The sequence below is a fragment of the Eleginops maclovinus genome, chromosome 12 (genome assembly GCF_036324505.1).
Source record: "Eleginops maclovinus isolate JMC-PN-2008 ecotype Puerto Natales chromosome 12, JC_Emac_rtc_rv5, whole genome shotgun sequence".
NCBI classification, from domain to species: domain Eukaryota; kingdom Metazoa; phylum Chordata; class Actinopteri; order Perciformes; family Eleginopidae; genus Eleginops; species Eleginops maclovinus.
In genome coordinates this window covers 694,514-838,692 of record NC_086360.1, presented here as the reverse complement: position 1 = coordinate 838,692, position 144,179 = coordinate 694,514, and the positions used below count along the sequence as shown (strand labels likewise).

Here is a 144,179-nt window from a genome sequence, read left to right as displayed (position 1 = left end):
TCATCAGTTTACCTGAATGTAGCATAGAGATGAGACCTTGGCTTAGTTGTTACAGCTAACATTAGTTAGGTGACCGTGTATGATAGTATTTACTATGTTAATTAATGACTGACATGATGTATGCATCTTTTGTGAATAGATTTCCAAGCTATGACCACCTGATGGCGTTTGATTGAACATTCCATTTACACAATGGTTCGGGTCTCAAGAGCCAAATCGGCTGCCAAGCGAAACGAAGAAGTGGCCACACTTGCACGTCCATCCACGGTAGGTTATGGTCTGAATGTGCTTTGTAGAAACAGATGGGTGGGATGCCATTGCATGTACAGAAGGCTACACTAAAGGACTCAGCCCCCTTTAAATACACCAGTGCACTACAGCAACTCACTGTTTTTCCCATGGTATGGTACACATAACCATTATAAAACATTTAATAAAACAAGAGCACAGCCTTACTAGATATAACTTAAAGGAGTAACCTTTTTTTTAACCTTCCACAGACAGCTGCTCCAGCCAATCGACAAGTTCATTCTTTTCCTCATCTTGCTGTCGGTTGGTTTGAAGGAGAGGGACCTGGCGCATTGATTCCACGTACACCAGTCCACAGTCAGCCGCATTATGGCAACATGGACAAGTTTTCTAGCCACTGCACTGGGGTCTCAATACATCTGGCGCACACCTGCAGAAGTTCAAGCTTACCTCCCAGAGGAATTCAGAGATTTCCCAGACACCCAGGTCATCTTGGACTGCACTGAGCTCAAGTGTCAGACACCATCCTCACCACTCCTGCAAAGTGAGATGTACTCCACCTACAAATCTCACTGCACCATGAAAGGCCTGATTGCAGGGTTCCTACAGGTTTCTTCAAGTCAAAGTCAAGTCTTTTTAAGACCTTTTTAAGACCATTTATATAAAAACGTAATACCTATTTCAGAGACCTACCGGCAAAGAAAAACAAACATTTTTAATTTGTTCATTTTTCTTTCTCAAACAAGTGTGAAAATGTGGACTGCGTAAAGCCTTATGGAAGAATGATGTAACATTGCAGCATAGTAGAGAGTACTTACGCTACAACACCACAGCACAGACACAGACCACAGACAACAAGCCAAACAGAGGCGTGAAAAATCAAAGACAATTTCAGCAGATCACAAAAAAGTTTGACTAAATTAATTCTTTCTTATGGTGTAACAAGAGGGCACTTATTAGAAGAGTAGTTCTTCAACTCCCCAAGTCTGAAGGGGGCCTGGCACTGCCTAATCTCCGCCAATATTACTGGGCATGTAATATTAACAAGCTTCTTTTTTGGAACATTAATTTGGCACAGGGAGAACGCCCTCGGTGGGCCCAGATGGAGGCATCCTCTTCGGGTCTCTTACTTTGGTCGGTGGTATGTTCTCAATTACCCTTCCCAATTGAAAAGTTACCCAGAACCCGATTGTAACTAGCACTTTAAGGATTTGGGGTCAGTTTAGGAGGCAGTGTGGCTTACATGTGTCATCAGGTCTAGCCCCAGTCTATCGCAACCACCTTTTCCTCCCGTCATGCTCCGATCCAGTCTTCCTGACTTGATCAAACCTGCGGTCTATTAATGATCTTTATGCTGATGGTCTCTTCTCATCGTTTGCGGATTTAGCCAGCATATTTGATCTTCCAAGTTCCCATTTGTTCTGATTTTTTCAGATCAGGCACTTTGTGGAAAATAAATACCCACAATTTCCAGGCAGACCCCCTGATTCGATGATTGATTCTTTCCTATCACTAGAGACCGATTCAAGGAGGCTCACCTCCATTATATGTGATAACATTTTTAAGATAAATCCTACTTGCTTACACTCCTGTCATGATCGTTGTTTCGTGTCTGTCATGTCCTTGTGTTGTGTTTTATTTTGAAATATTTTCCCCACTTGTGTCACTCGTTTAGCTTCACTTCCTGTCTGCGTTTCCGTCCTGTGCCTGATTGCGTCATTGTGTTCACCTGTTGACCCTGTGTTTCTCCTCCCCCTTCCAGCTGTCTCTTGTCTTGTCATTACCCATGTGTATTTAGTCCCTGTTTCCCTTTTGTCTCCTGTTCGGTTGTCGTCATTTCTTCCCTGATCTTGTCCATGTTACCTGCCTGTTCCTGTCGTCCTTCATGTCTGGAGCTCAGTGTTTTTCATGTCCTGTGTTCCCCTTGCTTCGTGTTTTCATCAACAGCTTTTGAATAAAGCTCGGTTTTTGTTTTGACCCTTACCTGCTTCCCCTTGATTTACTGCACGTAGGTCCTGTTTCCCCAACCCTGACAATTCCCTTAGAGTTGCATGGGACCAGGACCTCGGGATTAACATATCAGATGATCAGTGGGGACATATATTAGACCTTGTACACACCTCTTCTATATGTACAAGGCATAGTTTATTGCAGTGCAAGATTTTGCACAGAGTACATTTTACTAACGCAAAACTGGCTAGGATGTGTCCTGACAGGTCTGATGCATGTAACAGATGTAAACAATCTCCCGCTGACTACATGCACGTGTTTTGGTCATGCCCTAAACTATCAGAGTTCTGGTCTGCAATATTTGGTTCACTCGGGATGGTCTTAGGGGAGACAGTGGACCCCAGCCCCCTCACTGCCCTTTTCGGAATTCCTTCGTCACCCAATGCACCCATTACCACCCGACAAGTTATGGCATTCACCACTCTGCTTGCTAGGAGGCTTATTCTCCTTAAATGGATACATCCCTCTCCTCCCATCCATAATAGATGGATACACGAAATCTTGTATTGCGTTAGGCTTGAAAGGATTAGGTTCTCCCTTAGAGGCTCCCTGACGACGTTCCATAAAACCTGGCAGCCTTTTTTGGACCACATTGACACCCTTACTGTTGATGAAGAACCCAAAACTTAATTCTGAGAAGAGACACCCCACCCCCCCTTTCTTTTCATTTTTTAAAATTATTATAACTTTTTTTTTCATCCTTTATTTGTTTTTGCTGTTATTTCCTTGTCCCCCCCTTTTGTATGTATGTGTGAATGAGATTGCGGGGTAATGGGGTTTTTGGTTGTTTTAATATTTGTATTAAAAAATCACAGTATTTGACATGTAATGTTTTGAAAATGTCTGTTTGCTATCTGTGCAAAAACTTATAAAAAGATTTAAGTTTGACTAACACAGTTAAGTTGTTTTTTTAACATTGGTTACATTAGCTAGCTACCTATTCCATGCTAGGAATATGGGGAGTAGAGAGACTCCTGAACAATAAAAAAATGAAAATCAACTCAACAATAAATAAAATTAAGATCTCACAGTCAACTCCTAAGCTCTGCACTCTTAGCAGCGATCTCTTCATCAAAGAGAGCCAGTTCTGCCAACTTATCCTCATGGCCTCTCCGCAGGAGGTTGGACCTGGACAGCCATCTTGCTCCCTGCCTTCCCTTCAGCCACCTCAGCCAGCCTGTCCGCATCCCTAGCCAGACCCTCAGATACCTCCTGTACGCGTCTCCTCTTCACCTTCAGCTCCTGAAGACAGTCCTCTGCTTTCTTCCTGCTGAGAGCCTCTTTTGCCTCCCTGTTCTTTCTTTTGGTCTCAAGATGGGTATGATACATTGTCCTTGCTCTTGCTACACTTGTCAGTAGCGGTTTACTAAGTGGAAACCTGGGTATCAGTTTGGGAAAAGAGAACCAGAGTCAGTGACAAACTCAAGAGACCAACTATGTCCAGCAGTGGCTCAGTAAGTAGGGGCTTGGACTGGGAATCGTAGGGTTGCCGGTTCAAGTCCCCGAACAGACTTGAAAAAATATGGAAGGTGGACTGCTACTTGGAGAGGTCCCAGTTCACCTCCTAGGCCCTGCTGTGGTGCCCTTGAGCAAGGCACCGGACACCTCCAATCCCCCCCCCGGGCGCTGCACAATAGCTGCCCACTGTTCCTAGTACCAGGATGGGTTAAATGCAGAGGACCAATTTCACTGTGTATGCTCTGCTGTGTGCATGTATGTGACAAATAAAGAGGGTTTCATCCTCCGATTCTATCTATGTTGATTCTATCAACTTTTAAGTCAACAGAATATTACTAGTCCAGGCAGGGGTCATCTTACCTTGGTAACACCTCCATGTTGTATTATGTAGTCACACACCAGCCTCCGTGTGACCACAGTGTGCTCCTGCAAGTTATCTGACTCCACCTCTTTATTGATGGAGAATCCATGTTCAACCATAGCTTGGCCGTGGGAGAGGATAAGCAGCTTCTTGCAGAAGGCCCACAGCTCTGGATAAGGCTCCATGGCACTGCTCAGGAAGATGTCCAGCCTCTTCTGCATGGGAGGAAAGGAGAGGAAGTCCTCACTCCGGCTCTCCAAAGACAGGAGACTGTCAAACTGCTGCAGTATGACATCCCCTATGACAAAACAGATGAGAAAAAATAGAGAAAAACATTGATAAATCATTGGGCATTGCCAGCAAATCAGATCGGATAAATTCATGTGTAGCCTATAATTTAGGTAATTTAGCTGTTTGTCCTGGAGAAACCTCTGAACCAGCCCTTTGATGTGATTCCTGCATCTTTCTGGGTCTCTGAACATTACTGACGGATCCAGGCACACCATCTACCTAACAGTCAGATACTTGAGGAGGCTCTTGTCCTGCACTTTCCTGATGATGTTACACAGTCCCTGCATGCACTCTCTCTTGAACTCTATCACCCTGAGCTCTGCACCTTTGATGCTCTAGAGCAGGGGTCTTCAACGTTTTTCAGGCCAGGGACCCCCAAACTGATGGAGAGTTGGAGCAGGGACCCCCTACTATTAATATGGCATACAATTGTGTTTTATATTAAACGGGGCCTAGTGCAGTGTGTAAACATAGATACTGTTATTGTACATTCAATACTAAGCTATTCAAATAATACACAGGTTAATATATTCATGTTTTTATTTTAAACAAGTGCAAGGTACAGTGTGGCCGTACCACTGCCATTTATGAACATATATCTTGCACACAACACAGGGCTATTAAAATAAATCACAATAAAAGTTTGAACTTTAAACAAGTGCAAGGTGCAGAGTGGCTGTGCCACTGTCATTTATAAACAAACACTGAGCTATGAGATTTTAACACTAAACATGCATGTAGATGGGACAATGAATCCTCAAACCATCTGTGGATGGCACACGTACTCTCACATCAGTGAGATGTCTGACCCTGATGAGCAGCACACAGCTGATCCAGCCTTGGACGGATGGAGGTTGTCAGGCAGAGGGTCATATCAGCCTCAGGCTGCAGCCTTGACCTGTATTTGTTTTTCAAGTAAGTCAGTGAGGAAAATCCACTTTCGCAAAGATAGGTTGTGGCAAAGGGCAAAAGGCTCATCATGGCTTTTCCTGCCAATTGCGGAAAGTCTTTCTGGCAAGAGATCCAGAACTGGGTGAGTGGTTTTGTGTCATACATGTGTCTGAACGTACTGTCAGTGGATAGTTCGATTAGCTGATCCTCCTCCGTCACTGTCAGGTGTGTGCCGTCTGCTGCGTTGTCTGTGAATGGAAACAGTATCCATGTCTTGTCCCTGCGCCAGGAGTCAGCCTCAGAAAAGTAGTGCCCAAATTGTCCCTCGAGCGCCTCCAAATGCGCAAGAATTGCGCGTGTAATGGGGGGCGAGAGCACAGCAGAATCTCCCAGCTCATCCACTGATGGAAACATGGAAAATATTTCCTCCCCGATGCGCTCCCTCCACCTTTTGATTTTTTTTAGAAAGCCTTCCATTTTGTCATACAGTTGAATGGCATGGGTATTGCGGCCTTGCATTGAACTGTTCAGTTTGTTCAGCTCAGCGAAAACATCAGCAAGATAGGCAAGTTTGGTGACCCAAACATTGTCACTGAAAAGTGCAGCCAGCTCTGTGCGCTTTTGGAGAAGTAAAAACTCCCGAATAGACTTGCGCAATTCCAGCACACGTGACAACACTGTTCCACGTGAAATCCACCGAACCTCGGAATGGTAGAGTAGCGCAGTGTGTTCTTCTCCCTCAGCAGCACAGAGATTCGAGAAGAGACGTGTTTGCAATGCGCTCTTCTTGACTAGGTTGACTACTTTCACTACCGAGTCCATGACATCTGCCAATTCAGCGCTCATATCTTTGGCAACAAGTGACTCCCTGTGTAGCATGCAGTGCGTCCAAATCACTTGCGGAGACACATCCCTTACAAGCGCGATTAGTCCACTTTTTAAACCAGCCATGGCTCTTGCACCGTCAGTGCACAGCGCAATACATTTTGTCCACGGAATGTCATTCTCTCTGAAAAAAACATCGATCACTTTGAAGATTTCAGAACTAGTTGTGCGTTGAGGGAGGCACTTACAAAACAAAAATTCCTCCTGCATTTCCTTATCATCGACAAAGCGCACAAACGCCAGAAGCTGGGCGTCCTTCGACACATCTGTTGACTCGTCTAATTGTAACGCAAATGCATCTGCCAACCTCAGCTTCTCTATCAGTTGCATCCTCACATCAGATGCCATCTCGTCTATACGGCGAGCTATGGTTGTGTCCGACACTGGAATGGTTTTCAGTTTATTAATGTCAATATCATTTCCATACATGGTTTTACACATATCGGTTGCTGAAGGCAATATTAAATCCTCTGCAAGTGTGTATGGCTGTTTCTTCTGGGCAATCCGAAGAGCAATTTGATAAGAGCATTTCAAAGCTAGCTCCCCAACTTTGGCTGATTTTCTGATCAATGTCTGTTGACCTTGGAGGGATTTGAGGCTAGCTTGGGAGTATTCAACAGGTTTGTCTTTTAAGTGGCTGTGTGTTGTCTCCAAGTGACGCTGCAGCTTTGATGGCTTCATAGATTCATTTGAAAGAACAGTAGAGCAAATGACACACATTGGAAACTCAATGCCATCTGTCTCCTTAAAGGTAAACCCGAACTTCAGATAATGATCTGAATATTTTCGTGTCTTCTCCCTTTTGCGCTTACCCTTATTAGCTGCAACATCTGCAGGCGCAGCAGGTTCTGCCTCGTTACTTGCATGTTCACTGGTGGATGGTATCTCGCTTGTGCTTGTTGATTTTTTCGCTCGAGTTACAAAACGATCCATTTTATATGTATGGTCTTCTCAATAATGTCGCTGCGTGCATCCCTGTGTCTGGGTCTTCAGTAAACTGGGGCCTGAATAGGCTCTCGTCCAATCACGGGGAACCTGACAGAGCCAGCGCATAGACATAATATTATGTCTATGAACCAGCGTGTGTCACACGGCCTTGTGATTGGCACATCTGCCTCCATTTTTCCGTTCGCTATAATATTTTGGATTTGTGTTGTGCATTTAAAGACATTGCAATTTGTGGGAAAAAACGGTTTGTAAAAAAAATATATATATATAAAAAATTATCTAATCAACCAAAGATTTCGCGACCCCCCTGCAGTACCTCCGCGGACCCCCTGGGGGTCGCGACCCCCCTGTTGAAGACCTCTGCTCTAGAGAGAGAGAAATTATCCATGAATATAGAACATGTCTTCAATGACCTGGTTCAGCCTAACCATTTGTAAAATGATCTTTTGAAAATATCACACTACCATAAGGACTGACTCTGCACCTAGACCAATGCTGATGTCTTGTGGGCTGAGCCAGATGGTCTTGTCTGTGACATCCAGTTTGGTCAGCTACAGGGCAGTGATATTGTTGAGGACTTTTATCTTTATGAAGCGTCTGAGTAGACTCTGTCAACAGACAGACAACACAAAAATGTCTGGTGCGGCACATTAATCACCAACATCAAATTGTCTGATGATGATGCACTATGTATCCACTATTTTTTACACATCCTAACCACAAACCCATATTGTCAAAATGTATCAATTGAGTCCAATCAGTGGTTATTATAATGTTTTTTTTTTGTGACCACATTTTTATTAAGCAATTGCACATCAAAATACAAAAATACAATACAATATTGAGTGGGCATGAAAAGTGTAAGGTCGGCCATTTGTCACAAAAATATGCAACCAAATTTCAATAAAATACCACAACTTTGTGACGCAAAGAAAAATAATGACCCCCCACCCAACCCACCCAAACCAATCTAACCAAAACAAAAGTAACACAGCACAATAACATGTGATAAGGAAAGAAAAGGGACAATTAAAATTAAAACAAAAAAGCAGCCCCATGCACGCCTGCCTGTATGCAAAGGGATGCATCCAAAACACAATGGAAATGATATAGACACAGATATACACAAAGACGCAGACAAACACGCACACGCACACACACATTCAGGGGAAAGAAGGAGTCTTAAAATGAATGTCACAAGGGGTGATGATAGTTAAGGTTCGAAGGTTACCCCAATAAGCCTTTCAAAGATTCAGCTGCTGTCTGCCAAATGGACAGTGTTTTTTCAGTAGCTCCATGAATACGGGCAGTTGACAATTCCAAATATACCACATCTAAAAAGGTAAGAATCCACTGTCTAATGTTAAGTATCTGTGAGGGTTTCCATCGCGTAACAACCATCTTTTTGGCGGCCGTGAGCCCAGCTAGGATGATGCGCTTATTTAGTCTAGAAGTATGAAGTCCTGAAAAATCATTCAGAATCAGAACAGGGACAGTCGCTGGTACCGACACAACCACTAGATCTGACAGTGTCAAAGCAACATCAAACCAGAACTGTGTTACCGGTGGACAATCCCACATCATATGTAGGAACGTTCCTGGAGACTTTAGAGTACAAAAGGAGCACAAGGGAGAGTCTATCAGTTTCATGTAGAAAAGATTGCGAGGGGTTAAATAAGTTCCATGTATGAAATTAAAATGTATTTGTTTATGGTTAGGATTACGTGACGCCTCCTTTACACTATCCCAAACATCCTCCCAGTCAAATTCTGGATCCAGAGCAGGATAGTCTTGTCTCCACAATCTGTCTAAAGGCAAGTCAGGGTATGAGGATCCTAGAATAAACATGTACAACCTAGATACCATACCCTTGGTATTATTTTGCATTGACATCAATCTACTCAGGGGATGAATGGGTAACGGTTGCCGCCAAGGCACGCCAAATGCTTTCAGGGCTGATCTGATCTGTAAGTAAAAAAAGAAAGTGGAACCTGGAAGATTGAATGAAGTTCTAATATCCAGGAAGGAACCTAGGGCGGTGTCATTGTATAAGTCTTTAAGGTAATGGATGCCACTATTGCTCCAGTGTGATGAAGAGATAGGTCTCCCTCCAATCAGTAGCCCTTTGTTGTTAAACAGAGGGGAAAGAGTATGCCATTTACAGGATATCTTACATTCCTTTTCTACCAAGCGCCACGTTCGAATCACATTTGAAACTAAGGGACCAAAGCGTAACATGGTTTGCTTGTCAGAAACATTAGAAAACACGACATCTCCCAAACTCCATGGTCGTACCATTTTTTCTTCCAACTTGCGCCAAGATACTGGGGTGTCAGGATCACACCACGTAACAATAGGGCGGAGCACAAATGACCAAAAGTAATACTTAAAATTAGGTACAGCTAAACCACCATCCCCTCTGTAAGGTGGAAAGTTTCAGTCTGGGACGTTTTTTGTTCCAGATAAATTGGGAAACGTCAGAGTGGAGTTTCTTCCAATAATCTGTGGGAGGGTGCAACTGTGTCATAGGATGCTGAGAAAGAGACAGAAATATATTACAAAAACTATGACAAGGCCACACCACCACCAGGGTTACAGGCCTACATTTCCATTGTAGGACTGGTGTTTGGCGATGGTGTTAAGAGTCCCCAACACCTCTGCTTTCATCGTTGGTGTGGACCCAAAAGCTGTGCGCAGATCCACTCTAGTTGCGGTCGTAGCTGGAGGGGCTGTAGCACTAGCAGTTGGCTGGTTAACGTTATCTGCTTCTGCTTCAGCCACATTAACAGCTAGCTGGCTAACGTTAGCAGGTTGAAACTTGCCGGCGATGGAAGGAGTTTGATCCTTCCCTTTGATAGAATTGATGTGCTTGGACGACTTGGCATGAGAATCTAAAGCCTTCACGCCCATGGTACCAAACTGAATCTTTTTTTTTTGCATACTGTGCAAAAAGCCTCGAATACATTGTTGTCAACCGGTTTTAACCAGTGACAAAATGCTTGTTTATCTCGCCACGCTTTGTTAAATTTACATTTCCCCATAACCCCAGCATGAAATGGGTAGCTAGGTAACGTATTTTTTTTAAAAAAACAACATAACGGCGTTAGTCAAACTTTCTTGTGTTCTGCTTAGATTTTCTTAGATTTTTCGCGCTTCTGCTTGGCTTGTTGCTTGTGGTCTGTGTCTGTGTTGCGGTGCTATAGCAAAGTGACGTGTTCGGACCCGGGGCAGCGTTGCGTTCTCAATTATTGGTTCCGCCACTCTTTATTTAGGCTACGTTATTTAATCAAAATAATAGTCGTTGACAAATGAAACTTTTGACGAGAATGTGATACGGAGAAGTTACATACTGCACACATTCTAAGACCCAGATATCAAAATTCAAGACTATTTCAAGTCTTTTTAAGGTATTATTTCCAAATTCATAAATTCAATGCTTTTAAAACTTTTTAAGACCCCGCGGGAACCCTGTGATTGGCATAGCCCCACATGGTGTAGTCACATTTGTCTCCTCACTTTAAGCTGGGAAAGTGAGTGACAAAGAGCTGTTCAAACAGTCTGGATTAGCCAAGTTGCTCACGGAAGAAATGGCAGTGATGGTTGACAAGGGCTTCCTCATTAGTGGTTGTGTTAACTGCAAAATATACTGCCCACCATTTCTGTCAAAGCAAAATCAGATGCCCGCATACCAGGTTACTGCAGCACAATCAGTAGCATGTCTCCGAGTACATGTGGAATGAGTCATTAGGAAAATTAAACTAAACAAATTGTTTGATGCCGTAATCCCCCTTTCTCATGCAGGAAACATTAGCCAAACGTTTACAGACGCATGCCTGTTGTCAAACTACCAAAAAGAGGCATCAGTTAAGGCATGGGTTAAGTAAAGCATTGGTTCAACACCAGGTTTTTGTAATTTCATTTAGTGAATTTTTTTTTATTCCAGTGGCAGATCATTTTGTTAAACATTCTGTAAATCTTATGGACACAAACATCAATGTAAGCAAACTGTTGAATGTAAAGTTCTGTTAATTAGTTGTTCCCTCTTAACATTTCATTGACATATGTTGTATGTATTATATATTCATTCGTATAGATTTGTAAAAATGAACATTGTAACATATTGTACATAACATATTGAACTATTGTAACATATTGGCTGAAAAAACATATGAATGAAAAATGAACTGTAATAAAATATTTTAGAACATATTTTTGTCATTCCATCCATCCATCTTCTCCCGCTTTTCCGTCAGGGTCGCGGAGGTAACAGCTCCAGCAGAGAGCCCCAAACTTTCCTTTCCCTGGCCACATCAACCAGCTCTGACTGGGGGATTCCAAGGCGCTCCCAGGCCAGCGAAGAGATATAATAATTGTGGATCCATGTATATTCCATCCATGTGTATTCGTTCCACAAGGTAGTCCTCCTGCGCCCACACAACAAAGTCGCACCACTGCATTCCGGTGATGTGCAGTTGTCCTTGCACTTGCCAGTAATATGCGTGGCTCTTCTTTAGTTTAGGGGAACCACATTCCATCTGCAGATATTTGCAGTCAACGTTTTGCACATTGGGACATTTGAATTTGACAAGGCCAAATTAGGGGTATTCAGTGGGGTCAAAAACAATGCCATTGGGGGAGGCAGCAAGCCAGGGTGTAGTAGGATGAATGACAAGACCACAGTGTGAGTAATTAACATTTAGTAGCCTACTGTACTCAGCGGCTACTACAGGCTCCATCTCAGCAACTCTCCCTGTCGGCCGTCTGCCTTGTTCCCTTCATGATGAGCTCTGCAAGTGACTTGAGACATATAAAAAAACGTTAACCTCATTTAAATTACTATTGTTCGCTCCTTGTGCCATTGTTGTTCAGATTCTGTGCAGCTATGTACAGGGGGCACAACTGGCATGTTTAGCTGATAATAATGTGCTGTTTGGAACAGCAATGCCGCTATCTGATAGCACACAACATTGCCTGCAAGATACAGGAGCATTGGCTGTGCGTCAACACCACTGGCAATGAATCGCGAAGCGTAATCTAAGAAGAAAGAGAAGAAAATTTGAAATATAACCTCTGCTTCATGGAAAAGAGCAAGTAGGTTATTATGAGTAGAACAGTTATTGTTACTGAACCATGCTCATAGAAGATGCCTACCCTCCTGAATGCTTAGCTTTATATTCTCTCCCTACTCAAACAAACTTGAATAACCTTCCTTGATAACTATTATGCCTTAGAAGGTGTATATTAGCAGTGCTAACTTGTGTAAATATGTTTCTGACCACCCAAACACGTTTCCACCTTATCCTTATTAACTTGATCAAATTATCTGACCAATGTGCAGGGAGACAGGCAAAACATTGAAGTTGGTGAGCTTTTAGGAATGAACTTAGCTATAATGCTCCACTGAACTGAGCACCACTGAACGGGGATAAACCAAGTTACACAGCTTCCTGCCTATACTTACACAGTGTGGTGTCTCACTCTTCCTCATTGTCCTGTAGCACAAGGCTCTCACACCGACCTGCCCTGACAGCCTGTCTTTATTGGACACTGAATAAAATAACAGATAAGTGTCATGAGCATTATATCTATATTACTCACGTCAACACATCTTGCACATGGCATTACTGTTAGGCATGACAGTGGCGTTACCTAGCGTTAGATAGTTAGTCAGTCACTTAATAGTTATTTTCTAACCTTCGTAGTTGTGTATGTATGACGCATGTGTACAATTTAAAACCTTTATCCAATTTGCTTGTTGGGGTTTTGGTCGGCCTACATATCCAGTGACCATCGGTGATGTTCAACTTTTGGAGCTCTTGTAAACATCAGGTGTAGAATGTCGCTATTGTTTAACCGGAAACAATCGAGCAGTATTAAGTAGAACGCGGAAGTGTTTGTGCAAGTAGCGAATTGCCCCAGTGTACAAAAAAACAAAGGATAGTTTAGGTATTATAGTTGGATATTTGTGATACTACATTACAAGTGTTAACACTAGTAATTATAATAGCAGTATAATCATATGACTACACTTATGTCAATTTACATCTTAGTGATCTGTTTACATGCTCTGCTGGGTTTCACAGTTTAAGAAGCAGTGGGATTTTAACCTTTTGGAGAAACATTGGAATGTTCTTATTGTAGAGGAAAAGAAAAGGCCAGAGAACAGAGGCTGTATAAAGGTAATGGTTCTTGGATGTGAATATTTTAATGTATGGGAGAAAGTAGTTCATTTGAATACATTTCAGTGATATGTTATTAGAAGACATTAATTTAGTTGATTACAACCCCCGACCCTCCTGAGCAAAACAAAAGACTATCCCCACACAGAACACTTCCTTTCACCATCCAACAGACAGAACCAGAGATGGAAAAACAACAGAAAGGCTGTATCCAGAACTACATCCATCTGCATCTCCACCTGTGTCAGCCACAAACACACAGCATGCTGACTGACATAGATAATCACCAGTTCCTCTGATAGGAGCACAGAGATCCAGATCCACAAGTGTTGGCTAAGAGCACAGATTCTGATGGACAATAATGAAGCACATGAAAGCGGGTTCCGCCCCCCATGAAAGACATCCACAGACGGTGATTGAGCAGACTAATGCTGAAATGAAAAGCAGTACAAGGGGAGAAGCTTGATGTGGACTGCAGGTTCAACTGGGCCAATGAAAAGTCAAAGACTGTCAATAACCAGAAGCAGAGGGAGGGGCGATGAGGTCAACGGGCAGAATGTGAGGAGGTCGGGGTCATCAAGCTAGAGAAGCAGCGGTGGTAGAAAGGGGAGCTGGAAATGAGTGAGTTTGTACAGACACAAAGACATAAAGAATTTGAATTGGATTTATAATAAATAAAATTAAATATTAAAATATTTTATTACACAAGATTTAATTGATTGTTAAATGATAAATAACAAAAGAGGAAGTTATTGAAGTCAATTAGTAAATAAACCTGAAACACACTCTAGGAAAGGAGGGAAATTACAGAGATAAGAAAGATCCACTACACTTTTTGGCAGAGACTGTTTAGGAGTCCGGAGGACAGGGTAGGAACATTTTCATCATGTTAACCAATTATTCTTTCAGAGCCTTTATTGGGGTGTGACTTTAGAAGAGTTTTAAATTGTAAGAGTTTTGATCTACAGAAGGAGGCAGAGAGTACACTTGATCTCAGATATGATATTTAATTGAAACAGACTTGTAAAACTCCAAAATTAGACTACAAACCATGTAAAATATAATTAACCACATGAATGGAAACCATTATGAAATTACTCCTGTTGTTAAATTCTTATTGAAGGAAGGTGTAATTATAACATGTCAAAGCTTTCATAGTTTCACACATTATTTTCCCGATTAAAGACTTGAAATATTTTTTAAGAAGCCCAGAATTGATAACAAATAATGCAGTTTATTAAGAAATACGTAGCAGAGTTTTACAGATCCTAATAATGTTGTGACTTCAGATAGTAAGTGTTGTGGAAACTGAAGCAATGGAGACGAAACTCAGAGAGACACTGGAGAGCAGGAACTTGATGGTAAAACACTGTTGGGTTTATTCGGAGTTACGGCCGGAGAATTGACAAGACATTTACTGTAGACACGAGTTGCCACAGCAGTTGCCAAACCAATTCTGAAGATCTCGACAATAGGAAGAGGTTTTAACTACTTCCGAATGGATAATCAACATTCTTCAAACGTCAGACTAAAGAAGCTCAGACAATACGTTTAACTTAAACTGTCATCTAGGTCACAAATAAGGTGTTTACTGGAGCATCTGTGTCCAGATAAACTGGAGCTAGCTGTCCCTAAACAATAAAGCCAATCTTAGGTCAGCTTGAGCTTGTACCCACTGTGGGAACAACAAGGCTTCGGAAGCCCAGGCTCCCCTCCTTAATGAAGATAACAGCATCTGCAAGGCTGTAGAGCCAGGTCAGAGGAGGACAGAGAGAAGAGATGCAAATGAGCTCAAGATTTACAAGCTTACACAAAATATTCCCTAACAGTTGGTATGTGCAAAGTTTTCGGAAATAAGATCTATTAGATATTTTGGTATAAATTAGGTGGTGATAAAGATTCAGTGGGAGAAAAATGAAGTGATATTTTGTATCTACTACATTTTAAAATGAGGGAATCAGCTGTCCCAAGGGAAAGTTAAAAGACATCTTTAAAATATAGTCGTAATTAAAGGGAAAATAAATGACGACACTCATTTTGTAAAAGATGGATATCACCTATACTGAATAATCAAAGACTCTGCAGAGCATGATGTGACCATAAGACTGAGACCAAATGACCTTTGACCTGGACTGACAGTGTTACATCACAACAGCACTGCTGATGACTGACTGGGTTGAACCCGACCAGACCCGTACGTGTGAGTGAGAATGAATGTTTTTGTTACACATGTATGTGTCAAAAGCGGGAGTAGGATAAGATGCTGTTTGGTGATTCTGTTTTGTTGATGACATTTTTTGTCATTTTTTAAAACATTTTCTACAGGTAAAGCAGATGCCACAAAGCGAAAAGTGCTTGTCCAGAAATACTTTAACCTTTCAGTACCTTTTCAGGAAGAACACCCAGGAAATTCATTCATTCTGGCTGCATCATGGTTTTCATTGGTTTCATTTTATCATCATCTTAAGTGTTTTCTTCGGCAGAAATGAGAGTAGTGTTAACTATTCCATTTTGATTTTTAATTGGGATTTTAAAGATTTAGGAATAACGTAGATACTCATTGGAAATTCAGAGTTATTGAAATATGTAACATAATTTACTATAAGAATTTTATGAAGAGTTTTATTTTGCTCATAATTATGGCACAAGCCAATTAATTAACATTTTTGAAGCTACATCAGACCATAAGGAGTTTTTTCAATGACAGGAAGAAATGTTAAATTACAGATAACAATAGATTGGGATTAAAAATGATGAGCATAACATTCATAATTTAGTTATTTAATGTTTTGACACAGATAAGAAACAGGTTGTTTCAACGATCCAGAGGATGGTTTGAGTAACTGGGGAGTCAAAGTAGTTGTGAAAGTATGAAATGGTATAAGATGATCTAATGAAAATTGCAGGGCTATAACTCAATTTAAATTTGACCGGTGAAGTAAGTTCAATACTCTACATAAACATTTGGATAAAATTCATTATGTAAACAAGCTTCAGAGAGTTTAAAGACGTTTTAAACCCACACAATTCTTAATGTTAACCTTTCAGTAAATAGCTCAAGGACACTTTTGACCTAAGGGGTTATATTATTTTAAAATGTTTTGAATTGATATCAGTTTTTGATATATTTCTTACTGTGTTGTATTTTAACATGTATGGGAGCTTTACTTTACAGTTTAATAAGAGGATTAGTAAGAGACAGTAACACCAATTTGCCAAAACTAAGTATTTGTGAGGATGGAGAGTGACAGGGCATTTAGATGATATAGAATATAGTAACACAGACACACAGGAGGGAGAATAACTTTCTTTTGAAATTCAAATTTAGACTAAAAGAAGTTTGATCAATGTTAACTTTAATACTAAATTCTGATGAATGATTAATAAAGGAACAGTCCCAATTATTGATGTGGCGGCAGATGATCCACTCTTATTCCGATCAGGAAGAAGATGAATTTGTTTAAATAAAGAACTTCAGATTATATATTTTCTTTTATATTTTATCATTTATCACAGTGTAACAGATTATGTATTTTAATAGTTCACCAGGTTAAGTATTCACATCATTAAATGATGTGAAAGGAGGGATTGAAGGATATTATTGAATTATTATTGCTTGCTCATAAAGACATGTTTATGTATAAATGCTACCAGAGAGGGTTTTAAACTATGAAGATAAGAAAGAGTTAATGGTGGGCTAAACATAAGAAAGGAACTGCATTCTGCAATTTTATTCACAGTAAACACTAACTGCACATTCCAGAATTGTGGGAGAAGGCAGAGAGGCCCGACAGAGGGCCAGAAGAAGATAGTGGTGCCAGGCACTGGATACTGCATGTGACAGGAGAGTTAGTGAGTAGAAGAGGATTAGATGACAGGCTGGACACCCGGAACTCTTGAAGCCAAGAGGCGAGGACTCCGCCTGTCCTCCAACAAGAAACCAACACGCACCACACTTAAAAATGTACATTTAACATGTCATAAAGGGACTGCCCCTTTTCTCTTTCCCAAAGTATAAATATGGTGTGATGTCACATGTCGAGGCTTTGGGTGGAAATGAAAGACTGTACCTGCTTGCAGTCTGTGAATCACAAAACCCAGAAACCTGAATATTGAGAAGGTTTGTCTTCATCACAATTGAAATTAAATGAGCTTCATTATAACCTGACTACTTCATCTGGATTCCTTGCTTTGCAAATACATTTTGAACACAACAAGGTCGAGCCAGACAGAAAGGGAGTAGAGTTAGGAAAGGATAAAGAAATGCATAAATGTATAGATGAACCGAAATTAATTTAAGACATATAAGAGCCCTCTTCATTTACCAACTTCTATGTATGCATTTACAGTTAGGTCCATAAATATTTGGACAGAGACAACGTTTTTTAAATTTTGGTTCTGTACATTACCACAATGAATTTTAAATGAAACAATTCAGATGCAGTTGAAGTGCAGACTTTCAGCTTTAATTCAGTGGGTTGAACAAAAGATTGCATAAACATGTGAGGAACTAAAGCATTTTTTAAACACAAGCCCTTCATTTCAGGGGCTCAAAAGTTATTGGACAAATTCAATAACTGAACATAAATGTTCATTTCTGATACTTGGTTGGAACCCTTTGCTGACAATGACTGTGTGAGCGTTCGGGCTCACATCGGGGTTCCCAATGATGGAAGGACCACTGGTAATTTGAAACACAATATTTATTTCCGAACGGCCCGTTAACCACGTTCTTGCTGTCTAGTCACTCTCGTCCCGCGTGGGAGGTGGAGACAGTTCTCCCTCAGGACCCAGTCTACTGCAAAAGAACCCAGAACCAGGTTACGAGCATGACTTTAATCAGTGCCTGATTACCTGATCCCGATCAGCTGTCTGGCCTCCGGCTGAGTAACTCCTACCACTCCAGCAGCCGGCGCCCTAACCACACCCCGCTGCCACAGACTGCCTGAAGTCTTGAACTCATGGACATCACCAGACCCTGGGTTTCCTCCTTTTTAATGCTCTTTCAGGCCTTTACTGCAGTGGTTTTCAGCTGCTGTTTGTTTGTGAGCCTTTCTGTCTGAAGTTCAGTCTTTAACAAGTGAAATGCATGCTCAATTAGGTTGAGATCAGGTGACTGACTTGGCCTTTCAAGAATATTCCACTTCTTTGCTTTAATAAACTCCTGGGTTGCTTTGGCTGTATGTTTTGGGTCATTGTCCATCTGTATTATGAAAAGCCGCCCAATTACTTTGGCTGCATTTGGCTGGATTTGAGCAGACAGTATGTCTCTGAACACCTCAGAATTTCTTGGGCTGCTTCTGTCCAGTCTCACATCAGCAATAAACACTAGTGACCCAGTGCCACTGGTGGTGCAACCTCTATTCCGACATCCCCCTATTACGACATGCCCCTATTACGACATGCCCCAATTACGACACAATTTTAGTACCGCCATTCCGACAGTTTAGTACCGCCATTCCGACAGTCTACTCAGGCGCGTCGGGGCATTGTCTTTCTTTCATTTTTGTTTGTGTGTCTTTTCAACATACTTTTTTAACATATTCAGTTTATTTTGTATAATATCATATAGTTATATTGTTGTAATGGATGCACTGACTGGTTGGCACTCAATTTCTTTGTTGTCCGATCGCCCTGCATCCGATCTGCAAGGGAGTCGCTCAAAGAAAGTTTAAGCTATGCAAACCATCGAGGCTGCTCCTAATTCTGCGGAGCTATAGACTGGAGCTGATGGGATGACGATGGAGAGGCTTGGAGGAGCAGTGGCGGTGGATTTGGGAGGGCTATCAGAAGCGTCCATGAGGGAGGAGGGGGGCCCTGCGTGTCTGACAGTGTCAACTAACGCTCCGAATGCTTCCACTTAAGTGGAGCTATGCAGACCCAATGCACAATGTCGGAATGTTTGAAAATAAAGTAAAGTGCCGTTACTCCGACAATGGAAAATAATTGGTCGGAGTAGTGGCACGTTTAAAAAAAAATAGAAATGCCGCTACTCCGACAATTATACTTCAATGTCGGAGTAGAGGTATGTCGGAATAGCAGCATGTAACCGTGCCACAGGCAGTCATGCATGCCCAAGCCAATCACACTGCCTCCGCCGTGTTTTACAGATGATGTAGTATGCTTTGGATCATGAGCTGTACCACGCCTGCTCCATACTTTTTTCCTGCCATCATTCTGGTAGAGGTGGATCTTGATTTCATCTGTCCAAAGAATGTTCTTCCAGAACTGTGCTGGCTTTTTTAGATGTTTTTTAGCAAAGTCCAATCTAGCCTTTCTATTCTTGAGGCTTGCATCGTGCAGTGAACCCTCTGTATTTACTTTCATGCAGTCTTCTCTTTATGGTAGACTTGGACATTGGTTGGCTGTTGTGAAGGGCTTTCTCTTCACCATGGAAATGATTCTGCGATCATCCCCCACTGTTGTCTTCCGTGGACGTCCAGGTCTTTTTGTGTTGCTGAGTTCAACAGTACTTTCTTTCTTTCTCAGGATGTACCAAGCTGTAGATTTTGCCACTCCTAATATTGTTCGCAGCTTAAGGATGGCTTGTTTCACCTGCATGGAGAGCTCCTTTGACCGCATGTTGTCTTCACAGCCAAATCTTCCAAATGCAAGCACCACACCTCAAATCAACTCCCGGCCTTTTATCTGCTTAATTGATGATGACATAACGAAGGACTTGCCCTCACCTGCCCATGAAATAGCCTTGGAGTCACTTGTCCAATTACTTTTGGTCCCTTTTAAAAGAGGGTGGCACATGTGAAGGAGCTAAAACTCCTAAACCCTTCATCCAATTTGAATGTGGATACCCTCAAATGAAAGCTGGGAGTCTGCACTTTATGTCCTTGTCCATTATATAACTATAATTGGAATGTTTCAGTAAACAGGTAAAAAAAACAAAACTTGTGTCAGTGTCCAAATATATATGGACCTGTATGTACTTGATTTATGTATATATTCATGAATTACTTATGTATTTATGCTTGATTTAAAAATGTTATGCCTTAATTTAGTATTTTTTTCAATGTTATTTGTCCCAAAGTAATCTGCAACCACGAGCTGTTTTGTGCCATCATGGCGCTGAGAGTGTTATGTTTTTAATGATGCACGAGCTGTGTGCTCGTGTCTTCCTGTCTTTGTCGGCTAAACTCTACTGCTCCGGAATGACCGTCTAACTTCAGGCAGCTACGTTAACTACGGGTGCGTTCGTTTATAGTAACTGTGCGGTCCAGAGTCACTCTGGCACAGTCTGGACCGGTGATGAACGCGAAGCGCTGTTAGAACGGGCCGTTCAGGTTTTCAAAGCAGAGCTCACTGTCGGCGCGGCAGAGCAGTGAATGTTTCAACATTTTTTCCCCCCCGCAACATTATTTAATGAATTGTTGAACTAGCTAACTAGCATACATTGTCACCATATGCATATGAGAAAGGTGTCCCAAGTATTTTCTGATTGAAAATATTTCTGATGCACACAAAATATTTATTTCACATTAATAATAAATCCCAATCATGTCAGTTTTCTTAAAACTATTTGGATGTTTTTTACAAGTATTCAGTATGTTCAATCTACAGTAATAAGTGTTGCAAGGATGATATACCTGCACAAACACAACCACACACATGCAGGACAGGTGGCAGAGCAGGGAGGCTGCCAGGTACCCGGCGCCAGCGAGCCGTTTCAGGGTTTGGTGCTTTGCTCAGGGCACCTCGGCAGGGGCTCAGGAGGAGAACTGGCACCTCTACAGCTACCAGCTCATTCCATTTTTCTGGTCCAATCGGGACGTGAACCAGCGACCCTTTGGACCCCAGTCCAAGGGTTTATGGAGGAAGGCTCAAGACATCTCACAGCATTTGTAACTCCCTGGGGGTTATACGAGTCGGTAAGGATACCCTTTGGCCTCTCCAACGCCCCAGCAGCTTTCCAAAGGAGTATGGAAGAAATGTTGATCTCACTCAGAGATGAATGCTGTATCCCCTATTAAGACGACATCCTTTGCTATGCAAAGACCTTCGAGGAGCATGTTGAGGGAGTCCGCAAAGTCCTGAGAGCACTCCAAAAACATGGCTTAAAATTAAGGCCTGAAAAATGTGAACTGTTTCGCAAACAACTTAGGTATGTGGGTCGCCTTGTATCTGCAGAAGGTGTGCGTATTGACCCAAGGGACCTAGAAGCGGTGCAGTCTCTCAAGGTCGAAACCCCCCAGACAGTTGGTGACGTGAGGCGGCTTTTGGGCTTCCTCAGTTACTACCGCAGCTACATTCAGGATTTCTCACGCATTGCGAAACCAGTGTATGAGCTCCTCAAAGTTAAACTTGGGGTGTTGACTGTGCAGCCCCACCAAGTAAAGACCAAGGGCCCTCAGCTATCCTCCAAGGCCCCTGTGGAGTGGACGAGTGAGCATCAAGGAGTGCTGGAGCACCTCACTGGCAGGCTCACCAATCCTCCAGTTCTGGCTTACCCCAACTACAATCTACCATTCCAGCTCCACACGGACGCCTCTGAACAAGGCCTTGGTGCTGTGCTCTATCAGCACCAGGACGGGAAGCTGAGAGTTATAGGTTATGGTTCCAGGACGCTGACGCCGGAGAGAAACCATCGGCTGCACAGTGGCAAATTGGAATTTTTGGCGCTTAAATGGGCGGTGTGCGAAAAGTTTAGAGACTATCTATACTACGCCCCACACTTTATCATTTACACCGATAATAACCCATTAACTTATGTAATGAGCACGGGTTGGAGAGTTGTCTGACTTCAGGTTTGAGATAAGGTACAGACCTGGAAAGGCAAACACAGACACATTGTCTTGTGTGCCACTTGACATTGATAAATATGTGACGGAGTGCACTGAAGAGTTGTCACAGGAAGTTGTGCAAGCCACCTGGGGTGGGAACAAAGCGGCTCAGGGACAGGATGTAGCTTGGGTTGAGGCACTTCCCCCGGTACCCCTTCCAACAATCAGTAAAGAAGAGTTGGACAAAGCTCAAAGGGAAGATCAAGCAATAGGAGAGATCATTAAACTGAAGGAGACGAATGCAGTACTGACGAGCGACACACGGCGAACAGTGAACGGAGCAGCAAGGAAGCTTCTTCATGAATGGAGCAAGTTGCATTTAAGTGATGGACTACTGTACAGACGGACCAGTGGCAGACAACAAGTCGTCCTCCCCGCCAGATACAGACCCATGGTATTGAAATACCTCCACAATGACATGGGGCATGTAGGTACCGAGCGAGTACTATCCCTAGCAAGGACGGTCTTAAGGCGGTTCAAGCAGTGGCGGCTGGTGAACATTTTTTTTGGGGGGGGCGCAGTTGGGCGGCACGGTTTAAATAGCACTTTTTTAGAGGTTTAGCTTAAGACAGTTGGTTAGGTGGCTGCGGCCACATTCGTGCTTCTTACATTTTTGTGTGAAGTGCTTTAGATCCTTCATCCCGGTTGTAGTCCAAAGTGTTTCAGTCCCAGGACTTTGAAATAACAGACAAGGGAAACAAAAAAAGGCATTGCTCACTGTACAACCAGCTAACCAATTCCGCTTAGCATACAAGTTTGAGGAGAAAGTCCGAGTGTAGGTTCTCCCACGATCAGTGGTCGTCTGTTGAATGTTTAAATCCGGACGCTCGGGTCCCAAGTCTTTCAATTTCTTCTTTTCGACATCTGATAGTCGATGAAACGGTGTTTTAAGTAGAGCTTGCACGGAGTTCTCAGCCATCGATGTCGCCATATTCACTCAATCTAAGTTTCAGCTAGCTACGGTGCTGCTCTTTACGCTTGTGGTTAGGGAATGATAACGATGCTGATTCGCCGAAATAGTCCAATCGCGTATCTAAGAATGTCACATTGAACTAAGAAACAATGCCATTGGCTGTGGGCGCAAAGATTTGCGCCCACAGATCTAAGTTTCATCCCCCAATGAAAAGCTATCCTTGCTAAAATGACTGAGAAAAGTATAAGCTCTCCTATAGACTCCCATGTTATCGGCGCCCACGGACGGTAGCCGACCTGCCTATTCTCAGAAAAGGCGAATGGCAATATATTATGTCCGGACACATTTTAGCGGTTCTTGACAGTGGTCTCCCATACACATTTAACCCATAAACACGGTACATTTCTTATTTCAATTATGTTGTATATATAACGTTTTTTAACTCAAAAAGTCAGGGTGGGCGGCGCCCAAGCGCCCACTATTGACGCACCGCCACTGGGTTCAAGTAGGACATTTTAAAAACTGGGATAGTTGTTTTTTGGCAACATTTTGGTGGAGTAAACAATTCTTTGTCATGTCAATTTTTCAATAAGATTGCATTGTGTTTTGTTGTTGCATTAGATGAGAAAGAGCGAAGGAAATGTTTTTTATGGTAATAAACCTCTCATGGACTCACCACTTTAAATGCTAATATTCCAAGTCAGATTCCTTTGTGAAAGTCAGTCTGGATGTGTTCTCAATGGACAAATGTGATGTTCCTAAAAGTTGAGGTTGAATTTTAACATTTCTGTGTTAATACCAAATATTTAACATGTTGCACCGTTGAATTTGATTCCAACGCTATATGAAAGCATCAGGTGTGGAGCAGCTCGTAGCTTAATGGGTTACAAACTTGGTCCAGGGGACTGCAGTTGCCTCCTGTTTATTCAAGACCATTATATTTTCTTATATTATATTTTAAAAAGTACTCTTACTGTGAAAACGACTGACTGTTCAGTGTTTGCAATGTGGTTGTGAAAACATTGTGAAATGTTTAAGGTTTAGGCAACAGCGCTATGTTAAAGAAAGTACCATCATAGTGTGAACTCAAAGTAATGTTAACTGTTTGGTCTTTGGAAGTCAATCTGGAAACTTGACTGATATACAAATTTGATGATGAAAGGAAGTGAGCAGATGTTGAAAAAGTTCCATGAAACCTTGGAAATCTATTGTTGTTTGTGCATATATGGTTTAATTGCACAGTGATACTTATGAAAAGCATTTAAAACGTCCCTTAACCTGTATGTGCAATAAGTGAATCAACACATTAGGTTTATTTAAAACTTCCCTTAAAGTAACATTACGTAATTGAATAAATATATAAACTGTATGTCAAATTTGGCATTAATTGCATTCATCCAATTTTTTCAAATCAACGTTATGGAAAAACATAGCATTGAATGCAAGTATTTACATTAAACGTAACTTATCAAATTGAATAGAAAATGTACATGTCATTAAATACTTAAGTCAACGCTTTCACTTAATTATTTTTTTGAGTGCAGTTGCCTTGACATTTTTAGTTGTCCTGACTTTTATTTTTAGTACAGTGCTGCAGCGAGTACTAAATTATGTATAATAGGCTACTTGTGAAATTATATGATAAATACTTTTATTCCAACATTCTTTTTTTATTTTCTGCACCAGATTGCCTAGTGCCTTAATATTTTTGGATTATTCTTAAAGGGCGAAATAAGCACCGATTGATCCCTTTCATGCAATAACAGGAGTCAAATGATACACCAAACGACCCATTTTATAAGAAAAAACACAGAGCTTGGATTAAAAAGATGGATAATAACCACCTTTGTGGTACCCGTTATCTCTGAATAAAGGTTTTAAGACATGAGAAGCCCACATACCAATTTGCCTGCAATCAACTCCACTCACCTGTTCCCAATTCTGCTGACAGATACAAAAAAACATAAAGCTGAAACATCGCAGGTAGACAATCTGAGTCTGCCAGTATCTGTTTTCGACCTTTGCTTGGTTTTTGTTCGTAGTTTGTCAGAGTGGATTTTTGTGTCCTTGCTTTACCTTTTGGGATATTTGTCCTTGAGTTGTAGCAATTGTACTCGCTTTATATAAAAAATCTCAGAGCACATTCAATCACCCTCACCGGGCACAGCCCTATGTTTCTTGGTGATTGTTTTTTATGACCTGGAATTCTCTAAGTTGCAGCCATGGTAAGAGCTGTTTGGATTCCTAGATCAGTGGTTCTCAACTGGTGGGTCGCGATGCACCAATTTTAAGTGGTGTGCGTGTGTTTTTGACGGAAAAAAGTTGGGCATTCATTTTAAAGCCCGGAATTTCCAATGCTGCGCGTTCAGAAGCCATTAGACTTGAAATGCTTAAAAGTGTATGATGAGAACCACTACGAACGCTATGAGTGGCTAACAGCTAGCACCGAGCACAACAAACTATTATGCTGGCCTTGTTTACTTTTTAATACCAGTATGGCACAAGCTTTACAATACTTACTGACAATAACCCCCTTACATATGTGTTGACATCAGCCAAGCTAGATGCTGCAGGACATCGCTGGTTAGCTGCACTGTCTACCTACCACTTCACCATCAAGTACAGAGCAGAGAAGGACAACTGTGATGCAGATGGCCTATCCCGACGACCTCAAGACCCACCTTGTGAGGATGAAGCCTTCATCAAGGAAAGAGAGAGAATTGATGACATGAAAAGATGGCCAATAATGGCTGTTGACATATGTGTGTATGATTGACTGAGATGTATTCTGTACTACTTACCTGCTCCACACCATAAGGGGGTGCTATTGGTTTTATATGAGATGAATATGATTGGTGACGTCACACCCCCTATATATATGAATGTTCTGCGCGTGATTTTTCTCTTGGCCCGCTCCCAATATGATGAAGGCTGGAAGAGCAGTTCCTTTGTTTGCTGTATAATAAATATGCCCTAAAGGCTGAAGGAAGAATTTGTCTCGTCTACCTTTCTAGTGTTGCACTATTGGACTCCTGCTGTGTGTTGGCAGTACTCCTGCTAACAATGGCCAAAGCAGTTGAGTTCTCAAAATGTCAAACATGTACGCTAAATCAAAGATGGTTTTCTTGTTTTCTGAGGAACCATCCTCCACTTCCAGAAACACCCTGTCCTGCTGACATGATGGGATACTCTAAACACACACACACACACACACACACACACACACACACCTCTGGGATGCTTTTTACTTTTGTCTGAAAAACATTTAAAGACTGTTCCTAATTTAAATACAGACTTATAGACTAATAGAATTATGATATGAAATCAGGAAATGCCTGATAAAAGTCTCACAGTTCTTTCGACTACCAGGGAAACGTTTATTTTTCTACAGTTGAGAATAATAAGTATTCTGCCCCCGTTATAAGTGACTTTACAACTCAGCAGATAGCTAAACAGGTCTGAATACTGAATAAAAGTCGGAACCAAAGATGTGCAGTCTCCAGTGTTTTACTTCCATCCAGCCATCAGATTTGCTTTGTGAAACTGTAATACAGGAAATACAATTCTAAATATATGTCTTAAACATGTACAAAATACAAACTTCGATGTATAAATCTAGCATGTAGCTGCTAACTGAGAAGATGAATGTACAGTAGCTAACCTGTCAAGGCATTTACATGAAGCTAAAGTAAATATTTCCTAAAACGTTTTTCTATTAACCATCTAACTAACATAAAGTACATTATTACTTACAGATGATGGTTTCTTGGACATTCAGAACAGGTAAGTATGGAAAGAGAAACTTGTGGTAACAAAGCAGAGTAAAATGTCTTCCTTTCACGACGTGTGGTTTTCTCCAACTAATCTGAACTCAAAATGGCGGAACCATGACAACCCTGGGCAGAACACATCTCTTGAATGGCCACTAGATGGCGCTGTTTACACAGACAAAGATAGGGCTACTAGCTCAGACATGACACTCCCCGTCTGGTATTACTAAATACCACTATTAATAACTCATAATCAAACACATTATGTATAACTGAACACTCCAATTTACTGCTCCGAAGACATGAGGAGGATGACTTCAGAGATGGGCCTCAAGAAAGTCCTGGTGCTTCCATGCTTAAGGGATCTGGAGGGAGGTCAGCCATCTTCTGCTCAGTGGCCTCCCCTCGAAGCTTCTGGCAGGTGATGCATTTGCGGATGACCTTGTTGATGCACCTTTTTGCGCCGATGATCCAGTACCCGGCACTCCTGATCGAACCTTCCGTGAACATACGGCCCTGATGTTTGACACGTTCGTGGAAGTGTCTCACAAGCAAGACGGCGACATGACTTTTCCCTGGTATGATGATAGGGTGCCTTTCATCGTTCTCCATGAGAGCATGGGTAAGTCTACCGCCTACTCTCAAGAGGCCCTCAGGGTCTAGTGTTGGGTCCAGCTTCCTCAACGCACTTGCACGAGGAACTTCTTTCCCTGAAGATAGGCACTGAATCTCATCTTCGTAGACGTCTTCTTGCACTGCTTTAACAACAACCTTTCTAGCCTTGGCAAGGTTTTCCTGAGGCCTTGTGCAGTGGTGCCAGCCGCGGCACTCATTCCGTTGATCGGCTGGAACTGTGCAAGTATCCACAATGTGAATGAGAAGCCCAATGGCGCGAGTGAGAGACCTCCACGTTGAAAACCTTTCAAAGCGGCTTGAGGTGAGATGAGATTCTTGTGTCTGCGTCCTTAAGACTGTGCAGTCGGAGCGCACTTCTGTATCTGAATGGGGTTCAATTAAGTCAAAAGTCTCCACGAATGTGGGAGCCTGTCCTTTGGGCTGCATAAGGAAAGCAGGACCGGTGATCCATGTGGAATGTTTCAATTCTGACACATGCAGCGATCTTGTTCCATGGTCAGCGGGATTGTGATTGGTTTGAACGTAATGCCACTGCTCCGGCTTGGTTGACCTCCTAATCCTCTGTACACGATTACTGACGTACACATAGAAGCGTCTCTTCTGGTTGTGTATGTACCCCAGTACTACTTTGCTGTCAGAATAGAACTCAGTGGCTTGTAGGGTGACATCCATTTCACTGACGATGAACTCTGCTATCTCAACTGCCAAGACTGCTGCTCCTAACTCCAGTCGTGGGATTGTATGAGCGGCAATCAGCGCGAGCTTCGCTTTGCCTAAAACGAAGCTGATGTGGCATGTGCCACTAGAGTCCAAAACCTTCAGGTAGGCCACTGCTGCTATAGCTATAGTGGAGGCATTGGAAAAGACATGAAGCTCGAGTCTTTGTGCTGAGGCAAGTGAAGCTGGGCAGTATGTCCGAGGTATCTTGAACTCCACGACACCTTGCAGAGAGCTTTTCCATGAAGTCCACTCCACCTCTCTTTCTGCAGGTAAGGCAGCGTCCCAATCGGTAGAGTCTGCGGTCAGTTCACGAAGCAGACACTTGCCTTGCAGAGTGACTGGAGCAAGAATGCAAAGTGGGTCGAATATACTGTTCACAGTTGACAACACGCCTCTGCGTGTATAGGGCTTGTCTTCCATGGATATGCTGTAAGTAATGACGTCATTCGTGAGGTCCCAACTCAGTCCTAGACTTCTCTGGATCGTGGGGGTGTCTGCCTCTAGATCCAGGTCTTTAAAGTTCTTTGCGTGATCTGTGGCAGGAAAGGCATTCATCACTGCCTGGTTGTTTGATGCAACTTTGTGCAACCTTAAGTTGAAGTTTGCAAGCATTCCTTGTGTCCTTTTCAACAGATCCACGGCTTCAGCTACCGTCGGTAGCGGCTTTAGGCCATCGTCGACGTAAAAGTTGCGGTCGACAAAACCTCTGGCATCCATCCCAAACTCCGCCGCACCATCTTGGGCTGCTCGATGGAGTCCATAGATTGTGACAGCAGGTGACGGACTGTTCCCGAACACGTGGACTCGCATCCTGTATTCCACCATGGGCTTGGACAAGTCGTTGTCTGCATGCCAGAGAAATCGGAGGAAGTTGCGATGGTCTTCTCTGACGAGAAAGCTATGAAACATCTGTTCCACGTCAGCTGTAATCGCAACTGCTTCCTGTCTGAAGCGTATTAGCACACCTAGTAGGCTGTTGTTCAGGTCAGGCCCAGGTAAGAAATGTTTGGTTCAATGAAACACCTCTGTATTGGGCGCTGGAATCAAAAACAACGCGTATTTGGCCTGGTTTACGAGGGTGGTATACACCAAACATAGGCAAGTACCACACCTCCTCGTTTTCCTTTACAGGCGGAGCCAGTTCTGCATGGCATCGGTCAAAAACTCCCTGCATGAATGAGATGAAGTGCTCGCGCATCTGTGGCTTTCTTTCCAGGGTCCGACTAAGAGACTTGAAGCGTGTCATTGCCTGCTCTCTGTTGTTGGGAAGCCGCTGGCGAGATGGGCGAAATGGGAGAGGTGCTGACAAACTGTTTGAGCTGTCGACGAACATCTCTCTGTCCATTAGCTCTAAGAACATTCTGTCTTCTATGGAAAGCGCAAGTCCGTCATCATTTTGTGTCCGCTGGAAGATGTCATTGCCAAACTCGTGCTCTGTGCTTGAATTTTCAAAGTGTCTGTGTGTGCTTTGAAGTGAGACAGAATGGGGCTTAGCGCTAATCTTCTCTGTGACTTGTATTTGATTTGGGCACGGCATGCAGAGACTTGGACGTCCATTCATGAGAATGCTCGTTCGAAAGGTACTGATGGTTGCAGGCTTATGCGCAGAACCCAGGCAGATGTCTCCAACTATCACCCAGCCGAAGTCAAGGCGTTGGGCATAAGGAGCGTTGTTGGGGCCGTTGCGCTGCTCTCGAACCTTGTGAGCACAGAGGACGTCTCTTCCTAACAGCAAAAGAATCTTGGCCTCAGGGTCAACAGCTGGAAGGTCACGTTCTAATGACTTCAGGTGAGGAAAGAAGCTGGCGGCCTCAGGAGAGGGTATCTCAGAACGATCATCAGGTATGTAATTGCATTCTATGAGTGTTGGAAGAGGAATCTGTGTCTTGCCGTCTAGTGACTGCGCTTGAAATCCTGTGGCACGTCTTCCAACTGTCTCAGTTACACCAGCGCAGGTGCGGAGTGTGTAGGGGTGTCCTTCACCTTTCACTTTGAAGTGGTCGAAAAACTCACTCTTTGCAAGGGACCGATTACTTTGTTCATCTAGAACAACATACGTCTTGATGCCATGTTCTGGTTGGCCAGGAGGGTATACTTTAATTAAACAGATCTTTGAGCAAGACCTCGGGCCTACTCCTGCACCACATATTTCTGTGCACTTTGCTACGACTTCAGAGGTGGGTTGAGCGTCTTGCTCCCCGCCATGCTCGCCTGAAGGGGTCTCCTGCCGCCAGGGAGGTGGTCCTGGGTGGAGCACAGTTGCATGCCTGTCGCTCTCGCATTCATTACATTTGACTACGGCCTTGCAGTCTTTAGCTAGGTGCGTAGTAGAGGAGCAACAGCGATAGCAAACCCCGTTGTCTTTGAGGAAGGTCTTTCTCTCCTGCAGAGGCTTTGCCCTGAATCCTCGACATCGTGACAGTGGGTGAGGCTTGTTCTTGTGTAGGAGACACTGCTTGTTCACATCAGCAGGAGGGTCGGAAGGACCTACAGTGGACGGATAATCAGCTGCTGAGGCGACTCCAGTCTTGTGAGCTGAAATAGTAAACTTTCTGGGTGGTGGTTTCTTCCAGACAGCGTCAGATTTGATCTGGCCTGTGCCAACACTGAAGTTGAAGCTGGGGTCGTTTCGTGTTTGAGCTTCTGTGCACACAAAGTTCGTGAAAAATGAAAAAGGTGGAAATGAAACTTGGTGATTTCTTTTATATTGTGTGCCTTGATAGATCCATCTTTCTTGTAAGTTCTAGACGTTCCCAGGACATCTTCAATCCCGAATCTGGATATTTGATGTGTACAGCCCTCAACCTCTTCACATATTCAGAGGAAGTGGGGCCGAGCCACCTGATTAACAGGTCAAGCTCTTCGCTCGCCGTTAGAAACAGTCCTTGCTTTGCATTATCAAAGGAGGATTTCCACGCCCAGTAATTCTCTGGGCGATCGTCAAACTTTGTGAGATTACCATGAACGAGGTCACGCCGTGCGAGAAATCTGGCTATGTCGCTCATGGCCTCTTCTCCATTGAAGGACGTTTGTGGGATGGTGTAGGCTGAGCGTTGTGGCAGAGGCGTAAACCCAGATGGGCTATTTAGCAGTGGGCTATGCACGTTTTTCACGTGCGCTAAAGGCTGATTTATGTTGGCAGGCTGCTGCCTTGTACCATCAGAGGGTGAGTATGGTAAGTGCTGATGTGAAGGCTGGTGTGGGTTGACTGGCTGCAGCCTTGCAGCATCGGACGGGAAGAACAGTTTGTTCTGAGGTGGGATGTAATAAGGTACGTTTGTGTTGGCATCAACGTGTATAGGCAGTTCAGGGCAATCTAAATAATCTCCTCTCTCTGTTGGGGGTGGAGGTGTTGGAGGTGATGGATGAGAATGGCGTTCAACGAACTCTCTAGTACGCTGTGCTGTGTCTGGGGCTAAACTCTGTTTTTCACTCAGAACGCCTTCATGCATAGACTCAGCAGCCTCTTCATACACTCTGGCTTCAGCCATAGCAGCTGCTGCTTCTTTTTCATGATTTAAAGCAGTTAGAGTGCCCTCCATACGTGCTTTCTCCATATTAATTTCCATTTCTCTCTGGGCAAAGCGTGCACGCGTATGCTCTGACTCTGCTCTAGCTCTTGCCTTGGCCGCCGCCATGTTGACTGATGAATTACTTGACCTAACTGAACGTGATCCTACTGATTTTGTTTCAGTGTTCTTTTGCGTTTCCATTACTGTGTGATTGTGTAGATCTTACTTGATGATGAGAAGAAAGTAGCTGTAGTTTTCTTTTTCACCGTAGCAAGGTCGTCTGAGTGTCCACAGGTGGTCCGTGTTTTCACTATTCTGCCCCGTTATAAGTGACTTTACAACTCAGCAGATAGCTAAACAGGTCTGAATACTGAATAAAAGTCGGAACCAAAGATGTGCAGTCTCCAGTGTTTTACTTCCATCCAGCCATCAGATTTGCTTTGTGAAACTGTAATACAGGAAATACAATTCTAAATATATGTCTTAAACATGTACAAAATACAAACTTCGATGTATAAATCTAGCATGTAGCTGCTAACTGAGAAGATGAATGTACAGTAGCTAACCTGTCAAGGCATTTACATGAAGCTAAAGTAAATATTTCCTAAAACGTTTTTCTATTAACCATCTAACTAACATAAAGTACATTATTACTTACAGATGATGGTTTCTTGGACATTCAGAACAGGTAAGTATGGAAAGAGGGAACTTGTGGTAACAAAGCAGAGTAAAATGTCTTCCTTTCACGACGTGTGGTTTTCTCCAACTAATCTGAACTCAAAATGGCGGAACCATGACAACCCTGGGCAGAACACATCTCTTGAATGGCCACTAGATGGCGCTGTTTACACAGACAAAGATAGGGCTACTAGCTCAGACATGACAATAAGAATAAATTAACTCATTCTCATTTAATTTGTTCGTTTTCATGTTTTGAGAAAAATAAATGTTTTTTAATGACATTTTTCAAATTAAACCTGTTTTGTATATAACAACATAAAATAAAAAGGTATCCCAACCACAGAATGCACAATAAAGGTGTACTCAATATCTAAGTTCAAGTTGATATTGGTTGAGCAGAACTCAATACAGAGTTTAGATCTCCAGCCAGCACAAATAGACACACAACAACGTGTTGTGAAAAAAACATTAAAGAGTGAATTGCATTTCTAGTCAATCGGGGAAATACAATAATTAAAATAAAATATAAATACTTTCACAATTTATAACAATTTAATTTCACAAAATCACAATATATATACAGTATCAATATTGGGCCCAAGTAAAAGAAAAACCCTGAGATCTAAAATAAAAAGAATATCCCAAACAGTGTCTGTTAACCGCGTCCTACAATGCTGTGGCATGGCACAAAATTCACTTTTCTAGATCCCCCCAAATACCCCTGACTGCTGGCCGCAGATCGGGGCGGTAACCAACCTGGGGAGGAGTCAAACGTTTGACTCCTCCCCTAGATCTACTCAAAGGCACCTCCTGGCAGCACATTGGTAAACGTCAATACTGTATGAAGAAAAGATTATGAACACGGCAGCCTACAAAACTCATTACACCAGTGAATTTGTATTATAACGATTGCATGCATGTGAACTAATAGGAATGCAATAATAATGTGACAAGTTAGCTTAATAAAATAAAATGATAGCACACTTAACAGTGGAACATATCAAAATAGTATACACATACAAACTTTTGTAATAAAAGTCTCATATTTACAGGAAGAAATAGTTATTTAAACATATATAACATCCTTCCAGAATGTGTGAGTTATGTTATACAAGGTTATATGCCAATTTAATTGCCAGCCTTTTCGATTAAGATGTTTTTTTGTTGTTGCTTGCAGTAGGCCGTTACTTATATCGTGATGAGTCATCCTTCTATTTTGATAAATGTTAAAACTTTTATTTTATTATGTCATTGTTAATATATAGTTACTACCCATCCTGCTATGCTAATGACACATTGTGTAACATTTTACATTTACCAAAAACATTTTCCTCATTGCACTGTTGACAGACTATAGTGACAAGCTGAATGTGCTTTGTACATTAACTTATACCAGATTCAGAAGGCCACAACATCATATTTGATACAATTGATATAAAAATAACAGAAAACAAATATAAAGAAAAGATAATACTCACAGCAAACTAATTAAACAAATAATCACTTATTATTATTAAAAATTATCAACAAAATCAATCACTCGGGCCCTAATAAAGAAAATAATGATGACGCACGCAAATGGCCTCACTGGCACTCCTCAAAAGAGCCAAATACTTTAAGGTTTCTCCTGTCAATAAATTCCTCACAGAAATGTTCATAATCACTCTGGGAATTGAATCTGAAAAGGAAGGGTTCCATTAGAAGAAGGGTTTCTTCCTCAGCCCTGCTGTCATCTGATCTCAGCTCTGTTAAGGCTGTCCTTTGGTCTTCTCCGTCCATCCCAATCACCACCTGGAGGGAAACTCTGCTGTTACACGATTGGGTTTGGCACCATGTTGCTGCCTCGATGGTGTCTCTCAGGAAAGCCTCTTTTCCCTTGAAGAAAAAGTAAGAATAAAGAGTAAGACTAGTGGTTCTGAGTGAAAAAAAATGACCTCCCACTTTCCCAAAACAACGAAGGCATGCAAATAAAAGCAACTATTACTGAAGGTTTCCAGTGATATCTATAAGTACTCAAAAAGTCATCAAAACTGTTTTATCTTGCTATGCATTAAGCCTTCAGCATCACACAAATTAGAATACATACCAAGTTCCCAGGTGCCAGTTCGCTCTGCAATTGGTGTTCAGTATTGTCTAGAAAAAATACGGAACGTGGTCTGTAATGTCAAGTAATGAAAGGGAATGACGAAAGTAGTAGTGCATGAGATCAGTCATGGAGTAGGCTATAGATGGTATAATGATGGAGAAATACAGTTAAATGGGGAAATGGTAGCAAAATAGCATCAGTGACATCTCACATTTCAAACCACTCAGGATGTGTATACAAGCATTCACCTTACTAATACTGTACCTGGTCCTGCAGAGCTGGATGCTGATGTGCCATCCAGAGACTTTTTTACAGAGACGTCTTCTACATCCTGAAATATATTTGGAGTGGGAAGGCGGGTAAGACTATAATCTTTAACAGTTGGTTTAGGACAATACCATACATGACACCTCCTACCTTTAGTGTTCATGTCGCCTCTTTCTTTGTTGCAAAGTCTCTTCTGCAGACCTTGGTGAGTGAATGACATGCATTATATGTTTTCAATATTTAAATATATACAGCGAAACAAGTGATTTTAAGAATGTAAATGAAAAATGTTAAAACAATCTAAGACACTTTCGGCATGGGAAAGTTCTTAAGAAGAACGAGACACCACCATCGCCTTATCTGCAGCATGTTTGTCTTTGACAAATATAATTACAGTCAAATGGGTTAACATGTACGGCAAAATAACCTAGCATCCACTAGTGGTAATATATTTACTTATTTATACATACCTCAGCGAAATCGCATTTGCCAATCAATACGATGTACAGTGCATTGTAAATTCAGAGAAGTAAATGGTTTATTATAGTCATGATAATAATATCACCACTTTATCGTGGTGGGGCGGTTTGCGCGTGTCCATGACCCCTAGAGCTATGCCGGCAGGAGTCTTGTACTCCTGGCAGGGTCACCCAAGCCGAACAGGTCGAAGGGTAGAGACCAGACAAAGAGTGATCCCACTGGTCCTCCAGGTTGGGGGTTGGGCGATGGGCTAACTATCCGTCCCCGGAAAAATAACTGATGACCCACAAGTGGGATGTATGAACCGCCTGAGGCAAACCCATCAGAGACCCCAGGGGGGGGAATGTCTGCTTAAGTTGAAGTCAAGAACGAGAATTGGATGCTGGAATGTCAGCACACTATACCAAACTGGAAAATTGGCACAACTGACCAAAGAAATGCAGCGTTACAACCTGAGCATTGTTGGTGTATGTGAGAGCCGATGGAATACCTTTGGAGAAGTAACAACTGCCACTGGGAGACCTTTCTCTATTCAGGCAATCCCAAAGAAGAAGACCCCCACACACACGTTAGTAGGACTACTCCTTTCAAAAGGTGCAGTTAAAAGCCTCATTGAATGGGAACCAATTTCAGAACGGATCATCACAGCCAAGTTTACATCAAAAGGACGCAATATCATATTCATCCAATGCTACGCTCTCACCAACACTGCTGTTTATGAAGAAAAAGAGACCTTCTACCAACAACTACAGGCTGTCTTCCAGAAGACTCCCAAAAGAGAAATCAAGATTGTAATGGGAGATTTGAATGCCAAAATTGGAAAGGATAACAACGACTGGAGAGGAACGATGGGGACTGAAGGACTGGGGCAGATGAACGAGAATGGGCTCTTCTTTGCCAGCTTCTATGCCCTCAATGAGCTAGTGATCCGAGGCAGTCTCTTCCCACACAAACAAACCCATAAAGCTACCTGGATATCCCCGGACCACCACACTGAGAATCAGATTGACCACTTTGCAATAGACAGGAAATGGAGGAGAGTTCTCCTTGATGTTAGAGTCAAGAGGGGCGCTGATCAGCAACATCAGCACAGATGGAGGAGCTGATAAACATGTCGAGCTGCGCATCAGCAAAGCAAGACACTTTAGAACACTCCGACCTGTATGGCTCTCTTCCCAATTCTCCAGAAACACCAAAATCAGAATCTTCAATACAAACGTAAAATCTGTCCTTCTCTATGGCTGTGAAACCTGGAAAACCACCAAATCAGTCATTGATAAACTACAAGTGTTTATTAACAACTGTCTCAGATACATACTGAGGATCTGGTGGCCAAACCACACTGTGTGCACAGTGCCCTTACTTCCTCTACCTGTTATGCAAATTAATTTTGTATTCATTGTTGTTGATAAAGCATTCTTTTTTTGTCACAGGAAAGAGGTGCACTTAGCAATGTTGTTTCACATTAGAATCACCTTCAAGTTCAGAATCTCATCCACTAGCCACTCTTCGGTGATCAGCTGGTCATCACTTTCATCACTTGACATTTTGGGTGGTTGGATTTTTTGGTATTCTATATTAAGGACAATAGTTGACCTTCTGGTTTGCGGCCCAATCCATGGTGACCAGTGGTGGTAGCTCAGGGTAACAAAAGGGTTCTTCTGACCACCTTTGGAAATAACTGTGACAACTTCCACTTAATCTCACACATTAATATATTTTAAAGAAGATTCTTGTTCTTAAAACCTGTGTATGATTTACATGGAATTAAACCTCGGCTGAACATTTCTAGAGTAAGAGCATCCTAGAATGTTTTGATGTCCACATGACCATCATATTCTTCGGGTGGGCTCTTAATTTCACTCACTGGGAAAACAACATTCTGTGGTTATACATCATTCTATAAAAAACATGAGGGCATGCTTCTATAAAAAGTCCCAATGTGTACAATACAACTTGCGACAGAATATGCCCACCATGTTATGGTCAGTGTAATTCTGAGCTCACAGTAATTCAGAGAAAGGAGCTATTGTGCAAGCACTGAGTGTATAAATGACATGAAATAACAGCTTATCAAACTCACCTGGCATATTAAATACACCTGTTTTGTGAAGGTCCATCACCACAACAGTTGGATTGTATCCACAGGATACACATGCATACGTGTAATCATGTTCAGTAATGGCCTCAAAATGGAGATAGGCATGAAGGACCCTCTCCTTGTTTGGGAAGGACACCTTCTCTGTTGCCTCAAAGGTTTCAATCAGTCTACTGACAGCAGTGTGGGTGTGAATTATGAGAGGTGCAATCCAATGTTGGTATAATATAAAAACACAAAATATTACTTCGATAAAATGACAATTTTAAAATAACCACTTTTTATTTTTGTTTGTGTCACATATTAAGTCAGGCCTAAAACACTACATTTTGTGCAGAAAAACCATACTCAATAATAGTACTGGTAGAAGTTATTCTTGTTTGCTGGTAAAATGTACTTAATCATATAATTAATTATATAAGCTACCTACTTCTTGGGTGCATAAGTTATGCGCTGTGTGTGCACGTGGAATATTCTATGTGTCCTTGAAATGTTTGCAAATCAGTTTGTGTGCACATGGATTTATGCGTTGTGACTATGCACATTCATTGTTTTATGTCTAACTGAGCTTTACTGAGGGTGGGCATACCATAAACACACCATATTCTCATGTTTATATGTTTTCACCTGTAATGTATTCCTCAATGACAGGCACAAGTGCATAGACAGGATTATGTGGTCATGAAAATTGTGGACACCATCCTCCCACTCCTGGTACCTGTACACCATGCTGCAGTTGAGGCATGTCTTCCTGTAGGTTGATATTCCTAAAAAGGCGATTTCAACCAAAATTGAATTAAATACTGTACGCATGTCTTTTGAGACCAGTACAACTATTTCTTCTATAGGTCATTGTATGTGGCAAGTGTGTTTATTAAGGTGTTAGAAGCTTGAATCAATGACAGAATTACTGACCTTCAACTACACCTGTATTTGACAGAATCCTCCCTTTTGCAGTTATGAGTACAGGGTCACCAAGTATGCCATCAAACTCCTTGCACCTGGTCTCTTTTGGAAATAAGTGCTTCGGAAAGCCATCCAAGACATGTGCATCTCTGCTCTGCTGTATGACAGTCTGTGGGAGTTCAGCAGGTAGATTTTTGTTTGCTGTGAGGTACTTCAGCATCAGTTCTACACCTTTCTCACTTGGGGGATAATTTCCCTCATTTGCCTGACTGGCATCCTGGTCTGTGGTGTGCTGTGGTGAAATGGTTCCCTCTAAATCTGTGGATTTTAGTCTTTTAAACAGATGCCTTTTTGGCTGTCGTATCCTACTACAATCCTTCCAAGTCTATTACAGTAGGAAACCTTGGGCTCATACACCGATATGTGATATTTTTCTGGTGGTCCAACCGTCAGATGTACAGACAGGGGCATACCATCAGCATCTGCCTCCTTTTGCAGCTGTAGGAGTCTTGATTTGCGCTCCTCACCAAACCATCTGTTGTCGACCACTTTCCCCAAGGCTTCCTCCGATAAAATGCCCGGTGTGTTTTGTGAGCGTGGGCAGTACAGCAGAGACTTCAAGTCAGCATTCCACACCTCACAGCAAAGTCAGCATTAGGCTGACATTGATCAACCTCACATTTTTTGTGTGGCTCCCCAAGTATTTTGTACAACATGTATGGGTGTTGCTGTACCAGAAAATGACTTTTCCTCTGCAAACTCACCATTTTTTTTGATCATTGCACTCACATGCAAAATCTTTTTCTTTGGACACTGTTTCAAAAGAATGTGTGTGCATTCTGCACAAGTGTGTTTTAAAGTTTTTGTGGTTTAACTGCAGTTTGCAGTGTGGACAAGTTACCGTAATTTCCGCACTATAGAACCCTGCGGCTTATAGTCCGATGCGGCTTTTCTATGGATTTTTCATGATTTTTGTGATATCGTAAGAGTTTTTTTTTTGGTTTGTTCCACTGTTGTACGGCAGTCCTTTGCCTGGCGGAAGGGCATGTGATCAGACACACAGTCACGGGGGAAAAGAGTGGTATGTTGGTCACATGTCCGTCCGCCAGGCAAAGTAGTGCCGTACGAATTAGCGCGAAAAAGAGACTAGATTAGCAAGAGCAAGACGAGTATTACAGGAGCAAAGGAAGCTTTCATTCACAAACCCTCATTATGGCAAACAAAAGGAATGCATGTCACAGATTTATGAAAAGAAAAAGGACTGTCCATCAGGGCGCGGACGACTGTGTGTCAGCAACTCCCTCCCGACTACGCAGAAAAAATAACAAACTTCCGCAAATTCACACTAAGAAAGATAAACGAACATTCCATCGAACCGGACAAGATCATAAATATGGATGAAGTGCCTTTGACGTTTGACCTGCCTCTCACTAGGACTGTTAACAAGCAAGGTGAATCATCCATCACGGTGAGAACCACTGGCCATGAGAGAATGAATTTCACTTGTGTTCTGGGCTGCACAGCATCCGGGTTAAAACTTCCGCCAATGGGGATTTTTAAGCGGATGATCCCGAGCGGCATCTCTGTTAAAGTCAACAAGAAAGGGTGGATGATGGAAAGCGTAATGAAGGAGTGGCTGCAAGAGTGCTATGGGAAGCGACCTGGAGGATTCTTTCGCCAAAAAAAAGCATTGCTCGTTTTGGACAGCATGAGGACCCATATTACAGATTCTGTGAAAGCAGCCATTAAGAGCACAAACTCGATTCCAGCTGTGATTCCTGGAGGCACAACAAAGCAACTGCAGCCACTCGACATCAGTGTGAGTCGTGCGTTCAAAGTAGCACTACGCGTTCAGCCAGCAAAGAAGAGAAGGACTTCCCCTGTGTGGGAACATTTTGATCTGATTTCTCCCAAAACCGTAGCATGTAGTTTATTACAACAGAAATAATAAATTTTGTATGGTTTATTTTATTACTTTTTGTATTTCATTCAAAGGTGAAGTGTTTATTGGGCTCCAAGGAATTCAGTTAAAATAATAATACTTCATCCATGCTAAGGCATTATCGGGCCATACATGACATCAATGAGGTGGACCTGATCAAGGTTTGTCATTTAATATTTTGGAATAATACACTTTATAATTTGACCATGTGAACTTCTCTTGATCATGCCAATAAAAGACACTCATTGTTAACACAGCTTCCCTGTTTACCCCCAGCTACCAGAAAACAAGATCTGGATGAGGCCTTGGTCAACATGATTGTGAAGGATACACAGCCAATCAGTGTTGTGGAGGATGTGGGGTTTAGGGCCTTTGTTGCCAAATTGGATCTAAACTATATTATCCCCACACAGGAGGTTTGTAAGACTTTATGTATAGAGCAAAATTGTTTATTTTTTCATGGCATTTGACAATTAACCAGTGATTTTCCCTCTTTTAGGCTATTAAGGCTGGTGGAGGCCAAGTATGTTCTAGAAAGGAACAATGCCATAGCTGAGATGCAGAAGGTGTCTGCAGTGAGCCTGACCTCTGACATGTGGACGTCCATCAACATGGAAGCCTATCTATCTGTTACCTGCCACTTTGTTGACGATAACACGCATCTTAATTCTGTGTTGTTAACAGTGCATCAGTTCCCCCAGACACACACTGCTGAAAGCCTCCCTCATGGAGGAATGGGGAATCAAAGACAAGGTCACTTGCCTTGTAACAGATGGTGCATCCAACATGATTTCCTGTGGCAAACAACTAAGGCTACGTCATACAATATATATCGCACATACACTCAACCTGGTAGTGAAGAAGTCTCTTGACATGACCCCTGTGCTGTGTGATATTCGGGCCAAGGCAAGAAAACTGGTGGGATATTTCAGGAGCAGCACCCTTGCTAAGGTATGTGCTTTGACCTTTCTTACTACTGAATAGTAATAATGATATGTTTATGTTACTGCTACTTTGACAATTAAATACATCATTATTTTTTGTTTTTAAGGAGAAGCTTGTATCAGTGCAACAGCATATCGAGTTTGAATATAGAAATCACTACACTGACCTCTGTTGAGTTCACCACCATAAGTGGGTGCCTCTCTCTGCTGTCGTCATTCAATGATGCCACCATTGAGCTATCGGAAGAGAAAAAGGTTTCCGGTTCAAAGGTTGTGCCACTGCTCAAAATGCTGGAGCAAATGCTGCAGGAGGAGATGGATAAAACCGCAGTAGCAGTAGCCAAAGAAACGGGAGGACATCTGTTAAGGCAGCTAAGAGAGAGGCTCCACACACTCCAATCAATGAGCATCATGTCATTGGCAACACTTCTGGACCCCAGATTCAAACTGATTGGATTTGTTAGCCCCCTAAAAGCTGCAAAAGCCACAAAAAGGCTTGTCACTGAGTGTGGTGCATTGATCAGATCACCTGAAGCCGTGCAGCCTCAAGACCAACCATCAACATCTCAACCTGCTGAACAAGAAACCCCAGGTCATTTTATTAATTTTAAAGCAATTTGAGGTAATTACTACATCCACTGACCCTCTCTGTGTATACTTTTCAGGAAACAAACTCAGGCCTAAATTGGATCAGAATGTAATGCTCTCCAGGAACAACAAGAATGCAACAGCATGCAACACTCGAAGTCCAGCGGTATCCATCCAAACCAAATACCGGATGCTTGGAGGACCCTCTGGACTACTGGCAGAGACAAAAACATGTCTACCCACACTTGTATAAACTCACAGTCACTTTTTTGTGCACATCTGCTTCCTCAGTCCCATGTGAAAGGGTATTTTCGAAGGCGGGAGAAGTTGTCTCCAAAAGGAGAAATCGCCTTAGCCCGAAAACTGTGGAAAAAATATTGTTTCTGAACAAAAAAGTGTTCCAATGTACCATACGCATATTCTTTGCCCTCTGCTAAGTCACACAAGCATATTCACTGCCCTCTGGCAAGTTAAACAATTTTTGTTTAATTTTCTTTTGTCTTTGTAGAAGGCAACATACATTTACATGTATTTATTTATAAGATACTATATTGATGCATTGATTTTATTATTATAAATGTTTTACACCTGTGCACATTGAAGCCTCATGAGATGAACCTTTTAGTGAAACGATTACGTCCACTTTTTCTCCCCAATGTTTCCCTTAACTCCTGCTATCCTACAGTCACGCAGGTCTTATGGTGCGTTCACACCGGATACAATGCGATTTTTGGGCGCGTCGCGATTACATCTAAAGTCAGTGTAAAGACTCAGAGAGGCGCGAACTCGCTCCGGCGGCGAGCATGAAGCGAATGACGCAGCGCGAATGACGCGATTGAAGGGGGCTGCGTCAATCGCGAGTGTTCTCGCGTTAACCAATCAGCAGTATGGATCTCAGCCTGCGTCTCTGACGTTGAATCTGAAAACCAAAACATCAGTCGTCAGCCCTTAGCACACAGAGCCCCCAGCTCCTCATATCTGTTCAAAAACTGGAGAAAAGTTATACATGTACAAAGCACGGACTGTCTATGGCATGGTGAATACAGTCGATGCTTTATTTATGTCTGCATGATGTTGTTGTGAGGGTGGACGGAGCAGCTACAACGTGAGCTTAGCCTGAATGGTCCGATCTCCATTCAGAAAACACACATTTCAAAGGGTTTTTCGTCTGCCATCTTGTGATGGGACGTGTTAAAGCAACATTCACTACAAATTCATGGTTTTTACCAACCGGTATCAGTGTTTTGTTAGTTCAGCATTATTATTAAATGTGTAGTACAATTAAATCACGGTAAACTATATTCATTTTGATGTAGTTGGTATCTACCATAGTATTTAAATGAAGCGGACACAACTGACAGCCGCGGTGAAACACGAGCAATAAGAGCGATGCAATTAGAGCGATAGCAGCGATGGGAATATTCGCATCGCATCCGGTGAGAACGCACCATTAGACTGTGACGTGTGCATGGCACGTTTGTCTTGCGCTAAGTCAGTGAGGCAATGCGGGAACGGTCATAAAATCAGTCAACAGCATCATAACCTGTCAACAGCATCATAACCTGTCAACTGCATCATAACCTGGGTTACAAACAGTGGCGGCTGGCCCATAGGGGGCGATAGGGCGCCGCCCTCCCTAAACCACATGCACAAACATTATTATTAATGATAAAAATAAAAATAATTGATTATATAAATTATCAATATTTGTGTGTTTAAAATATGGAATGCACCCAGAAATATGTGTAAAATATGATTTCAAAATAGTTTGGGTAACATATATGCTTTTCCTAGTACACTGTATGACTGAAAAACTGTGCTGGGGCTAAAGACAAATCGCCCCATGGAGGTGCGTCTCAGTAGCAGGTTAGCCAATTGCTGATTCAAGATATGAATGTCCATCACAAAATGTAGCGAATCAGCGTAATCAAAACTTCTTCCGGAGGGGCTGTTTCAGAATACCCCCCGGCCATGAATGTATAAAGAGGCTTCTGAAGGTCAGGACCAGTCATTGCAGGCGCCATTTTAACTACAACAACAATGGCGAGTGTGAGCACTAACCCAAGACTCAACCCGGTCCCTAACTCGGTGAAATCTCTCATTCAAGAGTCGTTGGAGAAAAGAAGTTTGGCGGACAAACTTCAGGTGAAAGAGCTGGGCCCAGATCAACCTGATATTGTCATCAAACAGCAGCAGGCTAGTGACAAAGGGAATCCGTATATGCGAGGCAAGAAAGGCTCGGCTAGCGGGATGCAGTCATGCTAATGCCTTATTTTGCTTTCCTTGCTTGATTTTTAAAACAACGAGGGGGACAGACGTTTGTCAATGTGCTGCCAGGGGGTGCCTTTGAGTAGATCTAGGGGAGGAGTCAAACGTTTAACTCCTCCCCAGGTTGGTTACCGCCCCGATCTACGGCCTGCAGTCAGGGACGTATTTGATTTCAGTTGCCGGTCGTTTCCTGCTGTTATCCCGACTTTCTCCACTGCCTTGCCTTGCTTCGTTCATTTTTGCTGCTGTAACACTCGGAACATCCAAGCAATCATTATTTACTGTCTCTATGCCAGAAACAGTTCGCTGTTCCCTAACCTGACTATCTGTCTGCACACTGTATCCCTCTCCTGCCTCGGGCTCAGCCGGCACCGGGGGAGCAGCGGCGACACCCGCCGATTCCACCGGTAGAACGGCGGCGGCACCCATTTCAAAACCTAAGTGTAACCTTAACCTTTTCAAACATGTCACCACTTTATACAAGATATCCTCACTCCCAAGAAAGTGTGTGTGTGTGTGTGTGTGTGTGTGTGTGTCTGGAAGGGAACTAGATGTGAAGTGTCATGAACATGACAATGAACAGAGTTGTGCTTTTCTATGTCAGGGCCCTATGCTGCATTGCATTTGCAAAAGATCAAATTGGCCAAAAGTCTGTCAGTCATTTGTGCACGATGGGGACGTAGTATGATGCCACCATGGCTGAAAACTCGCTCCACTGGAGCACTAGAGGCAGGCACTGCCAAGACTCTGGTGGCCAATTGTTCATGTTTTTTCAATTCATGTTCAGTGCCCAGAACAAAAGGGAGTTCTGTCCTGTGGCTGTGTCTAGGTAGTGACTTAGCTGTAGTGATGGAGTGGTCCCAACATCCTTCTTCTGCCTCTTATGGTATGCAGCAAACAGCCCTTCTCCTTGTCCAAGGTCCTCTTGCTCTTCTTCATCAACCAGAGGCCCAGGTTGCTCAGTCTCTGCAGCATCTTGCAAGATCAATTCTGGAAAAACATTTAACAGCAGAAACAAAAGAGCTCTTATTACCATTGGTGTTGGTGACACAGTGTTAGACTGAAAAATGCAATTTTTGATGCTGTCAATAAGATCAGACTACGAGAAAAAAAGTTGCATTGAAGTCAATAATATTTACCTTTAACTTGTTGTTCCACCTCTGCCTTGATGACACGATTGACCAGTACATGGTGCTCCACCTACAGCTGAGAAAAGGCTGGATCCAAGGCGGCTGCTTTGAAGTAGACTGGGTCTGAAAAGGGGGCAGTGATCCCAACTTGAGTCCTGGCCATTTTGACGTTAATGAAGATCCCAAGAAATGTTTTGTTTAGGGATGCCTGGAGACTTCCGACCAGGCCGCTCAGGAAACGAACTTGAGGCTTCAGCTTCTCAAGGTGATGATTGAGGGACAAGACGGATGGAACAACTGCACTGATTGTGACGACCTTCTCTCCCTGTGTCAAATCAGTTGCTTCTCCAAATGGCTTCAAGATGTCCACCAACTCCTTCAACAGATTCCACTCTCTTGGTGTGAATGACAACTTCTTATGCCCAGCCTTTTCTAGAATGGCACAGAGCTTTAGATGATCACACTGGAGAACTGCCTTTACTTGCCTCAGTGTTGAGTTCTATCTTGTGTTGACTGCAGCAGGGATGCCTTTCTGTTCCCCAAATTCACTATCAAACACATTGTTCTGGACCCTATTCTTTTTTAAGCTGTGGCTTTTATTTTATCGAGTCGCATTTATTTGTTAGTACTTCCGGTCAAACCGGAAGTGGCTATTCAGGAAGTGATTCCAATGCCTACTTAGCTACCGTAACACTAAAAATCATATCTTCCACCATCCTCGTCTTGCTAGCTGTATAATCGCAATGTTTGTAAGTACTGCAGCTTGTTAGGTCCTTAGCTACGCATCAACAGCATTGTTTTGGTTATTGGATGGTCGATTTGTACCACTTTATACGGCACTAGCTATGTTTTCCCTATCTGTTTATTGTCTGTGGAGTGATACAGCAAAGCTCCAACCTTTGTGCACTTAGTTATTGCAATATGTTATATTGTGTATTTGTATTTTTAGTGCATCCAGTTTCGTAACTGATATATATATTTACATTTGTGTTTCAGTTTCACTCTTTGAATTTGAGTAAACATTCATAATCGGCACCCTGCTTCATGGAGTTATTCATTGACAATTAGTTTAGCTGAACTGGATAGTGGGATTGCTGCTCAGATCCACCCAGACCAGTACAGTGAAAAAACAGCATAACATCAAGCTGTAAGAAAGGAACGGCTGGAAAAAAGACCGAAGGACTGTCATACAGGCCCCGAGCAAGCCTCCACGACACCCTCCCCTGACGTCTTAACCTCAGTGAACACACACATCTCGCCTCATCATGGCAGAAGGGGGCTATGCATACACCACAGTGCCTGAAGAACGTTTCCAAGAAGAGGACCACAAGTCAATACGGTCTCGTTCCTCAAAAGCATCACGCAGTTCTTCATCAACCCAGACCGCCATCAAAGCCCGAGCCAAGGCAGAAGCAGGACGCTCCAGGTTTGCCTACGCTCAGAGGGAAATAGAACTCAAAGTAGAGAAGGCCCGCCTCGAACTAGAGAAGGTCCGCCTGGACGCCACCCTAGAGGCTCTACAAGCAGAAAAGGAAATGGATGCTGCACTGGTAGAAGCAGAAATACTGGAGTCAGGTTTGATAGACTCAGACCATCAGTCACACCGCAGTAGAGGTTCTAACTCTCTCTCACCCCAGACACGACTCCAGCGTACAGAACACTATGTACAGGACCAACTCAGCCTGAAGTCTAACTCACACAATCCACATGCCTCATCTTATCAGGGGTTACCACTAGTTACGAGCGACATAAAGCAGCCTATTACACCCATGCTTTACTCACCCCTGCCTATGAAAACAGAGGCGCTCTGGCAGAACGATCGAGGGATGGATGGAAGAGGTCGACAGCGACCCCTTGACGATCGCCATGGCAACCAGGGCAGAACGGTCAACCAAAGCAACCCTGACACCTCCATCACCAACGACCTTGCCAGGTATCTCGCACGGAGCCAGTTGGTGACCTCAGGGCTAACCAATTTCGATGACAAACCAGAGAATTTCTGGGGATGGAAGTCCACCTTTTACGGCGCCACCACAGGTCTGGGCCTGTCTGCAGGAGAAGAGCTTGATCTCCTCATCAAATGGCTTGGCAAGGAGTCCTCAGAACAGGCAAGAAGGCTCAAAGCAGTCAACATCAGGCACCCCCAGGTCGGATTGATGATGGCTTGGCAGAGGCTGGAAGAGTACTATGGCTCACCAGAGGCAATTGAAAGGGCTCTGTTTGATAAACTGGAAGACTTTCCGAAGGTGACGTACAAAGACCCTCACAAGCTCCGCGACCTGGGCGATCTGCTCCTAGAACTCGAAGCTGCGAAGATGGACGGCTACTTACCTGGCCTGTCTTACCTAGACACCTCCAGAGGAGTGGCTCCCATCGTCGACAAGCTTCCATTCAATCTCCAGGATAAATGGGCTTCATTTGGGTCCAAATACAAGGAAAAGAACAATGTGGCTTTCCCCCCCTTTACTGTGTTTGCTGACTTCATCCGCAGGGAAGCCAGAGTTAAAACAGATCCCAGCTTCAACCTCCCACCTTCCCGCACAGCAACTGAAAAGAAAGAGAGGTTAGACAGACATACGAAGACAGCCATATCAGTACACAAGACGCAAGTGTCCCCCACAGAGAAACCTGTAAACATCGACCCTGGGAACCACTGCCCCATCCATGACAAAGCCCACCCACTGAGGAAATGTAGAGGCTTCAGGGAGAAGACCCTAGAAGAGCGCAAGCAGTTCCTAAAAGACAATCACATATGTTTCCAGTGCTGCTCCTCCACAGCCCACCTAGCTAGGGACTGCGTCACAGAGGTAGACTGCAAGGAATGCGGCAGCAACCGCCACACCTCAGCACTCCACCCAGGACTAGCTCCCTGGAAGTCCAAGTCGTCTCCCCCCGCTTCAGAGAACGGGGAGGAGGGAGAACAAGCGGACAACCAGGAAGTCACCACCAAGTGCACGGAAGTATGCGGAGATGGAATGAGTCTCAGGGCATGTTCCAAGATCTGCCTCGTCAATGTCTTCCCCGAAGGACGAAGGGAGGAGTCTAGAAGGATGTACGCTATCTTGGACGAGCAAAGCAACCGTTCCTTGGCGACGTCGGAGTTCTTCAGCATCTTCAACGTGGCGTGTAGTCCATCGCCATACACACTCAGGACATGTTCAGGACTCAAGGAGACAGCTGGGAGAAAGGCCCGTGGTTATGTTGTGGAGTCAGCCAACGAGAAGGTCAGTTTCCCTCTCCCCACACTCCTCGAATGCAACCAAATCCCAAACAACCGTTCGGAGATCCCAACCCCCAATGCTGCTCGACACCACGGACACCTGAGACGGATCGCAGATGAGATCCCACCTCTGGTTCCAGATGCACACATACTCCTGTTGCTCGGTAGAGACATTCTGAGAGTACACAAAGTAAGAAGCCAAATAAACGGTCCACATGACGCCCCATTCGCCCAAAAGCTGGACCTTGGATGGGTCGTTGTCGGCGACGTGTGCCTCAGGGGAGCGCACAAGCCGCCCCATGTCGGAACATTCAAAACCTCCATTCTGGAAAGTGGACGGCCCAGTTTCCTCAGCCGATGCAACAGCAAAATCCAGGTGAAAGAGACGTTCGCCCACAACTACTCAGCGTTGGACACCACAGACAGCACACAGACACTCGATGGAGAAAACCTGGGTCAGTCAGTCTTCCTTCACACAGCCAATGACAACAAGCGCGCTCCTTCAATGGATGACCTGAGGTTCCTGCAGATCATGGACGACGAGTATCGACAAGACAAGTCCAAAAGTTGGGTTGCACCTCTTCCTTTCCAGTCCCCACGAAAACGACTGCCCAACAACAGGGAGTACGCCAAAAGCCGTCTCAACTCTCTCCGCCGCACTCTAAGCAAGCAGCCACAGATGAAAGCCCACTACCTAGAGTTTGTCGGGAAGATGCTTACCAACAAGCATGCAGAGATCGCTCCACCTTTACAGGAAGGCCAAGAGTGTTGGTATCTCCCATCATTTGGAGTATATCACCCAAAGAAGCCAGGACAGATCCGTGTGGTGTTTGACTCCAGCGCACCTTACAAAGGAGTCTCTCTCAACGACGTACTCCTCACAGGCCCTGATCTCAACAATACCCTCTTAGGGGTGCTCATGAGATTCCGGAAGGAACCCGTTGCCATCACTGCCGACATTCAGCACATGTTTCACTGCTTCATAGTGCGTGAAGACCACAGGGACTTCCTCCGCTTCCTGTGGTTCCACAACAACGACCCGGACAGTGACATTGTGGATTACAGAATGTGCGTCCATGTCTTCGGCAACAGCCCATCCCCCGCCGTCGCCATTTACGGCCTGAGGAGAGCAGCCAAGGAAGAAGAAAAGAACTTCGGCAGCGACGCAAGAAGGTTCATCGAACGAGAGTTCTACGTAGACGACGCACTAAAGTCCTTCCCTACCGAAGCAGAGGCCATCAGTGTCCTCAGACGTGCTCGAATGATGCTTGCAGAGTCCAACCTCAGGCTGCATAAAATAGCCTCCAATAGACCTGCTGTGCTAGAAGCATTCCCTCCAGAAGATCGTGCCAAGGATATCAAGGATCTCAACCTCCTCACCGATGACCTCCCTCTACAACGCAGCCTCGGAGTGTCCTGGAACATTGCTTCGGACACTTTCACATTCCAGGCCATGGACGACAACAAACCATTCACCCGTAGAGGAGTGTTGTCTACGGTAAACAGCCTGTATGACCCCCTCGGCTTCTTAGCCCCTGTCACAATACAAGGCAGGCTGCTCCTCAGAGACCTCACCAAGCAAGCCGAGGACTGGGACTCACCCCTCCCCGGAAACAGGGAAGCTGAGTGGACCAGGTGGAGAGACTCATTAAAAGACCTACAGGTGCTCCAGATACCCCGCACCTACACATCTTTCTCTCCCTCTAGTACTCTCCTCAAGGAGCTTTGTGTCTTCGCGGACGCCTCTACTACGGCCATCGCAGCAGTTGCTTATCTGAGAGCCACCACTAAAGAGGGACAGACTGAGGTCGGTTTCGTCTTTGGAAAAGCCAAGCTGGCGCCTCAACCAGACCTCTCTATCCCTAGACTGGAATTGTGCGCAGCAGTGCTTGCAGTCGAGATTGCAGAGTTGATCGTGGAAGAGATGGACCTGGAGGTCGACCGTATCACATACTACTCAGACAGCAAGGTAGTCCTTGGGTACATTCACAATCAAGAAAGGCGGTTCTTCGTCTACGTGAACAACAGAGTTCAACGGATACGACAGACCACATCCCCAGACCAATGGAGGCATGTGCCTACCGACCACAACCCAGCTGACCACGGGTCTAGGTCTATCCCAGCGGCCTTATTAAGCAGCACAACATGGCTCTCCGGACCAGCCTTTCTTCGGAATCCATCTCCCCATCCTCTCCAACCTCCAAGTAGGAGACATCGTCCTGATGAAGGACAATCAAGCCAAGAGAAACCAGTGGCCTATGGCTATTGTCATGGAGACTCTTCCAAGCCAGGACGGGGTCGTGAGGAAAGTGGACATCAGAGTCGTCAAGGAAGGCACCCAGAGAGTCTTCTCCCGTCCCGTGACCGAAGTGGTCCTCCTCCTTTCTCCACAAGACTAGTACTTTTGGTTTTATCTGGGCTCGTTAGAGACCCCAGGGGGGGGAGTGTTCTGGACCCTATTCTTTTTTAAGCTGTGGCTTTTATTTTATCGAGTCGCATTTATTTGTTAGTACTTCCGGTCAAACCGGAAGTGGCTATTCAGGAAGTGATTCCAATGCCTACTTAGCTACCGTAACACTAAAAATCATATCTTCCACCATCCTCGTCTTGCTAGCTGTATAATCGCAATGTTTGTAAGTACTGCAGCTTGTTAGGTCCTTAGCTACGCATCAACAGCATTGTTTTGGTTATTGGATGGTCGATTTGTACCACTTTATACGGCACTAGCTATGTTTTCCCTATCTGTTTATTGTCTGTGGAGTGATACAGCAAAGCTCCAACCTTTGTGCACTTAGTTATTGCAATATGTTATATTGTGTATTTGTATTTTTAGTGCATCCAGTTTCGTAACTGATATATATATTTACATTTGTGTTTCAGTTTCACTCTTTGAATTTGAGTAAACATTCATAATCGGCACCCTGCTTCATGGAGTTATTCATTGACAATTAGTTTAGCTGAACTGGATAGTGGGATTGCTGCTCAGATCCACCCAGACCAGTACACACATCTTTGAATGTTGTGCTTGTGTGCAGCAATGAGCTAAGTTTTGATAACTTGGAAGGACAAGGACATGCCACTTTTGTTTCTTTCAAACCGTCTCCCACCACCAGCTGAAGAGTATGCGCAAAACACTGCAGGCGCTGTTTCTTTGCCATAGCAGCATCTACCGTTTGCTGTTCTTCCAGGGTTAAGTCACACCAGAGACCAGGGTCATCAAGATGATCTCCGTCATCATCCTCTTGCTCACTGGGGAAGCACACAGTGAATGCCTTTCACATGTTAGCAGCATTTTCACTAATAATGTAGTCCAGTTTATCTTTGATGTTGTATTCATCGCATATTGACTCAAATTGGTCACAGATTTGTTCAGCTGTGTGTGAGCCTTTGAAGCGATTGCAGGCCAAGAGATTTGTATTTAGCTGTATCCCCTCTTTAGCTGTCTCTTTCTATATCCAGTGGACAGTGACACCAAGGAATCCCCTCATCTTTCCGTCAGACCAAATGTCCACAGTGACTGAAACATGCTCAGTGTTGCTCAATTGAGTTTTTAATCTTGACGTGCTCCAGTCTTGTGTATGGAAGCCCATTTCCGCCATAAAAAAAGAAAAAAAAAAAGTAAAAAAGTCGAAATTATGAGATAAAAAGTCATAATTATGAGATAAAAAAGTCGAAATTATGAGATAAAAAGTCATAATTATGAGATAAAAAGTCGAAATTATGAGATAAAAAGTCATAATTATGAGATAAAAAGTCAAAATTATGAGATAAAAAAGTCGAAATTATGAGATAAAAAGTCGAAATTATGAGATAAAAAGTCGAAATTATGAGATACGAAGTGCGCATGCGCCTCAATGGCAGTGTTCAATGGTCCCTTCATTCATCATCTCGCTGCCTAACCACGCTATATGCAATCCTAAATGAGGTAACTATAGGTGACTTTAGTTAGATCGGCTTTTAGGCGTAATCGTTAAGTCTTCTAGTCTGTCGTTGCTGTTAATTTAGCTTCGGATATGTGTCATTGAACCCATAAAGTTTCGTTGTAACGTTCACGCCACTAAATGGTGTCCCTGAAATGACAAGTGTGTGTTAACCGTGTGTTTACTGCGGCAGTGAGTAGCTTTATTTTACTCGAAGGCGGTTACAATACCATAGCAGCCTAAACATATCTCTGTAACCAAGAGTTGGTAAGTCAAATATTGTCATAGCTATATCCTACTGTTAATTAAACGTGACGCTGTGAAGACCTAAAGCATGCGGCAATACAGATATTTTAACGTTACGTGTGCACCGAGTTGTCCGTCGCTTTGGATGAAAGCGTCTGCTAAATGACTGTAATGTAATATAATGTAATGTAATGTCCCCTGTTGCTTTCCAATTTAGCTAGCTCTTATGGGGCACATGCTAAAGCCATACCGATTATTACCCAGTAACAGTGTTGTGCCAGTTCACAGCTTTTCTGAACTAGTTCAAGTTCAGTTCATACATGCTCAAAGTGAACAGTTCACGTTCAAAGTTCACAATTTTAATTCTGAACTAGTTCAAAGTTCAGTTCATTTCACTTTTTTCGTGAGATATTCAAATAAATACTTTTTTTCACACTACGAGCTAGAAATCACTATACGTTCTTTGAAACTGTTCATTGTAGACATTTGCTCATAACACTGCTATTGTTGGTTTCTTAACAGGTGCTGAAACTTGTAGCAATACAGACAAGATAGACCAGTTCTATACTTAGTGCAATGAAATCTACTAGCATTCAATTAAATAAAGAATATATAATATGAAATATGAATATATTATTTGATATATATGATATTATATATACCTATGTGTGTGTATGAAATGAGCAAAACTCTTGAATTGCATTCACACTGGATGGATGTTTTAATTCAATGTGCCGTTTCAAATTCGAGAAGGACGTTGTCGATGTCCTAACTTGTTTTTGCTGCGCAGGTGGACACATCTTACACAGGAAGGAAAGAGTTTTGCCGTCGGGGTCTTGGTTTGCAAGAGTGTAAAATTGTTTTAAATGTTCGTGAGGAGAATCGGAGTCCGTCTCCGTGCCATCACTTCCACTAGCCATCTTGTTTTTTTTTTTTTTAAATCGCAGCGCTTTCTCTCACTGTCGTCATTGGTCTCTCTCTCTCTCTCTCTCTCTCTCTCTCTCTCTCTCTCTTCTCTCTCTCTCTCTCTCTCTCTCTCTCTCTCGAGCCTCCAGCCCTCCGCGCTCTCGGCGTTGCTATGCCTAAGCCGCTCTGCTGCAATTCATCATGGGTAACGTTGTGCGGAAGCCAGTACGTTTCAACTATTCAACTCAACTATTCTCAGCCGGACACTACGTTGCCCGCAATGCATTGCGCATACAGTGCCAAAACTATCTCTGCGTTGATACATGATTTAAGCGGCACCTACAGGAGGGAGGAACTTTCTCTCTCGTTGCGTTTCAAAAGAGAAAACAGATGTCACTCAGTTTTCAATGGAAAACAAATGCCAACGTTCATTTATAGTGATGTCTGCCGTTCATGACACATAATGTGAACTAATTCACGTTCAAGTTCTTTATTGAAAAATGTGTTGCGTTCAGTTCAACGTTCACGAAAAAATGAGCGTGTTCAATGAACGCGTTCTTTTGAACTCGTTCATGCACAACACTGCCCAGTAACAACATCCCGTATGAATGAATAGGTGGCTCGCTCAGCTCGTGTGGATAGTTTTGATTATTGCACGGTTATCTTGGCTAATTGCTGAATCTAGTAATCAGGCTGATAACTGAGTCAGCATCAAGCCGAACAATTTATTATAAACTACAGTTGCTACCGGTACTAGATCATCCAGTGTTGTCATAAGCTTCTTCACAATTACATCAAATGGAGTGATTATTTATGAACTTACTAAGTATCGAAAGTTACATCTGAAAACCAAGAGACTGATTTTAGATATTTAAAGAAAAAATAAATTGAAACAATGCTCCTTTTCTTCTTAGTTGAACATTTAGACCATAATGAAAGGTTTTGTCTTATTTAAACATGAAATAACTGTGAAGATGCTTGGATACCAAATCCATAAACATCAAAGACTTTGAAAATCAATAGATGATTATTTATTTATTTGAGGTCACATTTAAGTTTTAATTTGATTCTACAGAGTTGCAGAGGTTTCCTGAAATGTCACAAGATGGATGAGCTAAGTGACTACTTAAGGTCACGACATGTGCCTCAGGAAGACATACAGCGAATGGAGCAGGAGAAGGTAGTTAGTGTAGGAAATGCTTAATTTTGACAAATCAGGAATTAAAAAAAACAAAGTTTGAAAGAGCTTTGTATATAATATCTCGTGCTGTATATGCATTGTTATAATTTAAGGCACTTGACCTCAGAATTCATGAAATATTTCTTAATTTTAGATTGACTCCAGTGTCATACACCTCATGACAGATGACCAGCTAAGAGAGTATCTGCCATCTTATGGTGATCGACTGGCTGTTTTTGGATACTGCAGACGGAAGGAAAAAGAACCCAGTAATCGCAAGTCAAAAATCTTTGAGCGACTTCAAGGAAAGTTCTCAAGAAACAAAGGGGATCATGTGCCTGAGATAGAGCATCAAACCATTTCAAAGAATGCTCAGAAGAACCAGAGAAAAATAGAATTGGGATGGCTGCATTCCAGAGAGGGGGAATTTGTGCAGGTATGCACAAGAAAGGGTGGGGGAACCAGAAAAGAGAGTGTGCCAAAGGACAGTAAAAAACAGAACTTGATTGAAAAGGCTGTGCAGTTGTTTTTTCCAGATGGGAAAAGTGCAGAGGGGAGTCTTTCTGATTTTGACATAGATTTAACTGACTTTCAGCAGCATCCATTAGTGGAGAGCGTCACAGTTGGGGAACTGTATGAAAAGACAAAGTTACCGCTGTTACGTTTCTATTTGACAACCAAGAAGAGAGACATCACCAGTGACATAAATGTGGAGGAGGAGAATAGTGATGCAACTGCACAAGAAGGTGACAAGACACATGACAGACAAGATACCGATCACCACACTCCAGGCACTGCAACAAACACTGTGGAGATTAATACCTCAGATGTAATTTATGTTGGAAGCAGCACAGTATTTGCAAATGCAAGCAGTGACAGTGTTTCCCTTCTTTACACCATAGTCGACCCAACTGATACATGTGGGTCTACTGAACATGAAACGTTACTTCACATGGATGCTTTAGAGGATAGTGGCATTGTAACTTTCCACACAGAAAGCATCGCTGGGATGGAGTACTCAAGTCTTGAGGATACCTTGCCTTTCTCTCAGGAACTACCTTTTGAATCACCTTTGCCTCTTCCCACAGATATGTTGCAGGAACAAGCCAATCAGAGAGAAAGACAGAAAAAAATTGTTGCCCTTCATCGTGGACAGATTCTCAAAGAACTTATTCAAGTGTTTTCTGAAGAAAGTATCATGGAGGGTCATGTTCACTTTCAAGTTATTCTTCCTGATGGAAAGCTTGAAAACGCTGTAGATGATGGAGGTGTTTTGAGGGATGTACTGTCAGAATTTTGGAATGACTTCTATGAGCAGTGCACCATGGGAAATGGATTCAAAGTGCCATACCTACGTCACGATTTCGGTAAACAAGAATGGGAAAGTGTAGGCCGAATAATCACATTTGGCTGGCAAAAGGAGAAGTACCTTCCTGTAAAACTTGCACCTGTACTTCTGGAGCAAGCTGTTTTGGGCTTTGTGGAGAGTAATCTTGTGGACTGCTTTTTCAAGTATGTATCAGAGTCTGAGCGAGTGATTTTTTAATCTTGTCGCTCAGATTTTGAAAGTGTTGACCAGGAAGAATTGTTGGAAATCATGGACATTCACAACTGCCGGAGACTTCCAACAGCTGATAACATTGAGCAAATCTTGAGGGAGCTTGCTCACCGAAAACTGATTCAAGAGCCCGCTTTTGTGATTGAACAGTGGACCAACACACTTGCACCTGTTAGATCAGAGCTGAAAGGGATCTCAGCAGTCTATGAAGAGCTACAACCAACATCAAGGAAGATTATGAGGTGTATTATTTACCCCAGTACCCAGAATGCCCAGGAGAAACAAATAGTCAAGTATGTAAGTGCATACCTTAGAGAGTCAGACACCCAGCACCTCTCCTTTTTCCTCAGATTTTGCACTGGATCAGACTTGTTCACAGGAAAGAGCATCACTGTAAGCTTCACACAAATTCAGGGATTTCAGAGAAGACCTGTTGCTCATACATGTGGCTGTTACTTGGAGTTGCCAGTCAGTTATGACAACTACCCAGATTTTCGACATGAAATGAACAAAGTCTTGGAAAGCAACGTGTGGGTAATGGACATAGTCTAAGATGCAAAGATTTCAGCCAACTGGAACTTGGACTGCCATCACAGGTTCATGTTTAGGATTTTTCTTTTTCACTTATGTTTTGTTAAACATTGTTTTCTGTTTCAGAACACATTCTTTTAAGCAGTAAGATTGATGGCTTATATTGTTAGACCTCACAAACAACCAATGAGTTATTTCAGACAACAAAGTGTTGTGTTCACAAAGTTCCCTCTTCTCTCACATCACATAGTAATCCTATCTTGTTATAATTTCCGTTTTCTTTTTCAAATTTCATATTTCAAGCACAACATGCTCTGTTCAGGTGCTGATGTTATGTACCAAAAGACAGCTTGGCACTGTCAACCTTTCCATAAGACTTTTAGATGGATTATTATTTAAGGCTCCCTACTTAAGCAAGTTGAATGCATTTAAACCAAAAGCAAGTGCCATTTTATATGCTGTGATTGTTTAAGTATTTGAATAAAAAGTTCATTTAACACGTGAGAATTTTGCATTTTTTTATAGTCAATGTAAAAACAACACAGTACTTTTGTGTGTACATACATTTTGTTAGACAGAACTGAACATCTTTGGTACATCTTTAATGTCTCTAAAATAGCTACAATTATATTTGTCTCAATCACAGGTTAAAATATGTGTGAATATATGACAAATTTCAGTCAGTGCACAAGTTTCAGTTTGTCCTGGAATGAAACAAATGGAAAATGTGACAGGCCCAGGTAAGTTAAGGATCTATGTCTAGTTCATTGGATATCAGCTGTCTGAGTTCAATATACAGGTTAACTGTTTCAAACACATCATTTGTTAGTATCAGATTATGCTCTGACATTAGGTCCACGCAGATATGGAACACATCTTCATCACATGGGAAGTCCTTGAACACACACTCTTCAAGGCATACATTAACCTTCTCCAGGTCCACATGGTGCAAACAATCCCTGCCTCCGTACAGTTGAGGGACTGCATGCAATATGGAGGGACGTCCATGAGGTGATCGTGAGTTGTGGACCTGGCGGACTCGGTGGTTGTTCTAAGTCAATACAACCTCATTAAGTTCTACCTAGGAGGTAAATAATATTCAGTCAGACAGAGTGTGTAAAAATATTGGGGATTGTTAATTAATCCTGGCACATGATTTGCTTCATTTTAAGCTTTGTCTTCTTGTTGTAATATGGTAGGTTGGCACACAATATTAATACCTGTTAAATGTATTTTTCTGCAGTGCAGCTAATGTTGAACAGTGCACTTGTGTGCTTGAGTAGGACCAGTATATGCTTAAGTGTTGTGGGTGCAACAGGGTTACATTACATTACATTATATTACATTACAGTCATTTAGCAGACGCTTTCATCCAAAGCGACGGACAACTCGGTGCAAACGTAACGTTAAAATATCTGTATTGCCGCATGCTTTAGGTCTTCACAGCGTCACGTTTAATTAACAGTAGGATATAGCTATGACAATATTTGACTTACCAACTCTTGGTTACAGAGATATGTTTAGGCTGCTATGGTATTGTAACCGCCTTCGAGTAAAATAAAGCTACTCACTGACGCAGTAAACACACGGTTAACACACACTTGTCATTTCAGGGACACCATTTAGTGGCGTGAACGTTACAACGAAACTTTATGGGTTCAATGACATATTCACATATCCGAAGCTAAATTAACAGCAACGACAGACTAAAAGACTTAACGATTACGTCTAACATCCGATCTAACTAAAGCCACCTATAGTTACCTCATTTAGGATTGCATATAGCGTGGTTAGGCAGCGAGATGATGAATGAAGGGACCATTGAACACTGCCATTGAGGCGCATGCGCACTTCGTATCTCATAATTTCGACTTTTTTATCTCATAATTTCGACTTTTTATCTCATAATTATGACTTTTTATCTCATAATTTCGACTTTTTATCTCATAATTATGACTTTTTATCTCATAATTTCGACTTTTTTATCTCATAATTATGACTTTTTATCTCATAATTTCGACTTTTTTACTTTTCTTTTTTCTTTTTTTATGGCGGAAATGGGCTTCCATACTTGTGCTCTTGGTTGGTAGCGGGGGCTGGATCCTGTTAGCCGCTTGTCACATGGGGTTCTCCGGACTCTTCTATTGGCTGACGTCGTCGGGGGCGGGTCCTCCTATGACGTCACCATCTTGTTAGCGATGTCCTGAAGCTCTCACCTACGATATTCTATTATGCAATCCTTCTGAGGTTTATTAAACACGCAATAGTATCATTGCAGCATCAACGAGTGAGAGGTAGAGGCGGTGTGTTTAGTATGTAACTCCATGCGTCCTACTCCCTCTACTCATATATACAATACAATATTAGCTTTATGCTATCTGAGGCTAAAATCAACATCCGGTAATACTACCGGTATGTTGAAAAAGTGAATTATCTTTTAATGTTCCGTTTCAATATATTGATTATTTCTTACAGTACCAAGTTTAGTGCTTGTATCACTATATGAACGATTGTTTCAGTTATCTGCTGCACTATTACAAGTCTGTATGGCGGCCATCTTGAATTTAAAGTGGCACGCGTACTTTTTCAAAAGAGTAATGTCTAAGCAGTATTTGTACCAAGTTTGGTGCTTCTGTCACTATTTGAACGATTGTTTCACTTGTGCGAAGCAGAGAGCTGCGACTAAAGCAGGAGGTCCCCCACCACCCAAACAACAAAAGCTGGACTTCGGTACAAAACCTGTAAATAGGGGCGAGTTCAAGAAGTTGGTTTGGCAGTGTGTTGGCCATGACTACAGCACAGATGTAGCTTCCTCTCGCTCAAATGCTAACCCAAGTCTAAACATTCAATCACGTTAACTGAATAAAAAACAACATTTAGTCTGATATATACATGATAAACACTAAATATATATATATATATATATATATATATATATATATATATATATATATATATATATATATATATATATAAGTCCTATAAATGAATAACAAAAAAATTGTAATACACTAATCAAATTATAACTCTAAAGCAATGTCAGTGTGGAAAATGTTTAACAGCAAAAGAGGTCTATGACTGAGAGGTGACACCCACCGCTGAGATATTGAGCACAGAGTACAGGTGATTAACAACTTGTAGTTTTATATATATTTAAATACTTGTAGGGTCACCTATAGGAATAGAGGAGGCTCCATATCACTTTGTCCTTGAGTTTATTAACACTGAACCATTGACTGTAAAAATAATGGACAAACCCTCAGTGACGTCACCCATAGGTTTCTGAAGAGCTCAAATGAAGCTCAAATGGCCGCCATCTTGTCAGTGCCTGACTCCGCCTGCTCCCGGATAATCCATAAATGGTTAAAGGGTTGGGTTGTGAGTGAAACTGGGGCGGGGCGAATGAAGCCTGGCTGCTGGAACACGCCCACCTACCTCGAGGTTACCAAGCTAGCTAGAAGTTAGGCTACCGGTATATGCTAACCTGAACTGTAACTGTGTAATGACACTAGGATAGTAGGATAGCAACCGATAGCAACGCTAGCCAATCTAGCTAGCGTGAGCAAGACTACTTCATCATTAAACAACATACTTTGATGGACTTCATTTAATGAACATATTTTCTTTAACATTATTCCCAATAACTATAACGTTAGCTAATTTAGCGGTCATTACTGGATTGCAGTAAAGTTAATCTACCCTACAGCATAAGGAGGTGACCTAAGGCACTCTTAAAATCGATACCTGCTAATGGTGCTAACATATATAATACACTTCAATAAAACATTTCACTCACCGAAAAAAACGAACCACAGAATCCTTGGATGGTCTGTTAGCACAATAACTGCATAGCAAGACATGTTATCCCTCAGAATTTCGTATTAAAATACTCAGAAAAGCCTAACACGACCGATAGGTCAAGTTCAACGATTTAGAGAGCTGAGTGGATGAGGTGACAGCTATCCCATGCGGCTAACCTTAATATAACAACCCCAGCTGTCACTCAAATCGGCCACGCCCCTAATTATGCAGAACTTTATGGCTTAATATCTTTTGAACTGGATTTTTTAATGAAAATTCACCCCCCTCACAGTTGTCATGAACGCGGAAACTAGCTATACAGAGAAAACCGTTTTTTGAACCAGGCTGTAAACATGTTTATTTCTGCTCCAAAGTTAGACATTTTAACATGGGGTTCTATGGGGATTTGCTCTGTTTTGCAGCCAGGCCACGCGGCCATTCGAGGAACTGCAGGTTTTTGGCACTTCCTTATGGGCTTCATTTTGGAGACTCGGAAGTTGCCCCTTAGCACTGAACACAGGTTACAGTCGGCCGTAACCACGCCAAAACAATAAAGAGGCAAGTTAATGGTCACTCTTACACAGCGAACACACGGTTCCGTTGCGTTGACGCTTGCCGGTGGGCGTGTCTGGCGCTAACGCGACCAACAACCAATCACATCAATCTCCCACCCCAAACAAACGGGCGAATACATACATACTGTTAGAAATAATCAATATATTGGAGCGGAACATTAAAAGATAATTCACTGTTTCTGGAAGGATCATATTTGTCCAATTCCGGTAGTCTTACCGGATGTTGTTTTTAGCCTCAGATAGCATAAAGCTAATATTGTATTGTATATATGAGTAGAGGGAGAAGGACGCGTGGAGTTACATACTAAACACACCGCCTCTACCTCTCACTCATTGATGCTGCAATGATACTATTGCGTGTTTAATAACTGATAAACCTCAGAAGGATTGCATAATAGAATATCGTAGGTGAGAGCTTCAGGACATCACTAACAAGATGGCGACGGTGACGTCATAAGAGGACCCGCCCCCGACAACGTCAGCCTATAGAAGAGTCCGGAGAACCCCATGTGACAAGCAGCCAACAGGATCCTGCCCCCCCCCCCCCCCCCCCCCCCCGCTACCAACCAATGAGAGCACGAGACCGGAGCTCGTCTTATTTTGAAGTTGTTTATTGTATGGCCGGAAAGGGGTGGTTTTATAAAACATGTTGGTATTGTGAAATCGATCTCTCTTTTGTTCCGGACCGCCAGACAGTAACTACTGATGAGCTCCACTTAGTCAGCGGCCTGTGGAAGCGTGGTACTCGGGGCAGGGGCGGATCTACCGGGGTGGCATGGGGTGGCAACTGCCACCCTAAATGAAAGCCTTGCCACCCCTGCTGCCACCCCATGTGGCAGCAACGAGTTAAAAGAAAAGTTAACGTCAGTCTGACATTTACGAGCCGAGCGCAAATCTCAAATGTCCGACTGCAGTGAATGCAGCACGAGATAACGCCGAAAAAAGTGTCTCTTCTAATTCGAATGCAACCCAAGCGCTCTTAAGTGACGTGGTTGGTCGTTCCTGTTGTTCATCTGTCCATCATCGTCTAAAGCCCGCCCTGGCAATCTGATTGGGCCAGGGCTACGTTCGGTTGGGACCCAGGCTAGCACCTGACTGCTTTCTTTTGAAAAGTGAGTGGCGCGAACGCGAAGTGAAGGAGCCAGGAGTCGCAAGGAGAGGACACACGGGAGGAAAGAGGTAAAACATTTTTTTTCTTTTCTTCAATAAATTAAATTGCTAGTATAGTTGTGCAGTGCTAGTATAGTTGTGATGCTGATTTTGAGATGATCCGCTTACTATACATGTAATCAGAGACGGTAATACTAGATTATCTTTGATGTAATGTTAGCTAGGTCTGATGCTAGTACTGTGTAAAGTAAGCTACAAAAGCTAATATTGATTCAACGTGTGTCAAGGAAAACATTGTAAAGTTACTTTGAATCATCTTACAGAAATGAAGAGGAAAGGTAGCATAAGCAGTTTTTTTTCACCAAAGCAAAAGTCGAGAGAAGCAGAAAATAAACAACTGAGCAATGTAGACGGAGGAGATGAGGTGGAAGAAGAGAGAAAAGATGAAGACGAGGTGGAAGGAGAGAGAGAAGGGCAACAGAAACGTGACAGAGATAGAATACAGGGCCAAGGTGACCAGGGACAGGAGGAGGTGGGAGAACACCGCAGCGAAGATATGGAGGAGGGAGAGCATCATCAAGATGAGGAGGTAGAAAGCGAGAGACAGGGCTCAGACAGTGAAAGGGAAAGGAGAGTGCCTGCTGAGCCATCACCAACGATCTCCAGTCGAGTTGGTCCACATGGTATGGAAACTGTTGCTGCATAGTACATAGTAGCCTACTTAGTTACATAAGAACAACAAATGACAAAAACGGACATTTTGCTATTAGGTGCATTTAAGAGACATTGCTTTGACTTCAAATAAATGTAATTATTAATGTTTGCTTGAATACGAATAATTGGGGAAATGTGTAAGTGTGAGAATGAGAAGTAAACAAATTAACCTATAAATACTCTCCCAGGCTAAAATGTTAGTGTGTGTTAACACAGTCTGATTATTATAACTAATCAATGACAGTTCCAAATTGATAATGTTTTACTCGTTGTTATATTATTGTATAATTTGTTCAGAGGTAATGCTGTTTGAATCTTTCCTCCCCTCCAACTTCTAGACGTATCCAAGTCCAGGTGTGAGGTTCCAGTGCAGCCAGTGCGGGAGAGTTTCCCAAAGACACTCCAGGGAGGAGCCAGGAGAAGCTTCCGCAGCGACTGGTACAAATCTCATCCCTGGTTAGAATACTCACAATCTAAAGAAAGACGCATCTTACTGTTTTGCCTGTAGGCATTTTTCCCTTCCCGATGCTCCAAGGACTGTTTTCACCTCATTCGAGGGTTATCAAAACTGGAAAAAGGCTACAATGAAAGACAGTGGTTTCTGTTCTCATGCCAGATCTGAAAGCCATGTAAATGCAATGTTTGCATGGACAGAGAACAATAAAATGAAGGATAAAAATACCTCAATGTTTGGGCTAATGGATGAGCAAAAAAAGAGGCAGGTGGCTGAAAATCAATACTATATTAAAACATTAGCTGAAATTTTAGTTCTAACAGCCACAGAAAACATAGCACAGCGGGGTCACAGGGAGTCTCTCGATTCAGACAATAAAGGTGTTTTTCTGTCTATGTTAGACTTGCTGAGTAACCATAACCCCATCATCAAAAAAAGACTTGAACAACAAGCTAAAAATGCTAAATACACCAGTAAAACAATACAAAATGAAATACTTGAATGCTTGGCTGCAATGGTCAAAGAGGAAATAATCCAGGAAGTTAAGACAAGTAAGCAGTTTTCAGTTATTGTTGATGAAACGAAAGATCTTCAGAAAAAAGAGCAAATGTCATTTGTTCTGAGATATTTTTACAACGGTGTGGTTCATGAGAGCTTTCTGGAGTTTGAAGTGGCAGAACACCTGGATGCTGCTGCCTTGAGTGACAAAATTATATGCTTCCTTGAGAAGCATGGGCTAGAGTACAAGAAAAACCTTGTAGGCCAGGGCTACGATGGCGCGGCAGTGATGCGCGGGGCACATGCAGGTGTTCAAGCTAGAATAAAAGAAGTAGCCAAACATGCCTTCTATGTTCACTGCAGCGCACACTGCTTGAACTTAGTTATAGTAGACGCTGTAAAAAGTGTGGCAGATGCAGGAAAATTCTTCTCATTATTGGAACGACTGTATGTATTCATGTCTGGGTCCTATGTACATAACAAATGGCTGGAAGTTCAGCGGGAGATGTTTGATGGTGCACCAAGGGAACTCCAACGGCTAAGTGATACACGTTGGGCCTGTAGGCATATAGCATGTCGCAATGTTATGGACAGGTTGCCTGCAATAGTACAGGTGCTTGAAGAGATCGCATCTGAGAACCATCCACAAAGAGCTGTTGAAGCAAGAGGGATATTGGCTCAAATTGATCTGAATTTTGCTGGATCTCTTGTTCTGTTCAGAAAGGTCCTGAGTGACTCCAAATTTTTATCAGACATGCTCCAGTCTAAAACATTGGACCATGCTAAGGCTGTTGAACTTATTGAGGCACTTAAAGAGACACTGGTCCAGTACCGTAGTCAAGCCTCTTTTGAGGAAATGTGGAGTGAAACACTTGATTTATGTCAACGAAGTAACATTGATACAACTCAGCGAAAATCAAAGAGGCCAAGACAGACAACAAAGGTGCTTCAGGATACTGTCATCCTCTCCACCCTGGGACAGCATGTAGTTCCAGATAGCAAACACACTTTTTGTGTCTCTGTGTACTATCCAGTTCTGGATAACATGATTGGAGAAATAGGACGAAGATTTTCTAACACAAATTGTAACATCATGCAGGGTGTCCAGGCACTAAATCCGTCAAGTCCAACTTTTTTGAGAGAGGAGGCTGTGCTGTTATTGGCTGAAGCTTATGATTCAGATATTGAGGATCTCAAACACGAGTTACATCAGACGAGGAGATTACTAGACAGAAAAAAGGGGGAAAAGGAGAGTCCTACCACTCTAATGGAGTTCACTCAGTTGTTGGACCCATACCAGGATGTTTTTTATGAGTTGTTCAGGTTGTGCAAAATAGCGGTTGTTTTACCTGTGAGCAGTGCATCCTGTGAACGAAGTTTTTCATCTCTCAGGCTCATAAAGACATATTTGCGGTCTACTATGTCAGAAAAGAGACTATCGAGTTTGGCTGTACTCAGCATTGAATCAAAACGCACAAAAGCATTAGATCTAGATAAACTTGTGAAGCGTTTTGCTGAGCAACATGGAAATCGCCGCATTCAGCTGTTATAGGCATGACAACTTCACCCTTTTGTAACTCTGTGAGCCTTATTTTTTTTTTACTTTGTTTTTATTAGTATTCCTACAGTACAGTAGTGAAAAAGCTACCAGATATTGATAGCAAAATATATGTTAAGACAATTGTACAGAAATAGATAAACACAAATAATAAATACATAAAATAAAACACACTTCACAGGAACAGGCCTCTAACCAGGGATGTGTCCATACAATTATTTTCCTTCTGTAGATATGTCTAGTTTCTTTAGTTATGTGTATACCATATATGCCATTTTAACCAGTTTCTTGCAAATAGTTTTTCTTTTATTTTCAATTTATATGGGAGCATTTCCATTTCTTTGATTTCCTCTACTAAAGATAGCCATTGTTTACGTTTTGGCCCATCTATTTTAAGCCAGCTCTTAGTTATAGCCTTCTTACTTGCTACTAAAAGAACCTTAAGTATTGGTCTTCTTTGATTACCAGTTCTTCTAGCTCCCCAAGGTATAGAACCCTACATAAAAATGGAATTGTGAAACATGTGTATGATTTGGAGGCATCTCACCACATTGTCTCCAGCACGTTTGTTGGGCTGAAAGTTGTCTGCTTGGAACTCTGTGAGCCTTTTAATGGAATAAAGCAGCTCAGATTGAAATGAATGAAGTGTCCCTTGTTGTTTAATAGTTCAAGCTACTTAGGGGAGTATGTGTTACTGCCACTCAACATCTGTGTCTTACCTTAATGCCTTTCCTGTGATAATGCCCCACCTATAGTAGTGTGACCACACTTCTATCTCCTATTAAGTGAGATCACATTGTATGGTAACTTATTCCTAATATGAACCGTTTCACCTGAAACCTCAAATGCAAGACATTGCATGAGATTAAGCTTGTCTGAATGAGTTTGTAAATGGCAGTCTGTGCCCTTATGTAGTGTGTGCGTGCATATATTTCTCATCAAACTGATAACTGTGATAAAATTCTCTAAATATACGTCTGCCACCCCTCAAAAGTTCCTGCCCCTCTCTCGCCACCCCATAAATATTTTTCTAGATCCGCCCCTGACTCGGGGTTAAAGTCCCTGAGACTACTGTCTGTTGAAGGGAGGAAATTAGTGAGAGAGAGAGATTGAAGTCCCGTCTCCTGCACTGATTCTGGAATTTAACAGAGCATAGTTCATAGACTTAGATAAGATTGGATTAAATCCGACAGGGTCGGCTTCGTCAAAGTCAACGGGAAGTAAGATAGTTGAAGTCTCCTTTTTCCGCGTTGTTTTGATGAGTACCTAAATTGTTAGGGCATGGAGAATTACGAATACCTAAATTGTTAGTGTAGGGATAAATGTTATGTGCAATCATAAGCAGGGAGATTTTAAAACAAGCAGTGTTGGGCTTTTTAAACTGTGCTGTTCTGCTTAAATCGATCTGAAAACTTGGTGTGTGTTTCCCTCCCCCGCCTCTACCTCTCACTCATTGATGCTGCAATGATACTATTGCGTGTTTAATAACTGATAAACCTCAGAAGGATTGCATAATAGAATATCGTAGGTGAGAGCTCCAGGACATCACTAATAAGATGGCGACAGAGGACCCGCCCCCTACGACGTCAGCCTATAGAAGAGTCCGGAGAACCCCATGTGACAAGCGGCCAACAGGATCCAGCCCCCCCCCCCCCCGCTACCAACCAATGAGAGCACGAGACCGGAGCACGTCTTATTTTGAAGTCGTTTATTGTATGTTCGGAAAGGGGTGGTTCTATAAAATATGTTTGTATTGTGAAATCGATCTCTCTTTTGTTCCGGACCGCCAGACAGTAACTACTGATGAGCTCCACTCAGTCAGCGGCCTGTGGACGCGTGTCCCGGGCTATAGAGCCACAGCTGTGAAACTTTTGTAAAACCTACTGCTGCATCCTTTTATTAAATACTCCTTTTCAAACTTATAAGAGGGGCTTCACTTCGTTTCTTTTGAATCGACTCCTGGGCTTCGAATAAATTAACATTTCCTACAATACATACATACACATAGTTAAAAAGGTTCAGGTTAAATCCAGCTAAATGGGACAACTACGCCACCTGCTGTCATAAAGATTTAACTGCATGATTACAAATAGCAAAGGAGGAGGGGTAATCTTCAAAGCAACGGAGTATTTACTTTGAGGTAACGTGTCTGTAGATGTCTGTGGGCAAAACAATGTTAACTTGCTTGATAACTGTGTATAAGTTATGTGTGTGTGTGTGTGTGTGTGTGTGTGTGTGTGTGTGTGTGTGTGTGTGTGTGTGTGTGTGTGACCACAGTGTGGTCGCGTTCTAGTCACTTTGCTCAGCGATACGGCTGGTTTTACTCGCTGTACTCACCATAAACTGTTATTGCTCAGGTAAATCTCCCCCCTCCGAAGTAAGCGTGACGGTATTTGGTTCTTGGGTCTTGCTGGGCAGCTGATTGGGGAAAAAAGATCCGGAAAGATCCGGTTTTTCGGCGCTTAAAGCCAGCACCGCTGTGGTGGAAACGCGAAAAACCGGATCTTTATCCGCTCCAGCTCCGGCTCAAGCTCCGACTCAAGCTCCGACTCAAGCTCCGGCTGCAGCTCCGGCTGGTGGAAAAGTGGCAATAGAGACTTCCAGGTCATTTCACTCCATTAGGAAACTTGCTAAGCAATAAGATAATTACGTGTTAAATAGAACTCCGCACATTAGTTCCACCTCTATCAACACTGTACATTTAAAAGCAGGAACTATTTAACGGTACTGTTGACACATTTGACACACTGATTACCAAATGTGAGGATTGGTAATTAAAGTGTGACATAAACCATGACTGCTAAACTCTTTTATTTTTCAACTGAATTATTGACCATTAAACTCCAACAGCTTTCAAAGGAAACATACAAACAAGGACAATCAACAAAGACTATTACTACTGCAGACATTGCTTCAACCGGTGTGTGCTGACACACTCTTTTTCCAACAGAACCCCAGAATAAACAACCATGTGGTTCCTACTTTTCATTCAGGAGTGCTAACTGGCTCCTACGGTAAGTTTCTGAGACAATGATGATCACACTCCACATCTGTGGGGGCCACTAAAAACATTTGTATCCATATTTGTGGCATTGACAAATATTTTCTCTACCTTTGCAGAAATGTTGTCTATTTTTACTAGAACTACTTGTTTCATCATAACTTTCTCAGTTAGTATGTCTTTATTTGTCTCTGTTGAACTGCTGCATGTGTGTTTCTCTCACATCTTTGTTCAGTTTCAGTGTGTAATGGACTGGGTTTGTCCTGCCACTAAGAACGCATGGTGTCTAAGCAGGCTAGTGATGAAAAGGGCCGTGGTCCAGAGCACAGTGTGCCCTCTGGTCAGGGTTACGGTTCCCCTGGACCCAGTTCCGGCCTGAACAGCTAGTAAGAAGCAAAAGTAGGCTGAGCTGGACCCGATCTATGATTCAAGGCTGGTCCTCATGCAAACATAGTTGGAGGACATGTGTCAGACCATTAAATGCATGGCTGCAAATCAATTCGGTATTTTGTATCTGTCAGTGGTACAGGGCCGAAGGATATTGGACCTCTTTACATTGTCTGCCCAGGCTGTGCCACTGGGCCTGTTGTATATTATGCCTGCTCCAGCCAGGGTCTGTCTGCTTAGAGACACGCCAAACACACTTGGTCACATGGTGGAGGCGGTCACAGGCCGTCCAAGAAGGTGTTTCCCTGGGCCAGGGGCTGCAGGGTGACCATAACAACTAATACCTCCCATCCAGACTGCGGCAAAGTCAAAGAGGGGTCGTTGGGACTCTGCACAGGAGGCGTTCAAACTGTGTTATAAAACTCCCAGGTGATCAGGCTGTTAAACTGGTTCCATGTGTGTTTCCAGCTTCAGCACACAGTGAAGGTTGTTTACTTGGCCCTTTGACGTAATGTATCCTCTTATAAAGCTTTGCTATCAGGCAGCATTAAGCCTGCTCTTGGAGGCTCAGTCCAAGGAGGTGTTGCTGTTGGAATTTTATATTCAAAGACCCCAATTTACATTTGCAGAAAGAGGGTATCCAAAGTGCTGCAGAATGTTTTGGGGACTTTCATTATGAGTTTGGGCCAGACAGAAGGAGCGTATAACTGTTGTGATGAGGAACACAACGCCTATAAATAGTTGTTTTAAAAATAGCCTTAGGTTGTAGTTATGACAAGGAGCCTCAAGGAGGCATCTGCTAATGCAGCTTGATCAGCTTAAAGGCTGACAGGCAGACCTGCTCATCTGCATACAAAATACACCACCAACACATTCTAAAGACGCACCCAGAGCATAGCCACGTGTTATTAAATCAGCACGGATTCACCAGATTTGGTACAAGGAATTGTGTCATGCAATTTGGGAATTTTGACATTTCACTGGCGAGTTATTTAAAGTTTAAACACTTTATTCCACTATGCATGACATCAGCTGATGCTTTGGTAAAAATAGTCATTTAAATAAGGGTGAATAATGTAGTCAGTTTCTAAGCAACACACACACACACACACACACACACACACACACACACACACACACACACACACACACACACACACACACACACACACACACACACACACACCTGCGTCATTTCCTATACACAAAGGGTCTGAGAGCATCCCATTGAGCGCTCCCTCCTGAGCACAGAGAGGCTCCGTCAGAGAGAGCGGACAGACTTATAGTTCTGTGGACACAATAAACCTGGAAAAGCTCATGTGCTGTTTTGTGATATTCTACCATAAAGGGAGCCTTTCACGGATTTTTATTCTGCCGGATTTCACAGATACATCGGACACTTTGAATCGCTGAAGCTTGTGTTGTACATGAAATAGGAAGAGAACAGAGAGAAAGAACATGCACTATGTAAACGGTGCCAGACCAATGGCAGCTTCGACAAAGAACATGATTTGTTTCAGTTTGAAACACCGCCTCCGGAGCATATCAGCGCTGTTACGCGCGTAGATCCCCGGTCACCTGTTGAAGTTTCCGGATGCACGCCGAGCTGTTCCACGTTTTACTTCATAACTGGAGAATCGACTTGAACAGCGCGGTGACAGATGATCGATCCGCCCTCCCGTCTGTATGATGCACTGATTCCCCGCCATGCTGTAGGATGAGCTCTGATCTGGAGAGCGTTTCGCTCAACACACCGCTCAACTCCGCCGGCTCAGGCGGCCGGGTGCTCTCTGCAAACGTCCGGAGGCTCCACAACGCTCTGAACCTGCTGCTCAGCGGCCCGGAGAGAGAGCAGTTCATCCACTGCCTCAATGTGTACCACGCCAAGCGCAACGTCTTCGACCTGGTCCAAACTCTCAAAGTGATTCTCAACACGAGCAGCAAACGCCAGCTACTGCCCATGTTGCGCCTGGTCATCCCGAGGTCCGACCAGCTGCTGTTCGACCAGTACACGTCCGAGGGACTCTACCTGAAGACAGAGTTGCTACCCAGCAACGGCAGCTCGGAGAGCGACTCAACTCTGCAGAAATATGTCAGCTCCATCCAGGAGCAGCCCCCCCAGTCCGGCAGTTCGGACGGATTCAGCGCTGCCGCGGAGCTGTCGGCTTGCCTGGCCGCGCCGTTCTGCGAGGGTCCATTTGGAGAAGTGCGCAAAGTCCTGCTGACACGCACCAGGAGCCACGAGGGTCTGGGCTTCAGTATCCGCGGTGGTTCGGAGCACGGCGTGGGCATCTACGTGTCCCTTGTGGAGCCGGGCTCCTCGGCCGAGAGAGAAGGACTGAGGATCGGGGACCAGATAGTGACCGTGAACGACTTGATGTTTGACCGTGTGTCTCACATAGAGGCGGTGCAGGTAGGGCGGGCTGTGTTTGAATGTGTCAGAATAATTGTTAACCAAAAAATGAAACTTGGTGGAAGGGAGTAGCATGGTGCAAGGGAGAACCAGATACTTACATTTAAGAGCAGAACCGACTCACGTCACATTGCAAGATTAAGCATTTGTGCTGCAATCATGTTAGGTCAGTGTAATCGGAAGAATGACTCCCTCACTCAAGAAATACAAATAAGCTGAGTGGGATGTTTAAAGCTCTGAGGAACAAAAAACACACGTTCTTTTTTTATGTTCAGTGGTGTAAAGACCCTACGTACATTTACTCAAGTACTGTACTTAAGTACACTTTTGAGATGCTTGTACTTTACTGGAGTATCTCCATGCTATTCTACTTTGTACTTCCTCTGCACTGTAAATGGTGTACTTTTACTCTACTACATGTATTTAATCCCTGTAGTCCCTTTACAGATCTGGATTAATGATGGTAAATATGATCAGCCCTTAAATCAGACTTTAGTTCACCTGGAGTAAATTCAGCAGCTACCCTGCAGTATACAAAGCCATTCAAACTAGCTGCAGCTTTACCAGCTCTGAGACCACTTTAATGATCAATAATTATAAAACATATCAGAGGTATTATTCTGAAATGGACCAATCAAACAATGACTACTTTTACTGTCGCTACTTTAAGTACATTTAGATGAGAATACTTTCTACTTTCACTGGAGGAACATTTTGAATGCAGGACTTTTACTGTGACAGAGTATTCCTACACTCTGGTACTTCTACTCAAGATCTGAGTACTTCTAACTTTACTCAAGTATAAGATCTGAGTACTTCTCCCAGCTCTGGTTATGCACCGGCAGAATTAGGAGGGCTGCAGCAGCATCATTGTGGATGTCTCTACATTCCTTGTAGTTCCAGAGCATGTTGGTGAAAGGGTGCAGACTGTGTGCTGATCCAGATGTAAACATTGTACTGTATGCCTCAGGCAGAGAGAGCATGCATTAAGCACTGGGTCATGCTGCCCTACAAACAGCCTCCTCTGCGGGCCTCCGGTCCAATAGTTTTTATTCATTCTTCTACGTCACTGCAATTCTCTGTGAACGAGCATGGAAACAAATGTTCATTAGCAGATGGAGTAAAATAAAGGAAAAGAAAATGAGGGCGTCTTGATAAGGAAACAACATGGTAATGTATCCTTCGCCCGATACATTTAAAGAAACTGCATGCACTAAGGTTACAGCAAACCTATATTACAGTCTTTATTCTACACTCTGTAATGGAGTTTTAAATTAAATACATGTTAGAGGGTCAAACATAAAAATAACAGTTATTTCCAACATTTTGATACTCTCCTCTTCTAGTTTGTAAATATATTGTGTTCCTCCAGATTTCAGAAATCTTTCTTGTCCCGATACACACAGGTGACCAAACTTCCTCTGCTCCATACAAAGTGAAACAGCATTTTATTACCGCAACATCATATCCAGAATAATCCCAATACCGGTGACCCATAGTAAATATTGAGAAAAGTTTTCAATGGAGATACAGTACGTCCTCTGTAGAAAGCATATCTAAAAACAAAGACAAATAAAAACAGCATGCTTCCATTATAAATGAGTGAGAAAGTATGGTATTTCAGTTATTTAAAATGCTTCCTGCTGGGATGCCATGCAGCTCGAATCACTGCTCTGAGCTCCTGTCAGCAAAGGTGACAGTGAGAGGTGGTTGTTCCCTTCATCATGTGTTGTTATTCCTCTTAACCCCACCCTCATTCATCACATCTCAGGTCATGAAACACAATGAGAAAATATACATGTATTAAGTCTGATATTTTATACAATGTTCTTAATTTGTTGATTGGGTAATAGGATAGAAGTGCACTTCCATTTTAATATGATTAAACGTTTGGCTCGCCACTTAGCAACAGAGAGGCCGAAGATGATTTAGAGGCAATCTAAGCCTGATTTAAAGTTTCAGAATGTTGAACCAGAAGGTTGTTTATTTGGGACAACACCAGAATATGTAATTTAAACTGGCAGGGGATGCTTCGCACCGGCTGCATGCATCACTGACGTTAGGATTATAAGTAGAGCATGTGCATTGAATGTACTGCTGTGGCGCAGTGGTATAATGCGCTGGTCTTCAGATCAGGGGAGAGCTTCACCCCAAAGTGCTCATGTGGGGATTGTCCACAGTACTGAATGTATGTAAATCGCTTTGGATAAAGCGTCTAACAGGTGACATGTGATGTAATGAATTATACTGTGACAGGCACATATGGAGGAGAATTGGTCTAGGTATGGTCTCATCTTTTATCAACCAGGTTCTGCTCGCAGATCTGGTTCCCAGGCTCTTTTAGATGGACATGTTCTGGCCTGGTTTTAGCAAATGTGTAACTTGCCTCCCTGGTCAGTTTTGCAGTGCTCTGCCCATTTATAAGAGGCATTTTTGGATCTAACTTGTGTTTTAGCCATCAAAGTAAAACTGTGATTTAGAAGAATACACATACATCACAAAGCCTCATCACATTGGTAATATATGCCGCTGACTCCTCTCCTTGATGCAGATGCCATAAAAGAGTGAAAGCGTGTGGGAGGAAAAATCCTTCAAATAGATAATAAGAAGGTCTAAAGGCAGCACAGTTCCTCAGTTGTTGTCACCATGTTTAAAAATACCCCTCATAATGATTTATTGTTCTAAGAAATTATTTTATTTTACGCAGGTATTTTGACTGTCTTCTGAACTTTTATTATGGCTTTGCAAGCTTTTTCTCACTGAGTCAGACTAATAAACTCTCTTTACAACTATTTCCATTTTTTCTGGAGGGTGAATGGCTTGGGCCTTTGGTCACATCTAATTTAAGAGCAAATAAAGGGGCTTTTTCACCTGCCTTTACATGACTTTATTCAATCAATCCAGCTTGACGGAAAAACAGTCCAAACACAGCTCCTCTCCCTGACAGCGCTGGAAGTGTTTCAGCTTTTTTTTTTCACACCATCGGGTTAACAGGCAATCCTGGGTACATAGGCACAGTTTCTGTTTTGTTTGTCATCAGTTAAAGTCTGTCCGGATTTTCAATAGAAAGGCAGAAATAGCACAGATCCTTTCGTTAGTAGGTAGGTAGGTTTGGCTAGTTTTAAAGGATGCAGGCAGAAGTTAGCCCAGATTAGCATGAAGACAGGAATAAGGGGGAAAACAACTAGCTATCTGACACTATCTAAAGCCCGAACATATACCATCACCGCTGAAGCTCAGTAAGAACAGGTTTTATCTCGTTTGATCTATACATAAAGTTAAATGTAAAATCAACTATGTGCTAAAACGTCTTCTTGGTGAATAGGTAAGTGCATGTTCAGAGTGGCCTTCGGAGGTTTGTCATCACAGTGAGCTTTACAGGTTTGGTACGACTTTAAAGGTACAAAATATTATTTAAAATGTCAAAATTTAAAAGGAACTTTTAGGGGTGGTTCGAGCAAGGGTACTATTAGTTTGGACAACTTGGTTCAACTTTACTGCAACCAGAAAACCTGTTTACTCCTTATCCATAATGAGCCTTCCCCTGGGACATTATCGCAGTGTTCTTAATAGATCTCGTTAATATTCAGAGACATGTGAAGCTATATTTTCAGCTCCTTCTCAAAGCTGGGCCTCTCCTTCAGTGTACGTCCACTTCCTTAATTAATTACAGCTTTAATGAAGCTGCTACCATGTAAGGCCCGCTGCACCTCTGTGCTTCTGTTTGTGTCTGCAGCGTGACTTCAAAGCTATTCACCAGCTAAAGGCCAGGTAGGTGGCTGCATACACGGAGGACCTCATTTGTGATAATAAGTACTTTTACAATTATGTAAGAACAGTGTTGTGGAGAATTACCTATGGGAAATCAATGAGTTGACTTGCCCTGAACACAGGCTGTTTGGCTTTGTTAAAAGTAACCCAGTACAATTGTTTCAATTAAATGGGGGGGTTAATTGTGGAGTTTTATGTTTCTGCTTTGTGTTAATGTAAAAGCAGCTGTATGTTTAGATGCTGCTGTCTCATTAAGCCAGATGCCAGATAAACACAGATTGAAACCACAATCCCAGCCTCGATTAGATGTGTAAAGTGTAGTATCTGCTGGTTTCAAAGTGCTGGGATACTGGAACAGGCCCCTCTCCTCCCTGATGTCTCTGATGCACTGTAGATGCTTACCCAAGATGTTTTTGGGGTTTTATTGACATGCTCTGACTCTACTACATCTCAGAGGGAAATATGGTACTTGTTACTACATACATTTGGCAAACTTTAGTTCCCAGTAACTTTTAAGATAAATATTTTTAAGCAATGGATTTTATAACAAACTTTTCAATTACAAAATATGGTTTAAGACGAGTTGTTTCCAAACTGTTGGGCTATTACACCATACAAAAAGCATTGTGTAGTGGGGGTGACATTTTAGGCCCCTTTTCACTGGTTTATCATGTTTTGAATGAAGGTCAAAATATGGTGAAATGATCCTTTATCTCGCCAAAAAATATTCTATTACTTAATAAAGATGTTAGTATCAGAACTTAGTTTTTACTTCTTTCCTTCTTTCTCATTGAAGTATACAGAACTGTGGCAGCCAGAACAGAGACATGCAATGGTCCTTCATAGTTATTTAACTAATGATGTCATAAATAATAATGTTTCAGTCAGGAAGCCCTAACCAGTGGTCACTTTAAATCAGGGGTGTCCAAACTGTTTTCACTCAGGGCCACAAACAGAAAAACATATGAAAAGCTGAGCCCCTCACTAGAGGAGAGGCTTATTGCCTCATAATAGGGATGTTAACGGTTAATCGACTATCGATTAATTGTCGAAAAGAATTTACTCGATTAAATTAAATTAATTGTGACTAATTGAACATTGTAATCTATGACCGTTTCCCACAGGACGTTCTTGAACGTGACCCGAGATTCTCGCGAGCCGCTAGAGCTAGACACAAACTTGAGGCGGCAAAAAAACTAAAACAAACAATGATGAGGCGGTCAAAACGGAGTGGAGTGTGGGAGCATTTTAGATTAATTAACGATGAAAAAGACGCACAATGCAAACTTTGCGGTGCTACATTTAAATACAACAGCTCTACAAGTTCGTTAAGATACCACCTGAACAACTTGCATGTAACGTTAGCCATTCCGTCGCCTTCACAACCTACAATTGCTGCTGTGCTGGGAAGGCGAGTATGCGACCAAAGAAAAGCAGACGGCATTACTCAGAGAATTTGCGGGATGATTGAAAGAGATATAATGCCAATTAGCACCACCGAGGCCGAGGGATTTCGGGAGCTGATACAATTCATGGAGCCAGGATATAACATCCCTTCGCGAGCGACTGTGACTTCCAACTTGGAGGCACGCTACGAAATTAAGAAGGCTAAGCTAAAAACATGTTTGTCCGCGGCTAATGTGGCTCTGACGACGGATTGTTGGACAGCACTGACTACAGAAAGCTACATCACGATTACTTGCCACTATATTGAAAACGACTGGCAGGTAAAGTCGGCAGTCCTTCTTACGGAGAGCTTATCCGAGAGACATACAGCTGATAATTTAGCTGCCAAACTGAACCAGGCTGTGGAGTCATGGGGACTCACCGGCCGTGTAGTAGCCTGTGTGCACGACAACGCTCGGAACATTGTTTCAGCAAACAACCCCGCACGAGTCAGTTGGAAGTCAGTGTGTTGCTTTGCTCATACTTTAAATCTGGCCGTCAATGACGGATTCGCTGCTGCTGGTGTCAACCGAGTAATTGGAGCTGCTGGCAGGCTGGTCAAGCACTTCAATCACAGCACACCAGCAACGAAAGCGCTAGAAGCAAAACAAAGACAAATGCAGCTACCAGCTCATCGGCTCATTCAGTCCTGTAAGACCAGGTGGAACTCTGTACATGCGATGTTTGGCAGACTCGTAGAACAGCGATGGGCCGTGTGTGCTGTGCTATCAGACCGCTCAGAGACCAAGCTTTCAGATGCGAGGACGCTGGAGTTGAGAGACGACTTCTGGCAGCTTATGGAGGACATAGCGCCAGCACTAGAGGCTCTCCAATGTGCTACTACTGTAATGTCAGCAGAGGCGGAGGTATCCATATCCAACACGTACCCCATCACATTTAGTCTGATTAACACGCATCTCAAGATGGCAAATGGAGACAGCAACGAGTGGCGGAATTCAAATCTAAAGTGCGCACTTCGTTGGGGGAACGGATGAAGGTAAGCTATGGCCATTAATTAATTAAACTCTTCGATCACATTTGAGCTATATAACAGATTATGGGGTGAATCACTTATCACCAACACATTGTCACAGTGTAAACTGCGTTTTTATGCAGTTGTACCCTTGTCATGTCAAACCTTATTAAATAAAACTCTAATGCTAGCTTTCTCCTTTATTTAATTTTAACAGGTTGAGTCTGAAGACCTCACATCAACAACACCAATGATAGCAACGATGCTGGACCCACGGCATAAGCACCTGGGATTTCTAAGCCCAGCAAGCAGGATCTCAGCTAATACCAAACTGCTTGAACTGGCTATGGAAGAACATGTGGACTCCACATCAACAAATGAAGCCACCACTGGAGATGATGTGCCAGTCCAGGGAGCTACACTTCAGAGACACACTTCTGCTATGACTCTTCTACTGGGTGAAAACTATACCACCAGCAGCAACGATGACATTAAAGAGGAAGTGGACATGTTTCTGAAGGATGCCTCACCACTCCTTGATTCCAGTCCCACAGAATGGTGGAAAGTCAATGAAGGAAGATTTCCGAGGCTGGCAAATGTGGCACGACGATATCTGTGCATACCGGGCACGTCTGTCCCATCAGAACGTGTATTCTCAGCAGCTGGCCTGACTGTAAACAGGCTGCGCACACGACTTACTCCTGACCACGTTAATATGCTTATTTTCTTGAACAAAAATAGAGGGGTCTAGGTCAGGAGCCTATTCAAAACACATTGAGACAGGAATGTTTTTGTTTCAGGAGAGGTAGCCTATATCTTCATTTGACTGTTCTAAGGGTCGCCCTCTAATGTTACTGTCACCTTCCTCAGGGATGATTTAAGTTGTGTTCAGAATATATTTGAAGTTTCCAGGGCTAGTTATCTTACTGTTACCTTTCTCAGACCAAAGGGGATTATAAATGCTGCTAATGTTTCAAGTTTTACATATGTAGTTAACCAGATTATAATGTGTAGGCTTAATATTGTGTAGGCTAGGCCTACCCATATTGTTTAGATTTCTATTTAAAATTAATTTTATTTTGCTTAATGTTTCACATGCGACAGGTGAGCCAGTGCACAATTATTTTGTTATGTATTTTAATTTTCTGTGCTTAATGTATTTTGTTAAACTACATAAATGCCATTATCTGCACATTATCCTAACTGGTACAATAAAACATCAATTGTGCAATATAGCATGCATTTTTATTCAGTAAATAAGCAATATTTAGCTTTTAATGTTAAAGACACTATTGATACACTGAGAAATTTACATTCTCAGGAAAAAAGCCGTTTATATCAGTTAATCGTTAATCGATCGATAAGGTCAATCAACTAATGATTAATGAATTAATCGATAATTTGCATCCCTACCTCATAAGTTAAGTTATAAGTTATTAAAACCATTTAAATGTAGCTAAATGTTGCTTGATACTTGAATATGCTTTTATAAAAAACAGCCTCCATCGCAGCTCTCCGTAGGGTTCATTTATTTTGTTACAGACAGTGTTGCAGCTCATCCCTTAAACAGGAGCCTCAGAGTGCTGATAATAAGGGCACATATGAAGGGTATATTTCAACCTGGTTGTGAAAATAAGTTATTGGTATTTTTTTTATCAACTGAGATTTGTTAGAAATTGTTCTCAACTTTAAATGACGGAATTTGAAAAGTGGTCTTATTAACACATGAATACTGCAGTGTAATATCTGTTTACACATATATTTAAGAAGTCAAGTGTTGTATTTACCAGAACGCCACATAGTGGATGAATAAGAATACCTTGGCAAAAGGAAACCATGGTAACAAAGATGGCCACAGCCAAGTGCCTCCATTGGGGGACGGCAGGTCATGAGGAGAGGGCTGGATGGGAAGAACAAGGTCCAAGCCACCAGAAGAGTCGAGAAGAGTGTAGTCCTAGGAACTGCTAAGATACAGCACCCTCAGCCCCCAGGCCTCCGCTGAGCCTCTGCTGAGCTCGAAGGAAGGGAAAACAACAGACAGCTCGCTATTACACAGATTTATTTTATTATTCCTCATATTAAACATCAACAGGACATTATTGAGACCACTCTATCAGCAAAGCGAACAGCAGAATATCCCTCCTGACCATTCATTTTAAGATTAACCTTTAGAAATACTGAGCAATTGTTGGTTATAACAAATTGTGGATTTACTGTGTGGGTCTTGACCTGAGTTTCGATGTACCTTAAGTAATGTTAAACTGTTGCTAACTCTTGTTTTGAGTGTCAATTACAGCAATAGGATAAATGTGATAGGATCATTAGGACCAATTTAAAAAAGAAAACTGACTCCTTGGATCAAATGCATTTAATATATTTCTGGCAGCGTTCTAAATCAAAAATACTAAACAATACTTTTTTTGTCATTAGTTCATCAGCAACAATAAAATGTTGATATTGCAAAGTTGGAAAATAAGGACGCACCTACATTTCCAAAATGGAAATAAACTATTATATATGGCAGGGGAAGCCATTTGTGATGGAAACTTTTCCTAACACATTGGCCTGGGATGGTTAAAGTTAGATTAACAGAGATACATGTGAATGACAGTATTGGTAATCTAGCATTACCACCTTCACTGTGCTGGGCCTATACTGATGTCATACTTTCTTTGAACATGAAGTTTCACAGCTGGTATACGCTGTTTCTCTAACATTGGCCTCTGTTCAATTCTATTTTTAAAGAATGACTGCTCCATTCTACTTGTTTGTTGAGAGAATTACATAATCACTACGAAATGACTCTTAGGCCCTGCACAAGTCCTTCTAAAGCATCTCTTCCTCAGCTGGCTCCATGCTGGAAGTTTGATGAAGCCAACAGGATGTGACTGCTGTAATAAGAACACACCTCTTCTCTGTTTGACTGCATTTGCTGCTTTACCTATCAAACTGCTGGATGCTGCTGTGGTCAAGTGTGCTTGAATGCAGCTCTCCATTTTTCAAAGCCCGTGTTCTAGCAGGCATCAGTGTGTGGGAGAAGCCAGTGGGAACCATTTCCCTGATGTGGAGGAGCAGCCTGACACATACTGCAGCTACAGAAGATCAGAGAGCACAACAGCTGTCACTGTGTGTGTGTGTGTGTGTGTGTGTGTGTGTGTGTGTGTGTGTGTGTGTGTGTGTGTGTGTGTGTGTGTGTGTGTGTGTGTGTGTGTGTGTGTGTGTGTGTGTGTGTGTGTGTGTGTGTGTTTGTTTGTGTTCAATATTCAGATTGATCCGGGTCGCGTCTATCGTTTTTGCAACCCAGTTCAGATTTAACCACACCCACTCCCGCATCAACGTAGCTCTGTGCGACTGTGTCGTGGATGTAGAGAGAACGTTGCCGTATTATCAAACATACTAAAAACCAATAGTTATGTACAAAACGTGTCAAACAAAACACTGGCAATGAGGCTGTATTATTCAGTAGTTTACTTTTCCTAAATCCATGGTGAATTAATATTAAAGATTCATTTACATTTACTCAGCTATGCAGAACAATTATCTTTTTTTCATATTAAATCTCCTTTGAAAAAGATGCTCCTTGAAGCAACATTAGCTGTCAAATTCATGTTTTGTGTGATGAAAATGCCGCATGTGAAGCTCTGATATTCGTCGATGCTTCCGTCATGCGGAAGTGGTTACATCTCGACTGGTTAAATCTAATGCGGGTCAGCAGTAAGATGGTGAGCAGGAACTATAAAAGACATTTATGAGGTCACAAATCTACATCGGAATGAGAGTGGTGTAGGTGTCTTTTTTCTCGCCCTCACAGAGTGCAAGAGGAGTCTTAAAAAGATGTCAATCAATCAGTCTTCACATACCCACACAGCCCAGACAGTTCTAATCACACACACACACACACACACACACACACACACACACACACACACACACACACACACACACACACACACACACACACACACACACACACACGCACACACACACACCTGCGTCATTTCCTACAACTACACACTGTTGTTTACCTCTATATGTGTATTCAGTGTGTTTACAGTGACACACTGTTCCTTTCTCTGTGCTGCTGCTGTGCAATAGTCTCCATGCACACACCCGCCTATTATGTGAAGCTAATGCACCAAGGACACGTGACTGCATGAGTCAGAGAGAGAGATGGAAATACAAGCACACATATTTTCAGCACACTTTATTTAAAAAACAATTGTGAGCGTTCTGAGAACTACACTAATAACAGTTACCCACCTCCGCTGACATTGTTTTTTAAGATAAGATTTACTTCATGAATACCCAACTGGGACATTTTTTGTTGCAGCAGCATAAAACAATACAAGGTATAGCATATAATTAGAGATAAAACAAAGAAATAATCAATTCTCAAGTATAAACATCTCAAAGAACGAATAGAAATTACAATAAACCAGCATTAGAGAAAAGATATATATACAGTTGACTATGAAGATAAATAATCTATAAAGTGTCAGACAAGTTAACACTATTGAAGTTAACAAAATATAAATCAGGATATTTATACATAATATTGCAATGAATGGAATATTAAGTAAAATATAAATGTACAATGTAAAGTGTAAAGTGAGAATGTTATGTCCAGTTAACAGAGAGGATAAGGAGCAGAGCAGCTCTGCAGCCAGAGGGGAGTTGTTGTACAGAGTTATGGCCGTAGGCAGGAATGTTCTCCTGTACCTGTCCTTCTGACAGCAGAGCTGGAGCAGTCTGTTGGAGAAGGAGCTCCGCTGTCTGTCCAGATGCAGGTCATTTATAGTAGCTAATCAAATCTCCGAAACAATGCCATGATGTGGAGGCAGTGCTATGAAGCCCTGGCCATGGGTGCTTTTTATTTCATGTTATCAACAAGCATGGTATATAGCATAGTATTCCATACAGTGGCACAGCATTTCTGGCTAAAGGCCTCTATTCAACTACACTAAGCTCAGCAAGAAAATAAATAGATTAAATAAAAAGATCGCTTAATGCGTAAAAAGGTTTGCAGCACAATTTGCTTAATGAGTCTAGGATTTCACACCTGGAATTGTAGCTGCCACAAGACAAAGATAAGCAGAAATAATTTACTTCCTAAACCTGTTTAAAATATACATTAGCCATCACCATACATTTGCACTTGATGAAGCGTTGTGATTAGCACTATATTTCCTGTCAGTTTGATCCAACATGCAGCATTAGTCAAAGGATATGGTTAGGGCTTTTTCTGCAGCACATAAGTAACTCAAAGTTACTTATTTGGATTATTTTGGAATGTGCGTTCATCTCCAGACAGCAGGGAATAATGTGGCAGCGCTTTCAGCATTAGCAATGCTAAGAGGCTGAAGTAGTGATTCAGTCACACTGAAGGGCCCTCAGGGAGGCCCCTATAGACTCAGTGACCAGCATTGACATACACTGCCCTCTTGTCCCATATGTCACCTGTCATCCTGGTTAAAAATAAACTCATCTACCACCTTTAACATGGCAACAAATTCCTCCCCCTCTCTCTTCATCCACCCACCCATCCTGCCCCACACAATACCCGCTGAGATCTCCTCTCACACCCACTCTATCCCGGCTCCAGCACCGCGGCATGCATATATAGCCCAAACCACTCTCGATAGTCACTCGTCTCTGCCAGTTACGGCACTGATCTTTGCCTCTCTTTCGCTCTAGATGGCTCTGAGCCTGCAGAAATGTTGGGCCCAGAATAGAAAGTGGCTACTTCTGCCTAACCTCTTATTCAGCGTTGTGATACATTGCTGAATAAAGTCAATGGACCCGCCTGCGGAGACTTTCTTTGTCATACAGCTTTCTCTGTGATTTGTTAGTGAAGCTCTAGTTGCTGAGGCCCATCGCTCTCTGCAGTTTATCCAGGTCGCTCTTTTTGTTGAAGTCTGTTTAGCAGACTAATTTTATCAGTGATGCAATTAGGCAGAAGATGCATTCCATGGCAAGTACGTCCTTTAATTCTATGTTTTTATGTGCTGTCAATGGAAAAACATTTAATTGGTGAGCTGAGGTCCCCGTCTTGGAAAACATGGCCAAAGAACAAGCAGAACTAAACACTGTGGTTGGGGGATTATAATGTGTGCTTACAATAATTGATGATGGGTAAGCAAATAATTAGCACCATTATCTTCTTCTGTTAATTGCATAAGTGCCGCTCATTTTATACGTGGGTCCTCAGCTCGACGAGAACAACCGCTGTGTTTCAGGACAAAATCCCTGGCAAAATAGGCAACACCCAAACCAGAAAAACCCTGTGATAGCGAATTATCACATTAAAACCGTGTCTTAAACATGCGCTGCTTTTTATAAACATCATACTTGGTTGTAGAAAACTTGAAACCAGCAACTGAGGCCTTAAGCTCTAAAGGGGAATTTCTACTATAATAGTTCAAGCGTTCTACTGGACTTCTTTTTGAAGCAGTGGGGCCGCCCCCTGCTCAACTGCATGTTGCCCCTTGGTTCTTGTTCATCTAAAGAACTGTATGAGAAGTAAAAAGTGTCATTCATCTTCCAGCTAGCATTATTTTTAAAACATCACTTTGCTAACCTTTTCTACCACCGAGTCTACTTATATGCATCCTCCGCTGGGCTGCTTAGCCAGATGTGGGAACTTCCAAAGGACTTTATATGGCTGCTCAGATTCTTCTTTATTTCACAACCAGCTCTGAGATGATAATGCCAATAGTTAAACTGTCCGTCATTACTTCCTCTTAGAGACTGATCACCTGTCACGGCAGTTTTCCATCTTCCCTATCATAACTCTCAAAAACAAGCAACTAAGCTGTGACACAAAATAGGGAACTTTTTCATGTCCCGTAAAAAGATGTTGTGCCTCGTTAATGGTGATAGATCTGGGAGAGCTGCGGGACAAGGATCATCCATCAACACATTGTCAGGAAAGAGACCAATCCCAGTTTCCAGGAAAGAGAAGCACTTAAACATCCAAAAGAATAGCCCCCCCCCCCCCCCCCCCGTGACCTACACATACATGCATATAGTACTATTGTATGCTGACCATAAAGGTCCTCAATCATGCTATATTTGAACAATCTATCGTAGGGCCATATCTATACAAAACATGTCTGTGAAGTGTTTTGTTCAAAATACCAAACATGATCTCTCCTCTGAAGAGAGATTGCTACCGGGAGAAACTCAGCTGAACGCTGCCGTGATTAAACCCCATATTATGTTCAAACCACATCCAGCATTATTTCTGAAACACTTCTCAGAGTTTACCACTAGAACAGAGACATTATATGTATTATATAAACAACAACTCTAAGTCCCTCCTGCAGACATCCTGCTGAATACACAGACACACAGAGGTGCTGCAGGGGGGATTCATCTCACTGACTGTATATTGGGGATGATAGGTTGGGACTTGTCTTGTGGGTGAATGTTGTCGGGAGTTCAATGTAAAGCCAGCCCACATTTCCGTTATGACATCATAACCGACGCAAATCTGGATCAGCTCGTTTGTACCCCCGTTTATAGAGATGTGGATAAGGAGGAAAAGAGAGAGGGTTGTATTTTCTGACACTTTGTGAGTCTCCTTACACACCGGGGACACATATTTGTAGAAAATACATTAAAAGGTGCCTTTTGCATAATATGGGACCTTTAAATCAGGTGGAAATGTAATTATATTTCTCAAACATGACATTCAAAGCTGAACAAAGCTGAGGTTAATGAGGCACGCGTATACAGTGCAGTATACTCAGCCAAGTAACACAGTAAAACTACCTAAATTAGTTAAGTTAAGTTAGGTCAACAAAACACCAACTTATCTTATCTTAACTTCTTTATTTGGAGATCAAACTGAAAAGATATGCAAAGTAAATTCCCTAACTGTGAAAAGTATTCACATTTGAGGTCACCCCTTGGTATGTTGACAAATTGTTGAGGCTAGATGGACATGTTGGCTATAACCAAAAAGCTAAAGTAACAATGAATGACATAGCTGAATTAAAACCCGGCGACTCATTTTCTTCCTTGATGCTGTATTCTATTAGCACAAGAGAAAAAGCGTGAAAAAAACATAATCTGGTTTGATCTTCTGGGTATCAGACAGAACGACGAACTGAAAGACACCTTGTGGAATGGAATATAGGTCCTTTTTAGGCCTATATTCTTACTGTCAACACAGTTCAGTGAGTGAGCCTGCACAATACAATGTGGCTCCCCTAAATCAAGGCAACCATTATTGATTTGACTTATTCTGCTTAGGTTTTTCCTGCTTTGACTTGTCAAACTGTCTTTTGAAAATGATCTATTAGCCCACCTCTGGTTCCACCATTTTGTCAACAGGAACTAGGCAATAGGCTTTTTCACTTTCTGTTAAATGGTGTTTGTGACTGCAGTATCTTTAGGCTGGAGGCGCTGAGCATGCCAACAGTCTACTTAGTGTACTGGAACCGTCTGCTGGGACGCTTTGTTTCTCCCTGTGGATGAGAGAAGCTGAGGGCTGAGTGCCGGGATTGAAGCAAGAGCCAGCAGCCTTTTAGCTGAGTCAGATAGCATTCAAGGTCAGCCACACTGCCGTATTCCTTCACTCCATTTCATTAGCAATTGATTTCCAATGCACAAGAAAATTGATACAACACTTCATACTGTGCCCCACCTGGAAAATCAGAACTCTTTCTAGACCATGTAAAAGGTAGAAATGTCTAAAATGTCACTAAGACCAGTTTCTTGTCAAGCCAGAGCGGTTATACTGAATTAGTTAAAAATGTGTGTAATACAGCCAACAGGAGTGAGTCCGGGTGAAAAGCCTTGGTGAGGCATTCTCAAGCCTTGAGCTGAGCAGATGGTTAGGAGGAAGGTGCAGTAATCCAGTTAAGAGGACATAAAAGCATGTGTAAATCTCCTTGTGTCAAATAGTTAGGGACAATCTCATTTCTCAGTATGTCTTAATTTGACAAAAAGGACTCAATTTAAACTTTATTGATTTAGACTCATGTATCTCCTCCTGGCAGTGTTCAGGTTTGGCCACTCACTATTATTAGGGACAGTGATCCTCTAAGTAATGAACAACGTCATTACGTTGTTCCCCGAGCAGCTACACTTTCTATCAGATGTAGAATGAGAAATCTAGCTCTCCTTTAAAACACTGTAAAACCATTGCCCCATTCAGCTGAAGTAAAATGCAACATGTGTAAATAAAGAAGACACGTTTCTGCAAGACATATTTTGCCAACTGTCCTTTAAAATGAACATTCCATTTTATTTTTGACTTATTGATTGTATTGTTAAGTAGGTGTCATATTTCAACAAGATGGATAGCTAAATTAAGATCCAACATGTTCTGTATGTGAGACAGCTTCTTCTTTAATGTTGGATTTCGAGACCGGCCCAGCTCAGACAAACTGAGTGCTAAGGCCTGTGATAAACAGCTATAGTGTTCTGTAAAGGGCTGACGGCGAATTATACTCTGTCAGATCCTGCAGCAACTTCAGCCTTGTGCTCAGCCAACACTGTAGCGAGCCCATTCATCATGTGTGTGAGGACAGTGCAGGTGACTGTCGCTGCCTGGGGTTAATGTAGCCTCACAAACATGATGGAGCTGTTCCAAGACTGCTGCTTAGCTTCGTTAGGGTGTGCATATCTGTGTACAGTGAGCATGGCAGCTTCCTTTCCTCTTCTGTACATCTAAACTAACATCTTTTGGAAGTAAAGCTGCTCAAGAGGCAAAATTATTTTGATTTGGGGTGGAAATCTTAAAGCACCAAACACCATACAGTTATTAATGACACATTATCTGATGAGCAAGTAAAGGTACACAAAGGGTATTGATCTCTGGTCTCTCTCCCGATTGAGAATCTTTGGGATGTGCTGGAGAAGACTTTGCGCAGTGGTCCGAATCTCCCGTCATCACTACAAGATCTTGGCGAAAAATTATTGCAACTCTGGACAGAAATAAATGTTCTGACATTGCAGAAGCTTGTGGAAACGATGCCACAGCAAATGCGTGCCGTAATCAAAGCAAAAGGCGGTCCAACGAAATGTTAGAGTGTGTGACATTTCTTTTGGCCAGGCAGTGTATGGTGTCGTTTTGCATCATGGTGCACAGCTGATATAATGGTAGTTGTAGTTTTTAAAGATATTTTAGATTTTCTTAGGATTAAAGAATGTAAAAACAGAGATGAGACTCTAGCCAGTGTGTCTGAGCTGGCAGAATGGGCCCATTCACTCTCTACATATAGTCCTTGGATGTGACTGTGACATGCTCATCTGTATCCTTTGTCTATTTTTGGATTACCCTTGAGATGGCAGTGATAAAGAAGCTCAGTTAGACTGAATTATGGCCAAGGCACTGCTGAAAGACACATTGCAGTGTCACTGCTGACACACAAACTGAACTCTCATCAACACTGCAAGGACTGACATCCATCCTCCTCACAGCACAGTTTGGAGGGAGGCGAGGAAGAAGAGGACGGGTTTTAAGCATGCATAATCTGCCACTGTTGTTATTTAAGTTACTGTAGAAAGGACAAATTAAGAGATCCATAAATAATGTAATTCTTTTTGATCCCTGAGGGAAATTGCTCCCACACGGAGGCAAAGGGCCACACTGAACAACAGAGCAGCAGCCCTCAGTGTTTTGCTCAACGACACTTCAGTAGGGCAGATGTGCTCCAATATTGGAGTCAAATTGGAGTCCTTAATTACAAGGGAGAGCTTTTATGAGGACCAAATGAGAAGCAACAATAATGACAGAGAACAAAATAAGATAGTGCTTCAAGTCAGCACAGACTTTATCAAGACCAGCATCTTTCCCTATCTTCAGTGTTCATGTAATCATACTTTAGTTGACATTTGCAAATCTTGTAGGGAGACTGAAATGCTACAATTAATGCTTAAAAAGTTATTCTCTTCTGACACAAACAGAAACATGTCCCCAATGTTTCTGTTGTTTCTTTTTCATCTTCAACCCTGGCCCCATGTTGCAGGTGACAGACATTAAACAGGATTTATTTGAACTCACGGTGGCTTTTACCAGCAACAATCTGCCTTCTGTTAAATCATTGACCAATGATTAAAGGTTTTTTTTAAATTATAATTTACCATCTCTGGCTTAAAAAATGCAGTTAAGTGGTCAACATAATGTTCAGCAAGGTTATGTCCTGAGGCAAAATGTTTTTGATTTGTACCAATGTGATCTCAGACTACGCTCTGCATACTAAGTAGTCAGGGTTGACGGATTATACTGTGGGTTTACCAGAGCTGTTTACTACAGCCTGATGGGAGCAATAACGGCCATGATTGAAATGACTGGGAGACCCTCTAAGTGTTAACTAAAATGTCTAAATTCTTTAGCTAAAAGCTGAAGCCTTCTGTGCCATTAAGCCCCACTAGGTGCTGGTTCATAAAGTATGTTTTAAGGTGATGTAAAAGTCTTGTCCTGTTAAAGAGGAACCTAAAACCAGTGTTGGCTTTTTTAAATTAGAAGTTTCACGTGTTGGATCTCCGACCACACCATGCATCACTGATGGTCCACTGGAGGTCCGCTGGAACACGATTTCAAGTGTGCAAGCTTAAAGGAAATAATAAACTCAAAACATCAAATTATAAACTCAGTTTTAAACAAATCAATATCAACTGCTTAAACCAGCCAAACATTTCACAAATCTATGGATATCCTTATGCACAAAGCCAACATTCTCTGCCATAAAACACCTAGTTTTATAGGTTTATCCTATATGATAGCGAAAGGATTGCTGTGAAAGCGTCACTAGGTCTGCTGCATGTAGTACTTTCACAACCCTACCTTCTTCCTGTGATGCAGGTGCTCAAGGGGTGCAAGAAGCTGGCCATTACAGTGTGTTCCATGGGTCGGATTCCTGGAGGCTACATCACCAACCATGTGTACAGCTGGGTGGACCCTGAGGGCCGGAACGTCTCCCCACCGCCCGACAGCCATGAGACCAACCAGAGGCAAGGACAGGGCATGGAAGAGAGGACGGTAAGAACAATGTGGGTATGTCTGTGATGCTGGTACAGGAGAGGAATCGTCCAAGACTGATGTATTGGTGTGAGGCATTTGACAAAAATAAAAAAAAGTAGAAAATATTTTGTAGTTCAACACTACAGTATGTCACTAAACAAACTGTGTCCAGCGTTATTGACTTTCTCTATTTAAGTGTTTTGAGTGTTTTATTTATTATAACATGGTTGAAATATTAACTTAATGCTTACTTGCTGTGAATCAGGTTTTTTTTGGTGTTTTTTTAATAATTCTTATTTATTTATTAAAATGTTTTTTGGGGCAACCAGTGTCTTTAATATAGTGCAGTTGAGAAATGGGGAGACAGAGTGGATGACGGCCGGCAAAGGGGACTCAGGCCGGATTCGAACTTAGGTCCACCGCATGGGGATCCAACCCCAGTATATCAGTCAGCTCTACCGACTGAGCTATACGACGGCCATGTGAATTGTTATTTAACATTGAAATAAAAATAATCACTTCGAACTACAGTATACCCAGTTGAATACACTACAAAGACAAGATATGTAATGTTCAAACTGATAAACTTTATGTTTTTTTGCAAATATTCACTCATTTAGATTGTTATGCCTGCAACACTTCCCAATAAAGCTGGGACAGTTTACGTCCTTTCAACAATAAGTTGTTAGTGTCCTCAGTTATGGAACTGAGGACTGAGTGTCCTCAGTTATGGAACTGAGGACACTAACTGTTGAAGCTTTGTAGATGGAATTCATTCCAATTCTTGCTTGATGTACGACTTCAGTTGCTCAGCGAACCGGGGTCTCCGTTGTCGTATTTTACACTTCATAATGCGCCACACATGTTCAATGGCAGACAGGTCTAGACTGCAGACTAGTACCCTCACTCTTTCACCATGAAGCCACGCTGTTTTTGGTGTTGTCTGAAATAAGCAGGGATGGTGGGAGCATTCATCAACTTTGCCAGTCTTTTGTTGGAACGTGTCGCAGGCATCACATTCAGTGAATATTTGTAAAAAAAAACATGAAGTTGATTAGTTTGAACATTAAATATCTTGTCTTTGTAGTGTATTGAAAATAGGTCGAAAAGGATTTGCAAATCATTGTATTCTGTTGTTATTTAAGTTTTACACAACGTCCCAACGTCATTGGAATTGGGGTTTGAACATTTCACACTTTTAATGTAGCAACACAATTGGTAAAACTTAAAATGAAGAATAATAGAAGAATATAATATAAATAGTATTTAAACACTCAATTGAATTAGACTGCAGTCGTAAACCAATGGGTGGAGAATCAGTGCCCCATTAGTGTGTTAACATTAAGAAGTATGGTAAAATGCAGTGCCGAATGAGTAACCTGTGCAATCATAACCAAAATCTGAAAGTTGAGTGGGAAACACAGGACACTCCCCATCAACAAAACACATCTTAGTTAAGTAATGGAAGTAAAGATAAATGTTTTGGGGAACACTGCACTATACTGTTGTTGGATATAAGCCATCATTATGCATGTTTGGTGAATTGAAGAGTTTGTTATGTCTGTTTACGGCAATTGGTAAAATGATTAATTGACTGTATTTGTATACTTTTATAGCGCTTTATCCAGACTCCAACACCCCTATAATCGCTTTATGATTACAAGTCATCATTCACACATTCACGCCTCATTCATACAGAGCAATGTGCCACATCTCGAGGCAGCTAACATTCACACACATTCACACACCATTGGTCATGCCATCAGGAACTACTTGGGATTAAGAATCTTGCCCATGGATACATCGACATGTTGACTGCAGGGGCTGGGACTGAACCCACAACCTTCTGATTGATGGAAGACCACACTCCCCCACAGGCCCATGACTACATTGCTAGTTAGCCAGCTTGCTAACAATGGTGATTTTCATTTCCTGTTGCATTTGATGCACTATGCAGGTTAGTAGCTTGCAGGGGACCGAAGGCAACAGGAACAAAACAAACTAAATGATACAGCAATGACTGAGCAGGACAGAGATAAAAGTGAAAAGTGTAGCTTCACAGGAGAAGAGAAAAAGACCCTCAGGCAGACTGGAAGAGCTGCTCTGGATGACGGGCAGGAGCATGACCTCAGCCACACTTGGGGCTGACTGGGCATGCTCTCTGGTGGCTGAAGGCTGTGGCTGGACCCCCAACTGATACTGGATCATACAGGGTAAAGTCAGGGCCGCCGCAGTTCAGCAGGAACATTTGGACTGTGGCAGCTCTGCAGGACGGAGTTGAACAGTTGCACCTGAGCAGGGGTATCAGAACTCTGCCTCAGCTCAGTAGGGAGGAGTGTTATCAGGTCTGACGACTGGACGAGGGACAATAATTTCCCTGAAACGTAAGTGGACAGAAGGAACAGTTCTCATGGCTGGTAAGGATGTCAGTGGGTTCACAGGAATGTTTTGGGGCTAGAGTCAACTCGGGACAGGAGTGCTGCAGACTAGTTGGTGACAAATACAACTAATAAGACCAGGATGGAAAAATTAAAACTAGAACAGAAAAACGGATTTGCTGGAACTACCAACAAGGCTGATTCAGAGGAGGTATGTATATAACAACAGACATGATACAGGGTGAGAATACTTTAAAAAATAAAACAGGAAACTGACCAACCCAGAACCTTGACACCAATGAAAGACTTAAAATTTGAGATACAGCTACTGTTTTGAGGCTGAAGCAAAATTCATTATTTGCGTGGCATTTTGTTATCAAAAGTTGCAAAGATTAAAAACAACAACATTGTAACCGTTAATGTTATGGGAGCTTTATACAGTATGTGTTGCGCAGGCTTTTAGCTAGGATTTTTTTACAGGGTGTCCCATTTTTTTTTCAATGGTCTAGCAATGCACGAGCGCCGCAGGCACGAGTATTGTAGGGGGGCCCGGGGGCATCCCCCCCCCGAATATTTTTGAAATTCACAACTCTCTGAAACACTATTTCCTGCATTTTGAGGTGCAAATTTTGTGGAATACAGCCACGTTTTTCTCTTTGTTACAACATTATTTTTGTGCTGAGGCTGGGAGGAGGTATGTGTGTGTGTGTTGGGGGGTGGGGAAGACCAGATCATTTTTTGGCAATATTATAATAACACTGATTGATATACAATATAATATGTTTCATAAGCTAATACAAAGAACAGTGAGTGTAACTGAAACTAAAAGGTACAACTTAATTGTCACATACATAGCCTACATCTTGTATGTGTACTTATTCAATTTTGTTAATCTATATCATATCATATATTTATGCAACACACCTAGCATACAGTTGTATTAGCTATGTGTTTGTGATGGTTTTCTGACCTTTCACACCTTTGAACATTCACACAAGAAAACAATTCTTACATGACTACTCTGCTGGAAGAAGCTGGATTTCATTGTCTGTGTTCTTGCTCTTTTCCTCATCTTTCACAGTAACTGGAAGAAATCATTTTCATTTAGCCTTATTTTTCATTTAGCCGTCATATCAAATCAAATCAAATCAATCAAATATTATAAAGGACATTATCAACTGTAAATATGTCAATAGTGGGAATTAAGTACACTGTTCTCCACAAACAACATCCATTTATCGATCTTTTAAAAGTAAAGGCTCCCTATTATTCAAAGGAACCATACACATTTGATCTCCTCATGCGCCCCCCTCCCCACTACAGTTCCGCGCCGGTCGCATCGTCCTGACGTTTTTGTTGTTGTTTTTCCCCCGGTTCATCGACAGTTATTGCCACCAAAGAATCCAGAAAAACTCAGAAATACTGCTATAGTTATCAGGCTTTCTGTCATGTTTGTAAAGATTGTTAAAAATATCAGATATTCCACCAATACAGCGCCCGTCCACACCGCGTCACGGAAAATCGACCAATGCAATCCGAGTCTCGCGACTCGCCGCGAGTCACTCGCGAGATGTGAGTTTAGCGTGATTTCGCGAGATTTCGGCTTGAATCGCTGAATTTTGATCACATTCAGCGAAGTTACCGGGGAAAACAGCGGAGGAAAAAAATAGGGCGTCTTGCCTAAAACTAGGGCGTCCAATTTCTTTGTATTTTGGTGTTGCGGACAGAGACAGATATGGCATCTGTAATATTTAAAACATATTGTTATTTAGGATAATATTATTGGTAATTGTCTTCCCACTGATGTCCGTCAGAAGTCAGTTCAGGACTGTAGTAATGTTCTCAGAGGAGAGTCATTGCGACATTTGGTGTTGTGACATTTGTGGAAGACCGACTCATCCTACATCAGTTACCCAGCACAAGCCTTGGCTGCTACCCAACAACAGATTTGCTCACACTGATCAGCTGATGTTTTACCATGCTTTCTGCTTTTATCATCCATCATTTATCATCACACCTTCATTTATTTTTTAGAAAATATAAATGTTTGCTTTTTACAAATGTCCATTCACTTACAGGTCAGGCAGACTTGTAAGACTTAAAATAACAAGTTATGCACATAGATGCAGATCTGTTATATGAAACAATGAGGTGTAAAGTTGATTGCTTTAACAATAGGATGTTTGTAAGGACCTTTACTTGAGTGAGTTTAACTATAACTTAGTTTCTAAGTTTAGAGTGCAGGTAATGACTTTCAGTTATATCATTTAAAACTCAGCAGTGGGGGTATAAGTCCATAAAGATAGCTCATATAAATAAGGTTCAGCATTGTTTACAGAGTTAGACCAATGAACTGGATTAGGGAAAACTGAATCAGTCCAACAGAGATTGATTTCAGTTAACACTTTGTGGTTATTCCATCAACACATTTTTACCCTGAAATCAATCACAACGTCACATCCGAGATAATGTTACAAGATAATGTTCTCATTCAACAAAATAAAACAAAGCTCAGGCATACTTTATGCACTCTCCAAAAAATACTAACTAATAAATGAAGGAACTTTAGAGCGTCAGCTACAAGTCACAAGATCTCTGCATAAGCTTATGTGACTTGTAGGAGAGACATGTCACTTGTTTTTATTTTTATTTTAATGAATTTCTAGAGCAAAGAAATTACAGTGGCATAGTTGTGTTTACTTTTCATACCACTCTTAATGTTTCTGAGGCTAATGAAAATAAAATGCTTAGGCCTATGTGCGTTCACACCGGACGTGACAATGAATCAGAAAACCAAAACATCAGTCGTTAGCTGTTAGCACACAGAGCTCTCAGCTCCTCATATCTGTTCACAAACTACTACATGTACAAACCACAGACTGTTTATTGCATGGCGAATACAGTCACTGCTTTATTTCTGTCTTGGTTGTGAGGGTGAACGGAGCAGCTACAACGTTAGCTTAGCCTGATCAATCAGATCTCCAGTCAGAAAACACACATTTAAAAGTGTTTTGCCTGCCGCATTGTCTCCACACTTGTAAAAGCATTAATTCATGGTTTTACAAACCAGTATCAGTATGTTGTTATTCAGCATCATTTTAAAACATGTATTACGGTTAAATTATGAGTAAAGACAACCGATAGCCGTGGTGAAACTCGAGTGATTAGAGCGATGCAAATATTTGCATGGCTTCCAGTTTTTGACTTGAAGCTTCACTAATCAATGTGATCTATATCACCAGATAATCAAATGATGTGTCTGTATTGTGCAGGGTACATTTATTTAAAATAGCTGGAATCCCCCCGATTTTGAAAGTGACATCCTTTCTATGCTTTGCTATGTTTCCTATAGAATAATTTCTCAATAGAAATGAGTGCCCTTGAAATAAATCTACATTTCTCTCAACAACATTTAACATTACTTGGCCAACACATTAAGTCATTTATCTGCCAAAAATATCAATCAGTCTCTGGTTCCAGCTTCTAAACTGTGATAACATTGTAAAGGCACATAACCACAGACAACTATTAAGAAGTCTTCCATTACCCTCATTTATTTAACTCTGTGTTCCACATTGTTGCACCATTTTTACACTTGGTAATCGTCCTGTCTCCTCTGCAGGTTATTCTTAATATGGACGATGGTCGCTCTCTGGGCCTGATGATCAGAGGTGGAGCAGAGTATGGACTGGGGATCTACATCACTGGAGTGGACCCCGGATCTGCTGCAGATGCCTGTGCTCTAAAGGTACCCTAACTAAACTTTTCTTGATAGCATTGTTATATTTCAACATTAACCTCAAATGAGAAATCATGATCTTTGAGATACATGCAAAAAGGTATTACCTAAAGAAAAACCTGATTGTATGTTGCATTCAAGCTTTTATGTTCTCCATCAAATTGTTTGGTCAGTACAGTACAATCTTCCTGTGGCCAACACTTAACAATCATTCCATTTAAACAGTGTTGTGCGTGAACGAGTTCAAAAGAACGCGTTCATTGAACACGCTCATTTTTTCGTGAACGTTGAACTGAACGCAACACATTTTTCAATAAAGATCTTGAACGTGAATTAGTTCACATTATGTGTCATGAACGGCAGACATCACTGTAAATGAAGGTTGGCATTTGTTTTCCATTGAAAACTGAGTGACATCTGTTTTCTCTTTTGAAACGCAACGAGAGAGAAAGTTCCTCCCTCCTGTAGGTGCCGCTTAAATCATGTATCAACGCAGAAATAGTTTTGGCACTGTATGCGCAATGCATTGCGGGCAACGTAGTGTCCGGCTGAGAATAGTTGAGTTGAATAGTTGAAACGTACTGGCTTCCGCACGACGTTACCCATGATGAATTGCAGCAGAGCGGCTTAGGCATAGCAACGCCGAGGGCGCGGAGGGCTGGAGGCTCGAGAGAGAGAGATACAGAGACCAATGACGAGAGTGAGAGACACATAGGTATATATAATATCATATATATCAAATAATATATTCATATTTCATATTATATATTCTTTATTTAATTGAATGCTAGTAGATTTCATTGCACTAAGTATAGAACTGGTCTATCTTGTCTGTATTGCTACAAGTTTCAGCACCTGTTAAGAAACCCACAATAGCAGTGTTATGAGCAAATGTCTACAATGAACAGTTTCAAAGAACGTATAGTGATTTCTAGCTCGTAGTGTGAAAAAAAGTATTTATTTGAATATCTCACGAAAAAAGTGAAATGAACTGAACTTTGAACTAGTTCAGAATTAAAATTGTGAACTTTGAACGTGAACTGTTCACTTTGAGCATGTATGAACTGAACTTGAACTAGTTCAGAAAAGCTGTGAACTGGCACAACACTGCATTTAAAAATAATACAGTGTTTTGAATCCAAGTGAAACAGAATTCCCTGTACACTTTTAGACTCCACTTAGCCTTTTGTGTGACTGTTTTTTAAACTGAAGAATACAGATCAGACTTAAACCAAATTGAAAATCATGCTCAGAATTATTGGCCAAGTGGCATGTGCTTCTTTGTATCTATTCACATAGAGGGGAATCTGTTTTTGTGCTCTCAGTGTACTTACTCACGGGTTACAGGAGGATATAATGCTAAAACAAGCAAACCAACTAAAATGAAACAAAGAACTAAAACAACAATATATGGTGTACATATTAGGGCTGTCAAAGTTAACACGATTAACGCTAACCTTGGCCTGCTCTGTAGTTTGAAAAAAACATCAGGAAACTGTCACGGTTCTGTCATACGGTTGAAAACAGCACCCAAGTGTAGTAGCGAAAACAAGGGGAGGCAGGTATGAGGGTTCAAACGAAAAGCAAGCTTTATTAAAAAGCTGAATACAAAAGTACAAAACCGCAGGGACAAACAAATTTGACAAAAGTAAAGAAACAAACAATGGGAAACAAACCGGGAAGTCAAGGGAGGCAGGCAGGCAGGACAGAAACCATGGTAAAGTTGTGTTTGACAGCAGAAACAGAAAAAGCTTGGTTATAAATCGTTGCCAGGTGGTTTTCTGGACAAGACCGAGGTAATATGTACGTACTGCAAAGTGGATTAAGTTTCCTCCGGAGTATGCCGAGTTCAAAATATCACTCGCTGTCAAAGATTCACAGAGACCCCCACCCCCTCGCAAGCAGAGCATTCTCTCAACGGTGACTAGGGGACAACATAACAAGCAACAAACTAACTACAGCTATAGCTAAGGGAGGCTACAGACTGTACGCCAGTAAACACTGAGGAAGACGAGACTCTGCTGGAGATAATGACATCAAACGGCCGCACATATGAAGTGAGAGAGCCACCACTGTAAACAAGATTCATAACTTCTGGAGTATACTTATCTTTGTCGCGGATTGTTGCAATAACAATTATGTTTACTGTATTGAATAAACATAATTTATTATTATTAGGCAAGTGAGTATTTTGACCGTATTATTATTTTCCAACTCCAAGCTGTATGAACTTGGATGCGTGTTAGATTTGAACATATCAGGTGATGTGTATTTTTGGCTAAATGGGCAAAAGGGGTTCAACTGACTTTTGAAAAGTCAAACATTGTAAAAAATCTAAATGTCTAACTCACGTTAACATTTATTGTCACTTGAACTATACAGATATACAATTTAATACTGTAGATATTTTAATGTTCCACTCGAGCTGCATTTAAAATAAAATAGAGAAAATAAATAAAATAGCTTTTGGAAATGTGTGCATCTTAAAAGAGCTTAATTTAAGTAAGATTAAATAAAGTGTAGCAGTAGCTTGGGTTTCCCTTTCTCTTTGTTAACCTTTTCACATCTTAACAGTTTCAGTCAATTATAGAACATATCAGTCTGAACTCCGAACACATCATAACAATTGAACAGTTTTAAAGTTTGTCTTTCTGTCCCTCTTATATTCCACTCCCTCTCTGCCTGTCTTTAGTTCAGTGAGAGAACTGAGCTCTAGCCTGTCCGGCCAGGATTTTAAATCGGGGCTGAAATGGTGTCAGGGCCATTCTCATACACATGTTAAGGTGCTCATTGGTGCTCCACTCTCCACTCTCCTCCCCTCGCTCTTCTCTCCGCCTTCTCTCTCTGTCTCCCGCTAACTTGTCTCTTCTTCTTGTGTTTATCTCCCTGTATCGCTCACTCGTCTCTTTCGCCCCTTGTTGGCGCCGATTAAAATGTTATTGCCCCGTCAAAATGTAAATCCCTTATTAATGTAGTGATTATAGGTCCGGGTTAGTGTAGGTCAGCGTCAGGATCCGGACCCGGAAAGCAGTCCGCCTGTTAGTGAACTATGAGCTAGATGGACCTTTTTCTGGTTGAAGATGGACTCAAAATCAACTCCTGAGTTTTTAGAAGACCCTTCCTTCCCTCAGTGGTAAAGGAAGAAGTCTGCATCTTTAAGAAGACCAGGATCTTCTGCAGGACGATGCTCCATCACATGCAGCGCCGTACTCATCTGCGTGGCTAGCCAGTAAAGGCCTTAAAGATGAAAGAATAAGGACATGTTCCCCTTCCTCACCTGACCTAAACCCTACTGAGAACGTGTGGGTCCTTCTTAAGCGGAGATTTAGGGTGAAGGGAGACTCCTCTCTGAACAGAGTCTAGGAGGCTGTGGTTGATTGCCAACAGATCCAGAACTGACAGACTCCAGGAACTGAAGGCTTGGGACTGTCAGTGAAGAGAAGGGAGGCTATGTTGGTATCTGGTCTTTTTCATTCATTAACACTTTGGATTGACTGAGAGCTCTGTAGGTGTTCAATAATAAAATGAATCCTCAAAAATACATCTTGAGTAATAATTGTGCACACAGTGTATTGCTGCTAAACAGCAATGGGAATAAGAACATTTGATCTTGTATCAGAATACCCTGAAACTTTACCAAACACTGGAATGGTGCTTTACATCTTATTCATGGATTGAATGAGGTGTTGTTGTGAATATTTCTGCCACTGTTCCAGCTGTCATCCCTAACATCTGCTGCGGTATTCTGTGTAACCACCTGCTAAACCTGTTAGTGTTGCTAACATCTGCTACCTGCCGTACAGCCTCCGTCAGGGAGTTGATTTCACTGTCATGACAGGTCTACAAAATGCTTTATAAGCCATCTCTGCTGCGTGCTTCCAGGTCAGTTTTCTGCCACAACAAGCAGGCCACTCTCTGTACTATTTTTCAACCTGCCTCAGGAAATAACAACAGAAGCCAGTGTTTCCTAACTGTAAACATTATGGATGAAACTTTAAAATTACTTTTTTGATAATATCACACTGTGTCCTACTTCTGGTTAAAAATAAATTGTCAAACTCATGGTTTGATTTCTTAGTATTCTGAACCAATTGGGACACCTGGAAAAAATAGACTTATTCAGAGAAAATGAGTTTAAAAGAACAGAGCTTTAAAGGTTTTGTGTAACATGTCTCAGACAGAGAGGAAGAGGTACTTTGTTGTACCAAAGGGGATTGACCGGTCATTCTGCAGAACTAGAAGTTTTTGACATTCTCCAGAGTGTGAGAGCAGGGAAGAGAGTAAGAACAGATAGGGGGAATATAGCACATGAAAAAAAACATATATATAGTGTGTGCTTTATCTTAAGATTAAGATTAAGATTCAACTTTATTGTCATTGCACAGAGTACAAGTACTAGGACAACGAAATGTGGTCTCTGCATTTGACCCATCCTAGTGTTAGGAGCAGTGGGCTGCCATTATGTACGGCGCCCGGGGAGCAGTGTAGGTAACCAGTGTCTTGCTCAGGGACACCACGGTGGCACTTGGTCTTTCGGGGACTTGAACTGGTGACCTTCCAGTTCCCAGGCCAAGCACCTATGGACTTCGCCACCACCGCCCTATCTTCACATCGTGGATGATGATGGTGCTACAGTATAGGACATTTTATAATTTCAATTCATCACATTTTTGTACCAAATGTATTGGTGATCCATCCAGAGTTGAGGTATTTCACATATGTGTGCACACATTAGCGTGTTCATCAGGGTTTGTCAGAGTGACCCTGGTGCCGGTGATGATGGCTGCCGTGTTTTTGGCCCACCACACCAACTCTACTGTACGATACAGTAGAGATGTACTTCTACACATCAGAAACTGTGTGGACAGCGGTCTTTCACAGAGACTAGCCAACCATGGGGAATCGCTATGGCTACATGTTGTTGCGCCTGTTGTTGTACCTGAGTGGCGCAGTGCTAGTGAGGCTGAGGAAACATGAGAACTGGACTCCTTTACCGAGTATTCTTCTGGCAGAGGTCCAGTCCCTGGATAACTAGCTGGATGAACTTAGAGGACCAGTTATTGTTCACCATAAAGCAAACACCTCCTCCCTTACTTTCCCGAGTTAACAGTCTGGTCCTAGTGAAAAATAGATAATCCGACGGAGTCCCTGATGAACTTAGAAGCAGGATGGCTTTTCAATGGGACTTCAAGAACTGTAAGGTTATGGTTTTCACAGAGACTTGGCTCTTTTATGCAAAATGGATTTTCTGATTTTTATACATAAATGTGTCCCGGTGTGTAAGGAGACTCACAAAGTGTCAGAAAATACAACCCTCTCTCTTTTCCTCCTCACCCACATCTCTAAAAATGGGGGTACAAACGAGCTGATCCAGATTTGCTGCCGATATGACGTAGATCGGAAATGTGGGCTGGCTTTAAATTGAACTCCTCCTGGCAACGTCCCGTCCAAGTGACACGTCCCAACCTATCGTCTGCAATATACTGTCGCGAGCTGAATCCCCTCCGCAGCTGTGTGTGTGTGTGTGTGTGTGTGTGTGTGTGTGTGTGTGTGTGTGTGTGTGTGTGTGTGTGTGTGTGTGTGTGTGTGTGTGTGTGTGTGTGTGTGTGTGTGTGTGTATTCAGCAGGATGTCTGTAGGAGGGACTTAGAGTTGTTGTTTATATAATACATATAATGTCTCTGTTCTAGTGGTAAACTCTGGGAAGTGTTTCAGAAATAATGCTGGATGTGGTTTGGAACATAATATGGCGTTTAATCACGGCAGCGTTTAGCTAAGTTTCTCCATTAGGAACGTCTCTCTTCAGAGGAGCGATTATGACGCTCCAAAGGGGCGTGGCAAGCTTCAGCTCATTTGCATGAAGGAGAAAGTCACATTATCAGAACTTTCGAAAACGGGGATAAAACAGAGGGATAGCTAAAATGCATGGTCTGTTTGGTATTTTGAGCAAAACACGTCAGAGAGATGTTTTTTTTTTGTTGATATGCCATAAAAGAGCATAATCGGAGACCTTTAACTCCTCTATCCCGGACTACGTCGGGTTATCTATTTTTCACCAGGACCGGACTGTTAACTCAGGGAAAAGTAAGGGAGGTGTTTGCTTTATGGTGAACAATAACTGGTCCTCTGATGTGGGGATTATTTCTTCGGACTGTTCTCCTCATTTAGAGCATCTCATGGTCGGATGCCGGCCTTTTCATTTTGCCGTGGGAATTCACATCGATTGTGCTTAAAGCAGTGTATGTCCCCCCGCACACTGACAACAACTCAGCGCTGGACGAACTGTATGGTATCATCAACACTACAGAGACTTCACAGCTAGAGGCGGCTTTTATTGTGTCCAGGGATTTTAACTCCGCCAATAAGAAGAAAATCCTGCTGAAATACTACCAGGACATCAGCTGCCCGAGGTGCGGTGAAAACACACAGGAACATGATTGTAAAGCTCTACCTCGCCCTCCCTTCTGCAAATCAGCCCTCATCTCACTGCTGCTGAAACTCAAACGGGACAGACCGGTGACACGGAGTAGGTACACAGCGCTGGAGTGAGCAGTCAGACTCCGCTCTGCAGCGCTGCTTATTGTATATATCATATTCTATTTATGTGTATACAGACTTCTGCTTGCACTATTTTTATTTGTATTATTTATTACATTTTTGTATTTGTTTTAATTGTTTTATGTTGCTTTGTTGGAGGGGCTCGGGACTTAAGATCTTCATTGCCATAACCAGTGTTGTGCGTGAACGAGTTCAAAAGAACGCGTTCATTGAACACGCTCATTTTTTCGTGAACGTTGAACTGAACGCAACACATTTTTCAATAAAGAACTTGAACGTGAATTAGTTCACATTATGTGTCATGAACGGCAGACATCACTGTAAATGAACGTTGGCATTTGTTTTCCATTGAAAACTGTGTGACATCTGTTTTCTCTTTTGAAACGCAACGAGAGAGAAAGTTCCTCCCTCCTGTAGGTGCCGCTTAAATCATGTATCAACGCAGAAATAGTTTTGGCACTGTATGCGCAATGCATTGCGGGCAACGTAGTGTCCGGCTGAGAATAGTTGAGTTGAATAGTTGAAACGTACTGGCTTCCGCACGACGTTACCCATGATGAATTGCAGCAGAGCGGCTTAGGCATAGCAACGCCGAGAGCGCGGAGGGCTGGAGGCTCGAGAGAGAGAGAGAGAGAGAGAGAGAGAGAGAGAGAGAGAGAGAGAGAGAGAGAGAGAGAGAGAGAGAGAGAGAGAGAGAGAGAGAGAGAGAGAGAGAGAGAGAGAGAGAGAGAGAGAGAGAGAGAGAGAGAGAGAGAGAGAGAGAGAGAGAGAGACCAATGACGACAGTGAGAGAAAGCGCTGCGATTTAAAAAAAAAACAAACAAGATGGCTAGTGGAAGTGATGGCACGGAGACGGACTCCGATTCTCCTCACGAACATTTAAAACAATTTTACACTCTTGCAAACCAAGACCCCGACGGCAAAACTCTTTCCTTCCTGTGTAAGATGTGTCCACCTGCGCAGCAAAAACAAGTTAGGACATCGACAACGTCCTTCTCGAATTTGAAACGGCACATTGAATTAAAACATCCATCCAGTGTGAATGCAATTCAAGAGTTTTGCTCATTTCATACACACACATAGGTATATATAATATCATATATATCAAATAATATATTCATATTTCATATTATATATTCTTTATTTAATTGAATGCTAGTAGATTTCATTGCACTAAGTATAGAACTGGTCTATCTTGTCTGTATTGCTACAAGTTTCAGCACCTGTTAAGAAACCAACAATAGCAGTGTTATGAGCAAATGTCTACAATGAACAGTTTCAAAGAACGTATAGTGATTTCTAGCTCGTAGTGTGAAAAAAAGTATTTATTTGAATATCTCACGAAAAAAGTGAAATGAACTGAACTTTGAACTAGTTCAGAATTAAAATTGTGAACTTTGAACGTGAACTGTTCACTTTGAGCATGTATGAACTGAACTTGAACTAGTTCAGAAAAGCTGTGAACTGGCACAACACTGGCCATAACTACACTGTAGCTTATGTGCATATGACAATAAAACCTTTGAATCTTTGTATTGAATTCTTGAAAAACCCACACTGTCTCCATGTCGGTTTTGAGGCAGTAAGATGGTATGGGTAAACGCTGCAGCAGGTGATCACCTCTAGCTTAAAAGGAAATAATAAACAGCCGTCTGTTAGTACACCAACACCGAAGTAGCAACCCACAGACGAAGTGACACCTGCAGCTTGCCTGATAGATTACATCCTACCAAGGGCGAAACCATGTAGGTGATATTGGGGGGGTCCAAATGAGCATTGTGAAAAACCTTCCTGCGAGGGGTTTGGGGGGTCCTCCCCCAGAAGATTTTTGATTTCTTAGATGCCATTTCCTGCATTATAGTGCATTTTAGGGTGACCTGTAAGACAAATCCTAACCCCATGAAATAGATATAGAACAGTAGATTTCAGCCCTTGGTCCAAATGTGAGCCCTTCCCAAAATATTTAAAGTGAATTTTGTACAATTTTCATATAGGTCTATTGATAAAGATGTGCTTGTATAGAACATAGTTTTAAGAAATGCAGTATAATGACCAATTAACAAGTTACAATTCAAAGCTTGTTTTTTATTGTAGGCTGTCAAGTAGCAAAACACAAATACAAAATGTGCAATTGTTAACTTATTGGCTTCTTAAACAAAGATAAGTGATATTCTGATAATTAGGTCAAAAAGAGCATAGAAATATATCTAAATAAGACTTAAATAAATGCCCCAAAAGTACGGAGGCGTTCCCCATTCATTTCCACAAATCTTTGACAGATCTGTCTCCTGTCCAATGCATCCAATTTGTCTTGATGGACATGGCAAACGGCAAGATTGTTTAGCCGGGTTTGCGTCATTGATGTTCTCAGCCATGTCTTCAGGCGTCTAAGGGCACTAAAACTTCGCTCAGCCTCTGCTGAGGAGGCAGGAACAACCATGACAAGTCGCAAGAGGGCCTCCACTTCCCTAAAAAGATGTCGTACCTCTGGCGTCATACCCTTCAAAATCTCTGCTACCTCTGAGAGACTTGTACTGGGGTAGTTGGCCTTGAACATTTTCAACTGTATGTCCAAAGACATGGCATCCAACTCTGGGTATTCATTGATGAGTGTATCCATCTTCCCAGTGATGACAATGTTTTCTAACTTCTGTAGCCTCTGAAGCCCCTCTTGGCTAAAACGCTCTGAGCACTGTGTAACGACAGTGTCTAAAGTGCCAAAGTACTGCACTCTGTAGTAGTCTTGAGCCGTATGATGCTGATGCTGCATGGCTGGACCAGTGAAGCGTTTTGGGGGCATTCTCACGTGAGGCATTTTGATGGGCTGCAGGCTTACAGATGTTACAACCTGAGATGCTCTCATGTACAGCTGGCCAAAATGCCCTTCTGATCTTTTCTCCTGGATCCCTCTCTTCACATGCTCCACGGCAGCCAGCATCCCTGATGTCGTCTGTCTTCTCTGCTGCAGAGAAATGTTCAGCTCCTCCAACATCGACATCACATCTTCTGCAAGAAGAAGGCCAAGAAGTGTATTGCCCCTCAAAAACTTCTCATGAAGGCCACTTGCTTTTGCAGCCACATCCATCATGGAAGACTGAGCCATTTCCTCTGTTGCAGCAAGCACGGAGTGGTACTGATTGAGAACAGAGCGAATGGCTGGCGTTCGCACCGTCCACCTGGTGGGGCAAAGAGGCTTCAGCGATGTGTAAGGAGCTGTATGATCCGACTTCGCTATAGTTGCAAAGATGGCCCTGAACTTCATAGACTGGTGGAACAACACGCCCAATTCATGCACCAAATGAATAGCATCTCTTATGATAGTGGAGGATGCACAGGCAGCTTGGGTAATAAGATTGATACAATGTGGCCCACAGTGAACATAAACAGCCAGAGGTTGCTCCTTCTTCAGATGTGCTTGCACACCCTGCATTCGTCCCGACATATTGGCCGCCCCATCGTATGCTTGACCTCGTAGCTGGGAAAGAGGTAGATTCAGGCGAAGCAGGACATCTTTGGCTGCACTTGCGATGTTCTCTCCAGTAGTGGATGTAACCTGGTAGAGACCGATAAATTCCTCTCTGGGTTGCAAGTTTTTGTCAATGAAGCGCAGACAGAACGACTCTTGCTCGACTCCAGCTGCATCCTGTGTCCCATCAATGATGAGAGAGTACTGGATTAGGGGCAATGACAGGATCTCCTTAACGATGTCATATACTATTTTGTTGCCGATTATTTTTATGATTTCATTTAGAATTTTTGGGCTGGTGAAGTTATTGCCTCTCTGGAGCCAGCTGTTGAATTCGGCGTCATCCTCTGCTTTATAAATCATCAGTTGGTGCAAGTTTCCCTCTTCGCTGTCATGCCCCCTGAAAGCATTGCCTTGCCTTGCCAGATACATAATCCCACCCACAATCTTCAAGAGGCTGTTCCTAGCCTCATGCTGCTGTTTCTGTAATTGCGTTGAGAGTTGTGTAGTGATTGGCTGTTTGCTGTGCAGATAAGTGGTCATCGCTGCTGCATGACAGTCGCTGTTTTCATGCTGATGGAACTTCTCAAGTGCTTTTTTCCAGTTACTGAAACCTGTTGTTATGAATGCCCCATCAGCCTTACTGGCTAAAGACGATTTCTGAATTGCAAAATATTTGGCACAATAAAAACACAACACCCCCTTCAATGCCTTGCTGTAATGAAGCCACGTGTGCTTCCTAAACCAGCTGTCCTGAAATTTTAGTGTCTTTTTGGTCAAGGACTGAGTTTGAATAAAACAAGAGTTTGGCTGATGTGGGCAGCTACCAAGCTCCTCTGCATGCTGATCACTTCTCTCCCTGCCTGGGTCTGTCTCTCCTGAAAAATATATAATATGAAATGTTGACTTATACTGCTAAACTAAGCTTATTGGGTGCTTACCCTTAGTATTTATTTATGTGTTCTACAAAATTGTTGTTCTTATTCCAATATCTTACGTGTATCTTCTGAGCAGGTGCCTGTCTGTCCTCTCCCTGCAGGTGCCTGTGAATTTCCAGCCTCTGTCTCTGCTTGTCTTCCTCCACCTCCTCCTCTATCTCCAACTGTGGGTTCTCCTCCACTACCACCTCCATCCTCTCCCTCAGCCTCTGCTCCTCTATCTCTTCCTGCCTCTTTTCCTCTACCTCCTCTGTCCTCGCCTCCATCTCCTCCAGCCTCTCTGCTGTCTGTCACCTTACAAAAATATGTTGATGCATGGCATACGAACAGATTAGGGATAGTATGACTGTAGAATTGCATGGTAAGTTAAGTTGTAGCAAAAAGGGCTTGCCAAAAAGGACAAAATTATTACATCGACATAATTTATTCAACACAAAAACATGGTTGCACAATATCACATGCTCTTCCAGGATCTGACGATACACCACACAATTCCCAATTTGTGTTTTAAGCAGTAGCCTACTGTCTCTTCCACAGAAATACATGTAAATAAGTTGTTGTTATTTGTAGTACTACTACTACTAGTAGTAGTAGTAGTAGTAGCAGTAGTAGTATTTTAATTCATTATCTGTTTTGTTTGGTCCTCAAAATTCACTGAATTTAAACTTATGAATAAAGAAATATACTTATTCTTAGTCTTCTTCTTCTTCTTATTATTATTAGTAGTAGTAGTAGTAGTAGTAATAGTAGTAGTAGTAGTAGTAGCAGCAGCAGTAGCAGTAGTATTTAATTAATATCCTAGTAGTTGTACGGGTAGTAGAAAGAGGTCTCTGTAAAACTCCATACAAGTTTGAGGAGAGTATTTATTAAAGTGTGCAACACATTGCTATTGCGATATCTTAAGTATTGAGCATTATGGTACTGACTTATAAGTTAATGGTGCAGTACTTAGTTATGTTGTTTGTCCACTAGAGGGCGCTCTGAGACCTGCATAGTGGGCATGTCGAGGTTAAGCTACAATTGAGGTAGACCCAGCTAGGTAGCAGGAGATCGGGAACTGTTCCAGTCGGTGTTGTAATGTAAAGTGTGTGCTGATAATTCTGACAAGTAAATAAGTTATCAAACGGATACTTATGGAGTGAAGATGTTTTATTGGATGAAGATGCAACAGCTATATTTCTAATTTGCATTTAGTTTGGTGGTGTAGATGTATCAAATCAAATCAAATCAATCACTAACGTCCTGGGCTACTTGATGTTTTCGGGTTGCTATCGTGTTGTGGATTACTAGCTAGCTGTATTAATGTGAACCATGGCAAGATCCTGGAAGGTAGGCTAATCAACCAGTGTTTTCTTATAAGTTCTCTGCAACTGTGCAGTAGCCTAGCTCTAACGATGCGCCCTGCCACGTTGCTAAAACCTGTCTAGTGCCTAAAGAGCAGAATAAGCCTTAATGCTTTTATGAAGGGTTTCCATTCATTCATCCATTTTGCTTAGTTTTTAAAGAGGGACCCTGCACTTACATTCCTGACTGTAAAGAATGAACGAATGTCTCGTTTCTTGGGAGGGGGGCCGTCATCCATTATGTCACCGAAGTCTAGCTCTCCGAAGCTAAGAATCCGCGACCGCAACTTGACATTCTGGGCTAAGCCAAGTTCACAACGGGGGAAGGGGGTCGCAATGTTTTTTTTTCCTTGATTGTTTGGTTGATTCGTTCTCTTGTGTTTCCCACATTGAAAGTAAATCTGGAACAGCAAGGGACTGATCTAGGAAAAAAGGAGGACTTTTATGTCACATACTAGACAAAATATTGGAGGGGACAGATTGGTACTTTCCCAACATTGGGGGGGACGTGTCCCCCTCAATGTCTATGGTGGTTACGCCCCTGCATCCTACCCATAACACCTGGCCTTGGATAAAAGCAGATACATATGGTTTGAAATGACTTGTTAAGACTTTAGTTCTGCTGTTCTGAAGTTGAAAGTATAAGAAGTCGAACCATTTCAAGTGTTACATTTGACTGATCTCAGCCTTCCTGGGCATCTAGCATCCATCATCCCAACTCTACAGACACGGTTTAAAGTAATATCACTATATTGACTCTCTCAGCCATATTGTTTGATTTCTGACTCTCTTTTTGGTGAGTTTTTCTGCATGGCTGCGTGCGATGGTCTGTGTCTCAGGCGACAAACAGGTTTTAATTAGGGATGCACCGATTGCAAAAATGTCGGCCGAAGCCGATACCGAAGTTAAGAATAACAATTATGCCGATGGCCGATGTTTTACTATGTAACCTGTAATGGTAGCACAATGCAGACTAAGGCAGCCTATCCCTTTAAGAGAGAGAGTGGAGGATACGTGTGTGCATGTGTAAGTGCGAGAGAGAGGTTGAGCGAGCCATAGTATATAGACGGCCTCCCAAGAACACTGAAGAATGGATTTAATTTACCGATCCTCCAGACACCCGAGTTTCCAGAAAATCTATAAATAAAATGCATTATTATTATTATTATTATTATTATTATTATTATTATTATTATTATTATGCTTCAAAACATACAAGGATCCAACGATGACTACACAGAAAACCAGGACTCATTGCCTCCCCGAACCTCGGCTGAGCTTCTGCTGGGGGACAGACACTCTGATCATCATAAACATGGGAACTTATTTTCCTTTTGATGATGGCAGGCTGCCCAGGCTCTGAATCAGCAAAGCAGCCCCAAATCATGATGCTCCCTCCACTGAACATTGCCTCTGGGAGGATGTTTCATGTTGTTCTGCAGTGCCTTTTTTCTGCCACGCTTAGTGCTGTGTGTTCTTCCCCTCTAATTCCACCTACGTTTAATTAGAGTACAAAACATTTTCCCAGCAGTGTTTTTGAGTATTTAAGTGCTCTTTGGCAAACTTCAGGTGCGCAGTAGAGTTATTTAGGAGAGCAGTGGCTTCCTCCTTGCTGTACAATGTTTTGGTTATAATAGACTTTTAAAATGAGATGTTAACCAGATCTAATGACAACTACAGTATCTTCTGCACTATATTTTTGTGAGGCATGGTTCACATAAGCCAATGTTTCTTCTGGATATCAAACTCAACATATGTGAGAAATTATTCAGTGAGTCAAAATAGCTCAAACACCACTTCTAATCTTGTTAGAGCGAGGTGCTAGCTCGATGGTTAAAAGGTTTGTTATGACAATAAAGCAAAGACAAGCATATCATCAAGGTAACAAAGCAGACTGCTGAAGCTCAGATCTCCAAATATGCTGAGCATCACGCGCATGAATGAGGCGGACTGTTTCACACCCTTGTGGCCTTCTGTTGTATTCATACAGTCCCCTCGGAGTAGCGAATGCAGTGTACTTCTCATCCTGCTCGGCCTTTGGGATGTTATAGCAGACAGAAGTCAGATCCATTATGCTGAAGTAGAGGTTCCCACCCAGGGCAGCCAAGCAGTCTCATTGGGCGTCCTTGAGCGTCCTCGCACGTCAGGCGAGGGAGCCTGGACATGAACTGTCACTGGTTTCACTCGCTTTGATTTGGAGATCCCCTGCTCTTTCATTTCAGTTTGGTAGCGATCAATGTGCTCTTCGATTTCACTAGCTGTCCATTTATCTGGTGCCTTAAACTTCAAATCCGCAGCAAGAGTGGGATCTGGGAAATATTTGACAAACATCATGGCTACCTCCTGACAAGAATCCTCCATTTTCCGTCTGAGCCTCTTCAAACCCTCCTCCAATACATCCACTGCCTTGTTTAGCTGAAGCCAGTACTCAACAGGGGTCTCTCCTGCAGCCTGGAACTGTACTGTAGAAATATGCCATGGGCATACATGAAGAGGTTACATCACTGTGTGACACACAAGTGAAGTCTGAGGATGTCACAGATTATTTGGGGATTTTCTTGAGGCTTTATGGACGGACAGCTTCTCTGAGTTATCCTCACTATGTCTTTAGCCTTGTCCATTAATTTAGACTTTGGCCCAATTTCAAACCACCTCCTACCCCCTACCCCTACACACTACCCCTCCGCTGGCACATTCGCGCGGAGGGTCCGCCACATTAAACCAACAAGTGTGGATGGGGCGCGAGGGGGAGCGGGTTTTCAAGCCCTCCAACAAAAGGTCTGCTTTGCACCTGACTTCACCTGCTGCACTACCTGACCGGACCCACCGCTGTGTGTGTCCCTCATGAAACACACTTTGTGCATGTAATACACGTATTAGTTTATTCTTAAATAATGAGAGTTCGTTGTTGTTGTTGCTTTTATTAACACGGTGCTCTCTTAACACATGTCCCGGGCATAACATAGACTCACGTAAAATGACCCCCGCATCCTGCACGACCCCAACTGTCGCAAAGCATCTATTAACTTATGCATGTCGCAATACACATTCTCTGACATCTCCCCCCTTTTAATTACTTTTGAACCGCATCATTATTAATGCATACAACATACATTCTGCAACGCAAGTAACGGTAACTTCCCGTTATAGTCCCAGAAACATCAGTGACCAGCCATTTAGCCTTATTAGCATAAAACATTGTATTTCAATACAACATAAGACTTCCTCATGAACAACGTAAACATAATGGAAAATACCCTGTTGCACAGCTCTGTGTGTGTGTTATGTGTTCAGGCCACCCATTCTTAATGTACCTGATTAATATTTGGAGTTGCTCATCAGCGGCTGTCTCTGCTCGGATGTCATCCATCTTTGTCTGTGACACCGGGATTTTGCTCATCACAGCAGTAACGTAACACTCAACATCTGTGTGGCTGTCTTTGCTGTGCGCCGTCCCCTGTTGTGGGCTCCTGGACAGCATGTCAGCCACAACCAGCGTTTTTCCCGAGGCGTATTCAGCCTCAAAGTTGAAACTCATCCGCCGCATGAGGAGTCTTTGGCAGTGTACAGGTGTGTTGTCCAGGTCTCAAGTGTTCATCAGTGGAATGAGGGGTTTGTGGTCTGTAATCAGTTTAAATGCAGGCACTCCATACAGGTATTTCTGAAATCTCTCACATGCCCACACTGATGCAAGGCACTCTTTTTCTATTTGAGCGTACCTTTTTTCAGCATCACTGAGTTGCCTTGAACAGAATGCCACAGGTCTCCAGTCTTCACCATGGAGCTGTAACAGGACCCCACCAACTCCATAGCTGCTAGCATCAGCTGAGACTACTGTGCTCCTATTATCATCATAATACAAGGCAGGTGACGTTGTGAGATGCTCTTTGATTTTGTTGAATGCCGCCTGCTGCATCAGACCCCAAATCCAGACAGATGTGGATCTTAGCAGTTCATACAGTGGTTGACCCACTGTGGCGAGGTCAGGAATATATTTCCCCAAGTAGTTTATCATGCCAAGGGCTCTCCTAAGCTCTTGGATATTTCCAGGCGGTGAGAGCTTATTGATCGCTGACACTTTCTCCGGATCCGGTCGTACCCCATCTTTGTTGATCACTTGGCCCAAGAAATGTAACTCAGTCTTTCTCAGCATGCATTTCTCTGTGTTCAACTTCAGGCCTGCTGACTCTAGACGCTCCAGTACTTTCTGCAGGTGTCATTGTGTTCACTCATGTCCCATCGAAAGACAATGATGTCATCCATATAGACTGCAGCTCCCTGCAGCCCTTCGAGAGTCTCTACCATTTTCCTTTGAAAAAATTCTGGGGCGCTGGTGATCCTGAATGGGAGACGTTTGAAGCAGTACCTTCCATAAGGCGTTATGAAGGTAGTTAGTCTCTGGCTATCCTTGTCCAGAGGGATTTGACAGAATCCTGAAGATGCGTCTACAGATGAGAAAACTGTGGACCCACTCAACTGGGCTACCATCTCTTAGGCAGAATGAACCTCTCTCTTTTGACAGCTTTATTTAGTCTCTTTTTTGTCGACACAGATGCGTGCCTTTCCATGCTTTTTCGGGACCGGCACCATCGGTGCACACCATTCAGTTGGTTCTGTCACAGACTCAATGATGTTATTGGCCTCCATTCGGTCCAGCTCCCCCTTCACCGCATTTAACAGGGGTAAGGGAACTCGGCGTGCTGTGGCTACTGCATAGGGCTGAACATTGTCTTGCAGTGCGATTTTCACAGGCTGTGTTTTTAGTAGGCCAAACTCCTGTTCGCTGGTACTGATTTCATACACTCGCTTTATTAGCCCCATTGCTAAAGATGTTGGCCGGCTGAGCAGGTTATTCACAGTATCACCATGAATAACATAGAGCCTAAACGTGTATGTTTTGCCCTTGTATACCGTCTGTGTGATGAACTGCCCCAAACAGTGCAACCCACCCCCCGGACCACTCAGTACTTTCTTTGCCTTACGTGACTCTCTTTGGCTCAATTGTTTCATACACAGTCTCACTCATAACACTGCAGTCAGCTCCAGAATCGATTTTAAACTTTACAGGTTTGTTTTCAATATCCAGTGTGACTGTCCACTCATCATCATCGGATGTGCTGTTAACTGAGCCAAGGTAATAATTGTTATTATGATCATCATCCCCAGTCACTTCACTCACCAGCTTACTTCTGCATGCTCTTTCCCAGTGACCCTTTTTTCCACATTTGTTGCAGACTGTCTTGCTGGGCACTTACCATGCTGAGTGTGTGGTGTTTTGCCGCACCATCCGCTTTTTCTGGAGTCACTGTCTTTGTGTTTATATTTGTCCTGGTGCAACCTCCGATCTTTAATCTGCGCGCCGCCGTGTTTCTGCGCAACTTCCTGAATGGCACAAGCTCGCTCCCCCTGCTGGTAAACATGTGCTTTTACCTCGGACTGCCGCACCTCTTGTACCGTCATCTCCAGAGTGAGTTTCGGGATGAGCTGTAGCTTCTGTGACATTTCTTAGTCCGAAATGCCTACCACGATCCTGTCTCTGATGTGTTCCTCTCGTTTTGCACTAAAGTCACAGTGTTCAGACAGTTCGTACAGAGCGCGGATAAATGTCTCTGCGCGCTCGCCCACATGCTGCTGGTTGAAACAGGCACGTTCGTGGATAACGTTATGTCTCGGGATAAAATAGGCATCAAACTTCGTCATAACTACATCAAACTGGTCTTTGCTTTCCCCCACTTCAAAGGTGAAAGAGCTCATTATGTTCTCCGCCTCCTTGCCGAGTGCATACACCAGCGTGCTCACTTGAACCGGACCGTCCCCTTGTCCAGTTTAGTAGACGTCCTGTAGCGGGAAAATCGTTTTTTCCAGTCAGGCCATTCCGCCGGCTTCTCAAAACAAAAACTCTCCGGTGGTTGAAACTTTGCCATTCTCGACCACTTCTGACACCATGTAATAAACGTATTAGTTTATTCTTAAATAATGTTCGTTGTTGTTGTTGTTGCTTTTATTAACACGGTGCTCTTTTAACACACCGGTCATAACACGTAAAACACCCCCGCCTCCTGTACGACACCAACAAAGCATCTATTAACTAATGCATGTCGCAATACACATTTTCTGACGTGCAAATAGTTCCGTGCAAACATTCACTGATAAACTGCACAAAAAGATATAATTTAATGTTGTCAAACAAATGTTAACAACTTCATTGTTACCTTGTACAGTTTTTTACTTAGGATCATATACCTGTTTTAGTCTAGAAATGGTAAATACATTTTCTTTTATTTATTATTAAGAAATTAATTAATTAATTTAGCATTAAGATATGCTGATTTGAGACTGTTGTTACGAAAAGTTATGGTATTTCCTGTTTCTGCAGGAGAGAGGGGAGTTCGTCCCAAACTGCTAGAAGTGATTCTTAATATATTTTTAGTGTAATTGTCAAGTTTAAAATGCATTTGTATTAAGAGTGAGTTGTACAAGCGGTTTTCATTTAGGAGCAGTTGGGTTGATACGATTATAAAGGGTTAAATACAAGAACAAATTTAGGCGAATTATCAGATGAGCGGGGGTTCTTATAAAATGGCGACCAGCCCAAGGGGTACTCAAGACAAAAAAGGTTGGGAACCACTGATCCAAAAGGAGCTTGGCTAGAAGATAAACAGTATTGGCCATAATGAGCAGTACCCTCCGGAGGCTGGAAGCTAAGCTCACAGAAGTCAGCCTCAATGTTGAAAAAGTGATTATGAGTGAAGAGCCTGTAGTGCTTCACCTATTGAAACTTGTCTGTTGCAGGTGGGTGACCAGATCCTAGAAGTCAACGGACAGAGCTTTGTAACCATCTCCCACGATGAGGCAGTTCACATCCTCAAAACAGGACGCCACCTGCTGGTGAGAGTTAGGGATGTAGGTCGTCTGCCTCATGCGCGCACGGTGGTGGATGAGACCAAATGGATCTGCAGTCAGGCCATAGCTGAGACCAATGCTACAGCTAACTCAAGTTCCCTCACAAACTCCAATGGCAATGCCGGCATCAACGTCAGTGCCTGCAGTTCAAGGTGAGTGCATTTTTCTGAGTTCCCACACACACTGCCAGGCCAAAAAAAAGGTCACACTCTAATATTTCGTTGGACCGCCTTTAGCTTTGATTACGGCACACATTCGCTGTGGAATCGTTTCCACAAGCTTCTGCAATGTCAGAACATTTATTTTGGTCCTGCAATAATTTTTCGCCAAGATTTTGTAGTGATGACGGGAGATTCAGACCACTGCGCAAAGTCTTCTCCAGCACATCCCAAAGATTCTCAATCGGGTTCAGGTCTGGACTCTGTGGTGGCCAATCCATGTGTGAAAATGATGTCTCGTGCTCCCCGAACCACTCTTTCACAATTTGAGCCCGATGGATCCTGGCATTGTCATCTTGGAACATGCCTGTGCCATCAGGGAAGAAAAAATCCATTGATGGAATAACCTGGTCATTCAGTATATTCAGGGAGTCAGTTGACCTCATTCTTTGGGCACGTTGCTGAACCTAGACCAGACCAACTGCAGCAACCCCAGATCATAGCACTGCCCCCCACAGGCTTGTGACCTTTTTTTTGGGCTGGGCAGTGTATAATACACACTGTCAGTGTAGTGACCTAGAGACTTCGCTGCATTTGAGGATTGAGATGTTTTTTTCTTAAACAAATAAATATTGTATCTTTAAATTGTTAACTCTAAAGGCAACATAAGGCAACTATCTTCCATCCTCCAACAGCTCCACTGGTTGCCAGTCAAGTAACGCATCACCTACAAATCTCTCCATGGACTCTCACCACAATACCTCACAGATCTCCTCCACCCTTACACTCAGTCACGTTCCCTGCGGTCCTCTGACAAGGACCTGCTGGCCACTCCCCGCACCAGATTGCAAACTTTTGGGGACAGGGCCTTCTCTGCCAATGCTCCCACACTCTGGAACAGTCTACCACTCCACGTCTGCTCTGCCCAATCACTGCCCATGTTCAAAAAGCACCTCAAAACATTTCTCTGCACTAAGTCCTCTGATCCCTAACCCCCACTCCCCTTTTCTCCTCCCTATTTGTAAAGTGACCTTGGGTACCATGAAAGGCGCTATATAAGTTATTATTATTATTATTATTATTATTATTATTATTATTATTATTATTATTATTATTATTATTATTATTATCTTACCAGCTTTTAAAAAACGGTCTCCGTAATGGTGACCTAATAGGCAGAACAGTGTCAGTCGCACCCTGCTCCCCAAATGCCTGTTCTTGCACATGTGTAGTGCAGGTGGCTACATGGGGCCTTATTTATGGCATTTACGGCAATTTCTAAGCAATTGTAGAAAAGGCTCCAAAGTTGTGTTGATGTTCAGTACTTTCAGTTGTTGGGTGTAGATGATGAGGGGAGGAGGGGCTAGCTCATGTGTTTTGTGTGACGTAGCACTAGGTCAGACGGCCATTACAAGTAGTTGCGGGAAGGTTTTGTTGTGTTAGTGTGCGTAAGTGACGGTGAGTGTTGTCCACAGTACTGTTTATGTTGTTCCTTAATAATTATTATTAAGGTGTTAAGCTGTTCATGTGGATGAATGTTTGTGAGGTTACGTGTGAGATATTGTAAGACATTTTCTTTTATTCGAAACCCAGGAGTCGATTTAAAAGAAATGAAGTGAAGCCCCTCTTATAAGTTTTAAAGGAGTATTTAATAAAAGGATGCAGCAGTAGGTTTTACAAAAGTTTCACAGCTGTGGCTCAATAGCCCGGTACACGCGTCCACAGGCAGCTGACTGAGTGGAGCTCACCAGTTATTACTGTCTGGCGGTCCGGAACAAAAGAGAGATCGATTTCACAATACAAACATGTTTTATAGAACCACCCCTTTCCGACCATAAAAAAAACAACTGCAAAATAAGACGTGCTCCGGTCTCGTCATAGACTGTATATATTGATGGACAGAGGTTCGTCCGTTAAAAGTGAAGCAAGCGCTAGTCCAGAGCCCCCTGGTGGCTGGCTGCAGTACAATGCGTAGCTCCGCCCATTCCCATGTATTTTCAATGGGCAAGTAACCAACTTTCTATGTCACTTTTCTCACCTAAAACAAATTTTGCATCCACAACTTTTTATTCGAAAAAATAGCTTTCAAGGTGCTTCACATCACACCATTTTTCTTTTTCCCGAGAAATTATTTTCTTTAATGTTATTTTAATAAATATAAAAGGGGCGTGGTTACACTTTGATTGACAGTGCAGCCGCTTGCAACCTCCTTCGACATTTCATTTCATTCAGAGTAGCTGTAGGCTCGGCTGTAGTGGTGTTCTTTTGTCAGGCAACTCATATTTGTTTTATTTGCTGTTATTACTTTACATTTATATATTGACAGTCATGTCGTGTTGTGCTGTTGATTGTACTAACAGGCCATCTCAGGGGAGCTCTGTGCAGTTTTTTCGGTAAGTGAATATTAACTTAATATTAGCTAGCGAACTCATTAAAATGACGGTAGCGATAGCTTAGCCGCTAACGTTAGAAAGTTAACTTAATTTGACAGTAATCTATAGATTTTCGGACATCCTTGAAAGGATTATGGTCATATACCAACGAAAAACAGATAGATTTGTATGTTGAAGACGCTCGAAACATCGAGATTTCTAATGATAAAAAAGTTAACGTTAACGTTTAAATATTCTAGGCTGAATATTTAATGACAGCTGTCACAGCTGGCTTTGCGATGAGGGTGTTTGACGTGCTCTGTGAAATACATGAGGTGAAATTAACAAATAACATTATTCTTAGTGACATTAGGTAGAAGGATGGTTATTATTGTTATTATTTATGTATCTTATTTGACATTGTGCCAGGAATAGCGATCTAGTTGGCAATCTGTTACGTTACGTTACCAGGTTAATTTACCTCAGCATTCAGCGGTACTATGCATTATTAATTTAAAGATAGAACTAGTCTAATCATTGTCAGTATATTGTCAGTTTATTTTATGTATCACCAACTAGCTATCGCTACTATGAAGGTTAGCTTCTATGCTATCTAACGTTAACGGTAATGTCAATTAAGTTATTAGCTGGTAAACTGGTGTCTACAATCAAAAAATATAAGCTGTCTGAGGTGTATTTCACAAACACAGACAAGAGGTTTGTTTTACATACGTTACACTTACCGGAGAAAATCCAAATACCCTGACCGAACTGGGCACTGTAGTTTCAGCCAGTTTAGCCCCAGAGAGTCGGACTCGGCCTGTGTGTGTGGTGGGGAACGGACGGAGAAGGGGGCGTGTTTCACTCGATAAGGGGCGTGTTTCACTCGATGAGTGGGCGGGTCTGATCGCGACCTCCTCTTCACTGCGCATGCTTCAGATTCTACTGCGCAAGCGTACTTCGAACTGGCTCCAAATTTTCAAAGATGGCGTCGCCTCGGTTGCTTCAATTCTATAGAACACAGCTGAATGGAGCCACTCTGTCCATCTATATATACAGTCTATGGGTCTCGTGCTCTCCTTGGTTGGTAGCGGGGGGCTGGATCTTGTTGGCCGCTTGACACATGGGGTTCTCCGGATTTTTCTATAGGCTGACGTCGTCGGGGGCGGGTCCTTTATGACGTCACCGTCGCCATCTTTGTTAGTGATGTCCTGAAGCTCTCACCTACGATATTCTATTATGCAATCCTTCTGAAGTTTATCAGTTATTAAACACGCAATAGTATCATTGCAGCATCAATGAGTGAGCGGTAGAGGCGGTGTGTTTAGGATGTAACTCCACGCGTCCTCTACTCATATATACAATACAATATTTGCTACAGTATATGCTATCTGAGGCTGAAAACAACATCCGGTAATACTACCGGAATTGGAAAAATAGGATCCGTCCTGAAACAGTGAATTATCTTTTAATATTCCGTTTCAATATATTGATTATTTCTAACAGTATTTAGTGTTTACCGCTAAGTTTTAGACCTATTGTTTGGCTAACCCGATTACCGGAAGTAGCGTGGCGTGTCAGAATAAGAGCATCGGCTGCCTCTATGTTTATTGTTTAAGTATGTATAGTTAACTTTGTATTCAGGTATTGTGTTCATTTCTTTGTAGGAAGACCACACATATACAAACATCCAAACCATTAAAGGACATAATAAAGAAGGTCAAGCATCATCTCAGCTCCTCATTTCTGGACACTGGACCTTTGGCCATAAGTGGTGTTCTTGCCGACACACCGGGGTGAACCTAGTGATAAACTAGAGAACTAGTGCCAACACTGAGTTACCTTTAACTCTCCACTACAGCAATCTTTGTGATTTATAAAAAAAACAGGTGATGAGAAAATGTGCGTTGCTCCACGGACACTCTGACCATTGCGTACGCACAACAACGGGAGAGATGAGAAACTGCCACACCGTTAACAGAAGGAAGAATGGAGAGAAACATGTGAAACGAAACCATAAATCTAAATATTACCTCTCATGTATCACGATTGAAGAATTCATTTGCCAAAAATGGATAACAGCCTATCTGAAAATGATTAAACCAACATCTGTACATCTGCACACTAAACCATAAATTGGAGAAATAAATAAGTACAGATATGTTCTCTGACACATGTATTCATAACGCAAAGATAGAATAACGTTTAAACTGACGCCTTTTGCAGTTCTATAGGTTGTACGCGTGCATGGTGTGATATACTATATAGAGTAATAATAATAATAAAACGTTTTTTAATTGTTACATATTTTAGATTTTTTTTTTGGAACGGTCCTTTACAAATAAAGTGAATTATTATTATGCTGTTGGGCAAAACTTGATGGGTTGCTCCTAAAATACAATAGGAAACTAAGAACACAATCTATCTGGTAAATCTTGCGTCTGACATCACACAACACACTGGTTTTATTTCCTTTAACCAGTTGATTGAGTTGCTGCTGGGAGCAGTGGAGACGCTGCGCACCGCTGATTGAAAAACATTTTTTTTGTAGTAAATAAAGTCCCATCTACATTTGCAAACCCAGTTAGATTGCACTTGGTTTAATATCATTTTTTCAAAGGGATTGCCATGATTGAGACTTTGGGGAGGTATTTCTCTAGAACAGCTCTCTGTCCCACACTTCACTAAACTCACACTGCATCCGTGATGTTGGTTGTTGTATCATTTCCTAAATGCGTACGAATCGGCGGGACGTACAGGTAGTCTGTAGATGTGTTTTCTTTATGTGTTACTCTCAGTTCAACTTGTCTGTAAGATGAATATAATGAATCAGATTCAAAATTCCTTATCTGTCTCAGCGGGGAAATGTATGATTATTGGTTCCTTAAATATGCTTGGCATTCTTTTTTCTTTGTTGCAGGCCATCCTCTGCCAAAGCTACACTTATATTGGGAAAGGTAAGAAAGGCAGCCATGCACTCCTGCCCTCTGTAAGCCTCTTCACACTGTTATAGTACTGACAGATTCTCACTACAGCATGCTGACTGTTTTTGAACCATGAACAAAGCTGGATTTAAAATCAGAATCTGGACATTATTTTAAGGTGTTTGGACTTAGTTTGACAGCATCAAAATAGACATTGACCTTCACATTAATAACTTGTTACTTCACTTGGGTTTTAGCCTTGTAAAATTGTGATCTCTTGATATACTCCCAGACTACGTTGGTGTGATAATTCATTTGCATTTTATAAGTTTCAGATCCTCTAATATGGTCAAATATAACACCTGAGACTGAACTCGAACTCTCGTGGCGATCATAAATAATTAGACCGTCTGCACAACTATTAGGCTAGTTGTATTTCTGAGGATTAATTTTATTATGGAACAACTACAGAGCCCTCAGTCAATCCAAAATGTTGATGAACCTCAAACATGAATATTTAAGAAAGTGAAAGTGAGGTTTTGGCTTTCTTAGGAGAATATCTATGAGCACTATTATTAGGCAAATATTAGTGAGCAGAATTATTACGCAACTAAAGGAAAAAACAGTTCCCATCTCACTTGTTTAATTTCCCCTGTTAAAGTGAGAATAATAAACTCAACATGTACAAATAAACATTTCTGACATTTAAAAAAAGACCAGATACCAACATAGCCTCCCTTCTCTTCACTGACAGTCCCAAGCCTTCAGTTCCTGGAGTCTGTCAGTTCTGGATCTGTGGACCACCAACCACAGCCTCCCAGACTCTGTTCAGAGAGGAGTCTCCATTCACCCCAAATCTCCGCTTAAGAAGGGCCCACACGTTCTCAGGAGGGTTTAGGTCAGGTGAGGAAGGGGAACATGTCCTTATTCTTTCATCTTTAAGGCCTTTACTGGCTAGCCATGCAGATGAGTACTGCGCTGTATGTGATGGAGCATTGTCCTGCAGAAGATCCTGATCTTCTTAAAGATGCAGACTTCTTCCTGTACCACTGAGGGAAGGAAGGGTCTTCTAAAAAGTGGCAGTAGGTTATAGGGCTTGATTTTGAGTCCATCTCCATCTCTTGGTCTTTGAGGTCTGCAGAGCCCCGTATATTATAATATATGGAGAGACAAATCTAAAATACGCTCTGTTGCTTTGCAGCAAGTGTTGAGATAGCACAAAAACATCATTGATGACCTGAAGTTCAGTCAGTTAGTCTACTGCTATACCCAAGTGGCTTGCTAGTATAGGTTTAATAATCTTGAAAGCATGAGGGTATATTAGCTATGGGATTCATGGTTAACACGCACACATGGCCCTGCCTGCTACATAACCAAAGCACAGAGAGGCACAACAACACAGAGCAGCGTGATTCCATGTCATGTCACGATGCCTTTACTCCGTGATATCTTATCGTACAAATAGGGGTTTGACTGCATCTTGAACAGTGGTAAAGCAAATGTGGTGACAAAAAGTAGTCCACAGACGGACAGATGTACTGACAGTCATCATTAGGACTACAGATTGGTACTACAGATATATTAACATTGTCAATGAATGCATAGAAAATAATGAGTCTCATGATGACATGGGGGGCCACAGGTTGAGGGGCTATCCTTGAATAAAATTCAAATACACAGTGAATACATCGTCAATGAGGTTCTTGTTAGATATTTTCAAGTTGTACATATAATGATAGCCAAGACAATTTTTTCCTGTGCACCTCCCGACCATTGTCTGGTATGATAAATGTTTTCCATCGACATTTTAATCAGTGAGCTACATGCTAAAAGTGCTCTTATATGTGATCAGCTATTCATCAGAAATACTGTAGACTTGGCTTAAAGTATTAGTTAGCTTCGTAGTTCTAGATAACACGGGTAGCCAGTTTCATTAATTGCATGTCCAACAAAAATGTCAACAGGAGCGGGAAACCATTAATGAATTAAGGAAAGTGTAGGAAGGAGGCTGCTCTGAAGGCAGAAAGGTGTAGCACTAGGTGGTTTTATCATAATGACTTCATAGGGAGGGTTATTTATATTTAGGTTGCGCAACTCTCTCTCTCTCTCTCTCTCTCGCTCTCGTTCTTTTTCACGCAAACACACGCACACACACATACACTAAAAAATAAATAAAGCTTTTTGCCACTAAAGGTAAAGGTTTTGTATCCACATAGTGTCAGGATACATTTATACGTTATTTTAAGTCAGCTCTTCTCAGGAGGATTGAATTATCCCTCTGCCTGCCTTCTGAAACAGCAGCCTTATTTCTTAATAAATAGGGTTGTGCAATTGTTTATAATTTCCATTCATTTATGCACACAGTATACATCAAGATTTTTCTATTAACATGTAATCTAATCTACAGCGAACATCGAAAAAAACTTGTTTTGAGTCCAGGAAGTCTTACCCAAACATTTCTCGAACCATTCAGCAGCACCGACTGACCCCCAGCAGCGTTTCTGCTCAGTTGGGCCAGAAGCATGGAATAGTAAAGAGTAAATAACCTACTAAACAGTATTTGAGTGGCAAACTTCTAGTAACTCCGGTAAATCTAGAACAATACATTTATTTCTATCACAGGAGCAGACGTGTCTACTAGGTCTTCATCTTATCTTTACCTCCATTCACCTAACGCAGCATCTGCTTCTGAAAATAGCAGACTAAGACACAAATCATATATTCCTTCATGTATAATAAATGTCTACAACATAAAGCGTCTCCCATCTTATTCGGCTAACCCTTCAAACCCCTGAACCTTAAGAGAAGTATATTTGCTCTCATGTATACAGGGGAAGCAGCAACACATATTTTAGCCTATTAAAACTTTTCAGTTCAACAAATCCTGATAGTAGTATGTCAGACTAAAAACTAAACAAACAAAAATCAGTAACCATAGTCACCTAGGTGAACAGTTTCTCGAGCTCAGTCACAGCAGTGTGGTCTCAGGACGAGTAAGGGGGGCTGGAAATGACATCTGAAGACTTTCCAGCTGCACGCTTTGGGCTTGTAGATAACTGTTCTTGTGACCTTCATTTCACTCACTCACATTTTTTAAATCTGTCAACCTATCTTTCTCAGCAGCCTGCAGTATACAGAGGTGTGGGCCCTCCAGGGGCTCAGGTGTCTCTGGAGCAGCAAGCCTACATGCTGCTGACGGACCCAGAGAGGCAGACTATGGTCTACTACCTGCAGGAGTACCAGGAGGGACACATAGGTGTGGAGCCACTCACCATGGCTCTGTTTGAGCTTTTTAACACACATGCAAAGGTACCAAGTTAATATTCATAAAGATCCATTCATTGTTGATATTTGTGTGTAAAAGTATGCAGCAATTTCATTCATGTATATGGTGATGTAACATTGGGAATATGTTTTTCTTTAAATGCCAAAGAAGTTGATATTCTCTGCTCTTGGCAAACATTTTGTGCTGGCTTATCTACCTAGAGCCAAATGTTGGGGATTTGAATAATTGGATAAGGTGCTGTAATCCTTATTAAAGCTACACATAGCATCCACCCTCATGCATGCTCTCCTCTCAGCTTTGATTTCTCTTCTTCTCTCCTCCAGCTGTCCATGCTGTCAGAGGTGAGAAGTCTGGTGGCTCCCCAGGACCTGGAGCTGTACGACAGGCTGGTGTTGCATCGAGAGAGGGAAGCCCACCAGGCCTTGCATGGAGGTCCGGGGGTCCTGCATCCACAGGGCCAGTGCAATCAGATTGCACGGCACACCCACCCTGCTATGGTGGGTATGATTTCACCATACCTATCACAGGACATCAATACTGGAATTGTAAATGAATATGTTCTTGCTTGGTTACACTTTGTATGACCTTATTCAATTGGGTTTAATACAATCGGTCATCGAGCAAGACAGACATGATTGGGCAGATCTAATGGAGGCATGTTTAACTTTTTCAAGGCTTTTGAGCATAAAAATCACCACCTGCTGCTAACCAAATCATCCGATCAAAATACTAGTGAAAATGATTTGGTGTAGAAATTTGAAAAATGATTTGTAACATGCTGTGGCTTGTGAGGCCTTTCTCAATCTTCCACATGCAGTCCAGATGCTTGGAAGTGTTCTTGCTCACCTGTTAGTAAGGTTGGGGTAGATTCCCAGAATGCATTTTGTAACTAGCGGTTATAAAGTACATTATCTTTATTTAAACTACAGCTGTTACAGTGTCCCCAATTAATACTCATTTTTAAACAAGGATACTTATATATAACTTTTGTCTTTTAAGCTAAATTAATGGTCATTTTTCTGAAATGTGAGGACCTACTATGTGAGCCTGGCTGTTCCTCTCTGCATCAAGCAGCTCCCAAAATAGTGGTTCTCAACCTGTAGCTCGAGGGCCCCATGGGGGTTGCATATTCATTTCTGGGGGAAATGGATTTTACATTATAAAGAGTAGCCTAATGTAACTTTAGAGTCTAAACTATTTGGCATTACTGTAAGCCCTACAGCACACCCTAAGCATTAAACCACTGACAGTTTGAGGGTGATAAACGCAGTTTGCCTTGATCAGCGTGTCTGATGTATAACCTTTGAATAGCAAACCAACCAACCACAGGATTGTCTGATAGCAAATATGTGGTTTTAGCATGATTTCAAAGTAATACACCGTCACCATCAATTATTCCTCCCTTCCTAGTGGAGGAAGTGCAAAGCAGTGCGGTCCAGGCTGGCTTTAAAGCCCTGAGCCTCTTCAGCCCCCATACAGCCAGGTGGTGCCCTGCAAACAAAGAAATCTACATCTCTGCATGCCTTGTCAGTTCAATAAGTCATCATTAACAGTGATCACACCATAATAAGCCCAGAATCATATCAGTAAATCGACTCTTTTCTGCGTCCCGTTTTTGCCTGTTAGTCAATATCCATGACATACGGTCGATTTGCAATCTTAATCCAATTGTTCTTCTTGAGCGATAAGTAGGCTAATATCAACAAGAGAAGTTATAACTGCTGATGGTACTTCAGTCAGCTGATCTGATTCTGGTGATACGCAGATGGCAGAGAAAGACAGTCAGTCTGTGTAGAGTGTAATACTAAGAGCAACAATGCATCGTTGTTTTCCCTGGGACCGTATCCCAAAATATAGATGTCAAAGCGTTGGACTTTAAATAATTTCTCTTTGATGCTATACTATTTATATCGTGTCTGTTTGTGTGAAAGCGTGCGTGCGTTTTGTGTGTGTGTGTGTGCATGCATTCTGTGGTGGACATTCCTCCTTAGAGCTCATTGTGCAGGGGGGGCAGCACGCTTCTGATCAGCTGAGCAGACCCAACACTACAACTCAATCTGACGACCAGTGTTGCCACAGTTACTTTTAACAAGTAATCTGATTACTGATCACTCCTTTAAAATGTAACTTAGTTACTTTACTGAATACTTGATTTTAAAAGTAATTAAGTTAGATTACAAGTTACTTTATTAGTTACTCTCAGCAGCTGCCGACAACACCCCCCGCCGCCTCAACATAAAAATTAGTCCATCATACTGCCCGACCAACTTCTTCATCTCTCCCCCACTTACTGGTTTTGCACCGAGGTCCAGCTTTGGTTGTTTGGGTGGTGGGGGACCTCCTGCTTTAGTCGCAGCTCTCTGCTTCGCTCCACCTGGTGGGACCTGCTCTGTAAGTTTGACTGTGCAGTGCTGCGACTCCAAATGTTTCTTCAGATTTGACGTAGTGTTTTTGAAGCTAGACAGCACTTTGTCTCCAGCACAGAGAGAACAACGAACCTTAATATTGTCATCTGTTGCTGACTCAAACTCAAAATAGTGACTGTATTTCCAGCTAAAAAACGCGCATCTCTCTCCTCCCTCCATTGTTGTTTACGTTTGTGTCTCTGTGTGGTATTACACGTGAGGTGTCCTCGTGCTGAAAACGTGGCTTAATTGTCGCATAGACGTCACTCCCCGAGACGTGAGGAGAAAGCAAACATATATCTTTACTAAGGAGAATGACAAAAATAGTACCGCACAGTGACTTGGATAAGTAACTTTAATCTGATTACTGGTTTGGAAATAGTAACGCATTAGATTACTCATTACTGAAAAAAGTGGCCAGATTAGAGTAACGTGTTACCGACATCACTGCTGACGACACAGTTTAGTTTGAGCGTGAAAACACTCATCCTGATATGTGTGGTTAGTCTAACTTAAGCAACTGACATTATGTTTTATTGGTCCAACACCATGTTATAAAATACTTTTCATAGATTGATATTTCTATGCAGGTTTGCTGCAAAATGTACAATAGCTTCTGACCAAGGTGGAAGAGGTATTTGGAGATGTCACATTCAATCCAGGTTTTAATCTTTTAATCAGAAGTAATCTTTTTTAAAGTAAGAAAAACATACTGTAGGTGTCACAATAATACACCAAGGCCAGTTCCATTGAAATAGTGAGAAGTGATTCAGATCCCCTGTGATTGAGGGGCCCATTTTAGAGCCTTTAACCAAGCTTCAGGGAAATTGGGTCAGTAGATTTTCTGACAAGTCTAAACAGATTTCCAGAGCAACGTGTTGAACTGAAGATTTTTTAAGATTTCATGACTCTTTCTGTCAAGAGTTGCAATAATTTTTTGCCAAGATCTTGGATTGATGACGGGAGATTCGGACCACTGCACAAAGTCTTCTCCAGCACATCTCAAATATTCTCAATCAGGTTCAGGTCTGGACTCTGTGGGGGCCAATCCATGTGTGAAAATGATGTCTCAGTGCTCCCTGAACCACTCTTTCACAATTTGAGCCCGATGGATCCTGGCATTGTCATCTTGGAACATGACTGTGCCATCAGGGAAGAAAAAATCCATTGATGGAATAACCTGGTCATTCAGTATATTCAGGGAGTCAGCTGACCTCATTCTTTGGGCACGTTGCTGAACCTAGATCAGACCAACTGCAGCAACCCCAGATCATAGCACTGCCCCCCCACAGGCTTGTACAGTAGGCACAGACACCTCTGTTCTTGCCCTGATGCGCCCATCACTCTGGAACAGGGTGAGCCTGGACTCCTCAGACCACATGACCTTCTTCCATTGCTCCAGAGTCCAATCTTTATGCTCCCTAGCAAATTGAAGCCTCACTGACAAGTGGTTTTCTTACGGCTACACAGCTGTTTAGTGCCAATCCCCCGAGTTCCCTTTGCATTGTGCGTGTGGAAATGCTCTTACTTTCACTATTCAACATAGCTGTGAGTTCTACTGTTGTTTTTCTACCATTTGATTTCACCGATCACGATCATTCAACATTTTTTTCCGACCACATTCCTTCCTGGAAGATGGTGTTTCCCCACTGTCCTTCCAGTTTTTAATAATGCGTTGGACAGTTCTTAACCCCATTTTATCTCCTTATATGTCTCTGCTTGATGTATGGCAATAATTCGACCCTTCTGAAACAGATTAACATCTTTTCTGCGACCATAGGATATGTCTTTCCACATAACTGTTTAACAAATGAGAAGCTACTCACTGCATCAGTTAGGGTTCAATAACTTGTTGCCAGCTGAAACATAATCACCCATGCACTAATTATCCAATGGCAGGCTCTTACCTATTTGCTTAGTGAAATCCAGGTGGTGACCTTTTTTTTTAATCAAAACTAGGAAAGAAAACAAAATAATACAAATCTCAAATGATACCACCTCTCTCCTCTGTTCAATACAATGAAGCTAATGAGAGGATGAAGCAGGTCCTATTAAATGGTGACCCTAACTGCACGACTGACCCTCACACACCACTAACATGAGAAACCAGAGGTACTCTAAACCATCAACCTTAAGAACCTGAGTTTGAATGCAAACAAAATGAATATCAATCCATGTCTAATGGTTGCTAAAACATTTGTTAAACATCTGGAGTTTGAAACAAGACAGGATGCTGACTTAAAGATGTCATCCCCCCCTCCCTCCATCCTTCCTCCCTCCTTCTCTTTTGTCCTCCTCCACGTTTCCCTGAAAGAGATTTAATCTGCCCTGCATTAATGTAACGTATATTATTCGGTTGCTGTGAAAGGAGGCAAACGTATGCGTATATATGCTATGTATGTGATCGGGAACACAGACTGGCATCTGTGCTGTTGTGTGAATGTTCCCTTTGTTTTTAATTAAAGTCATCAGTTTGGTAGTGTTCTTCATATTACTTATAGTAATTACTCTTATCCTTTCTAAAACAAAACAAAGATGGGAGTGGTTAGCTCTCATTATCAGTGACAAAACAGCAAAAAAAAACAAGCAGAAGCCCAGCAAAAGTAAGATATGGCTCCTGGTTCATGTTGTTTTACAGCTGGGTTCCCCCACTCTGATCAAAGTCAAAGTCCACTTTATTGTCAAAGTTTCCACATGTGTTAGACATACAGAAAATTGAAATACTGTTTCTGTCCCACAGTGCAAATATAAACATGAACATATAACATAAAAAGATTTTTTTAAACTAAGTAATATATACATATGTTAGACACAATCAACACAGTTTGACGGTAGTGCAAGTAGTTCTTTAGTGCAAAAAATACTTTGTGCAAAGTACATTTTCAGTAGCAGCGGAGAATAGAAAGTAACTGGTGCTGGATGAGGGACGGGTGTGTGAGGGAGGAGGATTAATGTCCTGGTACATTTCCATTGAGGCTGTGGGGAAAGGTGGGTGGGACCAAGGGCGGAGAGGTCAGGGGAGAGTTGGGAGCGGGGGTAGAGGGAGATGAGAGAGGGGGAGAGAGATTGAGGGACAGAGAGAGGGGGAGCGAGAGGAGAGACGGAGGGAGGGAGGAGAGAGAGCCAGGGAGGGAGAGAGAGGATTGAGGGAGGGACGGATGATAGAGAGAGAGAGGGAGGGAGGGAAGGAGATGGGGGGGGGTTCCTGCTCGCTTGAGCTTGCTGATGAAGTAGAGGCGTTGCTGGGCCTTCTTTGCCAGTGCAGTGGTGTTGTTGTTCCAGGTGAGGTCATCTGTGATGGTCACACCCAGGAATTGGGTGCTGCTCACCTGCTCCACAGCAGCACCATTGATGGTCAGAGGGAGGGGGGGTTGGGAGTGGGTTCTCCTGAAGTCAACAACAATCTCCTTTGTCTTCCCCACATTGAGGAAGAGGTTGTTATTTTATTATTTTGGCACCAACGGGCCAGCTGGTCCACTTCCTTCCTGTAGTTAGTCTCATCGTTGTGGCTGAGGAGATGCTCTGATGCTAGAGTACTTGGTGCCTCTTGGACTGATGTGCAGCGCCACTGACCAAGCTGCGGTTTTTGACGAGTTGAAAACCCTGTGTTACACAGAAACTAAATCAAGATTTCATTTTTTCTCATAAATTGACAAACGATGAAGCCTTCATCTTTGTTTTCATTTGAATTGATGTGTATGTGTATTTTTTCATGTCAATCTTATAATGCTCTCATAACACATTGGCTTGGTTGAATTTATAATGAGTAAAACAATGATACCTCAGGTTGCTTGAGCACCATATGGGCCCCTTAACAGACACTGGCTCTCCCTTAAGTTCATTGAAATGAAAGACTCCAGCCTGTAGTGCCACCACCTATTTCAGCTTTTACATAAAGAATAACAACTGTTTCTCAAACACTTTGTTCTAACTTTCTAAACTGCCTTGCTCTCGTTATGTTGCCCTGTGGGAAAAATCCCTCCATCTGGCATGATTATGTAGGCTACAGTAAAATGCTCTTTAAGTTTTTGTTACAGATTCATGCCTGCAGTATTACATGACTACATGCTGTTTCTTCCAGAATGACGGCTGTGTTGCTGGCTTGGCAGAAAACGACCATGAGGACAATACTAATGCCTTACAAAACATGACAATGGTATGTGTTATTTATTTTGTTCTGCATTCAAAATAAGATGCATCCGACTCTTTAAAGTAGAGACACTACATACTGATATACACCTGAACATCAGCAGGAGAGGACTCTTTGAAGTAGAGACACTACATACTGATATACACCTGAACATCAGCAGGAGAGGACTCTTTAAAGTAGAGACACTACATACAGATATACACCTGAACATCAGCAGGAGAGGACTCTTTAAAGTAGAGACACTACATACTGATATACACCTGAACATCAGCAGGAGAGGACTCTTTAAAGTAGAGATGCTACATACTGATATACACCTGAACATCAGCAGGAGAGGACTCTTTAAAGTAGAGACACTACATACTGATATACACCTGAACATCAGCAGGAGAAGACTCTTTAAAGTAGAGGCACTACATACAGATGTACACCTGAACATCAGCAGGAGAGGACTCTTTAAAGTAGATACACTACATACTGATATACACCTGAACATCAGCAGGAGAGGACTCTTTAAAGTAGAGACGCTACATACTGATATACACCTGAACACCAGCAGGAGAGGACTCTTTAAAGTAGAGATGCTACATACTGATATACACCTGAAATCAGCAGGAGAGGACTCTTTAAAGTAGAGACACTACATACTGATATACACCTGAACATCAGCAGGAGAGGACTCTTTAAAGTAGAGACAATACATACTGATATACACCTGAAATCAGCAGGAGAGGACTCTTTAAAGTAGAGACAATACATACTGATATACACCTGAACATCAGCAGGAGAATACTCTTTAAAGTAGAGACACTACATACTGATATACACCTGAACATCAGCAGGAGAGGACTCTTTAAAGTAGAGACGCTACATACTGATATACACCTGAACATCAGCAGGAGAGGACTCTTTAAAGTAGAGACGCTACATACTGATATACACCTGAACATCAGCAGGAGAGGACTCTTTAAAGTAGAGACACTACATACTGATATACACCTGAACATCAGCAGAGAGGACTCTTTAAAGTAGAGATGCTACACACTGATATACAGTTGAACATCAGCAGGAGAGGACTCTTTAAAGTAGAGATGCTACACACTGATATACAGTTGAACATCAGCAGGAGAGGACTCTTTAAAGTAGAGATGCTACACACTGATATATACCTGAACATCAGCAGGAGAGGACTCTTTAAAGTAGAGACGCTACATACTGATATACACCTGAACTTCAGCAGGAGAGGACTCTTTAAAGTAGAGACACTACATACTGATATACACCTGAACATCAGCAGGAGAGGACTCTTTAAAGTAGAGACACTACATACTGATATACACCTGAACATCAGCAGGAGAGGACTCTTTAAAGTAGAGATGCTACACACTGATATACAGTTGAACATCAGCAGGAGAGGACTCTTTAAAGTAGAGATGCTACACACTGATATATACCTGAACATCAGCAGGAGAGGACTCTTTAAAGTAGAGGCACTACATACTGATATACACCTGAACATCAGCAGGAGAGGACTCTTTAAAGTAGAGGCACTACATACAGATATACACCTGAACATCAGCAGGAGAGGACTCTTTAAAGTAGAGGCACTACATACTGATACACACCTGAACATCAGCAGGAGAGGACTCTTTAAAGTAGAGACACTACATACTGATATACACCTGAACATCAGCAGGAGAGGACTCTTTAAAGTAGAGATGCTACATGCTGATATACACCTGAAATCAGCAGGAGAGGACTCTTTAAAGTAGAGACAATACATACTGATATACACCTGAAATCAGCAGGAGAGGACTCTTTAAAGTAGAGACAATACTGATATACACCTGAAATCAGCAGGAGAGGACTCTTTAAAGTAGAGACAATACATACTGATATACACCTGAACATCAGCAGGAGAATACTCTTTAAAGTAGAGACACTACATACTGATATACACCTGAACATCAGCAGGAGAGGACTCTTTAAAGTAGAGACGCTACATACTGATATACACCTGAACATCAGCAGGAGAGGACTCTTTAAAGTAGAGATGCTACATACTGATATACACATGAACATCAGCAGGAGAGGACTCTTTAAAGTAGAGACACTACATACTGATATACACCTGAACATCAGCAGAGAGGACTCTTTAAAGTAGAGATGCTACACACTGATATACAGTTGAACATCAGCAGGAGAGGACTCTTTAAAGTAGAGATGCTACACACTGATATACAGTTGAACATCAGCAGGAGAGGACTCTTTAAAGTAGAGGCACTACATACAGATATACACCTGAACATCAGCAGGAGAGGACTCTTTAAAGTAGAGGCACTACATACTGATACACACCTGAACATCAGCAGGAGAGGACTCTTTAAAGTAGAGACACTACATACTGATATACACCTGAACATCAGCAGGAGAGGACTCTTTAAAGTAGAGATGCTACATGCTGATATACACCTGAAATCAGCAGGAGAGGACTCTTTAAAGTAGAGACAATACATACTGATATACACCTGAACATCAGCAGGAGAGGACTCTTTAAAGTAGAGACACTACATACTGATATACACCTGAACATCAGCAGGAGAGGACTCTTTAAAGTAGAGACACTACATACTGATATACACCTGAACATCAGCAGGAGAGGACTCTTTAAAGTAGAGATGCTACATGCTGATATACACCTGAAATCAGCAGGAGAGGATTCTTTAAAGTAGAGACAATACATACAGATATACACCTGAACATCAGCAGGAGAGGACTCTTTAAAGTAGAGACACTACATACTGATATACACCTGAACATCAGCAGGAGAGGACTCTTTAAAGTAGAGACTCTACATACTGATATACACCTGAACATCAGCAGGAGAGGACTCTTTAAAGTAGAGACAATACATACTGATATACACCTGAACATCAGCAGGAGAGGACTCTTGAAAACTTTAGAGTTTGTTTTTTTCCACTTTTGTCAGAGCCAGGCCAGCTTTTTCCCAGCTTCCAGTTATAGAGATTATAAGATTGAGGTAGCTATTTCATTTTTTTCATTGACAGGCTAAAATGCGTGCTTCAGGTGAATCTCCTACATTATTAAGAGCTACCCCCCCCCCAGGCTTACGGCAGCCTGTCCAGTGAGAAGGAGCCCAGCAGGAAGCCTTCAGCCCGCCGGGTGCAGCTCGTGTCCAGCCCACTTCTCACTCGCCCAACACGGCTGCTCCAGGACTGCCTCCACAGGTCCCTCAAATCCCTTCCCACCACCCACCAGTCTTTAGCCCCCTCTGCCCACCACACCTGTGCTGATGCCAGCCACCACACTTCCCTCAATGCACTCCATCACACATGCCAGAGTTACCTTCAAATATCTGACTCTGAACACTACAACCACTCCAACAGCCGACATAGCTCCAGACACCACACCTGCCCCGGCTTCCTGCAGCACCGGCAGCCCTCAGGCTCTGCTCAGCCAGAGGCATCTGTCAAGATGGCTGGCAGATCCAGCTCCTATGAGAAGTCCTCCTACTTTGCAAAGTCTGCTTCCTCTTCCAAAGCTGCTTCTCCCATGCAATCCCCTCATCTATCACCCCACCCCTCACCATGCCCTTCCCCCTGCCCCTCCCTCATCCCACCTGCTGCTCCAACCTATAGTCCTGACCGACCCTGCTCTCCTGCCCTCACCCACAAAGTCATCATTACAGACATGAACCGGCTGTCTGCAGACTGCAGAACACAGCAAAGAGGTACATGTATGAGTGTTAAGTCAGCTCTTCATGGGGGAGACAATTCTTATTTGTTGCAAATATTTGTAAAACCATTGCCTTTGTGATTTTGTTAAGTATATATATATCTTAGTATTTGCTATACAGTATATACAATCCATTATAGAACTATACTACTATACAATACTAATAATAGTATGATCAAATCATATTGAAATGTTTTGATATAATATTTATGTATGAGAAACATAGCTTGTCATAGCATGTATGGACTGACCAACACTGCAGGGTCTCATCCAGGGGCCACACTCTCCCAGCTGTCAGACAGTGGCCAGACTCTAAGTGAGGACAGTGGGGTGGACATCGCCGAGGCAGGGGGCCTCAGTAAGGACGGCAGCCCACGACCGAGCAAGAACACGCAATGCCATCTTGAAAAGCCAGGGGCCCATGCACCCCCTCCAGGAACCAGACAGGTAAATAATCCTTTCAAAACGCAGTTGGATTCACCATGTTACATTAAGTGTGCTCTTGTACAGATTGTCCCGAATGTGTGACTTCTCCTCTGTGCAAAAAACAAATCTGAAGTCATCTGCATACAAGGAGAGGAAAATCCATAATGGCAGCGTCAGACAAGTTTCAAGAATTCATTATTTGAGAAATATTTGTTCAGATCTATATATTAAACATTTTAACCAGATATGAAGTGCTGATCATGTTATTCACAGACATATATTGTGTTATTGGCCACCAAAGCGCTGAGTTTTTTTGTGGGAAAAATAAAATGCAAATATAAACAAAACATGTAACTGAAAAAAACAGATGAGTTTAATCCCACTCCAGTGACAAGTAAAAAAAAACAATACTAAATCAATAACAATAAAGCAGATCATGAAAGAGATGTCTGGTACTTATGTATGAACACCTCTTTTCATGCACAAACAATTGCACAGTAATATGTTGGCACTGACTTGAAAGTATAAAGCCTCAGCATCGATTTCTGGGCGGGCTTAGTCATTTCTCTCTTTCAAAGTTAATAGCTTGGGCAGGACGAAGCAGGCAACGGAAAATGTGAGTGCACTCATTTAATCTGTCAAGGTTGTCCTCGTCATGAAAAACACAGCACTGTTTAATCACACTGAATAACTGCTGCATTATTATTATTATTATTATTATTAAAACTGTTTTCGGCAAGTCAAGGCTTGTTGGATGATTGGAGGTATTTTATGTATCATTAGAAGTTGAAAGACAATAAAAAACAGCAGAATATTTGTGAAATTGACTTTCAAACTACATTTGGGTCTTAAGTAGGTTTAAAGAAACTCATAAGAACTATTTACAAGTGACATTTGAACTAGCAGGCCTGCAGACATATGAAAAAACCTAGAGAAGAGTTTTTCTTTCGAAGATTTAAAGTAAATATCCTGATGCAGGTGAAGAAATAAAAACAAACATATGCAACAGTTTCAAATCCACACTACACACAAACTCAAAGCATGAGTATATAATGTATTTCTTACTTAGCGTCTGTCTTCTTTTACTCTCTCCGCTGAACATCAGTGAAACTCCATCTTAGTGTGCAAAGACTGATGCAAAGCAGAGCCTCATTTTGCACCAATAGTATACACCATGCAGACAGACAAGGGGGCCGATCTGCGAAACAAAAGTTATACAATGCTGCTTTTCTGAAGAGTTACCGTACCCTGTTTTATAGATAAACCTCTGGCCTGTCATATCCCACCTGCCCACCAGATGTCCTCACAGTGTTTGTGCCTTCTGCAACCTGAACATCAACACACCTGCACCCTATTTCCTCATAAGCCACGGAGTATATTATAAAGTATACTAGCTAATTTTCTCTTGTGTCTTGCAACATCTTTGTTCCTTTCACTCACAGTGTTCATCCCTCAGTTAATTAGGACAAAGTAATGATATTGTTGTTTTTGTAAGCAGCATCATTTCAAGTCAAAGCATCTGATGAAAAATTCAGTTTGCATTACTAGCAGCAGAGTATCCAAAAGAGGTTTAGCAGAAATAAAGGGGGGAGGGGCCATAAATTGTACAGATAGGGAGTATGGCACACATAAAAGGTAAGAGAAGGTAATGTTGAATGGATGACGTTCAAACACTTTTAACAGCTCCTCCATCAGTTAGCTAGGTGGTGCATGTCAACATTGTTGGTTCCTGAAAGGTACAAAGTCCATAATACAAACTTTTTCCTCTTGCATAAAGTTGACAAATGAAGTTGGACCTTGCTCTTAATTGCTATCGCCTCTGACCTGTGTCCACTCTGTGTTCCAGCAGTCCGGCTCACCCATGCCAGTGCCGAACGCTACCCTGGTACGAGTGGTTAAGAATTCCAACACCCTTGGCATCGCTATAGAGGGGGGAGCTAATACACGGCAACCTTTGCCGCGCATAGTCACCATTCAGGTGAGACAGCTATACAATGACTTAAGCTTCTAAGCCATTGTTTTGTTCACAGTATTGTCTTTAAAAACTACTCTATTTAAATTAAAAACTATGCAGAGAAAATATTGATTTCTGAGCCTTAAAATAATGCTTTTACAAAAGCAGGTTGCATAAGCATCTAATTAGTAGCTTGCATTTTTTGCACAGATAGTATTGACAAGCAATAAAATACTTATTTTGATGTTTTCCTCTCACAGCTTTTCTCGTTTTGTTAAGACAACACTCAGTAGCACAGAGCAGTAACCAAAGTCCTTTATGAGCTGAGGTGAATCAGCCCCACTCACTGAATGAGTCTTTTTATGAGCAGTGTATCCTTGAGGAGTTGTCATGTCTGTGCATTCCATAACATGACTCCTTTCTGTGGAGTCTCAGGACAGTGAAGGACTTTCAATGTAACCCTCACAGTCATTTTGTAGCTTGTCAAACACTATGTCCCCAACGTCATGTAGGATATTGAACTTGAGTGGTTGTCTCTATCCCTGTGATTGAGCGGCTGTAATCTAATTATGCTCACTTTTCCCTTTGCGTTAAAGGTCACCTATTTAGCAAAATGCACTTTTTGATGTCTTTTATACATAAATATGTGTCCCGGTGTGTAAGGAGACTCACAAAGTGTCAGAAAATACAACCCTCTCTCTTTTCCTCCTTACCCACATCTCTAAAAACGGGGGTACAAACGAGCTGATCCAGATTTGCTGTCCTTATGACGTAATAAGGAAAATGTTGGCTGGCTTTATATTGAACTCCTGACAATGTCCCACCCACGTGACACGTCCCAACTTATCGTCCCCCATATACAGTCGCGAGCTGAATCCCCTCCGCAGCTGTGTGTCTGTGTATTCAGCAGGATGTCTGCAGGAGGGACTTAGAGTTGTTTATATCTCTGTTCTAGTGGTAAACTCTGAGAAGTGTTTCAGAAATAATGCTGGATGTGGTTTGCCCATCATATGGCGTTTAATCACGGCAGCGTTCAGCTGAGTTTCTCCCAGTAGAAATCTCTCTTCAGAGGAGAAATCATGATGCTCCAAAGGGGCGTGGCCAGCTTCAGGTCAGCTCAAATTTAAAGCGACAGTCACAGAACCATTTTATAGCCCTTATTAAAAACATTAGGTCCTTAAAGTTGTAAAATGCGCTAAAAGCTGAATCCAGATTTATTTTCTCTCTCCATTCATTCTACTGAGCCGAGAGCGGGAGATCGGGGGTAGGGCTTAAGGGGAGACTCAACTGAGCATGCTCTCTGTTCTCGACAGCCAGGCATGATGGGAAATTTGTGGCGTTTTGCTCTCGAGAATCTCAGGCCATTTTGTCTTCATGCGCAAATGAGCAGCTCTCATAGGAATGAACGAGGTCCCGCCTCCAACGGTGTATCCAGTTCTTATTATACATTCATGGCTGAAATAGAGGGGGATAAAGCATGTTACAATGGGGGATCTGTTTGGTATTTTGAGCAAAACACTTCACACACAAGCTTTGTATAGATATTGCCCTACTATTGTTCAAAAGCATAATAGGAGACCTTTAAAGGTTCCAAACTGTTAGCACTCTTGGTGATGGTGAGAAGGCTAAAACAAATGATTTCATCTTAAGTGGTTTATCTCTTTCTTTAAACCAACTAGGTTAACAGAAATGTTGAAGTCAACGACAAAGACTTGCCAGATAAGATCATATATTTGCAGTGGTGTGAAGGCAAAGGAGCCTTTAAATCAGTGGTTCTCAACTGGTGGGTCGCGATCGACCCATTTTGAGTGGCTCGCAGATTTGCAAGTGGAAAAAAAGTTGTGAAAAAAAAAGAAACGGAAAAAGTCTAACTTTTATTTTGAAGGCCACTTTTATGTTGAAGGCCGAAATGTCTAATTCTGAGCGTGCAGTAGCCGTTTGACTGGAAATGTCGTAGACCAGAGAGCGTGATCACCCTATACTTTCCTTTATTTACCTTTTTTTATCCTATCTACACTTATCCACAATTTAAAGTAATTCACACAGCCGCTCACCTGTTTCCTCTTCTCTCTGTGAGGAGCAGCTTCAGCTGTCCGAACAAAGTAACAACAGATAAATGGCATTAAATATTATTAAATATGTCAGATAATAATAGATGTATTTATTTTAATCTCAGTGTACCAGAATGTGTAGTTTACATGGGGTAAAAAGACAGACTTGGACTTTGATATACTGTATATATGTATATTACTGCAGTGGTTCAAAACTTTGGGTCGTGCTTTATTGACAAAGGAAAAAGTGGGTCCTGAGGCTTGACCAGTTGAGAACCAATGCTTTAAATAGCTACACCTAGTCCACCAAATGCGTGTTTACAGATCTGCTCTATAAATGCATGTCCTGTGTTATTTTAGGGGGAAAAAAGAGTACTTAAAATAGATAATTTTACATTTGATAGGTTTTCGTGAGTATGGAGGTAGGCTTGGGGGCTGGACAAGCATGAGACCTGATGCTGACAAAAATACACAGCCGGGCTGATGAGGGAAAGTGGATAAATTGATAACGGATTAGCCAAGAAAGTGTCAATGCAAAGTCCATTCAATGTGAAATGTATGGTGCTCATACACTAAGGAAATAAACATTTTCATCCAGGAGCAGGAGTCATCGCCCAACCTGTTTGAACCCTGAGCCACGAACCTCTCTGCTGGCAATAGCCTTTTGCCGTCCATGTTATGCCGGCTTCATTTTTCCCTCCTCTCGTTTGCTGCGTAACAAACACAAGGTTCATTTTGCCTCCCCCCAAATCCTGCAAGCTGTTTGTTTTTGTTGCTGCTTTCATTTAAGCCCAGAGGGGACAACAACCACTACCATGGTTAGGCTTGGAAGCCCCTGCAGAGGTTGGCCTCTGCACTCCTGAACTAAGGATTTGTTTTTCATGCCTTGCTTTGTGGGTCTTGGTTCATCTTTCCTCCCACATAACTTCTCTGTCCAAATGTGTGCAGTCGTCGTGACAGAGGAAATTCAAGTCATTTACCAGGTCGTTGATGAAATTTTGCCAACTTTATTCCTGCAAAACTGTTAACTTAAGTTGTCTAGATGAGATGTAAAGGCCTACTGAAAAAAAACTTTGGGCAATTACCAACTATTTGTGCAGGTGCTTGTTGGTTTTGCTCTCATAACCTTAACAGAAGTCATGAGGAACTCTTAATCTATGAAGAGACATTGCAAAAGGCAGAGCCAGTAGAGCCAGGTCTTTCAGCCATCTTTTAGCCTGCATTGGCTCCATCTTACAGTGATACATGAAACCCCCCTCCCAAGCACTTTCATTACATTGCATTTGGCTGACGCTTTCATCCATGAACCCTCACAGCGCAGGCTGGACGATGCCCTTATCCAACCCAGGGCCACTTTTCTTTGCTTCTGCTGCTAAATTTAGGAGTTGTCAAATCAGACTTCGGAAGGTCCTTCCAGGTACAGAAGCTTGTGATCATGCCTGTAAGAGCCAATTATCTGTAATAAACATCCAGTCCTTCTCAGACCAATAAGCGTTGGTGAGGTCTAATCAGACGACTGTTGGTTGCTTGTCTTTTGCCCTTTGATTTAGGTTCTCTGACCATTGAGGTGTGTTTCATAATCCTGCCCCGAGAAATCCCATCTTTTTTGATGGATGCAGTGGCTATGCATCATATAGGCTATGCACAGAGAAAAACATCCCCAGACAGGAAATATTTGTCAACTGGGTTGTTGTGGAGGAACCCTCTTCATTTGTTATAAACAATTTCCCTGAACATGTCTGGCTCTAGATGCTAGGTCGTTGTCCCTGATCTTCAAGACTCCCGATAACACTACAGTCTGCGCTTTCAAACACTGATCTCTATTACCTCTGTTTGGTGTAAGGAGTATATGATTGCTAATTTTTCACTGAAAATAAGGTTGATAAGTATGAAATATGCCGGGCCACAAAGCCAAAAAAACAGGAGAAATGACTCATGCTCTCAAAGCCAATTGAGACTGCAAAGTAATTCAAAATTATTTGTATGTTTTCTGTAAGATAATGAGTAACACTTACCACATGACAAGTCATTTGAACCATTGGGTATGCAAGAATTAGTACTAAAACTTGTTGAATTTGCTGTAATATGCTCTATTCATTTTAAAACATCTAACTGTGTGTTTTACAACACAGTACCATCAGAGTCATAGCAATCAGCTCTTATTCATTACATCATTAGAGTTCACCTGGCCTGAAAACAACGTGAGATTCCGTTGAGAGGAACTTCTGAGATACCTTACTGAACTTACTGCCACGTGATTTACACGAGAAATTTGATTGATGGGTGACGTCATTAGTCCTACATTACACGAAAAAGATAACAAATCAGTATTTTCATTTATATATACAGTGCCCAGCCAAAAAAAAAGGTCACACGCTCTAATATTCGTTGGATGTCCAGAGTTGCATTCATTTTTTCATCAAAAAATTGATGACGGGAGATTCTCAATCGGGTTCAGGTCTGGACTCTGTGGGGGCCAATCCATGTGTGAAGTGATGTCTCATGCTCCCAGAACCACTCTTTCACAATTTGAGCCCGATGGATCCTGGCATTGTCATTTTGGAACATGCCCGTGCCATCAGGGAAGAAAAAATCCATTGATGGAATAACCTGGTCCTTCAGTATATTCAGGGAGTCAGCTGACCTCATTCTTTGGGCACGTTGCTGAACCGAGACCAGACCAACTGCAGCAACCCCAGATCATAGCACTGCCCCCACAGGCTTGTGACCTTTTTCTTGGCTGGGCAGTGTATATATACTGTATTTTGGAAGGAATGTATTATGGGATGTCAGTGTATGTTCATGAGGGTACCTGTGTGGATGTGATCCGGCCAGCTGTTAATTATTAGTTTTATTGGTTGGAGAGTAAAGGGAGCTCCAATTCTTGTTGACCACATTGCAACACAATTTACAATGAATGGAACTGTACGCAACTCCAGCCTATGGCTGCTCAGCTGTGCTGCTGGGCGGCTGAATCATTGTTTTTCTCATAGTCCCTACAACAGTTAGTATAACATCAGCAAAAACACTCAACTGTCATTGAATGGAGATATTGATCTGAATCAATATCTCCCCTGCATATCTCTGTTAACAGAAAGGAGGCTCAGCTGATAACTGTGCGCAGCTGAAAGAGGGTCAGGTCATCCTCGAGGTCAACGGCGTTTCCCTGAGAGGGCGGGAGCACAAGGATGCTGCTCAGATCATCGCCGAGGCCTTCAAGACCAAAGAGAAGGACCACATCGACTTCCTGGTAGTGGATCCAGGATTCTTGTATTAGGACTTAGCACTTTAAAAAGACACAATCTCACTGCTTTCAGTATCAACATGATGTTGTCCAATGATCATGGCCTCGTTTTTTTTTTTTCAGGGAAAAGGTTTGTTGGAAAGCTTTTAGTTTATTGCACTACAGCAAAAGGATATTACATTAATATTGGCAAACAGTCACATGTCCAGCAAATGTTTGTGTGTTAGTTTTCAACACGGTAATTGTCTGTTCACCAGGAGGATGAAATGAGACTTGATAGTGTGGTTGCCACACAAACTAATATTGGACACAGTTATTATATTATACAGTATTATATTGTAATAAATGATATGTTATTGTATTATTTTATGGTATATTTTGTGATATTATATGATAGGATATTATATATTATATTATATTATATTATATTATATTGTTTTATCTGGGGAGGCTGAGCTGCTCTGGCTGAAATAGCTAGGATGTTATCTAAATAACATTTTTACTCACTAAGTACCTTTTCACATACACATCAATGTCACTAAACAGTACGGCCATACTGTAACTCCCACGATGAAATGCTGTGACCTTTGAGCGGAAACACTCACCCAGACATATTGAACATGTTGAACAGTTAAGTCAGATAAGCATTACTTTATTTAGAAATAAAACCAGAGGTGAGCACACCAAAAACAACGACCAAACATCCTTCCAGCTAAATTGTAGGTGTGATTCTGAAACCTGTTTTCATATCTCATCCAGCATAATGTTGCAAGGTGAACTGATAAAATGACATTGTCAGTTTATTAGGTGTATAAATAAACTCATCAGTTTTGGACAACCAAACATCCTCATAGAGATTGATATATTAGAAGCTCCTTGACATTCAGTAGTGCTTCAGTATTTCCGTTTTGTTTCATTTCATTAGTATTTTTAAAGATTCACATATGCACTTCAAAGCTAAAACATCAATGATATGATAGTTTGTATATAGTGTAAATTGATCTTACCATATACAACTTTTGATAATATCAAATAGTTTATGATAGAAGATCATTTCACATTTCCCAATATGCTATACTGCATTACTCCTATTTTACTTTATGTGTACTAAAAATAGATTGCAGTGCAGGATGTTCCATGTTTTAAATGAAACCTGTTTTAATCCACCTACACAGTGTCTATGAAGGTCACATAGGATTGATGGGGACTGAGACACTGAATCAGTGAGCTGCTAATGCACTGTACAGCAAGCTCTCATCGCACTGGGTATTCTATCAGAATCAATTCAGAGTGTGCACACCATAAGGACCAGAGCATAATGTCAGGTCCTTATTCTGATTTGTACAGAAAGCATGAGCAACTCATGAAGCCATAAATCCTCTGTCGGAGCAATTTGACATGAGACATGAGAGACAGTCATATAAACCCTACAGAGCATCAGCTCACGGTAACGCTGTCTGTCTGAGGGGGCGGGTGTCGACATGTGTTGTTCACAATAGGCGACCTCCAATGCTGAAAAATGAAACTGACAGAATTGAAAAAATAATAATTGACCTTTTGAAATCGATGTCATCAGGGTAATCAGTGTGGGATTGGAGACTACACATCCATGGAAAATGATTTATTCCAACTAAAACATGCTATCGCTAGCCTTTTGGGAAATAAAGAATCTGGTGTTTTTGGACCAACACTCAGGAACGCCTGTTCACTACAATTTGAAGTCAAAGTTCGAACTGATGTAAGAAGAAGAAGAAGAAGAAGACATACTTTATTAACTCCGGAGAACCAAATGAACGCCCTGCAGCGGATGCACCAGGAGCATGATGTTAGCAGAGTGGTGGTGGGGAAACTCTGCTTTCAACAGAGCAGTCAGAACTTCTACTTGAAAATTATTTTTGAATATGTTGGATTTACAACTGCATCCAAACTGCAATATGTTCCGGTTCATTTGGTAGAACCATTCATCTGAATAGAGACAGTAGTAGTACATCACACATGTATTTTGAGAAGATTCTATTTACAATGGTTGCATTATATTTTTGTAATCCAATGACATAATCCTACTCAGTGAGATAGTAGGAGTTTAGTGATATAATGTATGAGTAATGCATCATTTAAGGCTCTGGATTCAAAGATGAAGTGTTGGGGAGAATATTGTACTATTGAATAATGTTTAAATGAGTTGTGTTTGAATATCATGTGTTCAAAAAGGATTTATCATGTACAAAAAGCTGCACATAGATTTATAGAGATGTACTGTATATTCAGTAAATGGGGAGACTTTTTGTTCATGTAACCCCTCTGTGGCTGACAAGCTGCATCTCTTGTTTCTCTCCTTCGCATATCCTGTTGCCACATCATATCCTCCTGAACAATCACCATGCTCTTATTTGTCAAATTGCCCAAAAAAAGAATTCTACACATTCCCCCATTAGATTTCCTAAGGACAATAAAAAACGTTTGATAAAACCAAAGTATATATACGTCTTGTTGCATATTTGGCACAATATTATGGTCAATTATTTGTTTGGAGTTTTTTATTAGGTAATATTGATTTATTTGAGACGACTGAACAAGTGATGATGGGCTGACCCACCAATACATATACAGTATGATCTACTAACGACGAGTATGGGGAGAATCTAATCAAATATACTCATCCTCTCTGCCACATAGTGACAGCATTGTCCAAAAAACATTCAAATGACATCAATAAACCACACTCATTACCATGGACACACACTGCAGTTTTTTTTGACTCAATCACACACACCGTCCTGCAGCCAGGAATACTCGGGTAACATTTGAGTAACATTTGATAAAAACTACATTGAAGTTACTGGGAAATGAACTATGGAATGCTCTATTTGTGAGCTATTTTAATGTTT

General features: G+C 42.1%; 2 protein-coding genes and 2 long non-coding RNA genes across 4 annotated transcripts; 2 read left to right on the top strand and 2 right to left on the bottom strand.

Moving 5' to 3' along the window:
- Window positions 1-57,070: 57,070 nt before the first annotated feature.
- LOC134874105 (uncharacterized) lies at window positions 57,071-58,408 on the bottom strand. The gene is made up of 2 exons (XR_010167022.1): window positions 58,331-58,408; window positions 57,071-57,647 (listed from the first exon to the last, which is right to left on the bottom strand). It is a non-coding gene; the product is annotated as an uncharacterized LOC134874105 (long non-coding RNA).
- Window positions 58,409-69,948: 11,540 nt separating this feature from the next.
- LOC134873578 (whirlin-like) lies at window positions 69,949-143,931 on the top strand. The gene is given in 13 exon segments (XM_063897332.1): window positions 69,949-71,077; window positions 89,083-89,259; window positions 95,242-95,367; window positions 114,455-114,717; window positions 120,016-120,052; window positions 123,140-123,328; window positions 123,629-123,802; window positions 129,792-129,866; window positions 132,929-132,976; window positions 132,978-133,611; window positions 133,891-134,063; window positions 135,892-136,020; window positions 141,142-143,931. Coding segments are annotated over 13 exon segments (2,904 nt in total). The 5' UTR covers window positions 69,949-70,381; the 3' UTR covers window positions 141,325-143,931.
- LOC134873580 (uncharacterized) lies at window positions 74,628-78,502 on the top strand. The gene is made up of 2 exons (XR_010166969.1): window positions 74,628-77,291; window positions 77,485-78,502. It is a non-coding gene; the product is annotated as an uncharacterized LOC134873580 (long non-coding RNA).
- On the bottom strand, window positions 103,980-108,199 carry LOC134873577 (zinc finger MYM-type protein 1-like). The gene is made up of 2 exons (XM_063897331.1): window positions 106,379-108,199; window positions 103,980-106,259 (listed from the first exon to the last, which is right to left on the bottom strand). Exons 1-2 carry the CDS (start codon window positions 106,677-106,679, stop codon window positions 104,134-104,136), a joined length of 2,427 nt encoding a protein of 808 aa, XP_063753401.1. The 5' UTR covers window positions 106,680-108,199; the 3' UTR covers window positions 103,980-104,133.
- Window positions 143,932-144,179: the final 248 nt, after the last annotated feature.

Excerpts from the sequence above, each read along its gene's own strand:
- LOC134873577 (XM_063897331.1), bottom strand. The coding sequence starts at position 106,679 with ATGCAATTCTACAGTCATACTATCCCTAATCTGTTCGTATGCCATGCA. Across the intron at positions 106,260-106,378 it reads CACCTGCTCAGAAGATACAC|GAGAGACAGACCCAGGCAGG; the intron begins GTAAGATATTGG and ends TATATTTTTCAG.